Below are 144,179 nucleotides of genomic sequence, written 5' to 3' on the forward strand. Positions count from 1 at the left end.
GTATTTATATAGCCCTAAATCACAAGTGTCTCAAAGGGCCGCACAAGCCACAACGACATCCTCGGTACAAAGCCCACATAAGGGCAAGGAAAAACTCACCCCAGTGGGACATCGATGTGAATGACTATGAGAAACCTTGGAGAGGACCGCATATGTGGGTAACCCCCCCCCTCTAGGGGAGACCGAATGCAATGGATGTCGAGTGGGTCTGACATAATATTGTGAGAGTCCAGTCCATAGTGGATCCAACATAATAGTAAGAGTCCAGTCCATAGTGGGGCCAGCAGGACACCATCCCGAGCGGAGACGGGTCAGCAGCGAGAAAAGAAAAGAAACGGCAGATCAACTGGTCTAAAAGGGGGTCTATTTAAAGGCTAGAGTATACAAATGAGTTTTAAGATGGGACTTAAATGCTTCTACTGAGGTAGCATCTCTAATTGTTACCGGGAGGGCATTCCATAGTACTGGAGCCCGAATAGAAAACGCTCTATAGCCCGCAGACTTTTTTTGGGCTCTGGGAATCACTAATAAGCCGGAGTTCTTTGAACGCAGACTTCTTGCCGGGACATATGGTACAATACAATCGACAAGATAGGACGGAGCTAGACCGCGTAGTATTTTATACGTAAGTAGTAAAACCTTAAAGTCACATCTTAAGTGCACAGGAAGCCAGTGCAGGTGAGCCAGTATAGGCGTAATATGATCAAACTTTCTTGTTCTTGTCAAAAGTCTAGCAGCCGCATTTTGTACCAATTGTAATCTTTTAATGCTAGACATAGGGAGACCCGAAAATAATACGTTACAGTAGTCGAGACGAGACGTAACGAACGCATGAATAATGATCTCAGCGTCGCTAGTGGATAAAATAGAACGAATTTTAGCGATATTACGGAGATGAAAGAAGGCAGTTTTAGTAACACTCTTAATGTGTGACTCAAACGAGAGAGTTGGGTCGAAGATAATACCCAGATTCTTTACTGATTCGCCTTGTGTAATTGTTTGGTTGTCAAATGTTAAGGTGGTATTATTGAATAAATGTCGGTGTTTAGCAGGACCGATAATCAGCATTTCCGTTTTCTTGGCGTTGAGTTGCAAGAAGTTAGCGGACATCCATTGTTTAATTTCATTAAGACACGCCTCCAGCTGACTACAATCCGGCGTGTTGGTCAGCTTTAGGGGCATGTAGAGTTGGGTGTCATCAGCATAACAATGAAAGCTAACACCGTATTTGCGTATGATGTCACCTAGCGGCAGCATGTAAATACTAAAGAGTGCAGGGCCAAGAACCGAACCCTGAGGAACTCCGCACGTTACCTTAACATAGTCCGAGGTCACATTATTATGGGAGACGCACTGCATCCTGTCAGTAAGATAAGAGTTAAACCACGACAAGGCTAAGTCTGACATACCAATACGTGTTTTGATACGCTCTAATAAAATTTTATGATCGACAGTATCGAAAGCAGCGCTAAGATCAAGAAGCAGCAACATAGATGACGCATCAGAATCCATCGTTAGCAGTAGATCATTAGTCATTTTTGCGAGGGCTGTCTCCGTAGAGTGATTTGCCCTGAAACCGGATTGAAAAGGTTCACAGAGATTGTTAGACACTCAGTATTCATTTAGCTGCTGTGCGACAATTTTTTCGAGGATTTTCGAAATAAAGGGAAGGTGCACCGGTCTGTAGTTTACCATGAGGTCAGGATCAAGGTTAGGTATTTTGAGCAGAGGATGAATACGTTTCTTTCCCCATCCCCACATACGGTGGACACGCCTTGATTTGCCAAGTGGAGAAATTACTCACACTTGGCTGTCAGAGATTCATTCAGTTAGAGCCGTGACAGAGCGTCGGGTGCAAAGGAGACATATTTGAGGACAAAGGCAGCCATGAGGATGAATGATGCCCGAAGGCCTTCTTCCTTAACAGCTGAGCAGTTATCACCTCTCCAGAGGCTGCTGTCAAACTGCACAGGACACAGACAGACGTGGCCCGAGAAACGGCCCTTTTTGGCCAAAGCTCGACACTCTTTCACTTTTACCTCTGAGTGTTTAACAACAGGGTCAGCGTGTGCCATTGTGACCGAGTCAGCACCGGTGAAAAGCACGCCGCTGTGTGAAATGACGTGTCGCTCCATCAGCAAAGTGCTACTTCTCATTCTGCCTGCAACAATCACGCTGAAGGACGGCAGCGCTGAGACCTTGTTACTGAAGTACGCTCCATCTCGCCAGCAGTGACGCCACGTGGGGCGCAGCACAGTGATGTTGATCAGGAACGGGAGCGTCTCATCAAGACGGCCGCCTTCGTTGCGAAATATACTCAATGCTTTCAAAAAGTTTCCAAGGCGGAACAGGATTTCTCAAAGGGAAAAAATTGGACTCCTCAAATAAAAAGGAATATGTTTTGGATGTTTAAAGATCAGACACGTCTTTGATTGATTGATTGAGACTTTTATTAGTAGGTTGCACAGTGAAGTACATACTCCGTACAATTGACCACTAAATGGTAACACCCGAATAAGTTTTTCAACTTGTTTAAGTCGGGGTCCACTTAAATTGATTCATGATACAGATATATACTATCAGATATATACTATCAACATAATACAGTCATCACACAAGATCATCACATTGAATTATTTACATTATTTACAATCCGGGGTCTGGAGGGCATACTTGCCAACCCTCCCGAATTTTCCGGGAGACTCCCGAAATTCAGCGCCTCTCCCGAAAACCTCCCGGGACAAATATTCTCCCGAAAATCTCCCGATTTTCAGCCGGAGCTGGAGGCCACGCCCCCTCCAGCTCCATGCGGACCTGAGTGAGGACAGCCTTTTTTCATGACGGGAGGACAACAGGGTGACAAGAACTAAATCATCCAGACTAGAGATAAATTGTATTATTATGTTTATCTTACCTAAAAATAAATATATTTATTCATTTAAAAAAAACAACTAAATAAATGTTTACTATATTTTGCTAAAAACATCAAAATTAATTGTATTTTTATTTGTATTTTTTCTGACTCCTCATTACATCCAGCCATAGAATTATACATTAAAATAAACATATTTGAAATAATTAATTTTAAATTATCATAATAATTCATTTAAAATGACCATATTTAATTATTAAAATAATTGCTTGTTTATCAACAACTTTAGCATTTTATTCATTACATTTTGAAGCTCTCAGAAGTCAAGTTATGTTATATTCCTTAATATTTATTTATGCAAGTTTGAAGAATCAATTATCTAAACGCAGTTTTGTTTGCATATTTTCAGGATATATATATATATATATGTAATACTTGACTTGGTGAATTCTAGTTGTCAATATACTCCTCCCCTCTTAAGCACGCCCTGCCCCACCCCCGACCACGCCCCCACCTCCCGAAATTGGAGGTCTCAAGGTTGGCAAGTATGCTGGAGGGGGGTGGGGGGGGGGGTTAGGTTTGGTTGTTATCATCAGTCATCAACAATTGAGAACAGAGAAATGCTTAACCTATTGTGACTATAACAATCTACAAGGTTAATGTAGGTTGCTTCTCTTTCTCCCCCTCCATTTTTCTGCATTCTTTCGTATCTCAAGTTATCATTACGTATATGTATTGTTGCATTTAAACAACTGTATTGTTGATAATAAAGGTAAATTATTGGTATTGTTCATTATCAATAGCGCTATTTCTATTGGTATTTGTATTGATCCATTTGTAGTGTAATAATGCTCATTGTCATTTCTGTATTATTTTTTATTTTTCGCTAACTGCTTATTTGCTATCACTTTTACCATCATATTTGTACATGTCATATTTGCTGATGTTGCTCTATTGTTGTTGTTGTTGTTGTTTGCTGTTGTTGTTTTTGTCTCTGTGTCTAATCCCCCTCTTGTCCCCACAATTTCCCCCTCTGTCTTCTTTTTTTTTTCTCTTTCTATCCCCTCCTGCTCCGGCCCGGCTGCACTAAATGATAATATAAATACATTTAATAAAGTCAAATACAAATAAGGCAACAAGAGAAGTATCCTACACTTCTCTTTTGTAAAGTAAATCTGAACAGCCGACATGGGCATCTACATCAACTATATGATTTGCCTGAGAAGCTGGACAGGACACACAAAAAAACAAAAAACAAAAAACAAAAAAAAGAGAACAGAGAAATGGATATTGGAACAGTGTAGTTCTGACTTGGTAGGATATGGACAGCAAGTAGTGGGCAGTGAGAGAGAGAGAGAGAGAGAGAGAGAGAGAGAGAGAGAGAGAGAGAGAGAGAGAGAGAGAGAGAGAGAGAGATCAGAAGGCATAAGAAAAAGTATCTGCATTTGATTGTTTACATTTGATTATTAACAATCCGGGGAGGGTGTTAGTTTAGGGTTGTAGCTGCCTGGAGGTGAACTTTTATTGCGGTTTTGAAGGAGGATAGAGATGCACTTTCTTTTATACCTGTTGGGAGCACATTCCACATTGATGTAGCATAGAAAGAGAATGAGTTAAGACCTTTGTTAGTTCGGAATCTGGGTTTAACGTGGTTAGTGGAGCTCCCCCTGGTGTTGTGGTTATGGCGGTCATTTACGTTAAGGAAGTAGTTTGACATGTACTTCGGTATCAGGGAGGTGTAGCGGATTTTATAGACTTGGCTCAGTGCAAGTTGTTTTACTCTGTCCTCCACCCTGAGCCAGCCCACTTTGGAGAAGTGGGTAGGAGTGAGGTGGGATCTGGGGTGGAGGTCTAGAAGTAATCTGACTAGCTTGTTCTGGGATGTTTGGAGTTTAGATTTGAGGGTTTTGGAGATGCAGCAAGGAATGCATAAGTCTACAAAAACCCAAAAGTTGGCACGTTGTGTAAATGGTAAATAAAAACAGAATACAATGATTTGCAAATCCTTTTCAACTTATATTCAATTGAATAGACTGCAAAGACAAGATATTTAACGTTCGGACTAAGAAACTTAATTATTTTTTTTGCAAATAATCATTAACTTTGAATTTAAAGGCCTACTGAAATTAAATGTTTTTATTCAAACGGGGATAGCAGATCCATTCTATGTGTCATACTTGATCATTTCGCGATATTGCCATATTTTTGCTGAAAGGATTTAGTATAGAACAACGACGATAAAGTTCGCAACTTTTGGTCGCTGATAAAATAAAAGCCTTACCTGTACCGGAAGTAGCGTGACGTCACAAGTTGAAAGTCTCCTCACATTTCCCCATTGTTTACACCAGCAGCGAGAGCGATTGGGACCGAGAAAGCGACGATTACCCCATTAATTTGAGCCAGGATGAAAGATTAGTGGATGAGGAACGTGAGAGTGAAGGACTAGAGTGCAGTGCAGGACGCATCTTTTTTCGCTCTGATCGTAACTTAGGTACAAGAGCTCATTGGATTCCACACTCTCTCCTTTTTCTATTGTGGATCACAGATTTGTATTTTAAACCACCTCGGATACTATATCCTCTTGAAAATGAGAGAACGCGAAATGGACATTCACAGTGACTTTTATCTCCACGACAATACATCGGTGAAGCACTTTAGCTACGGAGCTAACGTGATAGCATCGGGCTTAACTGCAGATAGAAACAAAAGAAATAAACCCCTGACTGGAAGGATAGACAGAAAATCAACAATACTATTAAACCATGGACCTGTAACTACACGGTTAATGCTTTCCAGCCTGGCGAAGCTTAAAGGGGAACATTATCACAATTTCAGAAGGGTTAAAACCATTAAAAATCAGTTCCCAGTGGCTTATTTTATTTTTCGAAGTTTTTTTCAAAATTTTACCCATCACGCAATATCCCTAAAAAAAGCTTTAAAGTGCCTGATTTTAACCATCGTTATATACACCCGTCCATTTTCCTGTGACGTCACATAGTGATGCCAACACAAACAAACATGGCACATAGAACAGCAAGCTATAGCGACATTAGCTCGGATTCAGACTCAGATTTCAGCGGCTTAAGCGATTCAACAGATTACGCATGTATTGAAACGGATGGTTGTAGTGTGGAGGCAGGTAGCGAAAACGAAATTGAAGAAGAAACTGAAGCTATTGAGCCATATCGGTTTGAACCGTATGCAAGCGAAACCGACGAAAACGACACGACAGCCAGCGACACGGGAGAAAGCGAGGACGAATTCGGAGATCGCCTTCTAACCAACGATTGGTATGTGTTTGTTTGGCATTAAAGGAAACTAACAACTATGAACTAGGTTTACAGCATATGAAATACATTTGGCAACAACATGCAATTTGAGAGTGCAGACAGCCCAATTTTCATTAATTAATATATTCTGTAGACATACCCTCATCCGCTATGTTTTCTTGAAAGCTGATCTGTCCAGTTTTGGAGTTGATGTCAGCAGGCCAGGGAAGCTAGAGTCGATATTCTTCTCTTGATCATCTTCGGTGGCATAAGGGACGGTGTGAGCCAAGACATCCAGGGGGTTTAGCTCGCTCGTCTGCGGGAACAAACTGCCGCCATTGCTTGCCGTGCTACTGAGGTCCTTTGTCCCTGAATTGCTCACACACTCCGGCAGATTCAATGGGGGTCTGGCGGCAGATTTCTTTGACTTTATCGTTGGAAATGCATCTGCTTTGAGTGTCGCAGGATATCCACACATTCTTGCCATCTCTGTCGTAGCATAGCTTTCGTAAGTGTGCGGAACAAACGTCCAATTTCTCGCCACTTTCGCATCTTTGGGGCACTGGTGCAACTTGAATCCGTCCCTGTTCGTGTTGTTACACCCTCCGACAACACACCGACGAGGCATGATGTCTCCAAGGTACGGAAAACAGTCGAAAAAACGTAAAATAACAGAGCTGATTTGACTCGGTGTTTGAGAAAATGGCGGATTGCTTCCCGATGTGACGTCACGTTGTGACGTCATCTACTAGAAAGGCGTTTAATTCGCCAAAATTCACCCATTTAGAGTTCGGAAATCAGTTAAAAAAATATATGGTCTTTTTTCTGCAACATCAAGGTATATATTGACGCTTACATAGGTCTGGTGATAATGTTCCCCTTTAACAATGCTGTTGCTAATGACGCCATTGAATCTAACTTAGCTACGGACCTCGACAGAGCTGTGATAAAAACATTAGCTCTCCACCTACGCCAACCCTCATCTGCTCATCAACACCGAAGCTCACCTGCGTTCCAGCGATCGACGGAGCGACGAAGGACTTCACCCGATCATCGATGCGGTCGGCAGCTAGCGTCGGATAGCGCGTCTGCTATCCAAGTCAAAGTCCTCCTGGTTGTGTTGCTGTAGCCAGACGCTAATACACCGATCGTATCTACAGCTTTCTTCTTTGCAGTCTCCATTGTTCATTAAACAAATTGCAAAAGATTCACCAACACAGATGTCTAGAATACTGTGGAATTTTGCGATGAAAACTGAGCTTTTTGTATTGGATACAATGGCGTCCCAATACTTCCGTTTCAACCATCGACGTCACGCGCATACGTCATCATACCTAAACGTTTTCAAACGGAAGTTTCGCAGGAAATTTAAAATTGCACTTTATAAGTTAACCCAGCCGTATTGGCATGTGTTGCAATGTAAAGATTTCATCATTGATATATAAACTATCAGACTACGTGGTCGGTAGTAGTGGCTTTCAGTAGGCCTTTAATGGCAGCAACACATTGCAAAAAAGTTGGCAAGAAAAGATTTCTTAAAAAAATCTAACATGCACTTTTTAATGCACCTTTTTGTAACTGCGGACCGATCAACGCTTGAAAATGTGTCCCACGGACGGGGGATGTGGGGGGAGGGGGGAGCAAGCGCCATTCATATAAAACTCGCAGGATGCACTAACATTACATTTTCATATAAAGGTGCGGGCCGCAAAATAACGTGTCTGAGACCTCTGTTTTACATGCTGCATGTAGGATACGATCTTTATCCTTGACGATAGGCAGTCAAGCGGCTTAGACCGCGCATGCAGCCAACATTGACTGGTGTTTCTCCCCTTTCTGAGCATTTTTTTTTTTTACAATTTCGGGCTTCAATTCCAAGATTGTGGCATTCCTTTTCGTCTGGGCATCAGAGAATTCAGCCTTGTGCTTGAGAGTGGGGGGAGGGAGTCTCATATTCACGTACCAAACCAGTTAGGTCGAAACAAATAATTTAAGGGAGTGCGTCATAACCACGAAACTTTGAAACAAGAAAACGTTCATACTTCACTACATCACGCTTCAAAGAATGCGGCTTCACTGTATCGTAGAATTTTATACCGTATTTTTCGGACTAAAAGTCGTAGTTTTTTTCATAGTTTGGCCGGGCTCCAGTACGACTTTTATATGTTTTTTTTCCTTCTTTATTATGCATTTTCGGCAGGTGCGACTTATACTCCGGTGCGACTTATACTCCGAAAAATACGGTACATTTTTTTAAGCGTATTCTGTGTATTTTTGGCCTAAATCATAAAGTGTTTTCATGCATATTTGTACGAGCTATCGTAATTTAATCAAGGTAGCCTTGTTAGTTTTAGCAAATATGCTCACATGTTTGTGTTAGTATTATTAACTTACAATTCCATTCTTTCTGTATTGTTTCTGTTTCATAAATTCACCAGAACCATAATAAATTAAAAATATCAAAATTACAATGGAATTGGTCACTAGATAAGACCTTACCAATTGGAGCGTGAGGTTCAGTATCGTGGACACCGATTTTTTCAGCCTCAGGTAGCATTACTATGTTGGATTCAAAGAGTGTAGAGCGGACTTTGTACTATATTTTCCGGACTATAAGTTACTAGCTTTTTTCCAATGCTTTGAATCCTGCGGCTTATACGACGGTGTGGCTGATTAATAGACTTTTCTTCACTAACGGCTATGATGTTTTGTATTCAACAAATAGTTTTACTATTACGCCGACAGAGACAGTGAAAAGGTGCGTTATTGTTTATACTATGGCGCCATCTTTTAGACGAGTTCGCCCACTGCAGGTGCTGCGGGTAGACAATGTACTTCCTTTTTTGTGCTGGAAGTATATTTGTCCATTTCTGCTCGTATGGAATCCTCATTCATCACTTCAAGCAACATTTGTAAGTTTTACAATGTAACTAAAACAAGGTGTACTTACTAAACCGCCCCATGTGGGATGTCTTTAGGAGTGTTTTCATGCATATTTGTACGAGCTATCGTAATTTAATCAAGGTAGCCTTGTTAGTTTTAGCAAATATGCTCACATGTTTGTGTTAGTATTATTAACTTACAATGCCGTTCTTTCTGTATTGTTTCAGTTTCATAAATTCACCAGAACATTACCGTGGAGTTATTGAGTCTGTTTAGCTGGTTGAATAGCTAGCTTCCGTAGCTATGACGATGACTTCTATTTAATTTGATCAGCCGTTTTACTGCCTTGTTACAGACACCATTTGGAAACCATTAAGGTATGTAAATAAACATTTACAAAATATTTCCTACCAGTGGCTTATGGTCTGATGTAGCTAATATATGTGAAAATATTTATTTCTTCTAAAATTTGGTGGGTGCCACTTAAATACTGGTGCGCTCCACAGCCCGGAGAATACGGTAGGTGCTACTCATGTTTGGAGGGCTCTTATAATGTTAAAAACTGTGTTTGAAAGGTTGATACATGTTTTTTTATGCTCAAGCTATGAAAATATTCGATCTATAATGAATAATTCTTTCTTCGCGGAAATTCATTTGCCACAGTCAAGAACAGGAACCAATCAACAGCAATAAACAAGGGTTTATTGAATTTTCAACTTAAATTTAAAGTGTGAGGAATGATTGTGTATTTTAAAGCAAGGGACATTTTAAATGATATCCTAAAAGGCTAGGGTACATGAGGTCAAGGGTGAAATCGCTCCTACTTTTTCAGGGGTTAGATCAGGGGTCGGCAACACAAAATGTTGAAAGAGCCATATTGGACCAAAAATACAAAGAAGTAATCTGTCCGGAGCCTCAAAAAATGTAAAGACTTATATAAGTGTTGTAATGAAGACAACACATGATGTAACTGGCTATTTAGCTATATCAGCCTACTATCAAAATGACTATGTGTTGCAGGCTGACGCAAATCTTCGTTGAAAGAAATGTTGAAATGTAATATTTATTCTCCACATTTTTACAACATTGGAAAACATTGGTAAAACTTCTCGGAGGGTGAGATAACTTCTGTAAATGACTGTCTTAGAATGGCCAAGTTAAAGGAACGGCAGGCTGTCTTCTTAAAAATTAATTTATTACAATATTTGCAAGGTGGCTAACGTTTGCTGTGGTCTGGAACAACATGGCACACAAACAACTATCAGAAATACAGCCAATTTTACATGCAGATAATGTGTCATGAAACATGGAAAAATAAAGGACATAAGTAAAGGGAATTAAATGAGCTCAAATATACCTACAAACGAGGCATAATGATGCAATATGTACATACAGCTAACCTAAATAGCATGTTAGCATCGATTAGCTTGCAGTCATGCAGTGACCAAATATGCCTGATTAGCACTCCATAACAAGTCAATAATATCAACAAAGCTCACCTTTGTGCATTCACGCACAGTATAAAACGTTTGGTGGACAAAATGAGACAAAGAATGAGTGGCATAGAACACGTCTTTCTGTGGCAGCGTCGGAGAACGTTATACATGTAAACAAACTGTTGAGTCACTGTCCACACAACGGTTAGTTCAAGAGCCGCTGAAATTAGTAGGACAAAAAAGTCGCTCGCCATATACTCTCATCAGTGAAGCATGAACACGAACATAACAAACAGTCGGCTTTCTAACAATTAGGAAGGTTTGTTTCGTGTTTGTCCTCCTACAGAAACCATTATACAACAAAAAATTTCTTTTTTACCCCATTTTTTTTTCCATTTCTATACATTTTTGTAAAAGCTATAGAGCGGAGCCACAAGGGCGCCGCTCAAGAACCGCATGTGGCTCTAGAGCATGGGTGTCAAACTCTGGCCCGCCGTGTAATTTCACTTGGCCCTTGAGGCGATATCACTTAAGCTGGCCTGCCGATTATATATTGCGGCGATGCCGCGGTAACACCGCATTCGCTGCTAATTCTAATACTTGCCAACCCTCCCGGTAGTCTTCCGAACGTCAGCGCCCCTCCCGAAAATCGTCACGTCTGCTTTTCAGTCAGTCCGAGTGCTGGCCCAGTCACATAACATGTGCGGCTTCTGCACGCACACACAATTGAATGCAACGCATACTTCATCAACAGCGATGCAGGTTACACTGAGGGTAGCCGAATAAAAAAACTTTAACACTGTGAGAAATATACGCCACACTGTGAATCCACACCAAACAAGAATGACAAACACATTTCGGGAGAACATCCGCACCGTAACACAACATAAACACAACAGAACAAATACACAGAACCCTTTGCAGCACTAACTCTTCCGGGACGCTACAAGGTGTGTGTGTGTGTGGGGGGGGGGGGGATTTGGTAGTAGCGGGGGTATATTTTGGAGCGTACCGGAAGAGTTAGTGCTGCAAAGGATTCTGGGTATTTGTTCTGTTGTGTTTATATTGTGTTACGGTGCGGATGTTCTCCCAAAATGTGTTTGTCATTCTTGTTTGGTGTGGATTCACAGTGTGGCGTATATTTCTAACAGTGTTAAAGTTTTTTATACTGGCACCCTCAGTGTAACCTGTATCGCTGTTGATGGAGTATGCCTTGCATTCACCGCACATATCTTGTGATTGGGTCTGAACGATGTCCGAATGGATGGAAAGCGGACGTGACGATAGCTCGTAGAGTACGTTAAAGGCAGTGCATTTAAGGCACCCCCCCCCCAAGACTGTGGTCCGGGTGGACGAGATATAATGACTGAGGAACACCTTCGTTCGATAATGAAGGTTGCCTCAGCTCAAAGCCTGAGCCCCGACATTAATGAACTAGCATCCAAGAAAAGATGCCAGGTATCTGGCTTGGGCACATCAGATTAGATCAGTGTGTTGCAAACTGAGCAGTTTAAAGTCCTGAATGGTTGTTTTATTCATTGTTGTTTTATTTTCCAATGTATTAGCCTGTGGAAAAAGTTAATGTTGATATTTACCTCAGAAGGCTGCAAATAGAAAAAAGGCATTACATTTTTATTTAAATTGTATTTAATATGCCATTGATATTTTTTAATTATTATTATTATTGTTATTATTTGAAACTCGATTTTGCATGTCACTATAAAGTTATATAAGCCTTGCTTGTTCAATATTCAATGCAAAACTTGTTTTTGGTCCCTATTAAAAGGTTAATTTGTTCAACCTTGGCCCGCGGCTTTGTTCAGTTTAAAATTTTGGCCCACTCTGTATTTGAGTTTGACACCCCTGCTCTAGAGCCACGGGTTGCTGACCCCCGGGTTAGGTAAAAGCAAAGACTACATTACCAGAAGGTTTGGCACATACAATACTACATTACACCACATTTCCTAAAACGGTGGCGAGACACTTGTCTATTTATAGATGTTGGACATGGTTCCACTGCAGTCCAGCACCATGTGGGATGGCTGATCTGAGGTCTGCATGCTGGAATTCGTTCTGATGCGATTTAGGCAAAACAGCAGTCTAAAAAAAATATCTCAGATAAAGGAAATTCCTCTCGGGGTAATTAGCATAGCGATGAAGTGATTGTATGCTCGCGAGGGTTGAAGAAAATGTTAAAAATGTGGGCTCACACCATTGAAGGCATGTTGTTTTTCACATATCCAAAACACTGTGGTGGGAAACCTTGCAGATAGTCACGGAGTAGGAATATCTATTTAAGGCTTTTATCAACACATGGATCCAGTTTTAGTGCATTGAACACCTGAACTCTCCCATTTCCATGTAGGCCCTTAGAGGTGTCCTCTCTTAATGAGCTGCAGCTATTAATATTACCACCCACCATACACAGGAAATGCCATCCATGTTGACAGAATACATGCTGTTATGGAAGCAGACTTCCCACCTATATTTCCATCTGTTGTACAATTTAATTCATTTTAGGTTACTAAAATTAAAATAAACTACTAAATTAGCTTGCGAGCTCGCAAAAGATGCCTGTAGCTACTGGCTGGATGTGGGTAAACCTCTCAGCCAATCAAGCGAGAGGAAAATACCTGCCTCGAATATGATTGGTTTTTAAACTTGTCAGTCAGAAGTTGCTTGTGGTGTTATTTGACCTCCATTGTGAATGACATTTATTTTGGCAATGTACAAATAGATGAACAATCCAAAAATCAGTGATTGCAATATTGATCTCTGATATAGGTCTGATATCAGCAAATAATAAATATCGCATTGTATTCGATCCGGCGGCGTTTCTGGGTGTTGTTGATAAATGGCTTTTCACTTTGCATAGTAGAGTTTTAACTTGCACTTACAGATGTAGCGACAAACTGTAGTAACTGACAGTGGTTTTCTGAAGTGTTCCTGAGCCCATGTGGTGATAACCTGTATGCACCTTTCAGCATTATGTGTAAGTTACCCATGCCTTGGGCACTAATACACCCCCATACCATTACAGATGCTGGCTTTTGAACTATGCGCATATAATAATCCGGATGGTTCTTTTCCTCTTTGGTCCGGAGGACACAACGTCCACAGTTTTCAAAAACAATTGGAAACGTGGACTCGTCAGACCACAGAACACTTTTCCACTTTGCATCAGTCCATCTTAGATGAGCTCGGGCCCATCAAAGCCGGCAGCGTTTCTGGGTGTTGTTGATAAATAGCTTTCACTTTGCATAGTACAGTTCTAACTTGCACTTACAGATGTAGCGACGAACTGTAGTTACTGACAGTGGTTTTTTGAAGTGTTCCTGAGCCTGTGTGGTGATATCCTTTACACTCTGATGTCGCTTTTTGATGCCTGAGGAATCTAAGGTCTGTAATATCATCGCTTACGTGCAGTGATTTCTCCAGATTCTCTGAACCTTTTGATGATATCACAGACCATCTGTTGAAAAGCTCTATGGAGATTATTTTATTTTCCAGCATGATCTGGCACCTGCCCACAGTGCCAAAACCACCAGTAACTGGTGTACTGACCATGGCATTACTGTCCTCGATTGGCCTGCCAACTCCCTTGACCTGAACCCCATAGAGAATTTGTGGGGTATTGTGAAGAAGAAGCTGAAAGACACCAGACCCAATAATGCAAATGAGCTAAAGGCCGCTATTGAAGCATTCTGGACATCCATAACACCTCAGCAATGCCACAGGCTGATTGCCTCCATGCCACACTGCATTGATGCAGTAATCCGTGCAAAAGGATCCCCAACCAAGTACTGAGTGCACTAATTGACATTTTCAAATGTTTGATTTTGTTTTGCTGTTTTAAATCTTTTTTTTTTACTTGGTCTGAGGAAATATTCACATTTTTTGAGATAGGATTTTTGAGTTTTCTTAAGCTGTATGCCATAATCAGCAATATTAAAATAATAAAAGGCTTGCAATATTTCAGTTGATGTGTAATGAATCCAGAATGTATGACATTTTTTTAATTGCATTACAGAAAATAAAGAACTTTATCACAATATTCAAATTTTCTGAGACAGTCCTGTATTATTTGCCTGAGTGACTGGATATAACAGAAAAAAAAATGTTTTAATCGATTAAGAACTGTTACAAAATAAGAATCGCGATTCATTCAAAAATCGATTGTTTTTCTGACACCCTTAGTATGTATGGGACGCAGAAGAATTAGCTTCTCTAAGATGCCTAAGTAAAGATGAAATGTCAGTGGATTTAAAAGATGGTTTTGTGAGCCCAGTTATCAGTAGTGTGCTGTAATATGCATCCAAATGTCTTCCTATTAAATAATTTGCAAGTGTGATTGGCAAGCCAGCAGCTGACGAAACACTTTGAATGCCACTTCCTGTTTGTGCTGCTGGTGGAGGTCCTACGTGCCTACTGGGTGTCCACTTCCTGAGAGCACGACTGCTCCCTCAGCTCGTTACGCCTGCACGGTGCCCTTGGAGCCTGGGAGAGTACGCCACGTCACAACAACAACAACAACAACCCGCTCTGTGCCAGCGACACAATCTGCACACATTCATTCTTTAAAAAAGCACGCCGTGTTTGGAAAGATGTTGCGTACATTTGGAGCCCTGGTGGCTGCGTCCCTCCTTTATCCATCACACCTTCAGGACATTTGTGGGGACTGTAATGCCAAACTGCCAGTCGCCGTGGGGACAATGACTCACGCTCGTCACTGGGGCAAAAACCCTACACCTTCCCTTTTTTTTTTACCTCCTCGCAGTCCCCCGTGGACTCCCACCGTGGACTCTCAGTGTGGTAATTGGTTGCAGCGAGGCGAATGGAGGAGGGAGGAAAACAACTACAGTATGAAGAAGCACGCCAGGCGATGAGTCATTCACGGGGGCAAAGTGGGGCGCAACATTCTAACGTGCAAAATGTCCGTGTGTCTTATCTTGGAGAGGTGGCATTTTGTTTTCCTACGCCCCACTTGTCCTATTAATAATGGATGAGATTTATGTAGCGCTTTTATAAACACTCAAAGCGCTGGGAGAGAGGCGGTGAGTGGCGAGTGTCCTGCCAAAGGTCGTGACTTGGATTGCGGAAGCTGGAATCGAACCTGAAACCCTCAAGTCGTTGGCACCGTCGCTCTACCATTTGAGCCACACCGTGCTGTGTTCGGTGAAAATGTTCGCCAAAAAATTGCCTTAGTGTTTGTTCAAATCCTGTGCTTTTTGATGTTAGGGTATCAAGGAACACTTAAACACATTTATAAAGTCACGAGTGGAATCAATGTTATTCAAAAAAAAGAGCCTCAAAACATTGCAATTGTTGCCGCAACGTTACAGAAAAACTGACGAAAATTCAGGCGTTTTATGTCGCAACATCCACACAAAAAAAGCCTGCAAAATCCTGGAAGGACTGGTCAAGGTATTAGCAGAATATTGCCTCTAACAAATTAGTCCGTCTGTCCGGGTTCCGAACCGAAAATCCCACGTTAAAATAAGCTACCATGGGGTCAAAAGAAAGTTGCAAAGTGCAGGTGCACTTTGATAAAGAAGGTGAGAAATGCTATTGAATTCAAGAAAGAACTGTCTGCAAAGGTGCTATGGTGTCCGCATGGTTCTCATACCTCTGAGGTAATTTATCAATTTAATTCATCATTTATATGTATTTCTCATCGTTTTCTGTAATTATTCTCTACAGGGTGTCAAACTTGTTTTCACTGAGGGCCACATCGCAGTAACGGGCCTCATTAACAGTAACTATACATGAATATAAATGCATAATACCCTCATGAGATCATTTTTACGTACAAATTGCTTTTAACTCATAAATCAAGCAGATATCTAAGTATTTATTTTTATTTAAACAAACTTATATGTATAGTATATAATTATATATATATATATATATATATATATATATATATATATTTTTATATATATATATATATATATATATATATATATATATATATATATATATTGAAATATTTGAACATGTTATTCGTTGCATGAATAGATAGTATTAAAGTTTAAAAGATATGCAGTTACATGCACTTCATGCATTTTTCTGTCAAAATGGAAAGCACAAAAACATTTAGTAAGAAAGATGATTAAAGAACATTATTTTTAGGCTTTCACCTTCAGTTTGACACCTGCTCCATAAAATGTATTTTGTGTTCATATCTATTTTCTTCCGCCTGTGTGGGTCACGGGGGCGGTAGTCTCAGTAGGGAAGCCCAGACTTCCTGGTCTCGGAACACCGTGACATTTCCGGGCCAGCTGCGAGACATAATCCCTCCAGTGTCCTGGGTCTCGCCGGGGCCTGGAACAGCTAACCAGGGAGGCATCTCAATGAGACGACGGAATTCCTTAAAGGAAAACTCTACTTTTTTTCTTCTTTTTTTTTTTGCCTCGTCCACAATCCTGATATGAGACAAGAACACATGTCTTTCCCTTTTCTGTGCGTTCTAAATCATAACAAACTTCTAGTAAGAGGCGGTTAACAATGCAAGTAATGGGAATACAATCTATTCTGCCTGTAAAGCCCTCTAAAAAACATCAAAAATCCTTGTTATATACAGTACAGGCCAAAAGTTTGGACACACCTTCTCATTTAATGTGTTTTCTTTATTTTCCTGACTATTTACATTGTAGACTGTCACTGAAAACTATGAATGAACACATGTGGAGTTACAAAAAAAGGTGAAATAACTGAAAACATGTTTTATATTCTAGTTTCTTCAAAATAGCCACTCTTTGCTCTGATTACTGCTTTAGCACTCTCCTGGCATTCTCTGGATGAGCTTCAGGCAATCTTGTGAAGTGAAAACCGTTTCAGGTGACTACCTCTTGAAGCTCATCGAGAGAATGCCAAGAGTGTGCATGAACTGGCAGAGTATAACATCCTAAAAATCATGTACAAAGCACATGCAACAATTCCACCAAACAACATTCAAAACAAAAAAAGAGAATGTAATTATAATCTGAAAGGAACTGAGATCTTTAGATTTGGAACAGATAATGAAAATAAGTATTTCAATCACATGTGTTAGTTTATGGAACAATCTTGACAGTTCAGTTCAGTTTATTTGGAACATGCATACGATAGATACAATGTAATCCATCACATATTTCCAGTTGTTTCATTACCGCACGTCCGAAAAGGAGTAGGAAGAAGCTGAGCTTATCTAATCCTACCCCTTTTCATACCATAGCAAGTTTATCCTATTTCCTTGTTCTCTGTAACAGAATAGTGAACAAATAAATAATGAACAAATAGTATACCATAGTAAGTCAACAAATATTAAATACATAAATAATCTTAGTTCTTGTTCTGTGTACTTTGTGAACACTTGTAGTTTGAACAGTCTCTTAAACTGAATCATATTGGTGCTTTGTTTAATTTCCTTGCTTAATCCATTACATAATTTAATTCCACATACGGATATGCTAAAGGTTTTAAGTGTTGTACGCGCATACAAATGTTTTAAGTTCCGTTTTCCTCTAAGGTGATAATTCGCCTCTTTTGTTGAGAAGAATTGTACATTCTTGGGTAGCAGGTTATAGTTTGCTTTATACATCATTTTAGCTGATTCAATAAATAATGGGTTTGTATGTTCTCTTTTTCCAACATTATGTATTATTCTAAGTGGGATAAAACAATCTAAATCTCTTTCTGTATTGAAAAAAATTAAAAATCATCATGATGAAAAGATATTGATTGATTGATTGATTGAGAAGTTTATTGACATCTTAAAGAATTAAATCCATGAAATGCTTTAAAAAGGCAAATGGATGGCACAAAAAGCCAAAGGGCTTGTTTCCATTGTGGTCCATAAATAATATGACTGAGTAAAATTATTTCTTCACGATACGTTTAAACCTTGTAAAATGAAAACATGGCTTTGTAGTCGCCAACGTTGAAAGTTAACTGTTGTATTTGTGAAAAAAGGGGCAGATATTATACATTTTGAACTTCTTTCTGCTCCTTTTCATTCATATTTTACTTTAATGTAATGTTGATTGATTTATTTGTATTTTTATTTTTTACATGAACTGAACTGAACCTTTTTGACTATGAGTCTGCCAGCGCATCCAACACACTCCTTTAAAATAACACTAAGGCTATTAAACTACATCAATTAAGTTTAAATAGCACACCTATACTGCAAAGTTGTAGTAGTGTGATTTGCTTATCATACGGTATGGAAATATTTTTTCTGTAGACATTATTACTATGGGTTTTATATTACTAATCAATTACTGTAGATAGTGTTATGAAAAACAAGGGTGTGGAGATGTCCCAATTCGGAATAGAAGAGGTCAAATTTGGCGTATTTATAAATGATAATAACTTAGAATTGCTTGTAAATATTATTATGCTTCATTTTTTATTATTTTATTTTGCCTTTATTCAACCAGGTAAAATCCCATTGAGATCAAATATCTCTTTTCCAAGGGAAACCTGACCAAGAGAGCAGCAGCAAGGTTACATTAAAAACAGTAAACAACACATAAAACATCAAATTTACAACATTAAAACTTGCTCACATGACACATGTGCATACAGACAAGGTAGACTGCAATTATTTCACAGAAGCTTTAAACTCATTTAATGTAACAAGGGTTTGAAGTTTAATATTCGATTGTAGGTTGGTGCTGAAAACCTAAATTCTTTCTTGCCCAGTTCAGTTCTTACTTTGGGGACGACAAACTGCAGAACATTCATTGAACGAAGATTGTGACTTCCTTGTTTCTTTGTTAAAAGTCAAGACAGATAAGCAGAGGTGGGTAGTAACGCGCTACATTTACTCCGTTACATCTACTTGAGTAACTTTTGGGATAAATTGTACTTCTAAGAGTAGTTTTAATGCAACATACTATTACTTTTACTTAAGTATATTTATAGAGAAGGAACGCTACTTTTACTCCGCTACTTTTATCTACATTCAGCTCGCTACTCGCTACTAATTTGTATCGATCGGTTAATGCACGCTTTGTTTGTTTTGGTCTGTCAGACAGACCTTCAAAGTGCCTGCCTTACTGGTGACGTTTCACTACGTTCCACCAATCAGATGCAGTCACTGGTGACGTTGGACCAATCAAACAGAGCCAGGTGGTCACATGACCTGACTTAAACAAGTTGAAAAACTTATTGGGGTGTTACCATTTAGTGGTCAATTGTACGGAATGTGTACTGTACTGTGCAATCTAATAATAAAAGTTCCAATCAATCAATCAAAAGTGTGAAGGAAAAAAGATACTTGTTTTATTTCAACCGTACCGTCAAAAGCCTCAAGACTGACCGCACATGAGGACGTTCCTGTCTTCACAATAAAAGTGCCGCGCCATCGCGCCTGCGCTTTCAAAACAAGAGTCTCCGAAAGCCAGCGTAAACAAGCTAGCAAGCTACGGAGTTTGACACCAATATATTTCTTGTAAAGTGTATAAAAACGAATATGGAAGCTGGACAAATAGGATGCCAAAAACCCACCACTTTCATGTGGTATTAGACAGAAAGGAGGAACTTTTCTTCTCCTCCATTTGAAAACGTGGACGTTATCATCACGACTGTCTGATTACAATCAACGCAAGTCATCAGAATCAGGTAATACACCAACTTATATTCTAGTCTTCATTAAAGAAAGGAATCTATATGTTAAACATGCATGTATATTCATTAAAACACCTTTAACATGTAAACAAAAACAGCAAAATAAATACTTATAAATTATATACTGTATATATCAATGTATATGTATCTATGTATGTATACATATATATATATATATATATATATATATATATATATATATATATATATATATATATATATATGATATGAGTGTGTATGTTACTCATCAGTTACTCAGTACTTGAGTAGTTTTTTCACAACATACTTTTTACTTTTACTCAAGTAAATATTTGGGTGACTACTCCTTACTTTTACTTGAGTAATACATTTCTAAAGTAACAGTACTCTTACTTGAGTACAATTTCTGGCTACTCTACCCACCTCTGCAGATAAGATGGAGTGATACCCAGAATGGTTTTGTAGATGAATATACCAATGATTGAGGCGTCGAGCACATAAAGACGTCCAGTTAACCATTGAGTATAATACGCAATGGTGAGTAAGGGGAGCGCAGTTGGTGATGAATCTCAGTGCCCCGTGGTACACACTATCCAGCTTGTGGAGACAACCAGCAGTAGCATTCATGTACAACACATCTCCATAGTCAACAACAGGTAAAAAGGTTGTTTACACCAATTTCTGTTTCACAGTAAAAGAAAAGCAAGACTTGTTTCTAAAATAAAATCCCAGTAAAAGTTTCAGTTTTTTTTACAACATACTGAATTTGCTCCTTAAAACTCAAGTGGTCATCAATTAAAAGTCCAAAATATTCAAAAGAAGATACTAACACAATTTGTTGCCCATTTCTTGTTCAAATGTTCTCACACAGTGCTGATCTTTACAGTTTTTGATGTGGTAAAGAACATACATTTTGTTTTCTCTGCATTTAAAACCAGCTTCAAGCTATTTTTTTATACATCATTGCAGATTTCTAAAAGCAAAACCTACATTTTACAGCCCTTTGAGACACTCGTGATTTAGGGCTATATAAGTAAATATTGATTGATTGATTGATTTACATACCTGCCAACTTTTGAAATCAGAAAAACCTAGTAGCCAGGGTCCAGGGGCCACAGGCCCCGGTAGGTCCAGGACAAAGTCCTGGTGGGGGGTTCAGGCTTCGCCCCCTACGCAAAATGATTATTAGCATTCAGACAGGTTAAAATGTTGCTAAAACCATCACTTTTCTATCAGTCACAGTGACTTTTCAAAACAAAAATATTACAGCAAAAATCATATGGGTTGATTGACATGTTGATTCTGTAAGCTAACTTCAATAGTTTGAAATTATTTTGACAGTTAATGCCAGTTATCCTGTCAACCTTTCACAAGACTTCAATTTGTTAATTGAAAGTATAAACAGTATAAACACTTTTTACAGTAAACAAATGGTAAAACAGTACTAAACAATTCCATTAAAAGAAAAATTGGTGTCATTATTAACTTTCTGTCCAAGCTTGTATAATCTACTGCCTTGTTCAATTGTATAAAATATTCTGTGCCTAAAATTCACATTTCTATCACAATTATCATACTGTAAACATGGTAAGCTAACTTCATTAAAATTAATAGTCCTGTCAATAGCATGGAATTACAATTCAAATATAGTTTTTTTGTAAGCCTTTCAAAAGAATTCAAAATATGAAAAATTAATGAAAATTAATTTAAGCCATCAGACACTTGAAAAGTGGCACATCACATCTCTAATGTAATCATTTTAACTTTTCAACAGAAATAGCACTGCAAAAATATTAAGGACAAGATTTCTTCAACTTGGACTTGAAAGCATAAATAGTATAAACACTTTTAACAGTATAACAGTACTAAACAATTCCAATAGATAACATTGGTGTCATTACCTTTTTGTGGCTAAAATCCGAAAAACGTTGAAAGTTTTCCACTTGTATCGCTAGCAACGGCATTAGACTTGTGTTTTTTTTGTCCCAACGTGGTCTTTTACATCGCTAATTCCTCCGTGTCCGATCGAAAAATCTTGTCTGCACAAGGTGCAATTCGCGTAGTTTTCACCCTTTTTGGAACGGATAATTATTCCCGGATAGGCTTTTGAATATTCTTTACGGAATGACTGCAGTTTTCTTTTCGGTTTAAGACTCGTTTGCAATGTTTCTCTGGCTGATTCCATGATCGTTCGCTCGTTTGGAAACAATGGCAACAGGTGCTTTGTGCTTGGCAGCGGTGCTATAAATAGCCTCGCGCATTTAAAAAAAATATTTTTTTTTAATTAATGAAAAACCGTATTTTTTATCACTGCAACCGTAACCCGGAATAGGTTGATGAAAACCGTACTAATTACGGGAAAACCGAAGTAGTTGGCAGGTATGGATTTATTTTCCCATTGGCTTAATACTTTCAAATTAACAATAAAATATTGGAGTTTGATTAAAAGTACAAAAGCCCTTCAATGGATATCCTTGTTCAAAACATTAAAAATTATTTATATATTATTAGGGATGTCCGATAATGGCTTTTTGCCAATATCCGATATTGTCCAACTCTTTAATTACCGACGATACCGATATCAACCGATATATGCAGTCGTGGAATTAACACATTATTATGCCTAATTTGGACAACCAGGTATGGTGAAGATAAGGTACTTTTTTTTTTTTTTATTAAAAAATAAGATAAATAAATTAAAAACATTTTCTTGAATAAAAAAGAAAGTAAAACAATATAAAAACAGTTACATAGAAACTAGTAATTAATGAAAATGAGTAAAATTAACTGTTAAAGGTTAGTACTATTAGTGGACCAGCAGCACACACAATCATGTGTGCTAACGGACTGTATCCCTTGCGGACTGTATTGATATATATTGATATATAATGTAGGAACCAGAATATTAATAACAGAAAGAAACAACCCTTTTGTGTGAATGAGTGTGAATGAGTGTAAATGGGGGAGGGAGGTTTTTGGGGTTGGTGCACTAATTGTAAGTGTATCTTGTGTTTTTTATGTTGATTTAATAATAAAAAAAAAAAACAATAAAAATAAAAAATAAAAAACAATACCGATAATAAAAAACCCGATACCGATCATTTCCGATATTACATTTAGCATTTATCGGACATCCCTATATATTATATATGATAGCCCTTTTTTCTTTTTTTTCATATTTTTTAGTATGATTACTTTATCTGTATTTGCTTTTATTTTATTTTCTTGTTGTTGAAAATGCCTTTGAATTTGAAATAATAAAAAAAAAAATAATAATAAAAATAGTGTTAGGATGCAACTTCTACGTGAACTCTCCCGCCTTCCGGTCCCATAACGGCGACTAATGATAACGCTTATCATAGGCGTCAACAATATTCACCGAAATAGACGAATACAAAATAAATACTTGAGTGAAATGAGCAGAAACAGGCGAAAATAATGTTTTAGGAACTCACGTCACGGAATGTCCCACCACTGATCGCCAACACGCTCTTCAAAGCAGACGTCAAGGCAAACATCTTCAAAACGGCGGGAGACATCTTCTTTATACTTCCGGGTCCACTTCCGGGTTCACTTCCGTAAACACCGCCAGACGTGCTGCGGTCTAACACGACCTTGCTAAGGTAGCAGTGAAAACCAGGACTGGATCTTCAGTATAATAATGATGGAACGGATTGGATTGGATAATCAGCACTGACAAAGGGTCTTCAAATGATGTATAATCCTAATGGATAATGATGTCTATCAATCGGTCCATCCATTTATTTTCTACCGTTTGTCCCTTTCGGGGTGGCGGGGCTTGCTGGAGTCTATCCCAGCAGCATTCGGGCGGAAGGCGGCGTACACCCTGGACAAGTCGCCACCTCTTCGCAGGGCCAACACAGACAGACAACATTCACACTCACATTCACACACTATGTTATTATTGATTTAATCTCATATTCCTGCACATTCATAGAAGTGAAGTGAATTATATTTATATAGCGCTTTTCTCTAGTCACTCAAAGCACTTTACATAGTGAAACCCAATATCTAAGTTACATTTAACCCTGTGTGGGTGGCACTGGGAGCAGGTAGGTAAAGTGTTTTGCCCAAGGACACAACGGCAGTGACTAGGATGGCGGAAGCGGGGATCGAACCTGGAATCCTCAAGTTGCTGGCACGGCCGCTCTACCAACCGAGCTAAACCGCCCCAATATAGATATAGATATAGATTTAGATAGATATAGATACATATAGTTTTTTTTTGCAATTTTTTGTAAAAAATAAAATACAAAAAATCACACCGAAAATAGGCACAACGACACCAATGATGCGGTCTGATGGGATGGTTGTATCTTTCAGCACACGTGCTTTCATTGAGCTTCTAAACTCATAATAATCCACCCATATTTCTCATATTCCTGCATATTTATATAGTTTTTTTCTGCAATTTCTTTGTAAATTTTTTTTTTTTAAATACAAAAAAATCACAGCAAACCATCATTAGTGTCTTTTCGACACCAATGATGCGGACTGATGGGATGGTTGTATCTTTCAGCACCCGTGCTTTCATTGAGCTTCTAAACTCATAATAATCCATCCATATTCCTCATATTTCTGCATATTTATATAGATTTTTTCAGCAATTTCTTTGTAAAAAAAAAAAAAAAAAAAAAAAAAATCACACCAAACCATCATTGGTGTCGAAAACTGATGGGATGGTTGTATCTTTCAGCACTCGTGCTCTCTTTGAGCTTCTAAACGCATGATAATCCATCCATCCATCATTTTTGTACCGCTTGTCCATTGCAGGGCCAACACAGATAGACAGACAACATTCACACTCACATTCACACACTATGTATCTTTTAGCACTCGTGCTCTCATTGAGCTTCTAAACTCATAATAATCCATTCATCCATCATTGTTCTACCGCTTGTCCCTTTCGCGGTGGCGGGTGTTGCTGGAGCTTCTAAACGCATGATAATCCATCCATCCATTATTTTTGTACCGCTTGTCCATCGCAGGGCCAACACAGATAGACAGACAATTTTCACATTCACATTCACACACTATATTATTATGTATTTATTCTCATATTCCTGAATATTTATATTGATTTTTTCTGCATTTTCTTCTAAAAAAAAAACAATTTTAAAAAATCACACCAAATAATTTTCTTAGCCTAAAATAGGTGTAACGACACTAATGATGCGGACTGATGGGATGGTTGTATCTTTCAGCACTTGTGCTTCTAACCTCATAACAATCCTCACTTCTCAAATACTTTGTTGATAGCCATATAGTGTGGATTTCCAAAGTTGACCAACTTCTCGGCTTTGCGCCACAAGCTTCTACTTCACATATGATGCATGGTTTATAATCTAGCATTAACTTAGAGTAACTCAAAGCAATTCTAATTCCTTCTTTTTCTTTATTTCTTTAATAAACCAACATTATTAGCAGTAACACAGTAACGGTAAAATAATCCTTTTGCAATACCCAATATATGAATAATTGAAGGTGAGACTGCATGCCATGTGTCTTCATGGACATCCATCATCAATGTGTTGCATTTATTATTTATCATTATTAGTTATTATGACTTGTGCAGCTCTCTTGTGCAGCCTAGTGGTACTTTGCAATACAACTAATGGAGGGAGAATGGAGTTGGTTGTCACACTGTTTTATTCTAGCGTGAAGGGCTCATCAACAAAAACACATCAATTTTGTATTTTATTTTATTTCATATATATATATATATATATATATATATATATATATATATATATATATATATATATATATATATATATATATATCATTTTCTTCTATATTATTTTTAAGTTTTTATTTTTATTTTAAAAACATTTAATCGTAATTTCTGCATACAATTGAAGCTTAAAGTGTTTGGCTAGGAATGTGAAAGAAAAAAAAAGTGTTACAAACTATCAGACACATTGCAACTATGGGGTTACTTGTCACGGGATTTTGTTTTTTCAAGGTAAATCAGTCAGAACTAAAACCGAAAGTTTAATTTCTTCGAAGCGTTGAAAATGTACTAACTGTATTCATCTTCTTAACACTTAACATTAAAATAATAATAATAATAATATGAACAAGAAGCACACCATTTTAACAAACAGCAAAAAAAAAAAAAAAAAAACAGTCTGTCTTTTAAATACAGCACACAAATGAACTAACTATGCACTTATTACAAAATAATAGATTAGCTACAGTAAAACATGACTGCACACATTGCGCTGTATATTATAATATGGTAAATGCACTTTTACAGTCCAATGGTAACAAAGCTGACAAAACAGCGCCCCCACCTGGCTGCGCAGAGCCAGGTGAGACAATGCAGTGCAGAAGGTATCTTCTTTATATTTGTTAACAGACATGTTTTTTTAATTTAATTTTTTGTGATGAAACATCTTATCATCTTTATTTAGGAAAACAACAAAAACCTGTTTAGAAATACGTATACAAATATTTACAAACTCAGGGTTTATTTGTACATGGTAACCAAGACATACATTTAAAGAACACATATTTTCAAATTTTTTGTCTTTTACACACAAAATATATATATATATATATATATATATATATATATATATATATATATATATATATATCTTTTTTTTTTTTTTTTTACAGGTTTGATCAGAGCTTTGCATCCTTTTAACAGACATGTTTTGACAGGGTCATTGCGTAATTTTTTGAATTATTGAGCGAAATTACCGCAAAAACACGCAGATGCCATGTCATCATTGTCACGTGATAATAAGATTTGTTTTTTTTTAAAACAAATGTTAAAATACCGGAATTGTACGGAAACTATTCGAACTGGAGTGATGGAAACAAAAACAATTTTTCCCAGGTGTAATTGATCATTTAGACCACTAGATGGCGGCATTGGACTGTTTCTACAATGGGTACCAGCAGCACCACACACATGACTGCTATAATAGTCTCAATCACATGCTATAATGTGAATAAATACATAATAAAGACTGATTATCCGTTTGAAATCGAATAAGATGAGCACTCTACTGCACCACACTGAACACTTGTTTTTTTTAATACCTCGGTTAACGAACACTTAATGTTTTCCATACACCTTTGGTATGGGCTCTCATAAGTTCATGGTGACATTTGACCTTTTCGGTGTTTATTTGGAGCCTGACAAGCAGCTTGTTGACACTGACCCTGACACCATCCCTGGGTGCAGCGTGACACGCAGGCTTTGCTCCACAAAGGTCGGCCCTTTAGAAACATCTTTCACCAGCTGGGAAGACGTGATTATTTTTACATGTCGCATCTTTTAGCGCTTCGTTCAACTCCAGAGGGCCTCGAGAGGGCGCCACCACACAAACATCACGTGTGTATCAGGCTGTAGGTGCACCACACTGAAATGTGGTGTTCCATTTTACGCAATTCTTGGAATATAGTATTTGGTATAAAGTGATAAGGAAACCTTTTCAAAATAGGTTACAAAAACTCTTGATGTACAACTTATACGCGCAGTGCTGGCCTTAAAAAAAACATTTTTTTCAATGACTTATTTTTAAAATTCCATCCATCCATCCATCTTCTTCCGCTTATCCGAGGTCGTATTTACAAAAACCAGAGAAGGTTAATCAATCTAAAAAAAAAACTTTACAAAGTAATTGAGAAGACTATACAAAAAAAAGTGAAAATAAAATGAATAAACACAACAGTATCAATAGTTTTAATATTAAAATAGTTGTTAACTGTTTAAAAAAAATACAAAATCTTGTTATGAAGTATTTTCAATCGATTTACAATAGGAACAAATAAAAATGTGTCTTTTTAATATATTCTGTATTAAATTACAATGTGCCTTTTGAGCAAAACACGACATACATTCTAGTAACACATATGAATTCTTGGGGTACTTTTTAGATTAGTATAAGTCGGGGTGTCCATACTTTTTCCACTAAGGGCCGCATACTGAATGCAGGGGCCATTTTGATATTTTAAAAATTTTGTATAAATATATGTTAATATATGTATACACATACATACATACATATACATTATATATATATATATACATACATACATATATATATATATATACATATATACATACATACATATATATATACATAAATATATATATACATACATATATATATATATATATATATATATATATATACATATATATATACATACATATATATATATATATATATATACATACATATATATACATACATACATATACATACATATATATATATATATATATACATATATATATATATGTGTGTGTATATATATATACATATATATATATACATACATATACATACATACATATATATACAGGTAAAAGCCAGTAAATTAGAATATTTTGAAAAACTTGATTTATTTCAGTAATTGCATTCAAAAGGTGTAACTTGTACATTATATTTATTCATTGCACACAGACTGATGCATTCAAATGTTTATTTCATTTAATTTTGATGATTTGAAGTGGCAACAAATGAAAATCCAAAATTCCGTGTGTCACAAAATTAGAATATTACTTAAGGCTAATACAAAAAAGGGATTTTTAGAAATGTTGGCCAACTGAAAAGTATGAAAATGAAAAATATGAGCATGTACAATACTCAATACTTGGTTGGAGCTCCTTTTGCCTCAATTACTGCGTTAATGCGGCGTGGCATGGAGTCGATGAGTTTCTGGCACTGCTCAGGTGTTATGAGAGCCCAGGTTGCTCTGATAGTGGCCTTCAACTCTTCTGCGTTTTTGGGTCTGGCATTCTGCATCTTCCTTTTCACAATACCCCACAGATTTTCTATGGGGCTAAGGTCAGGGGAGTTGGCGGGCCAATTTAGAACAGAAATACCATGGTCCGTAAACCAGGCACGGGTAGATTTTGCGCTGTGTGCAGGCGCCAAGTCCTGTTGGAACTTGAAATCTCCATCTCCATAGAGCAGGTCAGCAGCAGGAAGCATGAAGTGCTCTAAAACTTGCTGGTAGACGGCTGCGTTGACCCTGGATCTCAGGAAACAGAGTGGACCGACACCAGCAGATGACATGGCACCCCAAACCATCACCCAACCATGCAAATTTTGCATTTCCTTTGGAAATCGAGGTCCCAGAGTCTGGAGGAAGACAGGAGAGGCACAGGATCCACGTTGCCTGAAGTCTAGTGTAAAGTTTCCACCATCAGTGATGGTTTGGGGTGCCATGTCATCTGCTGGTGTCGGTCCACTCTGTTTCCTGAGATCCAGGGTCAACGCAGCCGTCTACCAGCAAGTTTTAGAGCACTTCATGCTTCCTGCTGCTGACCTGCTCTATGGAGATGGAGATTTCAAGTTCCAACAGGACTTGGCGCCTGCACACAGCGCAAAATCTACCCGTGCCTGGTTTACGGACCATGGTATTTCTGTTCTAAATTGGCCCGCCAACTCCCCTGACCTTAGCCCCATAGAAAATCTGTGGGGTATTGTGAAAAGGAAGATGCAGAATGCCAGACCCAAAAACGCAGAAGAGTTGAAGGCCACTATCAGAGCAACCTGGGCTCTCATAACACCTGAGCAGTGCCAGAAACTCATCGACTCCATGCCACGCCGCATTAACGCAGTAATTGAGGCAAAAGGAGCTCCAACCAAGTATTGAGTATTGTACATGCTCATATTTTTCATTTTCATACTTTTCAGTTGGCCAACATTTCTAAAAATCCCTTTTTTGTATTAGCCTTAAGTAATATTCTAATTTTGTGACACACGGAATTTTGGATTTTCATTTGTTGCCACTTCAAATCATCAAAATTAAATGAAATAAACATTTGAATGCATCAGTCTGTGTGCAATGAATAAATATAATGTACAAGTTACACCTTTTGAATGCAATTACTGAAATAAATCAAGTTTTTCAAAATATTCTAATTTACTGGCTTTTACCTGTATATATATATATATATATATAAATACATATATACATATATATATATATATATGTGTGTATATATATATATATATATATATATATATATATATATATATATATATATATATATATATATATATATATATATATATATATACATATATATATATACATATATATATATAAAAATAAATAAATATATGATGAAATGGCCTCTGTGTTTTTTCCTTTATATATACAAAGGATGAAATAGCCTCTGTTTTTCCTCTATATATATATATATATATCCCTACAAGCCTGTTTCGCAGGCTGAGAAACAGGCTTGAAGGGATGAAATTGCCTCTGTGTTTTTCCCCCAATATATATATATATATAAAGCAAAAACACAGAGGCTATTTCATCCTTTATATATATATATAAAGGAAAAAACACAGAGGCTATTTCATCCCTACAAGCCTGTTTCGCAGGCTGAGAAACAGGCTTGTAGGGATGAAATAGCCTGTGTTTTTTCCTTAATATATATATATATATATATATATATATATATATATAAATAAAGGAAAAACACAGAGGCTATTTCATCCTTTATATATATAAAGGAAAAAACAAAGAAGCTATTTACTCCCTACAAGCCTGTTTCGCAGGCTGAGAAACAGGCTTGTAGGGATGAAATAGCCTGTTTTTTCCTTAATATATATATATATATATATATATATATATATAATAAAACATATAATACAATATATATAAAAAAATCCACAAAGGTAAAGTAACATGTAGGGTCAAAATACATTCTGTGATTAATCACAGGTTTTGTGATCAATCACATTTTGACAGGCTTCAATTTTTAGTAGTTGTAGTCAACATGTCTGCCTTTTTGTTGTATATTCTTCCTGATTTTGAAGTGTTTTTGTCTGAACTTGAATCCTGCAACGCAATCAAATGTGCACGATGAACAAAAGGTTTGTAAACACTTAGTTTGCTCGTGTGATCGCATCAACAAGTGAGGTCAGGTTTGAAAATCTTGTTTTTATTGTAAGTATTGCATTTCCAACTTTGCAACCAAACATTGATCAGAGTGTTTCACAAAGGATGATCACAGGTTCAGAACAGGTTTGGTTGCCCTTGACTTCGCCTCATGGACCCGTTTTTTTCTTCAGCGACACTGGAATGGAGTGCGGGTTCCAAACAACGACGACGACAACAACAGAAACAAAAACAAAACACCGCGACTTGTACTTTCTCTTGGCCCGGCCGCTCAGCCCGCCCTGGAAAGCCACGCAGGTGCACTTTTAAGGTTGCTTGTTTGGAACGGAACCCTCTGTCGGCTTACCGAGATGTGCCGCAACGCGAGAAGGACGAGGGAACAAAAGGGAAGCAGAATCAATGTAAACTTTCTCTCAAAGCGAGAGAGAGACAGCGAGATAGAGAGAGAGAGAGAGCGAGATAGAGAGCGAGAGAGAGAGAGAGAGAGAGAGAGAGAGAGAGAGAGAGAGAGAGAGAGAGAGAGAGAGAAGAGAGAGAGAGAGGACACTGCGGTGTTCTAACGTGCTTTTGGCATTTCTTCTTCTTCAGGACTCAGCACCAAAGTGGTCACTTTCCGATTCAGCGCCAACAAGCTCAGAGTCCACCACAGGGGATTTGTTCTGGTCTTCCAATCCCCTTGTCCAAGTAAGACACACGTTGTCAACTACAACACAAGTCTAGCGCAGTAGGGAGGGGATCCATGTGGCCCGACACGTGAAACGTGACGAAGGAGGAGTGCGCGCCACACACTTTAGACGCCAATGTTGGATATTCGAAGATGTGTTTTGTGGCAAATCCAACTTTACCATCATTTTCAGCAGACTGCGTTGCAAAATGATTCACCCTCCTCTGGCCACATGAATGTCTTCCCTACTGTATGTTTATCCCCATCCTCCTACGAGAGGAAAGGGACTTTTTTTTTTTTGTTGTTTTTTTTTTCCCAAAGACCCCAGTTTGGGTAGTCGCTGGCTCAGGACGACCTCGTCACCCACAGGAGAAAAATCCTATTCTCTATTGGATCAGCAGGCTTTTACCGTAAATTCCGGACTACTTTTTTTTCTACGCTTCGAACCCTGCGGCTTATAAAACGGTGCGGCTAATTTATGGATGTTTCTTCACTAGCGGCCATAATAATGTTTTGCGTTCAACAAATAGCTTTAGACACTGAACAATTATTTGATTTGATTATTATTGTCTTTTTGACGAGTTCACTCACTGCAGGCTCTGAACATCTATGGTATTTCCTTCCGTTTAATGCATTGAACCGGAAGTACAAGTGCCGCTCCGTCTTCTAGCTATCTATAGCGTTTCTACTCGTATGATTTCTTCATTCATCACTCCAAGCAACATTTGTAAGTTTTACAATATAACTAAAACTATTAACACTAACTAAACTGTCCCATGTGTGATGTCTGTAGGAGCTATTTTCATGCATATGTGTACGTGCCATCGTAATGTTAATAAGGCTTGCATTGTTAGCATTAGTGTTTGCGTTAGTGTTATTAACTCACAATGGCAATCTTTTTGTATTGTTTCAGTTTCGCAAATTCCTCAGTAAATTCACCAAGCTGTCACCGTGGAGTTATTGAGTCGATTTGCTGATTGGAGAGCTAGCTTCCGCAGCTAGTGGACTTCTGTTTTGTTTGATCAGCCGTTTTACTGCCCTGTTACAGGCACCGTTTGGAAACAATTAAGGTATGTAAATAAACATTTATAAAATATTTCTGTGTAAGTAACTTATTTCACAACGTATATACCTGCGGCTACTATATATAAAAATATTTTTTTCTTCTAAAATCTAGTTAAATACCGGTGTGCTCTATAGTCCGGAATATACGGTAGTTTGGAGGGAAGCCAATCCAGTGGTTTCAAAAATGGATGACAAGACAGGCGATGACGCCACAACCGGCTCAGCAACTAGGAGCAGCTTAGGGGCCCTTTTACATTTCAAGTGTCCATAGAATAAAACATAAAACAAAAACAAAACAAACAACAAAAAAATGGCTACATTATATTACCGTCCAACCCACACACACACACACACATTTCCCCGAAAAAAATAAAGCATCAAATACACATAGTAAGGAATGAGGGGTTGGGGGGACTCAAATAAGTTAACTTTGAGTGGCGGAGAAATAAATATTCCACATTTCTCACACAATTCATTCAGTTGGAAAATGAGAGATGGGACAATAAAAAATAAAACCAAGTGTGGGCGAAGTGCAATTCTTAATGCCGGTGGATTTAGGGAAGGCTAACTTGGTCACGACCTGTTTGTTTATTTTTTCCTCCTCCTCCACAGATCACCTGACCACCAGTGGAATGCCACACACACACACACACACGCACACGCACACACACACACACACACACACACACACACGCACACACGCGCACCAAAAGATGTGTAGCAATAAATTAAAACGCTGCATCCTCCATGTACACACAGCACATGACAGCAACAAAGTAACAGTGTTTAAACCACGCCCACTGAGTGATAACAGTGTTTAAACCACGCCCACTGCGCTTCCAAACAAGCACAATAAAACACAAGTCGCGCAACGGAGGCCAATGTTCTATTCACGAGCTCGATCTACCTAACTCGTGTTATAACATTAATTTATTAAGCTATTAGTATGTACAAAAAAAAAAAATCTGCTTCTTGTTGGACGGTGACGAGCGAGCGAGCGAGCGAGCGAGGGAGAGATGAAAGTGAAGTGATGACTTGAAGAGTTATTGCTTGTTACTGCTGGAAAGAAGGTGGACGTCTCTTCAAAAGTGTGTTTGTCGCTGTGGTTTGAGGGTTTTGTGCCGCGTCGACGGACAGCTGGAAATAATTTAAGTGCAGGGTAGCCCGTAGGGAGGCCGGTGGGGGTGGGGGGCGCACACACACACACACACACACAAACAGCGTGCACACACATTCAACAGGAATGACTTCTGCTGTCGTCTTGGTCCGTGTCAGCTTGGAAGCGGAACCGCTTCCGCTTTAAGATGCGCGAGGGCGGCGCGCGCCGTCCGCATCCCTGTTGGCGTGATGTCACAATAGCACCGAGTCGAGTGTCCCCACGTAAGACCAGAGTTCAAGGGGCGGATGATGATGAGGAGGATGATGTCACCAACTTGTTATTGGTGGATTAGGAAACTATTTTAAGTGCATTTTAGGTCGTGTTAGGGGTCAATTCTTCAAAGACACTACAAGGAAACTCATTCATTTCAAATCGGGTGGGTTTAAAAATGATTAAAATCAGGTGTTTACTGTTCGCCGCTGCACTGCTTTAGGAGCTCCTCCTTTGGGGGGGGTTCAGCTGCATGGAGGAGCACGGAGGGGATGCTGTAAGCGGGCGTGACGAAGGTGAACAGACATACCAGATGGAAGGACAGGCAGTCGGAGAAAGAATAGGAGGAGGAGGAGGAGGAGTTAGCGGTGGTGGTGGTGGTGGTGGTGATGGTGGCGTGGCGCCTCTAGGAGGAGAAGGCAAGTTTGACACTGCAGGAGGAGTAGCCCTCGTCACTGGCCATGCTCTGCAGGCTGCTGTGGTCATCCAGGTCGCTGGTGCTGGCCGTGCTCACACTGTCCAGCTCTCCATGGGAGAACTCCGTGCTTTCCACGTCCACCTCGATCTCCTCTGCAGAGAAGGAGAAGAGGACATTAACCTCCACTCATCCACAGGCCTTCACACCTGCAGTGCATCCGGAACGCATTCACAGTGCTTCACATTTTGTCATGTTACAACTAAAGAGGCCGATATTATCGGCCGATAAATGCTTTAAAATGTAATATCGGAAATTATCGGTATCGTTTTTTTTGTTATCGGTATCGTTTTATTTTTATTTATTTATTTTTTTTTAAAATTTATCAACATAAAAAACACAAGATACACTTACAATTAGTGCACCAACCCAAAAAACCTCCCTCCCCCATTCACATTCGTCATTGGGACGGTATAGCTCGGTTGGTAGAGTGGCCGTGCCAGCAACTTGAGGGTTGCAGGTTCAATCACCGCTTCCGCCATCCTAGTCACTGCCGTTGTGTCCTTGGGCAAGACACTTTACCCAACTGCTCCCAGTTCCACCCACACTGGTTTAAATGTAACTTAGATATTGGGTTTCCCAATGAAAAGCGCTTTGAGTCACTTGAGAAAAAGCGCTATATAAATGTAATTCACTTCACTTCACTTCACACAAAAGGGTTGTTTCTTTCTGTCATTAATATTCTGGTTCCTACATTATATATCAATATAGATCAATACAGTCTGCAAGGGATACAGTCCGTAAGCACACATGATTGTGCGTGCTGCTGGTCCACTAATAGTACTAACCTTTAACAGTTAATTTTACTAATTTTCATTAATTACTAGTTTCTATGTAACTGTTTTTATATTGTTTTACTTTCTTTTTTATTCAATTATTTATTTATCTTATTTTATTTTATAAATTTTAAAAAAAAGGACCTTATCTTCACCATACCTGGTTGTCCAAATTAGGCATAATAATGTGTTAATTCCACGACTGTATATATCGATATCGGTAATTAAGAGTTGGACAATATCGGAATATCGGATATCGGCAAAAAGCCATTATCGGACATTCCTAGTTACAACCTTATTCCTGAATGGAATACATTCATTTTCTTCCTCAAAATTCCACACACAATACCCCATAATGACGATGTGAAAAGGTTTTCAATCTTTTTTGTTGGCATTCACGAATATGCTAACACGTTTAAAAGTGTCCGTGTTAGCATTTTTTATTTGCAACGGCATTCTTTTTCTATTGTTTCAGTTTCGTAAATTCACCGAAACGTCACCGTGGAGTTATTGAGTCTGATTTGCTGATTGGAGAGCTAGCTACCGCAGACGAGGACTTCTGTTTTGTTTGATCAGCCGTTTTACTGCTGTGTGACAAACACCATTTGGAAACAATTACCGTATTTTTTCGGATTATAAATTGCAGTTTTTTTCATAGTTTGCGACTTATACTCAGGGGTGACTTATGTGTGAAATTATTAACACATTACCGTAAAATATCAAATGATATTATTTATCTCATTCACATAAGAGACTAGGCGTATATCAGCAATCGTCACACACACACGTCAACCAATATAAATTTGGCGGGGGCGGGTCATGGCAGAAGTGCATTGTTAAAAAAAAGATGCTACCTGCTACTACTTCCGTACCTATGAGAATTAATCAGAGTAGAGTTGTTTAAAAGCGACACAGAGGAAGAAGATTTCATGGGATTTAGCGATTAGGAGTGACAGATTGTTTGGTAAACGTATAGCATGTTCTATATGTTATAGTTATTTGAATGACTCTTACCATAATATGTTACGTTAACATACCAGGCACGTTCTCAGCTGGTTATTTATGCCTCATATAATGTACACTTAATCAGCCTGTTGTTCACTATTCTTTATTTATTTTAAATTGCCTTCCAAATGTCTATTCTTGGTGTTGGGTTTTATCAAATAAATTTCCCCCAAAAATGCGACTTATACTCTAGTGCGACTTATATATGTTTTTTTTCCTTCTTTATTATGCATTTTCGGCCGGTGCGACTTATACTCCAGAGCGATTTATAATCCGAAAAATACGGTAAGATATGGAAATAAACATTTACAAAATCTTTCATATTGCTATATATCTGTGGCTTCTAGTCCAATGCGGCTAATGTATGTAAGAATATTTATTTCTTCTAAAATCTGATGGGTGCGGCTTAAAAACTGGTGCGCTCGATAGCTCAGATAATAAGGTATAGTGTATATAAAAAACACATTTTGCAATATGCATTTCTTTGCGTCTGGAACGTTCCAACGGACGCTCGCTGCTTTTGCCAGCGTCTCCCATGAGCGCACATTTAGCGGGCAAAAAAAGCAATTGTTGATGCACTGCTGCATGTTTAAAAAACTTACACAGGTAGGAGGAGCATGATAAAATGAATCTGAAAGTCGTGTAGTACATGCAAAAACCTCATTAAAATAAGGAGTTCTGCTCCACTTTTCAATAGTACGCACAGTCTTAGTAGACCACACACAACATGCGCAATAATAGTACACACAATTTTATAGTTTGCAGTTTAGCGTGTGGTATTTGAATCTTAGTGTCTTTGGTTCTGCTGCATCCCACATCCTCACGTACAAATGCATTTGGTGGACAAATGGTAATTTAGGCTATTGTCTAACAGCACTACGTACAGTATGCTGTTTGTTGGGACACTAACGTCAGTATCGGTGCATCCCATTTGTACTGGGAAGTCGGAATTTTCAAATTCCTGATCGGAAGTTCCAACTGCAATGCCTCTCGACGTCGGATTTCCTACTCGGAAAGTCAGAGATTCTCACCACCCCTGAGTTGGCTTTAAATACGGCTGCTCTGAATGTAAACAATAATATAAGCTTCTATAATATTAGTTATTAGCACTTTTGATAAGTTTTTGTCGCACTAAATCAGCCATGTATGATGTCTTGTTGAACGTTTATATACTGTAACGTTACTGTAGTGTTTTAATGTGAGATACATTGTACATCGCCAGCAAATAGCATCTGTGCATCCTCTTCATTCACTGTGTTTGAAGGTTGCAGAAAGAGTGCATGTTTTTTCATAAGTTGTTTGTATTCAGACAAGGCGAGGCAAGAAATGTTGATTTCCGACCTCGCAACTGGAACGCTCACAACTCGGCTGTGACGTCATTTCCAGCGTCAACCTGCAACTTCCGAGGTAAATGTAGCGCACCGTAAGAGTCTTTTAAAGTGCAGAGCAAGTCTAAAAGCAAATACATTGGCACACTTGTTCTCATCACAGTTACGATACAAGACAGTTAGTGACCTTGCATACCTTGAGTGGTGAGTAGTACTAATTCAAGCATTTTTGTGCACACAGGATCTCTTCGTTTTTGGCAGAAACGTCCAAAGTTGTCTGCTTAGTTGCTGTGGAAACTGTAGTAGTGTTGCTGGCTTTCCCCATTGCATCAGCGCTCATAAACTCACCTAGTATTGCGTTACTCGCCACTATGGTTACAGCTTTTTCCCCTTCGAATGGCTAACGAGCACTGCCTCGCCCATCTTCCAAATGTCAAATGTTTTACAGAACCGTTTGCATTTAGGGTCATTTTCTTTTTACTGGCCAAAATTTGCATATATCCTGAAAAAGCCATGAATTATTGAAGATGCATTGAATGGCATTTTTACCATTGTCACTCCGCCAGCAGAAATAACAAGGTAGTTCATACATTTTTCACACCATACCAAGTTACATTTTGTTATGAAACTTAAGATATATTTCCATTACTTTTCCAAAACATCGAAAAAAATATTACTTTTCCAGACCTTGGAAATTGCATTTTAAAATTCCATGACTTTTCCAGGTTTTTTTTACAAACCTTGTAAATGGTAAATGGGTTATACTTGTATAGCGCTTTTCTACCTTCAAGGTACTCAAAGCGCTTTGACACTATTTCCACATTCACCCATTCACACACACATTCACACACTGATGGCGTTAGCTGCTTTGCAAGGCCCTAACCACGACCCATCAGGAGCAAGGGTGAAGTGTCTTGCTCAAGGACACAACGGACGTGACGAGGTTGGTAAAAGGTGGGGATCGAACCAGGAACCCTTAGGTTGCTGGCACGACCTCTCTCCCAACCGCGCCACGCCGTCCCCAACAGTATGTTATGTACAGTATGTTCTTGTGCTACATATTCGCCAACTCACCTTGGTCAGAATCGGAGCGCTCGGAGCCGAGGGTGGAGCCCACGCTATCCATGCGTAACCGCTCCCCCTCCCCGGCTATTCCGCCGCCTCCGCCCAGCAGCTCCAGTTGGCGCTGGAGGTGCCTCTGCTCGCGCTCCAGAGACTCCAGCTGGTACTGGCTCTTCCTGTCCGCTTCTTCAAGTTTCTGGAGACAAGAGAAGGGGGTGAGGCGGTTAACTACTGCCTAAGTGGTGGTTTTTAAGGAGAGAAAGAAGTAGGGTCTCTAAACACAAGTACATTCGACAATAACACCTGAAATAGATACTAGATTTTAGAGGTGGCAATCTTTGGGCACCTCACGATTCGATTATGATTATGATTCAGGAGCTACGATTCGATTAAAATTCGATTATTAATTTATTTTCGTTTCACTAAATAAGCGTTTATCACTTGTAATATTAAAAAAACAGTGCATTTGTAAGAATAACATTGTTAAATTAATTCTCACATTTACTAAATTAATGGAAATGTGTGCAAAACTGGAACATAAGTGCCCTAAAATAAAGGAGCTGGTCGGATCTCTCTGTCAGATGGCTCTCTGCAGTCAGCCAAAGTTTAGAACTGTTTGCATTACTTTATTTACAATAAATAAATCGATTATCGATTGTTGACATTTACTTACTCCATGTCCAAATTGCGATGCATCTCATAAATCTATTATTTCCCCCACCTCTACTAGATTTGTTACTAGTCCTTTTTAATAAAGAAAAAGTCACTGAAAGTCTCTAGACACTTGAAATACCGTAATCTCAACAAAGTACAAACCCTGTTTCCATATGAGTTGGGAAATTGTGTTAGATGTAAATATAAACGGAATACAATGATTTGCAAATCCTTTTCAAGCCATATTCAATTGAATGCACGACAAAGACAAGATATTTGATGTTCAAACACATAAACTTTATTTTTTTTTGCAAATAATAATTAACTTAGAATTTCATGGCTGCAACACGTGCCAAAGTAGTTGGGAAAGGGCATGTTCACCACTGTGTTACATGGCCTTTCCTTTTAACAACACTCAGTAAACGTTTGGGAACTGAGCAGACACATTTTGTAAGTTTCTCAGGTGGAATTCTTTCCCATTCTTGCTTGATGTACAGCTTAAGTTATTCAACAGTCCGGGGGTCTCCGTTGTGGTATTTTAGGCTTCATAATGCGCCACACATTTTCAATGGGATACAGGTCTGGACTACAGGCAGGCCAGTCTAGTACCCGCACTCTTTTACTATGAAGCCACATTGATGTAACACGTGGCTTGGCATTGTCTTTCTGAAATAAGCAGGGGCGTCAATGGTAACGTTGCTTGGATGGCAACATATGTTGCTCCAAAACCTGTATGTACCTTTCAGCATTAATGGCGCCTTCACAGATGTCTAAGTTACCCATGTCTTGGGCACTAATACACCCCCATACCATCACAGATGCTGGCTTTTCAACTTTGCGCCTATAACAATCCGGATGGTTCTTTTCCTCTTTGGTCCGGAGGACACGACGTCCACAGTTTCCAAAACAATTTGAAATGTGGACTCGTCAGACCACAGAACACTTTTCCACTTTGTATCAGTCCATCTTAGATGAGCTCAGGCCCAGCGAAGCTGACGGCGTTTCTGGGTGTTGTTGATAAACGGTTTTCGCCTTGCATATGAGAGTTTTAACTTGCACTTACAGATGTAGCGACCAACTGTAGTTACTGACAGTGGGTTTCTGAAGTGTTCCTGAGCCCATTTGGTGATATCCTTTACACACTGATGTCGCTTGTTGATGCAGTACAGCCTGAGGGATCGAAGGTCACGGGCTTAGCTGCTTACGTGCAGTGATCTCCAGATTCTCTGAACCCTTTGATGATATTACGGACAGTAGATAGTGAAATCCCTAAATTCCTTGCAATAGCTGGTTGAGAAAGGTTTTTCTTAAACTGTTCAACAATTTGCTCACGCATTTGTTGACAAAGTGGTGACCCTCGCTCCATCCTTGTTTGTGAATGACTGAGCATTTCATGGAATCTACTTTTATACCCAATCATGGCACCCACCTGTTCCCAATTTGCCTGTTAACCTGTATGATGTTCCAAATAAGTGTTTGATGAGCATTCCTCAACTTTATCAGTATTTACTGCCACCTTTCCCAACTTCTTTGTCACGTGTTGCTGGCATCAAATTCTAAAGTTAATGATTATTTGCAACAACAAAAAATTTTTTTCAATTTGAACATCAAATATGTTGTCTTTGTAGCATATTCAACTGAATATGGGTTGAAAATGATTTGCAAATCATTGTATTCCGTTTATATTTACATCGAACACAATTTCCCAACTCATATGGAAACGGGGTTTGTACATTGTACAATAAGCAGCAACAATCCAACATATAACAAAACGATATGATATAAAAATACGTTATTACGAATTAATATTAACAGGTTTGGTTTTAAATCTAAGTTTACATTTTTGAGCCTTTATAAAGAAAATCATGATAATAAGTTATTCAATATCATACGATGACACTATGGTGACCACGCCCCTAACCACGCCCCCCACTGCCACATATATCTTGGCAATTCAGGGGAAACCCTGGCTTTTGTTTAGGGCTGCAGCTGTTTTAGTTATGGAGTAATCTAACAATCGATTTGTTTGATTGCTCAAGTAATCGGATAAAACACACATTATAGCCTTAATGGGTATTTTAGAGAAACTAGTTAAAATAATATTTATGCTTGCCATAAACGTCATTCTTTTTTTCTAATTAATGCACATGATCAAATTTGAAATAGGACTTTTAGCAAGTCTGTATTAATAAAAATAAAAAATAAATTAAAAAGTGTCCGCTGTTCGTATCACGGCATCCATACACCACCGCTGTCATGTGTGCTCTATCCCAGCGACCGTGCGGAAACAATGTTTGCGTATTTAAAGTTCCGGGCATTACATGAGTCGAATCGAATCAATCGATTTAATTAGGGATGTGCCGATCAATTAAAATAAAAAATAAACATATACAAACAAACCGATCAGTATTAGCCAATTTTCATGAAAAAGTACATGATTGCGAACGCCTGATCCCTTCTGGGTGACACTGAATTTATTTGTAGTACCCTGGCTGACAAGCTAGCAGCATACACAGTGTAGAGCCGCTCCACTAAGCTGATGATAAACAGCTCTACTGTGACAAATAAACTGCATTTCTTAGTATCTTATGTATCATTATCACTAGAGGACAAGGCTAAACATGTTACACACCGAGAGCAGGCCAGGAGCATTTACTAGCAAGCCTGCCAGTAATATTTGCATGCTCATAGCTAAGTTGGATGTTAAAATAGATTTAAACAACACCAATAAAAAAATGTTTAATACAATGTACAAAGTGTAGTTGGAACCGTGTTGCAGCAGTAAATAACCCATTATTAATAGGAAATCAACAAGTAGATAAATAAGAGTGTGGAGAGAGGATTATCTTATTAATAGGAAATCAACAAGTAGATAAATAAGAGTGTAGAGAGAGGATAATATAACAGCAACTGTTGCTGTGTCAGCATTGTCACTGCCAGAAGTGCACAAGGTGAGGGTGGATCAATCCATGAAATGGTGGTGTCGATACAAGGGTATCAGTACATGATCAATACTTGAGTGATTATATATTTTTTATTTTCTCAGTCTTCTTTTTTTTTTTATGTTTGAGGACTTTGACGGCGAAATCCAAAGGATTCAAATGAGTAGTATATGTTGCTTTTCTTTGGTTTGTAACAATTGTATGAAATAAAAAAAAGAATACTGAACTAGTTAAAGTATTGTGTTGATATTGTTGAACTGTCGATAGCACTCACCATAAATACATTGAACATTTACATGTGATCGTTATGAGTATCGGCCGATCTTATTCATGGATGACCGATATTGGAAACGGCGGCAAAAAACCCTGATGGGAACATCCCTGGATTTACTACTATTGTATTGTTTGTACAAGCAAAGGAAAACGTCCCTTTTTAAAAAAAAAAAAAGACGCAACAGGTGGCTGGGTGCTACAAGTGCTGCTGTGTTGTTGATTTCCTTTTACGTGCAACATCTCCTTCGACTAATATTTGTTCAGCTCCATTGTTCCTCTTGGTGTTATCTGGTCTATTTGTGTCTTCATTGTCCTGTGTCTCTCCACACTGTTGTTTCTTCTTTCTCTTCTTCTTTATCTACTGAGTCAAGTGTCTGCCTCACCCACCAGTGCACTTATTGTAGATTGCTGTCTGCGGGTATATCTGGAACATACTAAAGTTACGTGCACATCGCAGACATGCTGTCTATACTCCAGACAATCGTCTGCGTCTTGTTTATGTCATCACAACATCCTGTTTTGGCAATGCTGTTTTTTGTGATCAAAGTCTTTTTTTGGCGCATCCCTAGTCATAGTGCGCAAATAATAGGCTATATATCCATTCATACTGTAACGACCTGCAAGTAGCAAGGTGTAATGCTGGTTTGGTTTGGACTAGGCTGCAACAACTAATCGATTAAATCGATTATAAAAATAGTTGGCGATCCATTTAGTCATCGATTCGTTGGATCTATGCTATGCGCATGGGCAAATTATTATTTTTTTTTTAATAAACCTTTATTTATAAACTGCAACATGTACAAACAGCTGAGAAACAATAATCAAAATAAGTATGGTGCCAGTATGCTGTTTTCTTTTTCCAATAAAATACTGGAAAGTATAGAAATGTAGTTTGTCTCTTTTATCCGATTATTAATCGATTAATTGAAGTAATAATCGACAGATTAATCGATTATCAAATTAATCGTTAGTTGCAGCCCTAGTTTTGATGATGTTCATTGTTCCCATAATCACAAACGCACCATATGTGCCTGATTGGTGGAGAATGAGGAAGTGTTGTTGTGTGTTTGGAGAAGCACGACGACGAAAGTATGTGCACGGGAAGTAAAACGGCTGTTAGCATACAATTGGCAATTAAAAGAGATGTCCGATAATGGCTTTTTTGCCGATATCTGATATTCCGATATTGTCCAACTCTTAATTACCGATTCCGATATCCACCGATACCAATATATACAGTCGTGGAATTAACACATTATTATGCCTAATGCACTGCCATATTTATTATTGAAGTCACAAAGTGCATGATTTTTTTTTAACATGCCTCAAAACAGCAGCTTGGAATTTGGGACATGCGCTCCCTGAGAGAGCATGAGGTGGTTGAGGTGTGTGTGTGTGTAGGGGGGGGGGTGTATTGTAGCATCTCAGAAGAGTTAGTGCTGCAAGGGGTTCTGGGTATTTGGTCTGTTGTGTTTATGCTGTGTTACGGTGCGGATGTTCTCCCGAAATGTGTTTGTCATTCTTGTTTGGTGTGGGTTCACAGTGTGGCGCATATTTGTAACAGTGTTAAAGTTGTTTATACGGCCACCCTCTGTGTGTGTGAAAAGCCATAGATATTATGTGACTGGGCCGGCACGCTAAAGCAGTGCCTTTAAGTGTTATTGGCGCTCTGTACTTCTCCCTACGTCCGTGTACCACCCCGTACAGCGGCGTTTTAAAAAGTCATAAATTGTACTTTTTGACACCGATACCGATAATTTCCGATATCACATTTTAAAGCATTTATCGTCCGATAATATCGGCAGTCTGATATTATCGGACATCTCTAGCAATTAAAGTTAAAAATGGTGTCAAACTTTTGACTTCTTCTGGACACTACAATATATTATATTACTTTAATTTGTTTTCACAGAAACCCCCTTATTTTCAAGGTGTGGCGGCTATGATTATGCCATGGTGGTGCGCCACCACCAGTTAAGGGGAAACCTGATAGCACCAAAATTAGTCTTATAGACTTACAGAAACAACTGTAAACACTGACCAATGAAAAGGATAACTGAACATTTAACATGACTTTTAATTTTATCGAAGACTTTGTTGGCTAGGGGACAAGCCGAAAGAGGAGAAAAGTAGGGTGTAAAAACGTGATGCTACTAGTTGGCAAAGTTTGCAGCCGTGTGCCCTCCCAGACAAAATTGATTTTTGAGTACCCTGGTCTGTATATTGGGTAGATTCTGATCAATTTGGTGTCATTCCAACAGATAGTTGCATTGTAGTAAATTTGCCACTTATTGTTCAAATATGTAATACTTGCACACACCTACTCTGAATGCTTTATACATAAGTTCTCCAAACTGCTATTGACACAAACAAAACTGTTTTAATTGATAATAAATAATACATAAATAATACATGTTGTGATACAGCCCTAACTTTCAGCCCCCTGCAGTAAAAACTCATTAACTACCTACTTTGTCCTCTGCACACTGACTAGCTTCCTCTGTTTGCACGCTGCAGAGTGACGAGCGGACAGACACTGCGTTGTGCACCACATCGTAGCCTTATGTCACCGCTGTGGTGACGAGTGTGACTCTCTGCGACCGACCAAAACAATGGGCCATCGATAAGCGTCAGAGAGACTCAAGTTGACAGCAGCAGTTGCGGGACCAGAGGGGGAGAAGACAGCAACAATATGGGGCTTTGTTCGATTCTCTCAATGTTTCATATGCACGCTGCCCTTGCGTTGTGTTTTGGTTAGGGCTGTCAAACTATTGAAATATTTCATTGTGATTAATCACATTGTGTTCATAGTTAACTTAAAATTATTCGCAGAGAGATATAATTTTTCATCATTAATATGTGTACCCTGGACAGATCATTTTAAAGTTTTTATTACCATGACTGGACAATTAGTTTGCTTTAATGAAATATATATATTTTTTTACACATTATGCTTTTCAAACAGCTGAACACAAAAATGAAATAAACAATTTTATTGACAATAAAAGCAAACACCGACGTTGGTAACTTGCCAGATTTTCTATTTTGTCGGAATAAAGAATTTGTATTCCTGCTGTAGGAGCACTTGCATTCAGAAGAGGAGCTGCATACACCATGTTAAGATACCAGTTTCATGCAATAATAACACAAAGTGTGGATTGTTATGATCATAGTTTGATTGTCAAAGATGTTTGGTAATGTACTCGTTAATATTTCTACCTGAATAAATGCTTGGGATATTCTGTACATTACATGTTGTACAAGTTAATGATATTCATATCTCTGCATAACAATGTCTTAACCTTCTCTATTAATAAAAAAAAAAATTATTAGCCTGTTAATTATTCTCTATTTGAGAAATATCAACCAGAATATGTTATAAAACATTATTTCAGCCTGCCACAAAAATTCCGCTCTATAGGTGGGTTGCAATCACGTGACCTAGCGGCACATCCGGGCACTTGCGGGTTACAGGTGATGGTCTAAGCCCCTTTAGGCTACTGTATATTTACCTGAATCAGTGCAGATTTAGGCTTAATTCGAAAAGTTTAGAGGTATATATAAAAGCGATCATGAAAAAAAGATTTTAAATAGGATGGAGTGGATTTTGAAAACATATTTTTAATGATTTAAACCATTTATCATAACCAAGAAGTTACTGCTACCTCACTTTACTTGACACTTACGGTATTTAGAGAATAAAAGATCGTAGGCACATCATATCTTTACATATGAGGGGTCCACAAATTAAGCATTAATGCGTGAAAGACAAAGTTGGACTTATTCATGCATCGCTAAGTAACATATTTGATTGACATAACGAGTGCCGTGCTGCTGTGATCGTGACGCTAATGAGAAAAAGGATAAGTTTGTTTGCAGTTCATTTCCTGCTACAAATACTGGTCTCATCTACAATTCAAGTCCAGAGTTATTTTTATGATGTGAGGTATATTTTGTCTAAATATTTAGCTGTATCCCTGTTGTTTAGCATGAATCTTTGCTTGCAATATCAAGATGAAGTATATGCTGTTGAGCCTACGAGAGATTTATTCATCTAGTTTATTAATGCTATTAAGGATACTTGTAGATTAACTACGATCAAAGTATTGGACAGGACGTCGAAAATGTGTAATAAAGTTGTACTTTATATAAGAAAAAAATGGGCATACAAAAATGGTACAAAACGATCCTTTTATCTTGTTATCTGTTGTTCATTCATTCACCCGTAGGCTCGTAATTCTCAATCTCAACAACCACAATGCACATGCTCCCGGTCTTTCTAACATCCGGTTTGCCGCAATGAATTGTGGAACATGCAGTATTTTAGTTAAGCCTTTGTTAGGCTATGAAGTAGAAAACAACTCAATTCAATGTCAGTGTTTCTCAAATAATCAATGTCAAATACATGTATAATCCAAATCAATTCCCTTTTAACTCTTTTTAGCTGTAAATAATAATAGATCAATTTATCAGCAATTAAATCAAGCATGCAAATTATGAATGATCATCACACATGAACTATATAACCCATAAGTTACAACAATACTTTCTTCATGCTAACAAATATCACCAAAGACGCAATAATGTGGTCATCCGTGTCGAATAAAGCACTTGGCTTTCCTGCACAACAACAACTAACCGTTTAGTTTCTGGTATGAAAATAGACAAAAAAATACGGTGGATTGGATCAACAATCACAATATTTATTACTAGGACTGAACATTATGTTATTTTATTTGCACAACCAGGTGTTCATAAATATATTTAGGCATGGAAACCACAAAAGAACAGATAAATAAATAAATAAATGGGTTGTACTTGTATAGCGCTTTTCTACCTTCAAGGTACTCAAAGCGCTTTGACACTACTTCCACATTTACCCATTCACACACACATTCACACACTGATAGAGGGAGCTGCCATGCAAGGCGCTAACCAGCACCCATCAGGAGCAAGGGTGAAGTGTCTTGCTCAGGACACAACGGACATGACGAGGTTGGTACTAGGTGGGGATTGAACCAGGGACCCTCGGGTTGCGCACGGCCTCTCTCCCACTGCGCCATGCCGTCCCGAAACTAATTAAATCTCTTGTCCTTTCTTTATGTTTATTTCTGCTATTAAACACCACTAATATAACTTAATTGCATCCCAGAAAGTTTCTTAAACAAATCCAATGTTCAAACAAAGTGGTTTTACAAAGTGATTGCTGCAGACACACGCGGTCTGATTGTATTCCACAAGATGATGAAAGTGATATTTTTAAGTCATTTCCTTTGACACACGTTTGTTTTTCCCTGACATTGTTACCTTTATGAGTCACTTCTTCCAGGAACGACTACAACATCCAAGAACAGAACAGCAATACGGCATTTTCTACTCAAACTTTACACTCACTCTCACTTGTTTTAATGCTACGCCCAAGCTGCTTGACCATTGTGTGAATTAAGCCGCAAAAAAAGAAAAACGGATGTGACGTCATATGCAATCCTTCTGTGTTTCAACTTATGTACTAGTATTTATTTAGGTAGAAATATCACAGATTACATGACAAAACATATTTGACAAAGCATAATCGTAATGTAAGACATTTTTATTTTGTTACTGTAGTTAGACCGGATGTAAAGCGTAGCACTTTTTTTTTTTGAAGCCAGAAGTGCGTGATTTGTTTGAGAAGGTGTCGGACAACGAACCTGACTGCTTGCAATAAAAAGTGACTGACTAAGTTCCTGTCTACCGTCCTTCATTTCTGCTGAACTTTTATTTCATTTTACTAAAGCAATCACATTAACAATCTACATTTTGGGTTATCAATGCACCATAACTGTAATCTAAACACTGAAGCGAAGCTCCACCTACCATCGCGGCAGCAAGCATTTGCTTCAATGAGGACAGCTCACAACGAAAAATAGTTTTTTCTTGTCGAGAGAACAACTTGCCATGGCTTTGGACCTGATATTTTCATAGTGTACCTTTTTCTTTTTGCATTTCTGCTCGCAATTTTCCCTGCTTTAAGCTCATCAGTAACTAGTGAACGCAGCCAATTTTCTTCCACTACAAAATGGGCTGAGGGTCAAGAAGAATGTGTGTGCGTTAATCGCCTGTTGAAAAAATGAGTGCCATTAAAGGAACTTATAGTTAACACAATATCATGTTTACTTTGACAGCCCTAGTTTTGGTTGGAATTGTGAGAATGAACTCATGTTCTGCGTCGTGTATTAGCTTGTTTGAGAGTCTCATAGAGTACAGTAACTTTTAAGGTGTTTACTCACCTTTATATGTGCTTTGGCTTTGTTGAGCAGGCCCAGAGTGGTGTGGCGAGTGCAGTCCGGGCCCAGTGGGATAAGAGCCTTCAAACGCTCCAGACACAGCCGCAGGTGAGCTCGTCTGCAGGCGAAGTAAAAACAGAATAGAATCATTAAAGGGGAACATTATCACAATTTCAGAAGGGTTAAAACCATTAAAAATCAGTTCCCAGTGGCTTATTTTATTTTTCGAAGTGTTTTTCAAAATTTTACCCATCACGCAATATCCCTAAAAAAAGCTTCAAAGTGCCTGATTTTAACCATCGTTATATACACCCGTCCATTTTCCTGTGACGTCACACAGTGATGCCAATACAAACAAACATGGCGGATAGAACAGCAAGGTATAGCGACATTAGCTTGGATTCAGACTCGGATTTCAGCGGTTTAAGCGATTCAACAGATTACGCATGTATTGAAACGGATGGTTGAAGTGTGGAGGCAGGTAGCGAAAACGAAATTGAAGAAGAAACTGAAGCTATTGAGCCATATCGGTTTGAACCGTATGCAAGCGAAACCGACGAAAATGACACGACAGCCAGCGACACGGGAGAAAGCGAGGACGAATTCGGCGATCGCCTTCTAACCAACGATTGGTATGTGTTTGTTTGGCATTAAAGGAAACTAACAACTATGAATTAGGTTTACAGCATATGAAATACATTTGGCAACAACATGCACTTTGAGAGTGCAGACAGCCTAGTTTTAATCAATTAATATATTCTGTAGGCATACCCTCATCCGCTCTCTTTTCCTGAAAGCTGATCTGTCCAGTTTTGGAGTTGATGTCAGCAGGCCAGGGAAGCTAGGGTCCATCTCTGTCGTAGCATAGCTTTCGCCGGTAAAGTGTGCGGAACAAACGTCCAATTTCTTGCCACTTTCGCATCTTTGGGCTACTGGTGCAACTTGAATCCGTCCCTGTTCGTGTTGTTACACCCTCTGACAACACACCGACGAGGCATGATGTCTCCAAGGTACGGAAAACAGTCGAAAAAACGGAAAATAACAGAGCTGATTTGACTCGGTGTTTGTAATGTGTTTGAGAAAATGGCGGATTGCTTCCCGATGTGACGTCACGTTGTGACGTCATCGCTCCGAGAGCGAATAATAGAAAGGCGTTTAATTTGCCAAAATTCACCCATTTAGAGTTCGGAAATCGGTTAAAAAAATATATGGTCTTTTTTCTGCAACATCAAGGTAAATATTGACGCTTACATAGGTCTGGTGATAATGTTCCCCTTAAAAGGGTGAAATGCATGCAATGGCTTATTTTAGCAATGTAGGAGTAAAATAATTTGAACTAGTTGGACTTTCTAAATGCAGTTTAGTGCATCTCAGTAAAGACGGTTAGGGAATGTAATCGCTCACAGTGCTTTTCTTCCTCTCGTGTCAGTGTTAATCATTGGGCCTTTTAAAGGCTAAACACAGATGTCAACTGTTGCTGGCTTTGCTGTGGCAGCAACTCATTTACAGCCGAGTGCTAATGAGGACATAGCAAAGATTTCCACTTTAACACCCTAATGCAAGATGTGCGCTGTAATCTTGGGATGTATTGTACCGCAGATGTGCACTTTGTGACATTCTTGAAGAAAGCAAAAGCTCCAGAACAGGCTCGTGCTTTGTCAATAAGCTTAGTGCCTCAGCAGGTTACATATGGTTTAAGCCCCTGGGCGATATGTGATCCTCTGCTGGTGTTTCTTTCAGGCAGCTTCAGTTACCCCACTCGTCTCCATAACAAATACGCTTTGGATGATGGGCGCTGCCGTGAAGGGAGGAAAGGTGTAATGGCATTTCCTGGACCCTGCTCAACCCATACGCTCCATCATCCAGACAGTGCCCTATTGGGTGACTGGGGGAAAGCCTGGGGTGACATCTATCCTGCTAATGGCCTGGAGTTGAGAGATAAAGAGAGATAATTGTGGCTATAACGCAATCAGCGCTCCATTACCAGGAGCTGCTCTTTCAGCTGCCTGAAGGAATGGGTGAAGGACCATTAAGAGTCTGGGGGTTCAGCGAGTGACCCAAACTTATGAGGCGCAGACAACAAGAATTCAATGCTCCAACTTTTGCTCCGCTGCAATCCTCTTATGGTGCGGCATGCTGCTTTAGATACTAGTGTGGACGTATGAGTGCAGCCGACAATATCTGTGCTGGGATGGGATGGGAGGTTAAGCTGTGCATGAAGGCCGCTGATAAGAAGAACAGTGCAAGCCATTAGTACAGCGCAAGTATATACGTGGGTGCGCTTTAACCGCTCCTTGAGTAAAGGAGGAGGTGCCTCCATGTAATCTGCGGCTTTGAAAGTTTGGAGGTCACAAGACAAGCACGCAATACAAGCTTCTAGTTTAGCTGTTAGTATGATGACTATCAGTCTGGCTCAGGTCTTCTGTCTACGCCTTATCTTGTGCGCACGGGGCATAGCAAAGTTAGTGTGTCTGCCCCATGTATACGCCCACAACCCTGCTTCTATCAACATATTATCACCTGACACTTCTCACACCTCTCTTATTAAGCAACTTGGCTCCACATGGGAGATGGACCATGTCCGGCAGCTCTCTAATGCATGGCCAGCCTTAATCTTTTTCTCAAATATATAAATAAATAAAGGCTGACAGCAAGCCGAATAATTCAGCTGTCCAAAACGCAGGGAGAATGAAGAGAGAAAGTTAAATTTCCATGGTAACAGCTGCTTGGGACCATTTAAAAACTGCTAACATGCTGTGTGGTGAGTTATAAAAAGGAGGCAGGAGGTTTGTTATAAACACTATATTGTGACGGACTATTTCAGTCAACAATACAACCACTTAGGGTTGTACGGTATACCGGTATTAGTATAGTACCGCGACACTAATGAATCATATTCAGTACTATACCGCCTCTGAAAAGTCCCTTTCCGCCACGCACCCATGCCCCCGTCGTCGTCACGTCGTGTCATTGCTGGTTTTACGAGCAGACAAGCATGTTCGGTAGCACACTATCACGTAGTACTTACAAGCAGACACAGTGTGTAGACAGAAAAGGGAGAACGGACGCATTTTGGCTTGAAAACTAACGATAAAGGTGAAGTTATAAGGTGCTTTAAGACATGGCTAGCTAGCTAGCTGCTAAAGTCCAAGTGTTGTAGCTACTTCTGAATCACTAATCCTCGCTTCCATGGTGACACATAAATTAAGTTTCTTACAAGTATCATCCCTGCAGGACGAGGAATAGCTAAACATGCTTCACTACACACCGTAGCTCACCGGCTTCAAAATGTAAACAAACGCCATTGGTGGATCTACACCTAACATCCACTGTAATGATATCAAGTACAGGCACGTATCTAGTCGATACTACTATGATTATGTCGATATTTTTTGGCATCACAACATCTTCTTTCGTTTAAAAAAAATATAAACTATAAACTCAGAAAAAACGTCCCTGGACACATGAGGACTTTGAATATGACCAATGTATGATCCTGGAGCGACTAGGTATCGGATTGATACCCACATTTGTGGTATCATCCAAAACTAATGTAAAGCATCCAAACAACAGAAGAATAAATGATTACTACATTTTAACAAAAGTGTAGATAGAACATGTTAGAAGAGATAGTAAGCAGATATCAACAGTAAATGAACAAGTAGATTAATAATTCATTTTCTACCACTTGTCTTTAATAATTTTGACAAAATAATATAATGGAAAATGACACAATATGTTACTGCATATGTCAGCAGACAAATTAGGAGCCTTTGTTTGCTTAATTACTAATAAAAGACAAATCGTCTTGTGTGTTCACTATTTTATTTAAGGACAAACTTGCAATAAGAAACATATGTTTAATGTACCCTAATATTTTTTTGTTCAAATAAAGCCAATACTGCAATTTTTTGTGGTCCCCTTTATTTAGAAAAGTATCGAAAAGTACTGAAAAGTATCGAAATAATTTTGGTACTGGCACCGGTACCAAAATATTGGTATCGGGACAACGCTACAACCACTATATATTTTCTAATGTACATGATTTGTTCATTTACAATCGAATGTAATGACACACCCACAACATACTGTATGTGGGTACTTCTAAAGTCACTTCACTACAACTATGGAAAGCGAGAGTGCAGGACTGTCTTTAGTCTGTCAAACCAAGCTGACAAATCCTAGACCACAAAGACCAAGAGAATTATCTTCTACCCTCACCAAGATTGAAACAGACAACCAAAGACACCCCCCCTTAGCATTCCTGTTCTCCCTTGAAATGACACGCTTATCACGTGCTGCGACGAGGACGGACCACCCAGAGTCTGTGCAACATCACAAGAATCATTCAACACCTGCAAGGCAATGATGTTTGGAAGGAATCATCATGCTGTCCCTGGTTGAAGACCAACTAATGGCTCCACTAGCCATAGAATAGTTTGAGTCATACTGTAAACTGACAGTTCCACTGTATGTCCACATTAGCACTGATTCCACCAAGAGGTACAATTTGGTATGCATTTCCATTTCATTCCATCACAGACTGCTGGCATTTGTAGAAAAGAGGACATGGCTACACAAAAGAGGCTATGAATATGCATCCCACTATCCTCAGTGACATGTTGCTATGGCAACAAATCATAAGCAAGGAAAACTCTAAAGCAGGAGCCGTATGGAAGAAAATATATTCCCACGTGGGCCGGACGGGTAAAATCACGGCATAATAACTTAAAAATACAACTACGACAACTTTATATTGTTTTCCTTGGGCCCAAAATAGAACAAGCACATTCTGAAAATGTACATATCACAAATAATCCTCTTGAAAAAACACTTCAAGTTAGTTGAAAATTCTGAGGGAAAAAATGGTGCCGTTTCAAAAACACCATGAAGAACACAATGAATTTAGACTTAATCTCAGTGTATCTACAAAGCAATTACAACTTTAAGTCACAGCCCATCTAGGATTAAACAAAAACAAAAGGCATAAATAAAAACTCTTCTACGTATTAATTACCTCAATTGTCATTTCCACATATTCATCCTGTGCTAACTCAACAAACCACACAAACTGAGGAAGAAAATATTCAGAAGGGTCGAGTTACTCCCTGCCTTCTAGGCATCACTGTGTATTGATAGAAAAATAACAGCTGTGCAATGTGTAAACAATTTAAAAAAACTTAAAAGACTGACAGTATTGCAGTAAATAACACACTGTTCACTTTCTTTATATTTTCACAGAAGATAATCATTTTCACAGAACTATATCAATTAGCAGTGTCTCATGTAGAATTTTAAGTGGGGTTACCAATTGTTTATTTTACTCCTGTTTGTTGTTCATTGGGTCGAGTGGGAGGAGTCGCAGCCCCACTTTACCGTGTAACTCTTGCTTAGTATTCTTGCTCGCCCCGGTATAAACTATTTGCTTGCCTAACAATTGTTATTGCGACATCCAGTGGACACATAGAGAACAGCAGTTTATTTATTTTAAAACTGCAGCTCAATTTTACTCTCAGCAAACTCCTCTCGCAGGCCGGATTGAATTTGTTTGCGGGCCTGATCCGGCATGTTTGACATCCCTACTCCAAAGCATTTGCTTAATCTAGCAGCAGATAGTTTTCTCGAAAAAGTGATGCGGCCGCACGTTGACCCAGTGGTTAGCACGTTGGCCTCACAGCCAGGAGATCAAGGGTTCAAATCTCTGTGTGGGTATCATTGTGGTGGAGTTTGCCTGTTCTCCCAATTTGTGTGTCTATGATTTTCCGGGGTAGTTCGCCTTCGTCTCACATTCTAAAACATACATGTTTGGTGAATTGGACACTCTAAATCAGGGTTATTTAACACATTTTCTTTTGTGTGGCCACATTTTAAGAAAGCTAAGGACTTCTCTCTTGACTAGTTTTTTTAATTTTGTATATTCCTAACAACCAGCATCCTATACAGCACACACTTGATTTGTTTGTCTATTTATTTAGTCAGTGTTCCAAAAAAAAAAATAGCCCTATCTATACAACAGGAGCAGTCTGCCGTTTTTAAGGTCCTCCTGCATTATCTATATGACAGCTATTTCAAGTCTTTTAAACTAAACTTGTGGGCTGACCTAGTGTCATTTCCTGGCAGGATTTGAAAAGCCATGCTCTAAACTGTCCATAGGTGTGAAGGCTTGTAATGAATGTGTCCTGAATTGACTGGTGACCAGTCCAGTGTTTGTTCTCTCTCTCCCCAAAGTCAGCTGGTTTAGGCTCCAGCTTGCGTGTGACCCTAATGAGGACAAGCAGTATTTGAAAATGGGTGAATCCTCAGAATCCTCTAACAGTCCTCAGAAAGAATCCATGACGTCATTTTATAGAAGAGAAACTCATGTCCAATTTTTGGTACAGCCTGTCCTGTCAAAGCACTACGAGTTCTGGTTCTCTTCTCTCTAGTGCTATCTTTTGTACTGTGTGATATCTCCTGTTTTAGAACACAAGTGGCTGGCTGGCAGCACATTGCCTTCAAACACCCTGAATGTGCCTTTCAGTGATAGACGGGATTGTAAAATGTCTACGTGGCATCGGTCATGATGTCTGGACATACGCCAGGCTCTTGTGAGGAACACTGTGATAAGTACATAACATTTCATGACTACAGGAGGATAGGCAGTGGGTTTTTTATTTATTATGTAAGCAACCTACAATTGTGTAAGCAAAGTCAAACATGGCAGGCTAGTATTACATGGACAATAGGGTCGCAGGTTTATCATGTACATGTTCCTTGCCGACATTATCTCTAGATGTGCCACTGAGAGATTAAAGGTCATGAGCTAGTAGCTAGTTGTGAAGCCCTCTCTAAAGGTTCTAAGCACCAGAAAATTATAGATTATCATGTAGAACTGCAGAGTTTAAGAGAGCTTAAGCCTAAACCAACAGTATGAGTGGATTCTTGCTACCATAAATGGTGCCCACTGCAGCCAGAGGGTCCATTCTTTCTGTCACTCTTTATGATAGATCGACTACTTAGGCCCCGTTTACACTATCACTACCACTACCCAGGGTAAATCTCAACTTATCTTATCCGTGTCCACACACAACAATGCCACTGTTTTAGACCCCCTACCCCTCCGTCCGCCGGCGCAACGCGACTTAGTATGCATGCGCGGAAAATGCACACGTCATAATCACCTCCAGTGTTGCTTTGTGTGCAAGTTCTTAAATTTAACTTATCTGAACAATATCCAGTGTTGTGGTATTTCAATTAACTGGAATCCAGTGTGCTGTGGGGCCATATTGTAGTGAATCACACCTAAGCCATCATAAATTAATAAAATCTTTATTGGACACGTAAACAATGTGATAAAAAACATTTTACATCAATCAAACTAGGGATCTAGATATCTGGTCAGGACACTCACTCTTTTGCCTTCACCTTTATTGTCCATTCGTTTTTGGTGACTTTATATAGTCTGGACCGAGACGTTGAGTCCGCGACATACATGCCGGACAATAACTGATACAGTCTGTTTTGCCAGTCTAAAAGCATTTGCCGTTTTCCATAGTCTTCCCTCGACGGTCGGGTAATACAAAGCACACGCTACCTTTTTTATCACATCCACGGGAGCTCGCATTCGCGTTGTCGCTCCGTCGAAAAATAGACAAAGTTTTTCGTTCATTCGAAAGTTCTCTTTCTGTCTGAGAAGTGTTGTATCCCAAATAGCTGCAATCGCTTTCTCTTAAGGTACCGGTATTCATGTGTGATTTTCACAAGCGTCTATACAGACGGAAGGAGAAACACGGCATTTCTGGTTGACTCACCTTCATATTTCCAACAATTTATTATGAAGCTGGCTGTAGCGCGTTCTTTCTGACATCACTTCCTCTCCGAACTCAGTTTGTAAACGATCAATGAGTCCATACAAAGCTAAGTGCCGGAGATTCAAAAAATACACGGCGCATTTACCCGTGTAAAAATTTGTCCGAGGATGGGGACCTTGAACGCTGGTTTAGTGTGGCTGAAACGGGGCTTAGGCTAAATAATTATTTGTTTAAGGGGTTAAACGACATAGTGTAGACATGGTCTTAGAAATGACAGATTCCTATAACGTAAAGAGCTATGGAATTGGTCTACAGTCCATGTAATTTACTGTATGTTGGTGAAAATGTCAAAGGACAGCTCTTGTATTGAGGCTCATGTTTGATTTCCCAGACAAATGTGGCACTTTCAACCATACATGTGTACTGATTGTTGTAAGTCTCTATGTTTGTGTGTGTGGGGCGGGGGCCGCTTGTGTTCCTGATGGTCCCCAGATGGGTACGCAGGAGGGTAGCTCTGACTTTTGGCTTTGACATGTGAGCGAGCAGCCAGCCGACCACGGGTCAGTGCTTCCTATATCTCCTCCGCATCCACACCCCTCCCTCATCTGGACTCCCTGCCGATCACATGGGCACTGTTCCTTGTCTACGGCAAGGTACTGAACTTTCGCTTATTTCCATTTGAGAACCAAGCCAATGCATGTATTGCAATTAAATTTGTGACACAGAGACCATTATGCACTGACCACTGTCATTACTAGTATGCAACTCCCTCTCTTGGTAGCAGCTTCACTCGAGTTCTGCAATGTGACAAACTGCCTCCAATGTGGGTTTTATTTTAACAGAAGCACTTTGATTCTCTCTCCAGCTGGTATATGAAAGCAGCCCACCTGCTCTTACAGAACCAACGCACATCACATGTACATCTATTTTTCTCATTTCAAAGAAGTGTGGCTCACCACTCAACTCCCTCGCTCTGCTATTGTCACACATACACACACAAAAAGCAACTGTCCAGCACACTAACAATATCACATTCTACACCAAGGCACACAAAATAAAACACAACCCACAACATGGAGATAACTAGAACAGTTGCTGCCGCCCTGGTTTAAAAATATTCCAACAAGGCTAGAATCAGAGAAGTGTGGGAATGTAAACAGTAACCTTTTGAACATGAAGCCTTGGCAAAATGTAGTTCTGCAAACACTGCTGTGGTTTACAAAACACCATGGTACCTCGCTCCTCAAAGTCAGCTGGTATAGGCTTCATTTCTACCTGTGTCCCTGAACAAGATAAAGCTGGGAAAAATATGTTTTTGTATGCAGCGAACAAACTTTGTTTTAATGTCATTATAGGTTTGATTTTAAATGTAAGCTGAATGCAATAGTATTGACGTTACATGCATTTCAGCAGCACTGATATACTGTGAATGAATTAACTGCAATAAAACAAGCCAGGGAAAAGACATGGAAAAAATGTTTTTGTTTTTGTTTTTTTTAACAGCGACTATAAACAAATCCGAGTTTTTCCTTATTCTTCATTCATTGACTCCTGCAGCAGAACTTTAAGCTCAAGCCCCAGCGAAAAAGAGGGAAAAAAGGCTGTCCTAGATTCCAAACTTGCGAATACATAAATAATAGATAACTTCTCAGGCTGAGATGTCTGACATAATTACTGGCTGTACTCTTAAATGGAGGGTCACATTTCCAGCCCAGATAACAGTCAGTACACTTCTCCATGGCAAATCCCCCACTCTTTCAACACACACTTTGACCCAATTTTATTACATCCAGAGGGAGAGAAAATCTGACCCTTGACCCAGTTATTATACTAATTACACATCAGCCTTGTCTCACTCAGAGGTATATCTCCTAAATTGACTTCAAGAAAGGAAACTACTGCGCCCGATCTTTTAAAAGAAAATAAAGACATAGAAGTAACTTTGCTTGGCAAAGGATATCAACTTTACCTCTTCTTTAGAGTCAAGCCTCATTGGAAGCAGACAAAAATCCTAATTCACAATGACAGTGTGAAAGATTAGAGAAACATGTTTAGAGTATTTTGTAATGCAAAGCCTTATTTAAAGCAGTCTAATCCGTGTTCACTGGGCACTACATTAAGTCAATGTCAAATTATCCCACGGTGGGGAGGAATGCAATTAAATCAAACCCACTAGGTGTGCACACAGTTTGTTTTGCTTTCTGTGCTACATCACCCCCAAGTTGACTCGTTCACTTAAAAATAGCAAGGGCACGGTGTAGCCGGTTGAAAATGTCCAGACCAGCAGTCAAAGGAAAATCACAAGTTAAGCATGCCCACATCAAACTTAAGGGGAAAAAAAGCATGTAAACATGTGCCACATGAATACGCACTGCAGATGGTGACATGCAATATAAATGGAGAGGGGAAGGGCTCAGCTCACGTGGTAGTTCATACATCCATCCCCCATGGTGCTTTGCTGGGACTTATCCCATCGTGTTTAAACTCTGCCAAGGGCAGATGAGTGCATGTATTTTAAGGGCATCACTTTATAACTGGTGTTCTACCAGGGGAAACTTCACGCTGTTAATCAACATAATGACTTGGATCAACAACATTAACTAAATACATTTTTCACACATTATAAAGCTACATATTAATCCACACCAAGCTTCTCTGAGCTGGCACAGCAATTTAGTAGATAGTTGATTAGCCCAAAAAGTTGCTTTTTTGAAATTGTATAATCAAAAGAAGGCCTCTGCTGGGATTCTTAACCCCCAATCTTTCTGTATGACTCTGTTTCATGGAACAGGGCATCCTTCTCTCTCTTTCTCGCTCACATGAATGCACATAGTCACATGTTCCCCCATACAAACTCATAGAACCTGACTGAATAGGCTGTTTTAATGGGGAAGCTACCACTCTGTACTGCTGGAACAGTCATTACAGAGCCACCAGCCTGGGCGCCAAACTGGGTCCCACCATATATGCTTTAGTCCACAGGTTTATTATGTTAACCATGAATAGTAAGTTCAGTAAATGTCTATTTATTCATTCATTAATTTGACAGGGACAGTACAATTAAACATTGCTACCCATAGGTAACCAATGTCAAAGTACATAAGACTTCTAGCCACAGGCTAATTTGCAATCCCCATCCCTGGTTAAGCTTTTAAAGAAAATTGGAGAAAAGTAAAAAACACAAACAAAAGGATTAAGACACGTACAAAATAAATATACATTAAAAATAATTGGCCCCATTTGTCCATACTACATCCAGTTCTAGTGCTCACAATTCTAATTTTCCTTAAGCCACTTTTTCAGTTTTGTGGAGAAACTTTTAATGTTCGACTGTGACTTTAACTCCAGTGGCAAAGAGTACCACAGATGTGAGGCCTTCATTGAGAACGCAGACTGAGCCAAAGTCGTCCGGCACCTTTCCACTCTACAACTCCCACCGACTGCAGCTCGAGTCTGCACACCTTCACTACTGTATCTTTGTATTTCTTTGCACATCACATCAGGGGCTAATCCATTAAGACACTTAAAAAAAATTGGTTTTAAAAATGAGAAATTTATAAAATTATCAAAACTCATCATGTTATATTTTTGGGTAATATGGCAGTGATGATGCTTCATTGGTTTTTGGTTAAATATCTTTAGTGTTTGTTTTTATGATGACAACAGAGGCTTCACTACACATTTGGAGGCCTGTCCGCAGACGATGGCACAATAAGACATATGGGATAAAATCATTGCATGCATGTAAACTTGTGCAGCTTACAGTTTATATTTCTTTTTATGGTCTCAGTCATTTTTTTTTAATATGGCCATCAAATTTTAGCTCAGGGTCCAATATAACACCCAAATATTTAAATTCCTTTACCTGGGCTATTTTATTTTGATTAATGCTGACCTGAATTTAATTTAACGAATGTTTCCTCAAAGATAAACACATTGAGACTGTTTTGTTATAATTTAGAGTTAAACAGTTATTTTGAAGCCATGTTGATACTTTAGCAAGCTGTCTGTTTAATATCTCTGAAGCTTGTGGGTGTCGGCTGCCAAATAAATGATTGCATCATCTGCATACATTTGGCAGATAGTATTTTTGCCAATATTGGGGAGGTCATTTATATATATACTGAAAAGCAGCGGGCTTAAAATAGATCCTTGTGGCACACCCAAATCACAAATTTATTACGTCTGATTTTACACCATTTATTTGAACACATTGTTGTCGCAATTCAAGACATGATTTAAACCAATTTATGGTTTGTTTTGATACATTACATTGTTTTAATTTGGTCATCAAAAGTAGGTGATTTACAGTGTTGAACGCTTTTAAAAAATCTAAAAATACTGCTCCAACATAGTTTACCATTGTCCAAAATACATTTGATCATTTCGGTGAAGTGGCACACAGCCATTTCAGTAGAATGTTTGGTCCGGAATTCACCAATGGAGACTCAATTATATGGAGCAATATTCTGGATTTGGCAAGGAAATGTATGGCAATACTCTTTTAGGCAAGTACTACCCCACCTCTAAGTCAGCCATAGTTTTTATTTCTACTAACAAGACAAGTTTTAGCTCATCAAAATGGAAGAGAACCATTACTGAATTGCCAATGCTCCCTCGGAGGATGAGAACTACATCCAACCAACATCCAGATCTGATTTAAGAAAAATGCTGAAAAAGTTTGTGTGTTAGGAATGTGGTTCCAGACATTCACTTCCAATATGAGAAAACCAAGCAACATGTGTTTGAAATGCCATATATGTAATGGTATGGTTCGAATTAGGGTAGTATTATTTGTACAGATGCTGTGCTACAAGGCCACAGTGAGTAATCTTTACCCTCCTATTGACAGTAGTAAAATAAATCCTGTAGTCCTTTTTGTAAATTAGACAGCGGGTTGTTGAGGGAACTGTGCAAAATACGGAAATCTACGTCCTAATTTCCTACTTGTGGTCAGTCACACACATCACCGTTTATCAATACCACAGTCTTTAATAATTCAGTACCAAGACACATTTCTTTCCAAGGTTACAACTCCCTCCTTGGTCTTGAGGCAAAGACTGATCTGTGTCTTTTCCATTCTTTCAAAAGTTAAAAGTTTTGTTTTGTTTTCTGCAAACACAACAGTTAGCCCAGCACATATCCATGAGATTCAAGATTGAAAATTAATTCATCTACAGCCATCATGGGCTTTTTCTCTTCTGTCTATGATTCTCTCATTTCCTTTATGAAATACGGACAGATGGGAAAACTGCGGAAAGAGTTGGAGCGAGATTGAGTGGGTGAGAGATGTAGAGGATGGGGGAGGAAAGGGGTGCTGTGTTTGTAATCTGCCCAGAAACTAGCCATGGGCACAAACCAGCGCCAGTCAGGACTTACATTAGGATTAGTAATGGCAAGTGCCATAAAAACTTAATATTTTATATTGAGCCTTTCAAATGATCACAACCGATGAGCACTGTAGGTAAGTATTAGGACTTTTTCATGATTAAAAATGTGAAAAATAGGTCAACATCAAGTCGTTCATCAGTCTACAAATATAAACACTAAACATGCTAAGTTTGGATGCTAAAAATGTGGTAATATGTGGCCTATGTCCTAAATAGTAGTACAACCTATGAGAGGAGCAAGTGTCTTCTTATTCCCTCCCACACCTATCCCAAACCCACCTGTATTAAAAAAAAGGAAATACAACTGATATTGATGAAATGGGGGGATTCCTTGGGAACTGTGTTGGTTGCTGACATACCTTCTGGTTACAAAGAAGATAACATGAAGGAAATGCAAAGGAGTGAACATTTGTGCCTGCATGTGGGTGGGAATAGCACTTTGATAGTTCAAAGCATGCAGTTGTGACCTCAATTCCATCCATCCATCCAGATTTACTGAGTTGAAGAATGTATTTTTGCTATGCACTAAAGCTCAATTGGAAAATGCTTACATTCTCAACACAACACCACTAACAAGAGCACAATAAACACTTAGAGAGGAATATATTTTTAAAAATACGCATTTCGTGTCTTTGAGCCTTGTCTAACCAATGCCATGGCCACAAATGGTAAATACAAGGAAACCTCCGTCGATTACTCAGAAGACCAACGCTGTTGCCAGGCTAAACTGCTGAGGCCACCGTGAGCCAGAAAGAGCATGCACTAAAAAAAACATACAGTAGCAACAGTGCAGACTGCAAAGAAGGGATTGAGGAAACATGGGCAAACGTGGACCTGGTCATTTATTTGAGACAAAAAAGACATTCACATTTATAATTGACCCTTCTTACACAGCATAAAACACATGCTTACATACACACAAAGGCTCATACAAAGTTCACTGGTGAGGGACGGGTGTGGGGGAAGTGCTAGCTGCATGACAGGGCTAAAAGACTCTGGGGCTGAAACCCATCAGTAACTCATGGATTAGTTCACACGTGCACACTGCCTTTTAATCTGCTCCAATGAGAAACAAGCAAAAAAAACAAAAAACAGGGAAACCCAGAGACAAAGAGCTCGAGATAGTGATGGCCAAAGCTTAAAAGCTAAAACAAGCATATTATGAAAACAACTGCATATACCCTACACAAATCGCTTTAATAATCACATATACAGATCATGTGATTGGATATCCACTCATCCTCTAAATCCCCCTAGCACCTATCTATATGTCCAAACATCTGCATGAAATAAACAACAACTAAAGCGCGTACATTTCTGTACACAATGCCACCATATCCCACAGATGCACGTAGGCTTGCCCCATTAACCCGGTGTGACTCGAGGAGTAAACGTCAGAAGCTTTGGATTAAAACACTGACATGGAGGGGCTTCTAGAATAAGTCTGGTGAAAAATCAGAGCTGCATCTAGCCAGATGTTGGCTCAGGCTGGTGGCCGGGGTTTAAGTGTGGCTGTTTTAATATGTTCACCAGGGGGTGGGGCAACATATGTAATCTAAATATTCAGTGTAGAAAATAAAAAGTGCAAATAGACATTCATGGGTCAAGGTTTTTAGTGTTTTACTGCCAATCTTTTGGTTGTTTTTTTTTAATGCTCTCGACACTGCCACATAACTTTAAAGAGTAGCACCTTCATTCCTGATTTGAATCTGTGTCTTTGAGGTGGTGGAATCTGCACGACAACTTACTATTCCAATCATCCAGTGTTTCATTAAATCTATCGCAGAGTGGTCCCTTCTTTAAATGGCCTTTCTGAGCGGGAATTCGCCAGCCTTCTTGGCACAGTGTCGTCAAAGTGCGAACACAAACGCAGTAAGAAAAACGTATTCTTCCATAAATATTGTGATAAGCACTTACTTGCATTGTGCATTGTCAAAATTAAACTTTGCAATGTAGAGTCAGTGCAGATTCAGTCGGCATCATAATGACGTGTAATCTTTGAAGTCAGGATAAAAGGTTTGGAAATGTTATTAATTAATTGCACGGCTCTCATTGGTGCAAAGCGAAATATGTATACATGATTGGTCACAAGGCAGATTCTCCTCATTGCCACAGCTGTGCATCTAAAAATAGAGGCCACAGTCAGTTTTAGACCAATTGTGTCTTGTTCCTTCTGCATGTATCCTATTTTTTCTCTCTTTCCATCCTGTATGGCTCACTCTCCACCAACCCCCTATCCATCTCCTTAAAGTACAGATTAAATTAGCTCAGCAGTAAACGTGACAATCTTCTCCAGGAAAGGGAAGGAATATTCCAGAGTAAGTAATCCTGAAACAGTATATAATGTTAACTTTGTCCCTGACAGAATGATTCATTTTTTTCCATTTGTTTTTTATTTCCATGCAGACTGGCTGTGAAGTCACTTTTCAGAGTTGATATGTTTGAACATATACAAAGTGTTTTCACTTGGCTTAAACTTGCTGACTCTATAATCATGTTTGGTTACACTGACCTTCTACAAAATGATGCCAGGATACACTTAGTTAGCATAAAGGCATAACAACAGGCTAAGACAAAAGGCCTTAAAGGTCAGAGGGGACCTAAAAAAAGATAAGACAAAGTGACAAATGACAATAGTCAACTCGCACAATTTACATTCGTCAGTTTGAGATGAAAGTATTACTGAATAGTATGTTCTAACAAAGGCATACTAACCATGAAACAACAGTGTATATTTCTTAACCATTACTTTTGCATTTCATATTGTTTCAGGTTTTTGTACAAATAAGAAAAGAGCATCTACTGTATCTATTGAATAGTCTTGGTTTCCTTGCAGTTTTAATGATTTTAATACTTCTGTGAAGTCTCTTCTGAAGTAATGTCATTGGCAACTGGCAGTCAATCAATAAAAAGCTTCTTAAATGCTATTTTATACGCACTAAATTAAGAATAAAGTACCACAAAACTTTGTATTATATTTTTCTTTTTGAATAACAGAAATTAGTCATCTTCAGATAAGCAAAAACACATGTCCAAAACAAAACATTTACACCATATTTCCAATTGTAGATATTGGCAGACCCTAACCTAATACTATTATTTTACTGTGTTAATTACAGCGTTGAAATTCTGTGCACGCACTGGCACATAGGGAAGGGTAGATTAGGTTTGTTTTGTGCTTTAAGTCAGTGGTCCCCAACCATCGGTCCGGGGACCGGCACCGGTCCATGACGCATTTGTTACTGGGCTGCACAGAGACATTAAATAATGTATAACCGAACGCATTTTCTCCTACTTAACTTTCGCCAGTCCCACCAGACCATACTTGCCAACCCTCCCGAATTTTCCGGGAGACTCCCGAAATTCAGCGCCTCTCCCGAAAACCTCCCGGAACAAATATTCTCCCGAAAATCTCCCGATTTTCAGCCGGAGCTGGAAGCCATGCCCCCTCCAGCTCCATGCGGACTTGAGTGAGGACAGCCTTTTTTCATGACGGGAGGACAACAGGGTGACAAGAACTAAATCATCCAGACTAGAGATAAATTGTATTATTATGTTTATCTTACCTAAAAATAAATATATTTATTAATTAAAAAAAAAAAAAAAAAAAACTAAATACATTTTTACTATATTTTGCTAAAAACATCAAAATTAATTGTATTTTTATTTGTATTTTTTCGTGACTCCTTATTACATCTAAGGCTGCAGCTAACGATTATTTTTCTATCGATTAATCTATAGATTATTTTTTCGATTAATCGGTTAATCTATAGATTATTTTTTCGATTAATCTATAGATTCTTTTTCCTTTTACCGATTATTTTTTTTATTTAAAATGAAGATGAAAAAATAAATGTAGGCCAGTTTTTTCAAAAGGCATGGCTTTTATTTACAAAAAAAAAAGTATGGCCACTCAGTCAACATTGACAACAACATGACAAAATATTCTGTAACAATGTAAACATTTAACAAAATTAAAAGTAGCTTATTTGCTTTTAATGTGCAAATATAAAAGTAAACATCCAGTGCAAATCTTAATATTCTGCAATAGTATAAGCATTTCAAAAGTAAAAGTATTGCTTATTTTGCTTTAAAATGTGCAAAAATAAAGATAAACATCCAATTCAAAAAAGTGCAAAACGGAAATATTCTGTAACAACAGTGTAAACATTTCAACAAAAGTAAAAGTATTGCTTATTTGCTAAAATGTGCAAAAGTAAAGATAAACATCCAATACAAAAAAGTGCAAAACGAAATATTCTGTAACAACAGTGTAAACATTTCAACAAAAGTAAAACTTTTGCTTATTTTGCTTAATAACACAACAATGATAGTATGATTAAAGTGAAAGTTAATTGTTCGTTTGTACATAGTATACGTAATTGTTAATGTTGTAAAAGGTATTTGCACAACTAATTAACGTTAGCGTTAAAGAGGAGCGCGTCTTTGTAAACACTGAACAGGCACGCCAAACGCTCCTCTCAGAGCGAAACGGTGCTTTAGTTTATGAATTTACAACGCAGATACAAATGACACATTCATGTTTTTGTGTAATGATGACAACGTATACTCACGTGGATGATTGACTAGTTGATGGTGATGGCAAGAACGCTGCCGTTGTGCTGCTATGATAGGCCATTTCCGCTCGACACAGTGTGCATACAACAACATTATTAGCAGAGGTGGGTAGAGTAGCCAGAAATTGTACTCAAGTAAGAGTACTGTTACTTTAGAGATTTATTACTCAAGTAAAAGTAAGGAGTAGTCACCCAAATATTTACTTGAGTAAAAGTAAAAAGTATGTTGTGAAAAAACTACTCAAGTACTGAGTAACATACACACACATATCATATATATATATACATATATATATATATATATATATATATATATCTATATATATATATGTGTATATATATACACACACACACACACACACACACACACACAAACACACACACACACACACACACGTTTATATATATATATATATATATATATATATATATATATATATATATATATATATACATACATTGATATATACAGTATATCATTTATATTTATTTATTTTGCCGTTTTTGTTTACATGTTAAAGGTGTTTTAATGAATATACATGCATGTTTAACATATAGATTCCTTTCTTTCATGAAGACAAGAATATAAGTTGGTGTATTACCTGATTCTGATGACTTGCATTGATTGTAATCAGGAAGCAGTGCTGGTAACGTCCACGTTTTCAAATGGAGGAGAACAAAAGTTCCTCCTTTCTGTCTAATACCACATGAAAGTGGTTGTTATTTGGCATCTTATTTGTCCACCTTCCATATTCGTTTTTATACCCTTTACAAGAAATACATTGGCGGCAAACTCCGTAGCTTGCTAGCTTGTTTGCGCTGGCTTTCGGAGACTCTTATTTTGAAAGCGCAGGCGCGATGGAGCGGGACTTTTATTGTGAAGACAGGAACTGTGCAGTCAGTCTTTACGGTTGAAATAAAAAAAGGGTCTTTTTTCCTTCACACTTTTGATTGATTGATTGGAACTTTTATTAGTAGATTGCACAGTACAGTGCATATTCCGTACAATTGACCACTAAATGGTAACACCCGAAGTTAGCTCGGAGCCAGTCAGGTCATGTGACCCCTGGCTCTGTTTGATTGGTCCAACGTCACCAGTGACTGCATCTGATTGGTGGAACGAAGTGAAACGTCACCAGTAAGGCAGGCACTTTGAAGGTCTGTCTGACAGACCAAAACAAACAAAGCGTGCATTAACAGATCGATAAAAATTAGTAGCGAGTAGCGAGCTGAATGTAGATAAAAGTAGCGGAGTAAAAGTAGCGTTTCTTCTTAGGCCGTTTATTGAAATACTGCCACACTTTTGACGACTTTTGGCGTGCTTTTTTTCCCCTCGCTCGCACCGCTCGCATCGTCTGCTTTGCGCTCCGCCATGACGGTAGTGTGACGTAAATATGCGACGCGTCGACGAACAAAAACGTCCTCGACGTATTTACGTAACCGATGTCGACTACGTCGACGCGTCGTTTCAGCCCTAATTACATCCAGCCATAGTATATGGCTGGATGTAATGGCCAAATATGTTTATTAAAATAAACATATTTGAAATAATTTATTTTAAATTATCATAATAATTCATTTAAAATTACCATATTTAATTATTAAAATAATTGCTTGTTTATCAACAACTTTAGCATTTTATTCATTACATTTTGAAACTCTCAGAAGCCAAGTTATGTTACATTCCTTAATATTTATTTATGCAAGTTTGAAGTATCAATTATCTAAACACAGTTTGTTTGCATATTTTCAGGATGTAGATATCTCTATATATATATATATATATATATATATATATATATATATATATATATATATATATATATATATATATATTAAAAAAAATAAATATATATATATATGTATGAAATACTTGACTTGGTGAATTCTAGCTGTCAATATACTCCTCCCCTCTTAACCACGCCCCGCCCACCCCCGACCGCGCCCCCACCTCCCGAAATCGGAGGTATCAAGGTTGGCAAGTACGGTATGCACCAGACACACCAATACGCGTGTTCATAGATGTATTATAAAACTTCTAATAGGAAGTCGCCATTTGCTATATTTGTTACATATTTGTTACATGGAATCATGCAAATTAATACCAATATAAAATGTAAGGGTGCCAAATCGCACCTGCAGTCCGCGGCAGGTTGATGACCTAAGATCAGGGTAGATCAGGAACAAAGTGACCATCGTAGTTAAAGTGCATAAGGCAGATGGAGAAGTGCTAAATTGCTGCATATAATAATTGTGCTTAAGGAAGAAAATACACATCTCTTTTGGCCTAGTACGTTAAAGTGCTGGTATTATTGCACAAGTAGTTAGCAATAACAGATGTAGTTACGCATGGAAAATTGGACCAAAAAAAGCTAACAGTGTATCTATGTATAAAATATTGCACAAAATATCAATACATAGCTTTAAGAATGGTAGTAGAAATCTACAGAAATCTATTGGAACTAATGGCAAGTATTTTTAGCTTTAATATATATCTATGCTTTTGTCCTTGAATGTAATGTATCACCTATAACACATCAGATACTAAAGCCAAAAAAAGCCTACTACGAGCAAAAAAAAAGTCTATGGAGAGCTTTTTTGCAAAGGGAAAAGGCCAGTGGCTCCCACTAATTGAACGTTACGGTGAGTTTTTTCATGTATTCATTTTCCATGCACTTAATTGCTATATTTATCTGCCATATGTGGAAGGCCAGTCCCTGAAAATATTGCCTATATTAAACCAGTCCCTGGTGCAAAAAAAGTTGGGGACTCCTGCTTTAAGTAACTCTCAGTCAGGTGTGTTTGACTTCACATCCCATCAGCCTGTCAGTTACTTCCTTGTCATTGTTTAAAGTACAAGTAGTGTGGAACAACGAGTTGCCTCTATATTGAAGCTATTATCATATAGGTCTGATTTATGACACCAAAAGACTTCCAAAGTTTGTGAATAAATAGATATGATCAAAATAGTATCAATGGATGTTTTGAGAGCGAGTATAATGAGCGCAACAGAGGACCCTCAATCAGTTGAGTCAACTGTTTTAATATTTATTTATGATTTTGAATGCATAAAAAAAGTCAAGTATATGTGTTCTTGTCTTACGTAAAGATTGCAAAAGATAAACACCACATCTCTTTCCAATTTTTGCGTATTTCCAGTGTGACTGATCTGGTTACATTGTCAGAGGGCAGAAGCGTTACTACTGTGATGTCCATCTCCGAAAATAGCCGAAGGTATTCTGAGAGCAATATTCAAAATGGCTGATTGAATTTGTGGCATTTTGTAATGTTTACACAGTGTTTTCACATACTTTGCGGATTGTAAATACAATTGGGTACGGTTTAATGAATACAATGAAACACAAATAAGCATTAAAGTCAACTTGTTTTTCCACTCTACTGGTACTTTAAACCAGTGTCAAACAATGCTTTCAAAGAATAGCACCTCGTGGCTTGTGTTTGTTTGTGGGGGGTGGGAGGTCGTGTGAGTGTGCCCCAACACGTGTACATGCTCTAGCTGGGCTCACCAGACCAAAGATCAAGCCCCTTAAGCGGCTTTTCTGAGCCAAGAAAAGCCTACCGGTACAAGTCGTCACGTTGGTCAGAACAAACGATCCCAGTTTCAGGCTCTGCAGCAGGGCATAGAATAGGCTGCACTCACTGGGCAGAGAACAGAATGCTTTAGCACAATCACAGCAAACGTAACCCAGGCTTTTTCATGCTTAACAGCTCATCCAACCTCAAGGCCTCCCAACGACAGAGCCTGATTCAGTTCCCATCGGTTGCAAAGGCTCCATCCAGATTACCGTAACACAAATGTGACACCTATTCGACCAGTAAATTCAAGTGTCTTTCTTGATAAATGAACAACTTTTAGTGACATTACAAAGTGGATGTTAAGTCAAATGAATAATCGAATTGGCGATGTTCAGGCTCTTACCAGCGCTGTGAAATAATTCAACATTTCATCAAATTAATCAGTTTTCAAGTTAATCATGTTTAATCACCATTTGCAAACAATACTGTATAAATGACACCAATTTTTGCTGTACTGTATACTGTATTACCAGAAAGATAAATGACAGGGTATGACTATTTTCAAAGTGGCACTATTATGAACAACAAACTTTTCTTACCCATTGGTAGCTGCTGTTGTGTATATGGTAATTGCACAAGTCCCCAAAATTACTTCCTACTTCCACCAAACGAGCTGTTTGGAATGTGCACGATTGGTGACGTCACAAATTGGGAAAGAAGATTATCCATGTATGGTATACATGTACCCAGAGTGCCTTGCGAGAGTCCGCCATTGTAGTCCGCAAGTTTTTTTTTACTATCCTCTTCAAACTGCTAATAACTACAACAAAGTTGGCGGAAAGAAGACGCAGTCGAAGTGGAGCCACATACATGTGACCACCCACAAACTCGCGCATCCTGAAGAGGCGATCAGAAAGCGGCTTAAAAACAGCCTGTAAAACATAATCTATGCAACATTTTGACCAAAGAACCAATATTACACTTATGTAGACCACAAGGAAGTGTTTTAAATGTAGAAAAAAATATATATATATGACACTTTAAACATCAAATTATAATCACGCAAAAGAATACTTACTACACACCAAAATAAAATATGTCTGTCTCATGCATGTCTATCTACAATTCCTGTGGACCAGGCTATATGCTGGAGTTACAGGTATGTAGAACAGTATTTTTACTTTTAAAACGCAGTGCATTAAGAATAGTACAACTAAGCACTTTCACTTTCTTTGTTGACTGTTCCATCATTGTTCTTTTGGGAATAAAACCCATCTATAGTGTCGGCCAGCTTATTCCGCTCCATCTCACCTGTATACTAAACTGTCCCGGTCATGTTCCAGATGAAAGTTTGAACTTTTGGTTGGTTTAATTTCAGTTTCTGACATTATTCTCTGTTATGTGTTTTAAATTGGTTGCATCGGTCTCCTGTTTTGGTTCATTGCTATTTCTCAAATGTGTGTAGGGAACAGGTCACGGTTGTCTTTTATTTGGTAAATAGTCAAGCTTCAAAGACGACACCGGTTCATTGTGTTTGTCATGCATGTGATTTGTTCAAGTTATTTTTTTGACAGCATGGTATGCTAATTGATGCCACTGATTGCCAGATGTTGTGTCTGTTTCCTGCTATTTCTACTCTGTATCTTTTATTTAGTTAGCTCTCCGTACAGGTCCCTTTGTATTTTTTTCTACCTTGCTGCGCTGTGTGATCGAATTATTCATTATTAAAGACTTAATTGATCCATGTCATACATCCCCAAGTAAACTAAACCAAATCATGGCAGAACATGACTGTTCCGCCTTCATAACAGAGAAGCAAGGCTTACCATGATGGGCACGTGTGTACAGTAATTGAATTATTTAGTTACAGTCATTAAGGTGTTTCCGTTTTTGAAAGACCTAGTTCTTTCACAAGCTACAATCAAAGACAGGTGAGTACCCCAATGTCAATCTGTAAAAAACTGCAAATAAGGTATGAGTCACACACTAGCCAAAACAAATTCCGGGAGGTAGGAATATGGGTGGTCTTAACATTCCATCCACTCATAGTGATTTAGAGTCTTATGGTGGTGGAGGGCAAATGATAAGGAAACAATTCATAATCTATTGCAGGAAGTAAAGTCTTTAAAACGATTGGCTGTAAATTTTCAAGATCTAAATGTGGAAAATATTAAATAAAATGGTATTTAATAGAGTAAAGACACACGACAAGACTGCACCAAATTGTAGATCTTCAAACTTTGAAAACATACCAATAATCAAACAGCAATCAATATAGAATCTTCTCATTGACGGCATCAATGTATATGTTCATGTAATTGACAAGCAACAAACTAGTTGAAATAGGGACATCTAATGACAGTTATGGAGGAAGAATTAAAAATGCAACATTCAGGCCCTTTACTTGGTAGACATTCATAGTGCTTGAGGGGGTGCATGGTGAAAGAACAGTACAGTACAATCTGGTCTAACTGTACCGTAACCATCTGGAATGTTATTTCTCTCCTTTTATGCTGGCCCTGTGGGTTCTGTTGTCACGATGAAATCAGTCGTCACCGAGGTTATCAAGCCCTGCAGTTAGATTCAGCAGATCCAAGTGTTGAAAGTTGTGAGACTTTTTTTTTTCAATGCTTATAAGTCTGCTGCACTAGAATCATGGTTTAAGCCTGACACACTTGGGTGAACAACTTTGGCTGATACATATAGCTTGCAGTGGGGCATGTTCTGAAAGGGAATTGGATTAACTTCTAGCAAAGACGAGGGATTATAAATGATTCTGACAAGTGCGCTTCTAAAAAGATGGATTACCATTTCAATTTTACTCACTTTCCTCAGTAACAGAAATTTTAATTTGTCTTGTATTATAGCTGAGATAGGCTCCAGCGCCCCCCGCGACCCCAAAAGGGAATAAGCGGTAGAAAATGGATGGGTGGATGGATTGATTTTCACACTACCGAGCAAAAAACACCAGTAGAAAGAGTGTGTACTTGAAGAGTAAGATAAAATACATATCAGTGGATTTTGGCATACATAGTATGATACAGGACTGCTTGGACCAGTAAAGAACTGGCAGGACAAGGAGGAGGTGAAGGAAACACTTAGAAGAATGAAAACAAAAATGCGGAGGGTGTGCAAACACAGTGTTCACGCTGCGTTGTATGAAGTACTACAAGAAAAAAATGCAACCCAGCATGGAATCTGCAGTCTGCCAGACCTAACCAACCAACTGCGTTGCCATGTGTGGCATCACATCTGAGCACCACAGTGACACATCAACTCTTGTCTATATTTAACACACTGAGTCCAATGTGCCCATCTTTTTACTTGAGCTTGCCAGGGAGGATAGCAAGAACAGGCCGAGCTGATATGTGATTACACCGAATAGATCCAAAGCTCCCACAGCCTCTCATTGTACCCACACCCTCACAGATGATGAAATGCAAGGCACACTCTTCTCACTTATTAACTATAAATCTTGCAAGTCTCACCACTCTTATTTATGGTGTCAAAGAAAGCTTTTGAAAGATTGACTTGTAAAGTCTGCACACATGGCATAAACACCAAGAAGAACCCTAGGTGGTTGGTGAACGCAAATCAGATAAGGCCCTTCAAGAAACCACCATAAATACCACATGACATATGATTGTGTTAGGGCAACATCAGGAACAAAAATATAAATGTGTTTATATGTGTGTAATGTACCAAGCTGTGGAATATTAATACACTCCCTGTACTTCTACAACTCCGGGGTGTGGCTCATTTCATGACTGCATGCATGTTTGTTCAAAGCCCTTTGCAACCTAACTACTGCATAATTCTGTATGGTGCTAGAGTGGAAATAAGAGATAGATGAGTGTGGGGTTAAGTTTGTTTCAAATGGCCTGTTGACAAAGAAATCCTTACATTCATTATAAAAGAAAATGTCTGAGCAAGTGCAGTGGGAGTGTTCTGACTTTAGGGTGCTTGCTGTTTTCCCTCTTGCTGCCGTTCGTTTGGCTAGGTGTGAAACAAGTATAGAACCCAGTCCAACTCAGGTGCGAACTAAAAGAACAAGTCGATCAAGTTGGGTTTCGGTTCACAGATTTTTAGTTATTAACAAAGGACAATCTTGATGTATGTTGGCGGCGCTCACTTAGATTGGTTTAGACTCATTTAAAAAACCTATGAACTGATTCAGAACAATAAAGATGGTGTGGAAACAACCTTGAAGGGATCGTATTATGATTTTTTTTGTAGGCCTGGGTGACATGGCCTAAAAATAAAATCCCAGATTTTTCACTACTTTTTAAAGAAACCAATGATTAAAAATGACAAAGACAATTCTTTTTTTCCGCTTTTATTTGATCAAAAGGTACCGGTAGTTATTTAAAATGACACTGCATACACTACATCTTACTCTTAGCAAAATTCTAATTTGTATATTATTGTTCTTTTTAGACCAGATATAAATTGTACTTTTTATGCAAACATTTTCAAAAAACTAAATTAAGAACTTCTTCTGGGAGGCAATACTTCTGCTTGAATTAAATACTTCTGTAAACAAAAATGTAGCATTGTACATTGCATGCAAACAAATAATAATCTCCAACATTGAGATTAATAAAGTGAAAACTTAAAACTTCTGTCTTGAAAAAAATAAATAAAAATGTTGCATTGCACATTGCATGCAAACATATCAATTCCAGTAAATCAATGGACAACAAAAAACAATAATTTTAATAAAAATCTATCAGATCAATAAAGTGCAAACTTAAAACTTCTGTCTTGAATAAAACAATTGTGTAAAAAAAATGTAGTATTGTACATTGTATGCAAATATATAAGCAAGTACAACATTGAGATGACTATGTATAGTTAGGAAGTGGATAAACGCAGGCTTTTCCATGTAGTATTGTGGGCTCCGTGTTAGTGTGTACTGATGTTAAAGACAATGTACACTTGATTGCACATGCAATATATGACTATAATGGTAATTAAATGTGTTATAATTCCACAAGAGTTTTGCAGCAGCACACGTGTACAAGCTGTCCGGTATGGCTGTGCATAGCGACTGCTCTAGTGATCGCTCTGTGCATTGTTCTCCTTTCTCATTGTTCCATGGTATCATCATACATACCTAGTGTAAATGATTCCACCAAAGTAAGTGGCTTCTTAGGTGGAGTTTGTTGTTGTTGCAATGTTGTTCGCCACGTAAAGAGATGCATTTCACCCCACTCTGCTCGAAGCTGGAATAAGTATGTGGTGCTACTGCCTTTATTAAAGAAACTTTTCACCGTGCAGTCACTTGATCCACACCTGTTGCCACACTTTTAAAGCACTGACAACAGTTTTCTTTTCTTCGGAACAAACGTCTGACTTTTGTTAGCATTAGCCATGTTTTGCTAGGCCTGTGAATCTCCGCTAAGGAAGTAAGTGGGCGATTTCTTAAATCGTCTGCAACAAAAAACTCAAAATTTATCGATAATATCAATATATTATATATTGTATATTCGATATATCGCCCAGCCCTACCTGGGCGATATATCGAATATACTCGATATATCGCGGGTTTGTCTCTGTGCGATATAGTAAATGACTATATCGTGATATTCGAGTATACGTTCTCACGCAGTTGTTTTTAGCTGCAGGCTCTTCTCACTCTTTCTAGTCTCTCCTTCTCACAGAGACATACAACAAGCGCACTTTCTTACATACGTCACATACTGTCGCGCGTGCAACGTCATACACTCTCGGAGCAGAGAGGTAGCGACATGGGTAACGTTAGCTGTGATGCTAGCGGAGCGGTGCGAGTGGTAATACGAGAGAAAGAAGGTGCGAATCTGGTAACGAATGAAGGAAGAAGAATTATTTCCCAAAAAAAACCAGCACGGGGTCCATCGTCTGGCGGTGGTTTGGCTTCAAGCGGGAAGATGTTGAACAGACAACCGTTATACGTCAAGTGTGAGGCAAAAGCGTTGCTACAAAAAGTAGCATTACTGCTAATTTGTAGCATCATTTGAAAAGTCACCCTATAGAGAATGAAGAGTGCCACACCCACAAAATGCCGAAGCAACCATTTGCACATCAACACCGTATGAAACAAATAGTCAACAACAGAAGGAGATAACGTCCGCAGGAACCTACCACATAGCAAAGGACATACACTATTTGATTTCGTAATATGCAGCTCATTTTTATTTGACACTTATTGAAATATCTTGTGTGACATCATGCACAAAAGTGCACTTTATATGTTTTAAACTATTGTAGTGGCATTCTGTACAAAAAGTGCACTTTAATTTAGTGTTGTTTTGATATGTCATCTTAGTGACATCAAGCACAAAAGTGCACTCATAGCTTGTTTTAAAATGTCTCTGACAATCTTGCACTTTCTGTTTTGGAAATGACATGAATGTTTGTGCCACTGCTTAATAACTGTTTAATAAATACAGTTTTGGTAAATTGACATAGGTGTGATTTCCCTCTCTGCATGAAAGTTTAAAATGAGCATATATTAATGCCGTATGAACAAGAATATTTTAACGTAGACACATAGAATCATCATACTGCTGTGATTATATGCATCAAGTGTTCATTCAAGGCTAAGGCACATATCGAGATATATATTGCGCGTCGTGACATGGCCTAAAAATATTGAGATATTAATAAAAGGCCATATCGCCCAGCCCTACGCCCAGTCCTAACTTCCTTGTGGTCTACATAAGCTGTAATGGTGGAGCGTTGGTCAACATTTTGCATAGATATTGTTTTACAGACCATCTTCAAGCCGCTTTCTGACAGTCTCTTCAGAATGTGCCATTTTATAGGCGCTTATTTATCTGCCAAAACGTCTCCACCCTGTCCGCCAAGTTGTAGTTTTTAGTGCTTCCATACTGGCAAATAAAAGCTAGAACTATATGCAAATATTTATAAGAAAATGGCAACAGCGCAGGATTCCAACATGCATGTGGATGTAGAGGAGGATGGAGAAAAAGAAGGATGTTTTTGACTACAACTGAATAAAAATGGTGAACTTGCGCAAAGCTTTTTGGGTAAATCTCTACTATATATGGAGATAACGGCTGGCAAGACTGAGGCAAAATATGTGACAACCGTCTCAAACTCCAAACGGCTTGTTTGTAAAGAGGCAAAGGTGTTTTGTTTGAAAACAATTTTCATGACGCCTCCATGGTTTAGATTAACATTTGTGGTAATTATGGGGATCCCAAAGACGCAGAATCAGGTGCCAACAGGTAAGAAAAATCGGTTTTGCATAATCTGACCCCCTTAAAAGGCAAAATTTTTGGAAGAAATTATGATCGACTTACCTATTCTTCTCCAGCTCATTGTGTGTGGACCTGCAAGGGCAGAACAAAAGGTTGCATTTAGACACAAATCTCGTATTCAAGGAAATTATTATACATATATACAGGACTGGAGATACAGTGCAATATTTTACCAAAAATGTGTTCTAGTTGGTGTAATGGCCACATGATGTATGAAAGAGACTAAGACCCTGTGATTTCATATCATAAGTCGTATGAACTGAATTATTAATCCAGATGGTGACAATTTGCACCTCACAGCAATAAGAGGGTACTCTCTATATGTTGGTTCTCTCCAGCTCCCTCCCACGGCAGGTTAAAGGGGAGCTTGAATTGCCCGTAGGTGTGATTGTGGGTGGAAAAGATTGTCTCTATATGACGAGCCTGTAATTACTTTTTATTAGTGGGATATATACCAAGTTATAGCTCCCAGCAGGCATGCATAGAAAATTGTATAGCAGACAGACGGACACAATTATTATTATATTCTTCAACAAAGTTCAAGCTGAGGCCTAGCTTTTCAAAGTCTTTGCACCATTAAACATCAGTGTGACAGCCAAAAGTGCACTATCATCTCCTCCTCAATGACACACGACACTGCTCAGCAGGCATATACAAATGACACTGACTTGTGCTCCCTTAGGAGTCACTTTTTGGGGATGGGCCTGTGTCTACATGCATGTGCTGCTAGCAGGAATGGGAGCAAGTACATGTCCTGTGCACGAAGCAAGCAGGGTTCAGTGCTCTGTTAATAATGTAAAGTGAAGACGCTAGTCCCTTACACTGCCTTTGTGTGGCAACATATTGAAAGAAGACAAAAGCCTTCCCATGCGTAAATGGCCGAGTTTCCATCACTGCAAAGTGTGCTCCACCTCAGCTCAAGAAGTTGTACTTTTAAAGGGTGGGTGACAGGTGTAACTTGCCCCTGAAGCATGCAAACAAAGCATCACTGATGCTGCAATATGTCTCAAATATGAAGTCTACCTACCATAACTTGGAATTAGACAAGGATATATAGCCATTGTTCTACACCGCTGCTTCACAGGAAATTACCCCTCCCAAATTAATAATTAAAATGAATTAAAACACCATATGTCTGCATTAGACTACATTACTGTTCATGTAGTATGCAAGAGTGGCTGTGCATTCAGCGGTGTCAGTGGTTAAAATTTAAAACGACAAGGCCAACGGCCAGGTGGCCGTGCTGGGATCACAGTAGAACAAGGAAGTGGAAGTTGGCCTGCAGTACAAGAGCTTAAATAGTGGAAGGGTTTCAACATACATCAACTACAACCCAGCAGAAGTCATGTAATGTGTTCTGCCTCAGCTAACCATCTTTGAACAACTAACATTTGTATCCTCCTGCATGAACAGCAGAAGCCCATTTGGTCTATTCCACATTAATATAATGGTGGTACTTCCTAATGTTTCAACTTCTGAAACTGCAATGCAGAAGACGAGATTTTCTGGCAGAAAATTCATTATTGTACAACCATATTTCACATTGTTTTTTGTAATTGTGCTTGTAATGTCTTAGTGTTGGCTTTTAACCAGCGTGCACATCATTTATAAGACACAAGCATTTTACCATTGATTTTACTGTCGTGCGCAATAAGTCACGTTTGTTAAAGGGGAACATTATCACAATTTCAGAAGGGTTAAAACCATTAAAAATCAGTTCCCAGTGGCTTATTTTATTTTTCGAAGTTTTTTTCAAAATTTTACCCATCACGCAATATCCCTAAAAAAAGCTTCAAAGTGCCTGATTTTAACCATCGTTATATACACCCGTCCATTTTCCTGTGACGTCACACAGTGATGCCAATACAAACAAACATGGCGGAAAGAACAGCAAGGTATAGCGACATTAGCTCGGATTCAGACTCGGATTTCAGCGGCTTAAGCAATTCAACACATTACGCATATATTGAAACGGATGGTTGTAGTGTGGAGGCAGGTAGCGAAAACGAAATTGAAGAAGAAACTGAAGCTATTGAGCCATATCGGTTTGAACCATATTCAAGCGAAACCGACGAAAACGACACGACAGCCAGCGACACGTAGGGAAAGCGAGGACGAATTCGGCGATCGCCTTCTAACCAACGATTGGTATGTGTTTGTTTGGCATTAAAGGAAACTAACAACTATGAACTAGGTTTACAGCATATGAAATACATTTGGCAACAACATAAACTTTGAGAGTGCAGACAGCCCATTTCAGGCGCGCTAAGAACATATATTTTTCCACGATTTCAGCACTCAGGTTAACCATACCTAAATAGACACAAAATACTGCATTACACAAGACTACCCGAATGTACTGGAATGATTGAAAAAAATAAATGTTTTTAAGCTAAATTATTGGTAAACACAGTTTATGTATAATAATTTACGTAAAACCGCGAGTAATGAATAAAGTTTTCATCAATTAATATATTCTGTACACATACCCTCATCCGCTCTCTTTTCCTGAAAGCTGATCTGTCCAGTTTTGGAGTTGATGTCAGCATCTGCTTTGAGTGTCGCAGGATATCCACACATTCTTGCCATCTCTGTCGTAGCATAGCTTTCGTCGGTAAAGTGTGCGGAACAAACGACTGACCATTTCGTCGGCTTTCCCCACAGCCTCATATTTTGAACACATTTCGTCCAATTTCTTGCCACTTTCGCATCTTTGGGCCACTGGTGCAACTTGAATCCGTCCCTGTTCGTGTTGTTACACCCTCCGACAACACACCGACGAAAGTGAGAAAATGGCGGATTGCTTCCCGATGTGACGTCCCGTTGTGACGTCATCGCTCCGAGAGCGAATAATAGAAAGGCGTTTAATTCGCCAAAATTCACCCATTTAGAGTTCGGAAATCGGTTAAAAAAATATATGGTCTTTTTTCTGCAACATCAAGGTATATATTGACGCTTACATAGGTCTGGTGATAATGTTCCCCTTTAAATACTTAACATATCACACAATAGAACATGTCCAAAATTTAAACGTTGACATTTTATCTGCATCAGTGACCTAGCATTCATAATATTATAACAAATGGTGTTAACTTATATTCTGTTTTTGGAGCAAAGCTGATGTCACTTACACTATTAGTCCGAGAGACACACCATTATTCAGAGTCGATGCAAGCCCCAGCCATCGGTCCTTTTTAGCTCCTTTATATAGTTGCACATTCATAGACATCAATCTAAGTCAGAGTGCTGTCCTATACTCCTTTATCATCACGAACCCTTTTCCTTCATCCAGAATCAGAGAGCAACGTGTCGGATGCTTAACAATAAAGCAAATCAGATAATGAACTGGCTTCGGGCCATACACAACTGCAGTATGTTTACTTCTTTTGGAATACATTATTCGTGGGTGTATGCATGTGTGTGTGTGTATGTGTGTAGACGCAGACACAGAGTGGGTCAATGAGATAAAGCACCCCTGCTATAAACGGTAGGCAAGTGAGGACAGTCAGATAAGCTCATCACTTTAAGCCTTAACATGTTACAGAGAATGCTGCTGCAACAAGCCTGAGCCATAACATCAATTTCTTCAAATATGAATTTAAAAAAAAGTTCTATTAAATTGGCTATGCCCTATATAATAGGAAAATATTGGGCAAATTGTCAGCCTGGACCGATAACAAATTTTGCTGGTTGATATATTTTATTGACTCTCAAATTATTGCAGATAAACAATATTATTATCAACATTATTTTTAGAGCAAATTATTCCCGTAACTAATGATAGTAATGCACATGTACCCTTTCAAATGCAATAAACTTGTATTGCTTGTATATTTTAACCTTGTAAATGGAATGTAAACTTTTAAATATCCAAGTGAAAGGAATAAATAAAACAAACAAATATTAAAAATAAAATACAATCTGTTAGGAAAATGTTGCACTTGAATAAAAATTAAAACCAATAGCAATATGGTAAATTCTGTCTCTGTTAAGGAGAGTGCGGGAGACGCTCAAATATATGCAACCAAAACAATTAATATATTGGCTAAATAAAGTTGTTGTGACCAAAATGATCACAATTACAATTATTGTTTGTTAATGTGCGCAAAAAGTACTTACACACACACAAATCTTTCAACCAAGTTGTATTTTTCTTTTTTTTAAATAACTAAAATAAATAGCCACACAGTGTTGTCCCGATACCAGTATTTTGATGCTTTTCAATACTTTTTGGTACTTTTCTAAATAAGAGGGACCACAAAAAAATGGCATTATTGGCTTTATTTTAACAAAAAATCTTACGGTACATTAAACATATGTTTTTTATTGCAATCGAAGAATAATTTTGTCCTTAAATAAAACAGTGAACATACTAGACAACTTGTCTGTTAGTAGTAAGTAAGCAAACAAAGGCTCCTAATTAGTCTGCTGACGTACGCAGTAACATATTTTGTTATTTATCATTCTATTTTGTCAAAATTATGAGGGACAAGCTGTAAAAATGTATTATTAATCCACTTGCTCATTTACTGTTAATATCTGCTTACTTTATCGTTTTAACATGTTTCATCTACACTTATGTTAAAATATAATAATCACTTATTCTTCTGTTGTTTGGATACTTTACATTAGTTTTGCATGATATCACAAATTTAGGTATTGATCCGATACCAAGAAGTGACAGGATCATACATTGGTCGTATTCAATGTCCTCGTGTGTCCAGGGACATATTTCCTGAGTTTATAAACATAATATACATTTTAAAGAAGGAAAAAAGATTTTGTGACAATACAAATATTGCTGTAATCATAGTAGTATCGACTAGATACGCTATTGTACTTGTCAAACATGCTCCTCTGCTCGCAAAACCAGCAATGTCACGACGTGACGACGCGCTGTCATGCCCGGAACCAGTACTTTTCAAACAGAGTACAGTACCATTTTTGATTCATTAGTACCGCGATACTATACCAGTACCGGTAAACCGTAGAACCTTAGCCACACACTATATTTTCTTGGCAGAGGAAACATCAAACATTGTTCTGGCTTCATAAGAGCCATATTATTTTGTTTCTTTGTTAATATGTTTCACTTCCGGTTTATTGGACGTCAGCGAGTTCACCTTCTGTTGAAAACACGACGGTGTGGAGTTGAAATTGATTTCTTTGTGCAACGGCAGCACGGCCTTTATGTTTAATGTGAATAATGTTATTTTGCATAGAAAAATATGTTATTGTCACTTGTTTTCATGTTAGTATTTAAGCTAGCTAGCAGACTAATGCTAGTCTTTCTGCAGGTTTATCAAAGTGCAGTTATCAATCACTTTTATTTAATACGGTAATTGGAACCGTCGGGGGTTTTACAGCGGGTATCATTATTACCGTTTTTGTGCATGTAGTACAAAAGAGTGACCGATCTTATAACCCGTAACAACGCATGCAAATGGCAATTGTTGACTTCATCTTCATTTATCGTTCAGTTAATTGACTTATCGCATTTCGGACCAGGCCTAGATAGTCTAAACATAAAACAAAAAATGTACATTAGTTAGCTTGGTCACACGTACTTCTAATGTTTTCTGTCATTGAGAAAAATAGATAACATGAAGCGGCATTATGTTTGAATTGAGTGGCAGGTGAAGATATTATCATTTGAATTATTTGACACTGTAATAGGCTGACAACTGGAACACATTGCAAAAGGGGCCGGGGAGGATCAAAGATGTATATTTTAGTCGGCACACTGGGATATTCCATTGGGAATAAGAGCGTTGCGTACTGTACAGGATGAAAAATTATGTTCGGTGACAAATCAGAAAGGTGACAGCTGTGAACATTTTTGATGAAAAATGTCACGGTTGGGGTTGACTTAAAGAGGTTCGTTCTCCCGGAATGCAAGACTGACCGCTCGGGACGAAGGCGTGAAGGTAGGATTAGATTTATTAAACATAAATCACCCAACTACCACAATACAGGCAAATAACAAAAAAAAGGCAAGCGTGCCTAAAACACATGAAGCTAGGACTTAGCATAGGCTATGGCATGAAACGAACACTTGGCATAAACTTTGAATCAGACATGAACCGAACAAAACTTACTTGGCATAAACGGTGTGACGCAAACAATGAAGCCAGGCCGACTGACTGGCAAAGACAAGCTTAAATAATGCCTCTGATTAGTGCTCGGGAAGCAGGTGAGCGGGCGAGCACTAATCAGAGACAGGTGAACACAATGAGTAACCAATGTGACAAAACAAACAAGGAAGTGCAACCAGGAACTATGGAGTCTTAAACAGAAAATAACATAAAACATGATCCAAACCACAGATCATGACAAAAAATAGAAACCAAATATACTGTAGATGAATTGACAAATGCAATGGTCGATCGCACGGGGGAATTACTAAAAGAAGCAAAAGAAAGAAAAAAAGGGGTTGAAAGACACTGTTAACATTTAAAGTAAACGTTATGAAAATAAAGGACTGTTGACGTCATCTTGCCTGATCACTATAATGTCAAATGAATCTACCTGTAACAACTGCACATTCAATTATTTCCCCTGCTTCTTCCAATCTCAGCCATGATCATTTTAATTTAAAGTAATGCTCTTCTACGACGCCATTACAAGAACTTCCCAGCTCATGGGAAGCGTTGTTGGTACGGCCTCGAACCAATATATGATCTCGACTGTTGCCATGCAGAGGTAGGCAGTGTTCTGTGCTGATGAGTAATGTGCAGTTCCTGTTTGTTGCTCGCTCGCAACATTAATATTAAAGGGCTCAGAGCAAGAGAGTGGTGCTTTCGTTTGATGTATGACTATCAACTGACAGATTAATGTAAGCAGGCCTGCACTGAGAGAGAACACTATACCAATGGGTCCTAATTTCGGAGGATTTCCATCAACTACAGTATGGAAGTTACATTCATCAGTGGAATGTGCAGCACAGAAGGGGCTCAGTCTTTGAACGCAGCAAATACAGCTTGTCTAAAAATAAATCATCAATAAACATGGTGTACAGTGCATTTTATATTGGGAGATGGTTAAACTAATTACTCTTCACTATGTCCTATGCTCACTCATCAGCGGTTAGCAACACAAGTGGGACTAAATATCTAAAACAGCCTCAGTATGATGGAGTGCAGTTCTACAATATCACGTATAAGCAAATAATACAGTAATATCAAATATGTTGAATAAAAACCAATACCCCGATTCATTCACACATTTTAAAAATATATATGCATGTTTGTATATGTGTGCCCTGTGAATGGCTGGCAACTAGTACAGGAAGAACCCTACCTCTCGCCATAAGTCAGCTGGGATAGGCTCCAGCTCACCGTGAACTTGATAAAGAATTTACATAGTGGTCGAATGCTCGTGTAATTCACCGAAGCACAAAACAAAGAAAAGCACAAAATCAAATTAAAACCACAAAATAATACCAACCCACCATCGGTACGGTACAAGTATTTTCCAGAGAGAAAGATGTCATAGCATGGTTTGGTGTGTGGGTAAAAGGTGCAGTATGTCTTTACTGTCTTCAAGGTCGTTGTGAGAAGGTCCCGGCTTCCTTTTAATTTTAATCCGAAAAGACGAAACAGGCAGTTTCTCCTAGCGCACAACGAACATGCAAGTGGTTTGGCGAATTAGCTTGGAAGTGGCATGTGCACAAGTTTGATCACAAAGTGGCGTCAGAGTGATATTTACTTTTGTCGCAAATATTGCGGCCTCACCACAACCTTAGATTTATTTTTTATTTTGTTAAAGCATATTCTACAATTTTTGGGGTTTTAAATTAAGCATTTTTATACATAAAAATGGCTAAATAAATAAAAAATATAAACACTAAAGTAGTTTTAGCCTCTGATATTGGCAGTACAGTATTGGGGATTTTTTGTGGATATTTTGAAAAATATTTTTAAAGCATTATCTACAATTTTGTGGTTTTGAATTAAGCATTTTCAAGCATAAAATGGCTAAATAAACTAAAAATATCAATACTACAGTAGCTTTAGCCCCTGATATTGGCAGTATAGTATTGGGCATTTTTGTGGATATTTAAACTATTTTTTTAAGCATTTTCAAGCATATACTGTATATTATAATAATAATATAATATACATGTATTTCAAGCATACACTGCATATACTGTAGTATTGATATTTTTTATTTTATGTAGTCATAAACTAAAAATATTAATACTACAGTATTATTGTTCACTATAGGAGACCAAACCAGTCAGAGCATGCTGTTCAGTATTGTGACCACGGATTGGCTTAGCCTCAGGCATCATTTATTATATTGAATAAAAAGAGTGTAACTGTGACTAAAGGGTAGCGTTTCATTTCTAGAGGGCTCTCATAATGTTGAAAAATGTATTTAGAAGGTTGTAAAGTTTTTTTATGCTCCAACTCAGTGGTTTGCAAACTTTACTAACTACAACTTGATGGGGGAGCCCTGATCTATGCATTTTTTGTACTTCCTCTCATTTAAAATGTGATGTGTCTACAATTAAGCATACAGTATTTACAGTAGCAATCAAAAGGGATCAAGGCATTTGGGTCCGATCCTGCTGCAGCGAAAAAAAGGCAACTTTTTTCACAAGCAGGGCAAACGGGTTTCAGCTTGAGCAGTGTTTATTAGGGCTGTGAATCTTTGGACACAATTCGATTCTTGGGGACAACGATTCAATTCAGAATCGATTCTCGATTCAAACCAATCCCGATTCAAAATCAAAACTTTTTTAATAATATTGTGTGGCAGTTCTATGATTACCTACATTCCTCTTTAAAATAGACAAACAGCTCTGAAAAATGTTTGTATTAATTAAAAGAAAACTAGTTTTGTTTAACAAAATACTACCTAAACATTTAGTCAAATACAAATAAGGCAACAAGAAAAGTACCCAACACGTCTCTCTTCTGAAATAAATCCGTACAGCAGATATGGGCATCTACATCAACAATAAGATTTGCCTGAGAGGCTGGACAGGACAGATTAAAAATAGAAAAATAAATCAATTTTAGATTTTTTAATTATTTATTTATCTAGTATCAATACAAATAATTGCAATGAAAACACCCCTAATGTTTATAACTATTTACCTGACTAATTGTTAGTTCATTTAAATACTGGTATCATATGTGTATATATTGATGCCGATACTGATACGTCAAAATACCAAATATCAGCACCGATATTCGGTCGATTTCTAAGGCCATGTCCACGCGAACACGAATACTCAACGCATACTTATCTCTGCACATAAACACATACTTTTTTCCTTAAAAACGCAGACTTTTGCAGACGCTGGCCAAAGTGTAGAGTTCCAAAACTCTCCACTCAGGATTTGCGTGTACGCGGCACACACGAAGACTTGTACCACTCTAATGAAGCTCAACAACACTGCTTTGCTGACTTTAAACATACTTTGAAGAATACTTATTGTATGTTTCAACGTAAACATGCTGCTATTTTTACTCAACATTGACAAAAAAAGACATCAAAATGGGCTTATGACACTACCGCCAGCGCCAATGAGCTGTTTTGGATACGATTGCTCTCGGACCTCCAGCTGATGGTTGACAAGCAAGACTTATTGCTTAAGAAAGATGCAACATTAGCTCATGTTTCCTTATTCAAACACAGATCAGGAAGTGTTGGCGGCATTTGTGTAGATGGAGCTGGGCGCGACTGCATGTTAAAAGTGCCCAAGCAACTAAAGCAGGGCTATTCAACTGCCCTTGGTCTCTTGAAACTGCGGCCCTCTTTATTAAGTAATTGAATAGCCCTGGACTAAAGAACCATGAAGTAACCATAAATTGATTAACGTGGACCCCGACTTAAACAAGTTGAAAAACTTATTCGGGTGTTACCATCAATTGTGCGGAATATGTACTGTACTATGCAATCTACTAATAAACGTTTCAATCAATCAATCAATCAATCAAAACGTCCTCCTTGTTAGTGTGTACAGATGTTAAAGACAATATACACTTCATTGCACATGTAATATATCACTATATAGAAGATTAAATGTTTTATAATTCCACAAGAGTTTTGCACACGCAAGTCCGCACGCTTTAGGCGCCTAAACATTCAAGGAGCTTCCTTGGCTGCTTAAAGTGTGCGCTGATTTTAGAAATAATGTACCCCACATGTAATATATTACCATGTTACTAAATAAACATGTTATAATTCCATGAGTGTTGGTGGGTTTCAGCAGCACAGGTGCATATGCGCGGTTTAAACACTAAAAAAAAGATTTAATATTGTTCCCAGGGCTCTGTGTAAGTAAGTGCAGGCTGGTTTTAAGGATAATGTACATGGCATTGTATGTCTAGTACGGGGGTCAGCAACTCGCGGCTCTCGAGCCGCATGCAGCTCTTTAGTGCCGCCCTCGTGGGTCCCAGGAGCATTTTAAAAAAAAGATTGAAAATGGAAAAAAACGCAACAGTTTGTTTACATATAAAATCTTCCACTCCTTCTTTGTCTCATTTTGTCCACCAAAAGTTTCATGCTGTGCGTGAATGCACAAAGGTGCACTTTGTTGATGTTGTTGACTTGTTGGAGTGCTAATCAGGCATATTTGGTCAGTGCTAATCCATGCTAACATGCTATTTAGGCTAGCTGTATGTACATATTGCATCATAATGCCTCATTTGTAGGTATATTTGAGCTCATTTAATATCCTTTACTTGTATCTTCTTTGTAAATAATTTAGTTTTGCATGTCTCATGACACATTATCTGTAGAGATGTCTGATAATGGCTTTTTTGCCAATATCTGATATTCCGATATTGTCCAACACTTAATTACCGATTCCGATATCAACCGATACCGATATATACAGTCGTGGAATTAACACATTATTATGCCTAATTTTGTTGTGATGTCCCGCTGGATGCATTAAACAATGTAACAAGGTTTTCCAAAATAAGTCAACTCAAGTTATGGAAAAAAAAAATGCCAACATGGCACTGCCATATTTATTATTGAAGTCACAATGTGCATTATTTTTTTAAACATGCCTCAAAACAGCAGCTTGGAATTTGGGACATGCTCTCCCTGAGAGAGCATGAGGAGGTTGAGGTGGGCGGAGATGGGGGGGCAGGGTTGAGGTGGGGGGGATAGGGGGTAGCGGGGGGTGTATATTGTAGCGTTCTGGAAGAGTTTGTGCTGCAAGGGGTTCTGGGTATTTGTTCTGTTGTGTTTATGTTGTGTTACGGTGCGGATGTTCTTCCGAAATGTGTTTGTCATTCTTGTTTGGTGTGGGTTCACAGTGTGGCGCATATTTGTAACAGTGTTAAAGTTGTTTATACGGCCACCCTCAGTGTGACCTATATGGCTGTTGACCAAGTATGCTGCATTCACTTGTCTGTGTGAAAATCCGTAGATATTATGTGACTGGGCCGGCACGCAAATGCAGTACCTTTAAGGTTTATTGGCGCTCTGTACTTCTCCCTACGTCTGTTTACACAGCGGCGTTTTAAAAAGTCTTAAATTTTATTTTATGAAACCGGTACCGATAATTTTGAAACCGATAATTTCCGATATTACATTGTAAAGCATTTATCGGCCGATAATATAGGACATCCCTAATTATCTGTATGCAATATTGGCTGCATTTCAGATGTTTGTTTATGTGCCATGTTGTTCCAGACCACAGCGAACAAAGACAGCATGCGGTTTCCTTTAACCTGGACACACACATCTATACCTTTGGCCATTAAAAGACAGTAATTTCCAGGAGTTATCTCACCCTCTGAGTCGCCTCTGATTTACTAATGTTTTCCAATGTTGTAGAAATGTGTAGAATAAATATTACAATTCAACATTTCTGTCAATGAAGATTTGCTTCAGCCTGCGACACATAGTCATTTTGATAATAGGCTAATATGCAAATATAGACACTTACATCATGTGTTGTCTTCATTAAAACACTTATAGAAGACTTTTAAAGTAATTTTGATAGTAGGCTAATATAGCTCATATGGACACATACGTCATGTGTTGCTTTCACTATAGGACTTATATACGGCTTTTCATTTTTTCGGCTCCAGACAGATTTGTTTTTTGTATTTTTGGTCCAATATGACTCAACGTTTTGGGTTGCCGATCCCTGGTCTAGTATATCAAAATAAAACAATATAATAACGGAAGTGTAATGCCACCAAGTCAGCTCTCGCTGCTTTTTGCAGGATTCTGATGAGACAAAATGTGCATGACAGCAGGCGTATGCGTGTTTTGAAACCACACTTGTGTGGATGGAGATCGTTTTAATGTGTGTTTTTTAAACTCTCCGTGTTCGGGTGGACATGGCCTGAATACTGAACCTCCAGTTGCTCCTGATGCAGCAACATCAGTAGGTGAATGTGATAATAGTGTCAAAACGCTTTGACTACCTTAAAAGGTAGAAACATGCTAATCCCTTTACAAACATGTGTAGTATAGTTTCCACCTTAGGGAAATACTCCCCCTGCCCCCACCTCCAGCCATATATAGAGTACACTGCTCTAGGCCAAAACCACCAACTTTACTATCAAAACAAAAACCAAGGTGAAGCAGGTTTGCACATCAAAAGATGACGTTGTGTTTTCGTTTTTAAGCCATCACTTTCACCACGGTGCCTATCCTGCAGGCACCGCAGTCGCTTAGACAATCAACTGATGAAAAGCCAACAGAGAGGTTGCTATAGGAGCTTGCTGCCTATCCCCTCCCCCCGAATGCACACAACAGCAGTGTGGATGGATGTCAAGTGCGCTCCTACAATGTTCATCCATCCCATCCATTTCTTACCGCGTGCTGGAGCCTATCTCAGCTGCATTCGGGCGAAAAGCGGACGAGACGCCAACACAGATAGATAGACAGACAACATTCACACTCACATTCACACACTCGGGCCAATTTAGTGTTGCCAATCAACCTATCCCCAGGTGCATGTCTTTGGAGGTGGGAGGAAGCCGGACTACCCGGAGGGAACCCACGCAGTCACGGGGAGAACATACAAACTCTAAAGTGTTAAATGTCATATATAAATATGTTTTTATTTTAATTTCAACATTTAAAGATCAATTAATCAATCAATCAATCAATCAATGTTTACTTATGTAGACTTAAATCACGAGAGTCTCAAAGGGCTGCACAAGCCACGACGACATCCTCGGCTCAGATCCCACATCAGGGCAAGGAAAAACTCAACCCAAAGGGATAACAATGACAAGCCTTGAAGGGGACCGCAGATGTGGGGACCCCCACCTGGGCGACCGGTGCAATAGACGTCGAGTGGATCTAGCTAGATCTATAGATTAACTTCAGATTTGTCCATTGATAAAGAGTGTTCTTTGTTTTCATGTTTTATGCCCTGTCTGTCAAAACTATTTGACCGGAAAAACACAAAATATGCAATATTTCCCCCCAAAAATAGAATATTTGATGTGAAATAATTGCAGCCTTAAATAGGTACCGTATTTTCCGCACTATAAAGCGCACCGGATTATAAGGCGCACCTTCAATGAATGGCATATTTCAAAACTTTGTTCATATATAAGGCGCACCTATGCATCCATTAGATGGAGCTGCCCTAAAGGGAATGTCAACAAAACAGTCAGATAGGTCAGTCAAACTTTATTAATAGATTACAAACCAGCGTTCTGACAACTCTGTTCACTCCCAAAATGAATAAACAGCTGCTTTATTATTTTCCCCGAGGTAAAGTCAGTGAGGTGGTGTTTTGTTTATCTTTTAACAACAGCAAGGTATACGGGGACGGCGTGGCGAAGTTGGTAGAGTGGCCGTGCCAGCAATCGGAGGGTTGCTGGTTACTGGGGTTCAATCCCCACCTTCTACCATCCTAGTCACGTCCGTTGTGTCCTTGGGCAAGACACTTCACCCCTTGCTCCTGATGGCTGCTGGTTAGCGCCTTGCATGGCAGCTCCCGCCATCAGTGTGTGTGAATGGGTGAATGTGGAAATAATGTCAAAGCGCTTTGAGTTCCTTGAAGGTAGAAAAGCGCTATACAAGTATAACCCATTTATCATTTATTTATTTATAACATGTAGTGCAACATCTTTTTCCCTGATTCAATAAACACGTAAAAAACAGTGATACTGTTACGGTAAATCAAACGTTAGTGCAATCACAATATGGTAACACTCGAAATAGTGCAGAGCAATAACAATATCAATAACTCAACGTTGCTCATGGATGGATGTCACACAACACAACACACAAAATAAACATGTAAAGCTCACTTTATTAAGTTATTCCTCATCCACGAATCCCTCGAATTCTTCTACTTCAGTGTCCGAATTAAACAGTTGGGCAAACACGGCATCCAACATGCCCAGGCTCAGTCTCGTCGAAGTCGTCATTAATGGAGTCAGTGTCGCTGCTGCTCTATTCCCGTGTTCTACTGCGTGACTGATCATCTTAAGTTTAAACTCTGCATCGTAAGCGTGTCTCTTAATAGGAGCCATTTTGGGGTCTTTACATAAATAAACAAATGGAAATCAAAGTGGCACGCCTCGCGCAGTCATATATCCCAGCATGCACCGCGCGCTTCTTCTTCTTCTTCTACGGGGGAAAATGAAGTCGGCGGCTGCTTACCGTAGTTGCGATTGATTGATTGATTGATTGAAACTTTTACCTGTTGGAGGTTCAATATTGGGCCATATAAGGCGCACCGGATTATAAGGCGCACTGTCAGCTTTTGACAAAATTGGAGGTTTTTAGGTGCGCCTTATAGTGCGTAAAATACGGTAAATAGTTTTAAATTGAGCAATGACAGTTATAGTGAGATGCTACCTCAGTAGAGCATTTAAGTTCCATCTTAAAATTAATTTGTATACTCTAGCCTTTAAATAGACCCCCCTTTTAGACCAGATGATCTGCCGTCTCTTTTCTGCTCTGCCCCCCTCTCCTTCATGCAGAGGGGGGGCACAGATTAGTTGACCACAGATGATGCGCTAGCTGTTCTAAGTCGGGACCCAGGGTGGACCACTCAGCTGTGCATCAGTTGGGGACGTCTCTGTGCTGCTGACCTGTCTCCACTCAAAATGATCTCCTGCTGACCCCACTATGGACTGGACTCTCACATTATTACCGTATTTTTCGGACTATAAGTCGCTCCGGAGTATACGTCGCACCGGCCGAAAATGCACAATAAAGAAGAAAAAAAACATATACACGTCGCACTGGAGTATAAGTCGCATTTTTGGGGGAAATTTATTTGATAAAATCCAACACCAAGAATAGACACTAGAAAGGCAATTTAAAATAAATAAAGAATAGTGAACAACAGGCTGAATAAGTACGTTATATGACGCATAAATAACCAACTGAGAACATGCCTGGTATGTTAACGTAACATATTATGGTAAGAGTCATTCAAATAACTATAACATATAGAACATGCTAAACGTTTACCAAACAATCTGTCACTCCCGATCGCTAAATCCGATGAAATCTTCCTCCTCGGTGTCGCTTCTGGTATGCGCCGCTAGCGTCCATTCTTTCTGCTGCTCGATCGCCGTTTTCTGGTGCATATTTCACTACGTCCAGCTTGTAATCTGCAGTATATGATTTCCTTTTCGGTGCCATTTTAGTTCAGTCCTTCTCAGTTTTTATAAGTTACCGCCAATGTTGCTGTGATCTATTTTAATAGCTCCGGCAGTAGCGCATAGCATATAGCAGTTAGCATTCCAAAACCCACAATGCACTTCTGCCATGACCCGCCCCCGCCGAATTCTTATTGGTTGGCGTGTGAGTTGACGATAGCTGACGTGTGTGTGACGATTGCGGACATTTTCTTCGTCGCTCACGCGAATTAGATAAATAATATTATTTGATATTTTACGGTAATATGTTAATAATTTCACACATAAGTCGCTCCGGAGTATATGTTGCACCCACGGCCAAACTATGAAAAAAACCTCGACTTATAGTCCGAAAAATACGGTAACTAGATCCACTCGACATCCATTGCACCGGTCGCCCAGGGTGGGGGGGCCCCCACATCTGCGGTCCCCTCCAAGGTTTCTCATTGTATCCCATTGGGTTGAATTTTTCCTTGCCCTGATTTGGGATCTGAGCCGAGGATGTCGTTGGGGCTTGTGCAGCCCTTTGAGACACTCGTGATTTAGGGCTATATAAATAAACTTTGATTGATTGATTGATTAAAAAAATCAGATTAAAGGTCTTGGGAATCCAAAGGGCCCCAACTCATAAAATCATTAAGTGATCTCTCTCTCTCTCTCTATATATATATATATATATATATATATATATATATATATATATATATATATATATATATTACTTTCAATGACTGTAGTACTTAGTACTACATTCTATTGAATTGTTTTTTGTTAGTTTTTTTTTTAAATATCCATAATCTGAAACTTTGTTTTTCTTCTGAAAAAGCATAATACATGTTAACGTTGATTGATGTACCCGCGCAGTCACGGGGAGAACATGCAAACTCCACACAGAAAGACCCCGAGCCCGGGATCGAACTCAGGACCTTCGTGTATTGTGAGGCACATGCACTAACCCCTGTGCCACCGTGCTACCTCTCCAACGTTCAATGCATGCAAATTAAAACACCAAACTTACGTTTTCCTCTGCTGCCTTGCATAACGTACACGGTAATAGTGATGGAGCGTGTTATGCTGCAGGAAGCTCCCCCACACTTCAACCGCATTCTTACCTATTGTGGTTGTTGTTGAACTTCTTATTGCGGAATTTCCTTTGCCTCTGATAGTTTGTGTTCGGATTCGACGGAAACGTCGAAGCGTATCCGTGTTCACACTCTGTCGAAAGAAGAGAATATCAGGTTAGCCATTTGCAAAAATTTGCCGGGTGAAGGTAAGCGCTGCTCAGGCGCATTTTCTGCACCACGTGGACGCGACACCTTTGTATACATCCATCCATTTTCTACCGCTTGTCCCTCTCGGGGTCGCGGGAGGGTGCTGGAGCCTCTCTCAGCTGCATTCGGGCAGAGCGGGGTACAACCTGGACAAGTCGCCACCTCATCGCAGGGCCAACACAGATAGACAGACAACATTTCACATTCACACACTAGGGCCAGTTTAGTGTTGCCTGTCAACCTATCCCCAGGTGCATGTCTTTGGAGGTGGGAGGAACCCACGCAGTCACGGGGGGAACATGCAAACTCCACACAGAAAGACCCCGAGTCCTGGGGATCGAACCCAGGACCTTTGTATTGTGAGGCACATGCACTAACCCCTTTACAACCATGCTGCCCCCTTTGTATACAACTTAGGTTAAAAAAAAAAAGACTCACTTTACGAGGTTGACATTACCTCGTTCTCGTCTTTCGAGATATTCCGCGGCTTCCAATAATCGCTGGATATTCATTAGTTGGACAGCCGTCATTCTTTCCTGAGGCTGCAGGCTGCAGTCGTTCACCTTATCGTTAGCCCCGCTCTCTGTAGCGTTTAACATTAGCTACGGCGACAGTTCTTCGGTTATCAATACAATAAATAAATTAAATATATTTTAAAAAAAAATCGTTTTGATATCTGAGTCACGACGAGGGGGAATCGTGTTTGCAAGCTAGCGAGCTGCTGCCGATGCACGCAAGGACGATAGAAAATCTCAAAACCGGCGTAAGAAAATAGTCAGGTGTTCTCGGAAACACGGTGGCACTTTGTTACAAAATGAGATATAAATAATATAAAAATTCCCCGAGGGAGACGGGAGCCAGCAAAGTGCCTCCTCTCCTCTCCTCTCCTGTTTGTTTTCTTTTACCGCACAGCTCCGGAGGCGGGCCCGCGCTGGACGTGAGGCATTCTGGGAAATGGTGTTTTTTTTTTATCTTGTATTGCCATGACACTGACAAACGCTGATGATTTGTCAAGTTTTTAGCGTGTCATGTCATTGGAATTTAAACATAGGCGCCCACGTGGGATTGACGGCAACTTTCAGTCTTTAAAATAATTTTTGAAAAATGCAAGTTATTGTACCAATGATTGTCACAAACACACTAGGTGCGGTGAGATTATCCTCTGCAGTTGACCCATCACCCTCACCCCCTGGGAGGTGAGGGGAGCAGTGAGCAGCAGCGGTGGCCACCCCCAATTCCAACCCTTGATGCTGAGTGCCAAGCAGGGAGGTAATGGGTCCCATTTTTATAGTCTTTGGTATGACTCGGCCGGGGGGTTTGGACTCACGACCTACCGATCTCAGGGTGGACACTCTAACCACCAGGCCACTGAGCAGCAAAAATCATCTGGTCTGTTTTACAAAATAATAAAGACACTAATCATATGGGATATTAACTTCGCTGAACGTTTATTTTCTTTTTAATACACACACACCGAGCACCCACTGTGCATAAACTTAGATCGGCGTATTGGAAACATCACGTATATCGACCAGCTGGTGTGTATTTACAAAATGGTATTGTTTGACACAGTTGTGTGATTACTATGAATAGATGTTGTTAATAATGCAGCAGCATGAGTGTACAGCAGCACAAAAAAGATGGGATCTTTACACATTCCAGTATTACTTAGTTCATTGGCTCTAATTAAATATTATAGTCTACACCAGAAGCGTCCAAACTTTTTCCCACTGAAGGCCACACACTGAAAAATCAATGCATGCGGTGGGCATTTTGATCATTTTAATTTTCCAAACCAATGCAATATTAGATTATTTTAACCTTTAAGGCTCCCCTCAAACTTGGTCCTGGGGACCCAGAAGGGTGTCAAGCGTAAAACTGCAAAAAAAAAAAAAAGTCATGTATTAATTGTTTTATTCAACACAAATCTCTATATCAGTGATTCTCAAACTTTTATATTTACCAACTTTGTAACACCTCAGAAAACACTTGGCTCTCTAAGTAAACGGTAAATGCATAATACTTTTATAGCGCTTTTCAACCTTAATACCATAATAACCAACAATAAAATACAGTAGCCTAGTAGGCCTGGGTATTCATTAAAAACAAGACAGAGGATTTATTTAACAAATATATTTAATATTTTTGGCCACTGTAACAATACAGCTTGAACAGTCACATCGTTACAATAAACACTGTCCTTAAATAATCCATTACATTTAATTGTTTCTTTGGTGTACCACATTTTGCTCTAGAATAGATCAACTTCAGATCTGTTGAGAATACGTTTTTCTTTTGTTTCAAGCCCTTTTTTCAAAAACCTGGTTTTATGGGAAAAACAAAAACCATGCAAAATGTTCCTCTTTTTTTTTCAAGTGGAATATTGTGAAGTAATCGGACCCTTAAATAGGTCAATAATTCATAATAACGTTGATTTAAATTTTTTTTTTTTTTACAATTAGTTTTAAAAAACAAAATCTTACTAAAATTATTAGGCATCCAAAAGGGCCATACTCATAAAAGTGTTAAAAATAAGTAATTCTTAAGTCTCCATTGTGAGTTTGTATTATTTTTTCCTGTTTTTTTTTTTTTGTTTGTTTGTTTTATGCCCTTTGGTCAAAGAAAACGTTGTTTTTAAATGGCAAACACACAATATGCAGAACCCCCCCCCCCCCCAAAAAAATATTTCACAGTGAAATTTGTATCCTGATGTAGTTGGAGCCTTGAAAAGGCCCATAATTCATAACATTGCTTTTGATTCATTATTATTTTCTGAGCAATGACAGCTTTAAAAAAAAGACAACAGTTTTGTGTTATTGGATTCAACATTGCAACTTTTTCCTCATTACATTTCAATTTGCTTCACTGTGCTACTTTTTTTTTTTTAATAGTATTTGAATGGGCTGTTAAAATAAAATAGCTGCAGGCTGAAAATGGCCCACAAGCCACACTTTGGACACCCCTGGTCTATATTACTGTGTCATTTGCTTAATGTACAGTGACTTTGACAATAAAAACGTCCACTCGTCACGAAACAAACCCTACAATTCCCATGATACACCGGGACCACGGGGGCGCGGTTAACAACTGAAGCCAGGCCCAGCAACACGTGACGTCGCACTCTAGCGGCGCTTTGATTGGCGGACGCTGTTGACAGACTCCGAGGGCAGAGCTCTCTTCTGACCAATCACAGAGCGACTCCGCGCCATGTGGAACCCCGTGCGACACGCCCACAAATAGCAGGAAGCAAACAACCGAGAGAACGCAGGAAAAAATATGGAAGCGAATTTCCAGCTCGTTGTCGCCATTTAAACACATTTCCCCTTTACAAATGCACTTATATTTCCGCATAAAACACTAAAAAGAATACGTAAAAACTATTCGCACACTTTATAAAACACGACTAAATATGTTTTTTTATGGACCCCTTTATGCATCACATTGCTGTATACGTTTTCGTCATGCTAAGTGAAGGCTGTTTATGACAGTGTGTGCGGGGGCGCAATGACGTCATCCTAGAAAGTGAGTTGGAGAGCGCTGCAATGTGGTCACGTCTTGTGTTGTATTTGAGTCGCAGCCAGCATATGTACACCCACTCAGCAAATCAAATACGTCACATTTGCTATTTGTGAACTTGTGAAGATCGGAGGCATATTCCTGCAATAGATGCACACATGCGTGGAGATGGTCGCAGTAAAAAAAGATCACTACACTTAAGTGTGCAGTCAAATGCTAAAAACAAAAAACAAAAAAAACAAAAACTCACTTCCGTCTTTCCTCTCGGCGCTCTCAAGATAGCGAGCAGCCTCCAGCAGCACTTGGACATTATTGAGAAAAGTATTGATCTGCTCCAAGTGCGAGTCTTTGGAGTTGAAGACGTCATTGAAAGGATAACCGGACATCTCCAAGTCTTGCGGATCCAAAAGGGACGCATCGGAATCGAAGAAAAACTCCTCGCTCTTCAAACTACTTCTTTGGCTTATCTCACTTTTGGCCATTTTTAAAAAAAAAATGTTGTGCAAGTTGTGCAGCGAGACTTGGTCCTGTGAAAGATATGTTCGTGTCAGATGGAGCCCCTTCTCTTTTTTTTATGAATGCGGGGTGTCTAATGTGGAGCAGCAGCCAATGTCAGAGGATGCTGCTGCATGGCAAAAGTAAACCCCGCCCCCTCCAGGAGAGGAGCTCCACATGGTCCTTGTGTCCGCCAAATAGCGAGGAGGAAAACAAAAACAGGCGTCCCCAACCACCAAGTACGTCCGTGCATGTCCAGGCTGCAGAAAACGCAATGAAGAATAAATAAAATACAAATTAATACAGTGCTAAACTAACCTTGTGTGGTGTTCGGGTCTGTGGGACCCGTTTTCATTTTTTATTAAAAGAAAAATGATACAATTAATTAATTTTTCAAACTGAGACTCACTGACTTTGGCTCATTTTCTGTGAAGAACATATATCAGAATACATATTTAATGACTACACACCATACACCCCCCCCTACACATTTCTATTACATATAAGATGTCCGCTGGGCTAATAGAAGTGTGGAAATTGATGTTCTGTGTAACACACACACACACACACACACACACACACACACACACACACACTCACACACACACACACACACGCACACACACGCACACACACACACACACACAGCAGGCCTAGACAGGAGGAGGACAGAGTGCAGGTACACAGAACATCAGAGGGTCAAATGTGCGAGAAAATGAGAGCAAACAGTGTTGACAATGTTGCAACCTTGTGTGGGAACCGCAGATGCAGAAACACAAAAGAAGAATCCCTGTGGGATGCAGAAACTGGCAGAGAAATTTTCCGTGCCACGTTCATATTGTTGTTACTCAGCCAACGTTTGTGGGTCTGATGGACCCATTGCATTTTGTGGCTTTTAATGCCTCACAATCAAACACTTTTACGTTAAAATACTGAACAGATGTTTATTGGGATAAGGTAAACATCTGTTCAGTATTTTAACATAACCCTTGTGTAACATTCATATTGTTGTTACTGGGCCAGTGTTTGTGGGTCTGAGGCACCCGTTGCATTTTGTGGCTTTTAATGCCTCACAATCAAACACTTTTACGTTAAAATACTGAACAGATGTTTATTGGGATAAGGTAAACATCTGTTCAGTATTTTAACATAAAAGTGTTTGATTGTGAGGCATTAAAAGCCACAAAATGCAATGGGTCCATCAGACCCACAAACACTGGCTGAGTAACAACAATATGAATGTTACACAAGGGTTAAGAGTGGTTTAAGATAAGAGTTGTCTCTGAGTTTGATTGATTGCAACTTTTATTAGTAGATTGCACAGTACAGTACCTATTCCGTACAATTGACCACTAAATGGTAACACCCCAATAAGTTTGTCAACTTTTTTAAGTCGGGGTCCACGTTAATCAATTCATGGTAAAGAGCTCAGTGTTATGCAAAATAATACAAGCATCTCAGCCATTAGGAGCAGGGATGTCAAACTCATTTTAGATCGGGGTCCACATGGAAAAAAATCTACTCCCACTGGTAAAATCACAGCACGATAACTTAAACATAAAGACAACTTTAGATTGTTTTCTTTGTTTAAAAATAGAACAATCACATTCTGAAATTGTAAAAAAAACATAATGTAGTTTGTTTTGTATACACTTACATGTTTCGGTTACTAGTATTCTATCTTTGTTATTTATATTTTCTGAATAAATTATGTGATAATGTTCATCAGTCAACTCCCTGGTGTTCATTTTCAATCTATCAAAATCAAATTACAGTATGTTATTTATGTAGTTTGATCATTTTCCTCGACTGATGTACTAACATTATGTGGCTTATTTTGTACATATGTAGCGTCATCTACAAAGATACAAATAATTGCTATTGCGACATTCAGTGGACACATTTAGAACAGCTGTTTCTTTCATTCAAAAATTTCAGGTTAATTTTTATACTTAGCAAACTCATCCAGCGGGCCGGAAAAAACCTGTTCGCGGGCTTGATCCGGCCCTCGGGGCGTACGTTTGACACCTCTGCATTAGAGGGCATAGCCACCAAGGGCCGCACACTGAAAATGAAAGCATCCGGGGGAAATTTTGATATTTTTCATTTTCAGAACCAAGGCAATATATTGTAACCCTTGGGCTTTCCCTCAATTTTGATGAATCTTCAAGGTCCCGGGGACCCAAAAGGGTCTCAGTCACTAAAGTGTTAAATAACAAATATTAATATGTTTTTATTTTAATTTCAACATTTAAAGATCTATAGATTAACTTCAGATTTGTCCATTGATAAATAGTTTTTTCATGTTTTATGCCCTTTCTGTCAAAACGATTTGATCAAAAAAACACAAAATATGCAATATTTCCCCCCCAAAATAGAATATTTGATGTGAAATAATTGTAGCCTTCAATAGGTAAATAATTCATAACATTGCTTTTGATTTTTGAGCAATGACAGTTATAAAAATAATCAGATTAAAGTCTCGGGGATCCAAAAGGCCCTCACTCATAAAAGCAATAAAATAAATCTCTCTCTCTATATATATATGTGTGTATATATATGTGTGTATGTATATATATATATATATATATATATATATATATATATATATATATATATATATATTACTTTCAATGCTTAAATCTGTAGATCACCTTCCGATATATCCGTCAAAGTATCGTTTGTTCCACTTTTACATGTTTTTTTTTGGAAAATTATTTTTTAAATACATACAAAAACTTTTCTGTGAGCCACAATTGGCCCCTGGGCCAACTTTGGACAACCCTGTGTAACAACGAGCCCCGTATGATTCACCTGAAACATCTGGTCTTATTCGCTAGCATTATCTTATAGCTAGAAATGGACTTTGTTTCTTCAACCATTTGAACGACAGTGCTGGGAAGAAGAAGCGGATGTAGCGTGAAGTAAAGTGAATTGTATTTATATAACGCTTTTCTCTAGTGACTCAAAGCGCTTTACATAGTGAATACCATTATCATAGTCCCATTTAAAGGACACAACGAACGTGACTAAGGTGGTAGAAGCCGGGGATCGAACCAGGAACCCTCTCTCTCAACCGCGCCACGCCGTGCTTGTACTGTAAAAAAAACAATACGATAGAATGTAGTACAAACAACTACAGTAGTTTTATTTAAAAAAATATATATAATAATGTACAGCAGTTACCTTGTAGAGTGGACTTCTACAGTATCTCCTTTCAGCTGCTTCTCCGTCAAACACACCATCAGCAGCTTTTCCATATTTTCATGGATAAACGTCCCACTTTTAGATATAATTTTAACATTCTTGGCTGGCGTTAGATTCCTCCTGCTTCAGTATGGTGCAGACGAGCAGTCATACACTGTAAATGCTTAGCCAAGTTGGTGACAAGCTCGGTCATGTTTTTGATGATTTATTTTTTTAATTCAATTTATATAATCTGCTTGTTTTTCTCAGCACTGTCTTTCACATTCACTTTCTTCTTTCCCATGGTTGGAAAACAAAGTTATGTCCATCTCTAGCTATAAGCTAATGCTAGTGTATCCCAGGTGGTTCGGCTTTTTGCGTTAATCCAATTCCGCACGGGGACACAAACATTAGACATGAGAGGCGATTGTGCTGACCACCGAGCTAAAAACACGAAAGCTGGCACACTCTTGAAGTCGTCAGGGAGTGAGGTTTACTAACGCACACATGGCACAGCCACACTGGCTGGCCTCCAATATTCCAGGTAGTAAGACTAGATATTTTAGGCAGATCGTTGTGCCATTTGTTACACCAACTAATAGCATGAATGCTTGTATGTAAAAAAAAATAATCTTGAAATTTAAAGCATAAGAAATAGCCTCGAGACAGCTTTTGTCCAAAAACACTCTTAAAGGGGAATAGCACTGTTATTTTTTAGAATTTTGCCTATTGTTCACAGTCATTATGAGAGACAAGAACACACCCCTTTTTTGGGGGTTATTAAAGTTCATAAAAACGCTTGAAAGATGCAGTTAATAGGAGTCACCGTTGTAGCCTTCAAAGCCCTCTAAAACAACTTCAAAACCCTCCATCAACGTTTTGAATATACCACTGCAAGTAAATATGTAATGTAGTAACTGCAATATGTACAATATTTAAAGTTAAAAGTTAAAGTACCAATGATTGTCACACACACACTAGGTGTGGCGAAATTATTGTCTGCATTTGACCCATCACCCTTGATCACCCCCTGGGAGGTGAGGGGAGCAGCGAGCAGCAGCGGTGGCCACGCCCGGGAATCATTTTTGGCGATTTAACCCCCAGTTCCAACCCTTGATGCTGAGTGCCAAGCAGGGAGGTAATGGGACCCATTTTTATAGTCTTTGGTATGACTCGGCCGGGGTTTGAACTTACGACCTACCGATCTCAGTGCGGACACTAACCATTTTACCGTAATTTGGTCATTTTAAGCGTAGCAGGAACTAATTTCTTCAGCGCATTTATTTCTGTTTCCATAGCTGCGCACTTACGACTACCGGCAACAAAAGTGTGTTCCTACTTTTGGAAACAAACGCTAGTGTGTTCTAATCATGGTAACAGACAACGAACACGACTATTTTTGGACAAATGAGGATTCAAAAGCTTTACTTTTTGAAGCTGAATATACTGAGGATGAACTGATGCTTATAGTACCCCCTGCTCTCTGGGGGCCAGGGGGAGGGGGGGGGGGGGGGTGACAGGGGATGCAAAGCAATACCATATACCCCCATTATTTATTATTTACTTTTGAAATTATATCTCAATTCTGTACACTGCTACTGGAATTTTTTATTTTCCTGAGGGAACTCTCCTGAAGGAATCAATAAAGTACTATCTATCTAGAAGCAAGCACGAATAAGAGGGTGAGATGTTGGAGCAGACGGAAGCGAAGAGAGTGAGGTAGGCGCGACTCGGAGCTGCAAATGTGGAGCTTGGAGCCAAGCAATGTCGACATTAATTAAATGCTTACCCAAAATAAACTGGAAACGTCCCCGGCCAGCTGGACCAAACAGACAGCTGTCTATCGAGTAAGTCAGCTTAATATTGATCATGATACACGCAGCACGTCATGCGTGTTATTACAACTACAGTACATATGCTGTCTGGCTAGCTGTGTACAACAAACAAAATATAAAGTGTGGGCTAATACTTTACAGGTACTGTTATATGATTGTTCATGTTTTTCAGTCAGTACAGATTAGTGTCCTATCGCCTTGTGTTGTGAAGCGCGATTTGGGTGCTGACACAGATGCTAGCTTATCTCTCACCGTAGCTAGCTTTTACGGCTAATACCGTAGAACGCCAATGTGTTACCACGTGAGAAAAACAGTTCCTCAGTGTTGGCTCTTACAATAACAATGTCGCTACTGCTTGGTTATTCTACAGGTTATGGAACGTAAATGAAGTATTGTAGATGGTTTTTGAATGCATTTTTTTTAGTGATTTAGAGGCAGAATTGATTGCTCCCATTAGCTGCATCGCTAGCCACCTGGAATGGGACAATTTTTACATGTTAGAATGCAAATAAAAACAAAAAAAACTTTTGTCTTCTTGTCTCTCATAATGATTGTGAGATTCAAAAAAAGTAGGGACCTATTATGCAAAACCAACTTATCTTACCTATTGGTAGCTGCTTTTGTGTTTTTGGGATCTGCATAAATCCCGAAAAAAATGAAATCAAACCATGGAGGCATGGCAGGGAACAATCTTGTCTTCTTTAATACTTCCTCGAAACAAGTCGTTTGGAATTTGCCAAATTTATGAAATTTTTCCAATCGCTGACGACAGGTAGAGGTTTACCCAAAGAGCTTTGCGCGAGTTTGGTACTGTAGTCCAACACTGTAGTCAATAAGCTCCTTCTTTTTCTCTATCCTTTTGTGTGAGGCAGACTGGCTCGTACATGCACATGCATCCTGCGCTGTTGCCATTTGTAATACAAAGTAGGGTTGTACAGTATACTGGTATTAGTATAGTACCGCGATACTAATGAATCATATTTGGTACTATACCGCCTCTGAAAAGTACCAGTCCGCCGTTGGTGGATCTACACCTAACATCCACTGTAATTATATCAAGTACAGTAGCGTATCTAGTTGATACTACTATGATTATGTTAATATTTTTTGGCATCACAACATCTTCTTTCGTTTAAAAATATATATATATTATGTTTATAAACTCAGGAAATATGTCCCTGGACACATGAGAACTTTGAATATGACCAATGTATGATCCTGTAACAACTTGGTATCGCATTGATACCCAAATGTGTGGTATTATCCAAAACTAATGTAAAGTATCAAACAACAGAAGAATACGTGATTATTACATTTTAACAGAAGTGTAGACATGTTAAAATAGAAAGTAAGCAGATATTAACAGTAAATGAACAAGAAGATTAATAATTAATTTTCTACCACTTGTCCTTAATAATCTTGACAAAATAATAGAATGGAAAATGACTAAATATGTTACTGCATATATCAGCAGCTAAATTAAGAGCCTTTGTTTGCTTACTTACTAATAAAAGACAAGTAGTCTAGTATGTGCACTATTTTATTTAAGGACAAACTTGCAATAAGAAACATATGTTTAATGTACCCTAAGATTTGTTGTTAAAATAAAGCCAATAATGCAATTTTTTGTGGTCTCCTTTATTTAGAAAAGTACCGAAAAGTATTGAAATAATTTTGGTACCGGTATCGGTTCAAACTTATATCTCTCAGTTGACTTCATATGGAAGCACTAAAAACTACAACATGGCTGACGGAGAGAAGACGCTGTCAAAGTGGAGGCACGTAAATTAGACCGCCCACAAAACGGCGCATCATGAAGACATGGTCAGAAAGCGGCTTGAAGATGGTCTGTTAAACATAATCTATGCAACATTTTGACCGAAGAACCACCCTTACATGTTATGTAGACCACAAGAAAGTGTTTTAAATGTAAAAAAACCCATAATATGTTAAGGTACCTCTGTACGAGTGTTTTGGGTTACGAGTTTCTTCACAAATACCAATTAAACTCAGAAGCCGGTGCAAAACTGTATTTGAAAGCTTCTGAGGACAAAGTAATAATTTGAGTTGCACTCATTTAGTCTTAATGCACCGATAAAAGTAAATAAGAGCAGTACACTATTACAATAGTAGTAGTCGTAGCAGTATATAGTATGGCTAAAATGCTATTTAGGCTTTTACTGTAGATACCATTATGGTCACAAGCGTATATGACTTAATAGAACAAGTTCAACAAAATACCATCAGGGGACACATACAGTAAAAACATAGTGCGTCTATAGATCAACCTGTAGGTGACAGAAATGATAGATGTAAAGTCCCGAGCCTTGATGTTATACCACTCTCACCAGACCTTCAGACGAGCCATTTTCATACTGCAGACAGGCCATTTTCAGCGGAACATGTCAAGGCAGGCCTGTGTTCAGCTCTGAACTCCCCTTTGCCACTTCAAAGCGCCAGCAGCCGGCCGTGTTCGTTTGATGTAAAGTTCACACAGACAGAAACTTTCAAGTCCAGCACACAGGGGAATCTCTAAAGGTCCTTGCCACACCCTTTGTAAGCTGTCCAGACGGAAGCCTGTTTAAGCCTTCCTATTTTGGAGCCAAGGGTCCGTTTACACGGCGAGGTATTCAAGCAAACGTGGAGAAAAATCTGTTTACTTGGCTTGAACTGGCGACCACAATCTCCCACTGATGGAGAGTTAAGTCGAGCAGTGCTAGCCAATGTGTTAAAAGCCGCAGGCTGTTGCCTCATTGTCTAGCACAGCTCTTACAGTGTTGTAGTGTTGTCCCGATACCAATATTTTGGTACTGGGACCAGTACTAAAATTATTTCGATACCTTTCGGTACTTTTCTATATAAAGGGGACCACAAAAAATTGCATTATTGGCTTTATTTTAACAAAAAAATCTTACGGTACATTAAACATGTTTCTTATTGCAAGTTTGTGTCAGGACGTGGACTATGGAGTGTTTGTTTTCCCGAGATGCAAGAATAGAAGTGGACATGGCGTGAAGGTAAGGACGTCATTTTATTTTAACACTAACTACAAAAAGGGTACAAACAAAAGGCACGCTCAAGGCGGAGATAAACTTGGCTAAGAAACAAAAACTACCACAAAGGCAAAACTATGGACAATAAACAAAAACTTACTTGGAACATGAAAATAGACAAAACTCACTTAGCATGGAACTATGGTAGCATGGGTAACATGGGTAGCAGAAGTCAAACAGAGTTAATGTCGCCAGGCTGACCTCCTGGCAACTATTGGCTTAAATAGTCTTGAAGATGATTAATTACAGGTGTGTGAGTCCAAAAGAATCAGGTGCGTGACATGAGGACAGGTAAAAACTAATGGGTTGTCATGGAAACAAAAGAAACAAGAGTGCATAGAGTCCAAAAACCAAACCAAACATAACCAAAACAAAACATGATCACAAAGACATGACAGTTTGTCCTTAAATAAAATAATGAACATACTAGACAACTTGTCTTTTAGTAGTAAGTAAGCAAACAAAAGCTCCTAATTTAGTCTGCTGACGTATGCAGTAACATATTGTGTCATTTTACATTCTATTATTTTGTTAAAATTATTAAGGACAAGCGGTAGAAAATGTATTATTAATCTACTTGTTCATTAACTGTTAATATCTGATTACTTTCTCTTTTAACATGTTCTATCTACACTTCTGTTAAAATGTAATAATCACTTATTCTTCTGTTTGGATACTTTACATTAGTTTTGGATGATACCACAAATTTGGGTATCAATCCCATACCAAGTAGTAAAATTTAAAATCGTTTTTAATCATATTTATTTTTATATTGGTTTTATATTTATTTATTTTTATTCAGTCATTGGTGGAGCTAAGGATAATATTTGAATATTGTTTTCAATATTGTTTTTAATATTGTTGTGCAGCACTTTGGAAACATTTGTTGTTTAAATGTGATATATAAATAAAGTGGTTGGATTGGATTGGATTAGTTACAGGATCATACATTGGTCATATTCAAAGTCCTCATGTGTCCAGGGACATATTTCCTTAGTTTATAAACATAATATACATTTAAAAAAAACGAAAGAAGATGTTGTGATGCCAAAAAATATTGACGTAATCATAGTAGTATCGACGAGATACGCCCCTGTACTTGGTATCATTACAGTGGATGTTAGGTGTAGATCCACCAATGGCGGACCGGTACTTTTCAGAGGCGGTATAGTACCGAAAATGATTCATTAGTATCGCGGTACTATACTAATACCGGTATACCATACAACCCTACAGTGTTGGGTAGTAAAGTTTACACAACAGACAATTGCGCAGCCACATGAACTTGCATCTAGTACACAAGAAAACTGTGAAAAACTTTGGCTAAAATAGAGGACATACACTATAGAACAGGGTTCTTCATCCTTCCCAAGGCAAGGACCTCCGAGACAGATAGCGAGATGGAGCTGGGACCCATTACTTATCCATCCATCCACATTCTCTGGCGCTTGTCCCTTTTGGAGCCTATCCCAACTGCACTCTGGACAAGTCACCACCTCATCGCAGGGCCAACACAAATAGACATACACCATTCACACTCACAATCACACACTAGGGCCAATTAAGTGTTGCCAATCAGCGTATTGAAAAGGTCAATGTCCCAAAGCCCGGGAATCGAACCAAGACCTTCTTATTGTCAGACAAGAGCACTTACCACTGCTTCATCGTGATGCCCCCCATCACTTGTATATCCTGTATATAAATTGTTGTTTAAAGGTTTTAAAACACTTCATGGTGGTCTACATACACTATATTGCCAAAAGTATTTGGCCACCCATCCAAATGATGAGAATCAGGTGCCCTAATCACTTGGCCCGGTGTATAAAATCAAGCAATTAGGCATGGAGACTGTTTCTACAAACATTTGTGAAAGAATGGGCCGCTCTCAGTGATTTCCAGCGTGGAACTGTCATAGGATGTCACCTGTGCAACAAATCCAGTCGTAAAATTTCCTCGCTCTTAAATATTCCAAAGTCAACTGTCGGCTTTATTATAAGAAAATGGAAGAGTTTGGGAACAACAGCAAGTCAGCCACCAGGTGGTAGGCTATGTAAACTGACACAGAGGGATCAGCGGATACTGAAGCGCATAGTGCAAAGACTTTCTGCACAGTCAGTTGCTACAGAGCTCCAAACTTCATGTGACCTTCCAATTAGCCCACGTGCAGTGCGCAGAGAGCTTCATGGAATGGGTTTCCATGGCCGAGCAGCTGCATCTAAGCCAAACATCACCAAGTCCAATGCAAAGCGTGGGATGCAGTGGTGTAAAGCACGTCGCCACTGGACTCTAGAGCAGTGGAGACGCCTTCTCTGGAGTGATGAATCTCGCTTTTCCATCTGGCAATCTGATGGACGAGTCTGGGTTTAGAGGTTGCTAGGAGAATTCTACATTTCGGACTGCTTTGTGCCGAGTGTGAAATTTGGTGGAAGAGGAATTATGGTGTGGGGTTGGTTTTTCAGGAGTTGGGCTTGGCCCCCTAGTTCCAGTGAAAGGAACTTTGAATGCTCCAGGATACCAAAACATTTTGGACAATTCCATGGGATGGCACTTCAAGTTCATGTGTGAGTAAAGGCAGGTGGCCAAATACTTTTGGCAACATAGGGTACCATGAAAAAAATTGCATAGATTTTGACCCCAAAGGGAATAAGCGGTAGAAAATGGATGGATGGATGTTTACAGACCTATTTTTAAGCCATTTTTTTCTCCCTTTTAAAACAGTTCGTTTTAAGAGGCAGTTGTTGGATGCACATGAACCTCTCCACACCACGCCTCCTCACGCTCAGGAAGCATTCGCCCCCGCCCGGCTGAAATGTTTTGTGGTTTCTTAGCTTTCTTGCTTTTATTGTGCACTGTGGACATCGGTGACCGCCACAAGCCATCTGTTTTGAGTGACTGTCACCACAACACAACATATAGCGATACCGGCGACTCACCGTGGTTTGTTTTCGGCACTAAGGAAGAAGGCGAAGATGTGAGCAGACAAAAGAGAAGAGAAGCCTGGCTGACATACAGGTCTGAAACTATACATGCTGGCTAAAGTTAAACTTTTACCCAGTTTTTAATGCTCCTGGATGTTTGCGTGTATATACTGGCAATAAAAGGATTGTTTACTCTACATCATATAAATGCCTGCGCTCAAGTTGTACAATAGAAAAAATAATAGAGGCTCAAGGATACAAGGTACGTTACGACCGACATCGCAAATTTAATTACGAATTATATAACTCACTGTCCATTGACAAACACAGTAGGTACTGATCCAATTAAAACTAGTTTTTTTTTTTAGGAAAACCCTTCATTGTTTGGCCAGAGGACGGTGATGCTATTTACATTAGAAGGCCAAGCTAGCTACACAACAAATTGAGCTAACATTAACGTACCATTCACATATTTCTGTGTGAATGGTACGTGAGTCTCAGCAATTACTGATAGTCTGTTAGTCAATTACTGATAGTCTGGTAAACATTTTCTAATAGAGTAAAATAATGTGTAATATTAATGTTAATAGAGTTCATAGCTTATCCAAAATTAGACGGATGCTTCAATGAATACATTTGTGTGAAGTAAACTACAGCTGCTCCCGTGGGGATGCCATTGTTGTGTCATTGTACATTTTGAAGATACATGGCTCGAAATGACAGAAATGAACACACAAGCTAACAGTAGCTTATCCTGTTCCTCGACAGTAAGGAATGGGTTCATATGGCCCCGTTCCTGGGTGGATCTCACGTGAGAGGAAAGTGGGTGGGGTTAATCATTTTAAAGTTAAAGTTAAAGTACCACTGATAGTCACACACACACTAGGTGTGGTGAAATTACTCTCTGCATTTGACCCATCCCCTTGTTCCACCCCCTGGGAGGTGAGGGGAGCAGTGAGCAGCAACGGTGGCTGCGCTCGGGAATCATTTAGGTGATTTAACCCCCAATTCCAACCCTTGATGCTGAGTGCCAAGCAGAGAGGTAATGGGTCCCACTTTGGTATGACTCGGCCGGGGTTAGAACTCACGAACTACCGGTCTCAGGGCGGACACTCTAACCACAAGGCCACTAAGCAGGCAATTTTGCAATGCAGACTGCTGAAAATTATAGAAAATGCCACGCAACATAGCAACTGACGCCACAAAACACATTTTGAGTTATTTAACATTCTACTGTGGATAGTGCGCCCCCAATTATTCCTGTTTCATGTGTCGGGTAAACCCCGACAAATGGGGCCATATGAATCCCCTTCACACTGTGCCAGATCTGGACGATGCTCCACAGTAGAGCTTTGTGCTGGATCCCATTTATTTTTTTTTGTCATTCATTTAAGAATGAAAATGACTCCCATTGTCAATCATTCCCACGAAATATGTTTTCATTTACGGACAGGGTTTTATTTGAGTGTGTTTAGCTAACTTATGCTGCAAATGAATATTGGCTCCAAATATCAATCAATCAATCAATCAATGTTTACTTATATAGCCCTAAATCACGAGTGTCTCAAAGGGCTGCACAAGCCACAACGACATCATCGGCTCAGATTCCACATCAGGGCAAGAAAAAACTCAACACAGTGGGATAACAATGAGAAACCTTAGAGGGCGACCGGTGCAATGGACGTCGAGTGGATCTAGCATAATATTGTGATAGTCTAGTCCATAGTGGATCTAACATAATAGTGAAAGTCCAGTCCATAGAGGATCTAACATAATAGTGAGAGTCCAGTCCATAATGGATCTAACATAATAGTGTGAGAGTCCAGTCCATAGTGGATCTAACATAATAGTGAGAGTCCAGTCCATAGTGGATCTAACATAATAGTGAGAGTCCAGTCCATAATGGATCTAACATAATAGTGTGAGAGTCCAGTCCATAGTGGATCTAACATATAGTGAAAGTCCAGTCCATAGTGGATCTAACATAATAGTGTGAGAGTCCAATCCCTAGTGGATCTAACATAATAGTGAGAGTCCAGTCCATAGTGGGGCCAGCAGGAGACCATCCCGAGCGGAGACAGGTCAGCAGCACAGAGACGTCCCCAACCAATGAGTGGTCCACCCTGGGTTCCGACCCTGCACAGCCAGTGCTTCATCCGTGGCCACCGAACCTGTGTCCCCCCACCACAAAGGAGAGGGGGGCAGAGCAGAAAAGAAACGGCAGATCAACTGGTGTAAAAGGGGGGTCTATTTATAGGCTAGAGTATACAAATGAGTTTTAAGATGGTACTTAAATGCTTCTACTGAGGTAGCATCTCTAACTGTAAATATCCGTTATTGGTCTCCTTGACTACTTACAAAAAACATATCGATTGATCTCGACTCTACAGTCTCTAATTTGCTGCGGACTGCCCTCAGTTTCCTTGCAACGGATCAACAGCCCGACGCTAGGAAGTTTGCTTCCACTCTGTTGTATAGCATAATTGACATTTAATGCATTGTCGTTTCCACAGCCGGAGCAGGTTGTTGCTGTGCATTGTTATCAACTAATACACGTACCCACAATGTTGTTTTACTGAGTCGTTATTGCTCCGTCTTTTCTTTGTTTTTAATCTCTCCAATTAAAGTGTCGGACCAGGTTTGAGTTGAGGGTCTTGCGGAATGCTGCAAAGTCGGCCGCCGGGGTCACTTGTCTCGGTAGCCCACTGTGGTCACAGTGTGAATGTAAAGACTTCTGAGACATTACAGCTTAGGGCTATAGATGTCCCACAGACGCATTCTTTGAAGCCCCCCACCTCCAACAAAATTGCAACACATTCTCTTCATGCTATTGCTATGATTAAAGGAAGCTCCTTGCTTAAATTAAAAGGCAACTCCCATGTCAAACAATGAACCACTAAGTACACAGAGCTAATAGAGATGGGAGACAAAGGGCGAAGCAAAAGCTAATTTCTCTGAGCCTCAGGGACAAACAACAAAGGGGAAATGGGCTAATTGGGAAATCTATTGCCGATGTCTCCCATAGAGAAATGATGGAACATTACTGCGTCACATTTTTATTATGGAGATGAGAGCAAACAGCATGCATAGTTTTGTGAGCATCGGTCGTCACAAGTCAGTGTTTCTTTATTGGTACCTAGGGTTGTACGATATACCGGTATTAGTATAGTACTGCGATACTAATGAATCATATTCGGTACTATATCGCCTCTGAAAAGTACCGGTCCCGCACCCCCGGCCCCACGTCTTAGTCACGTCATAGCATTGCTGGTTTTACGAGCAGACGAGCATGTTCGGCAGTGCACAATCACAGAGTACTTACAAGCAGACACAGTGTGTAGACAGAAAAGGGAGAACGGACGCATTCTGGCTTAAAAACTAAAGATAAAGGTGAAGCTATAACACTGAAACGCCCTCAGGAAGAGATGCTTTAAGACATGGCTAGCTAGCTAGCGGCTAACGTCCATCCGCTGTCAGCAGTGTTTTAGCTACTTCTAAATCACTAATCCTGGTCTCCATGGTGACGAATAAAGTACGTTTCTTACAAGTATCATCCAGGCAGGACGAGGAATAGCTAAACATGCTTCACTACACACCGTAGCTCACCGGCATCAAAATGTAAACAAACGCCATTGGTGGATCTACACCTAACATCCACTTTAATGATACCAAGTACAGGCATGTATTTAGTCGATACTACTATGATTACGTCGGGGGGTTTTTTGGCATCAAAACATCTTGTTTTTTTTAAATGTATATTATGTTTATAAACTCAGGAAATATGTCCCTGGACACATGAGGACTTTGAATATGACCAATGTATGATCCTGTAACGACTTGGTATCGGATTGATACCCAAATTTGTGGTATCATCCAAAACGAATGTAAAGTATCAAACAACAGAAAAAGAAGTGATTATTACATTTTAACAGAAGTGTAGACAGAACATGTTAAAAGAGAAAGTAAGCAGATATTAACAGTAAATGAAGAAGTAGATTAATAATTAATTTTCTACCACTTGTCCTTAATCATTTTGACAAAATAACAGAATGATAAATGACACAATATGATACTGCATACGTCAGCAAACTAATTGGAAATCTTTGTTTGTTTACTTACTAAAAGAAAACTTGTCTAATATGTTCACTATTTTATTTAAAGACTTAACTGCAGTAAACATTTAATGTACCCTAAGATTTTTTGTTAAAATAATCTTCGTTTAGAAAAGTACCGAAAAGTATCGAAATAAATGTGGTACCGGTACCAAAACATTAGTATCGTTACAACACTATTGGTACCTGAAGGTAGTATGATTTTGCGTCCAGGCAAAACTAGAAATCATGTTTACATTTTTTAAAACTATAAACAAATATTTTTTAGTAAATATAAATAATGATATTTTCCCGTTTGTTTTAAATGAAATGAACCACTTGTTTTACAATAAATAAAACCATTAGTCTCCTCCTATCTCTTTCCGCTTCCAAGGGCGCTACGTTTGCTCAGCGAGTTAGCCTAGCTTCCACACACAGCTCGTAGTGACTCTCCTTAAATGTGACATATAAACAACACAAACACGAGGCACAATAAAATAACCTCTCACCAATGTTCCCACAGAATATGAGAAATATATCTTTGTCAGCATGCTTTACCAGTCCTGGAGTAACGTGTGTACCGTATGCTATTGATGTCAGACGGAACAGCAGAAGGAAGTCAAGCATCAGCAATAAAGGAAGTAACAGAATAAGAGTGGGCTCTTCAAAATAAAGGCACAAAAAACGTAACATGACAGAACTGCATTTTTCTCATGAACACAATTTGCTGCCATTTACAAATAGTAATCTACCTTTATTTGTCGTTATTCATACCTTCTGAATAAATTATGTGATAATGTTCATCAGTCAACTCATTGGTGTTAATTTTCAATCCATCCATCCATCCATTTTCTACCGCTTATTCCCTTTTGGGGTCGCGGGGGGCGCTGGAGCCTATCTCAGCTACAATCGGGCGGAAGGCGGGGTACACCCTGGACAAGTCGCCACCTCATCGCAGGGCCAACACAGATAGACAGACAACATTCACACTCACATCCACACACTAGGGCCAATTTAGTGTTTCCAATCAACCTATCCCCAGGTGCATGTCTTTGGAGGTGGGAGGAAGCCGGAGTACCCGGAGGGAACCCACGCAGTCACGGGGAGAACATGCAAACTCCACACAGAAAGATCCCGAGTCTGGGATTGAACCCATCAAGATAAAAAAAATAATATCAAAATCAAATTACAGGACGTTATTTATGTAGTGTGCTCATTTTCCTCGACTGGTGCACGAACATGTGGTTTATTTATTTTTTTACATATGTAGCATAATCTACAAAATTACAAATAATTGCTATTGCGACATCTAGTGGATGCATTTAGAACAGCAGTTTCTTTCATTAAAAAATTTCAGTTAATTTTTATCCTTAGCAAACTCAACCCGCGGGCCGGATAAAACCTGTTCGCAGGTTCGCACGTCTGACACCCCTGCGTAAAACTCATTCTGCTCACTTACCTCCACCCTATGATTGGAAAAATAAAGTAATGTCAATCTCTAGCTATAAGCTAATGCTAGTGAGTAAAACCAGATATTTGGGGCGAATCTTACGGGGTTCACTATGACACTTGCTATATAACTAATGTCGGGGAAGCGTGTAACTCAAATTTTAGCTTGTACCGTCCCACACAGCAAAAAGACTCCGCGGCGGATCCCCCGCGGACGTATCGCGCTTTCCGGAACGGATCCGCGAAACGGACCCGTATCGGCGTCCACTTGCTCTCAGGAATGGATCCGCCACGGAGGCGTGGCGTGGACCCGCCGTGGCGCCGGGCTGGATCCGCTCCGCATCCATGATCAAAACCTAACCTCCGCGACGGGTGCGCCGCGGACCAGCAACGGACTCATAAAAACCCTGGCTCATCTGGCCCGGTTCCGTTTTGGACCCGTTTATCTTATTTTCAAAATCCCTTCTGTTCTTGCTGTAGGATAAAATAGGAAACTAAAAAAATTCACTCGGCCCTACTACAGCAATATAGGCTTACATATGCATTGCCTTGTATTTTTAAACTAACAATATTGTCAATAGGCAGAAACAGAAAATGGTCAGTCACTCTATAAAGTAAATATATAATGTATAAATATATATAAATAGTAAATATAGTAAATATACATATTTAATCTATTAGGCTACAACTTCAACGAAATGCTGCTTCATGCACAGCTAACATATCAGAAAATGAATAACTGGTGAATGACAAGAAGTTCAATAAAAGATTGTTTGATTGATACATTTCTATTCCTCCTGGTTGCCCGGTCCGCCGCCAGGTTGAACCACCTGATGGCGTGTTTGGTGACCTCAGCGTCCGTGGCTGACCTTGTCACCACATTTTTTCTCACAGCACCTGTAATCAAACAAGATTACAAGACAGATATGTTTATGGTATGTAGCATCCAAAGCCAAGTATGCTTACACAATACAAAATATCCCATCTTCTTCCGCTTATCCGAGGTCGGGTCGCGGGGGCAGCAGCCTAAGCAGGGAAGCCCAGACTTCCCTCTTCCCAGCCACTTCGTCCAGCTCCTCCTGGGGGATCCCGAGGCGTTCCCAGGCCAGCCGGGAGAGATAGTCTTCCCAACGTGTCCTGGGTCTTCCCCGTGGCCTCCTACCGGTCGGACGTGCCCGAAACACCTCCCTAGGGAGGCGTTCGGGTGGCATCCTGACCAGATGCCCGAACCACCTCATCTGGCTCTAGGTATTAAGGAGATTACATTTGAAAAAGAAACAATCCAAAATGTTCAAACAATATCATTATTTGGTTCCTTGATCAGAGTACTGTATGTGGATAAATCTGTGTGGTTTTGTCATGTTTGTTTGATTTTGTTGGATGACGGCGGCGGGGGGCATAAATAAATATCCATAACCCAACTTTGGGAAGTTGACATTGTTTTCTTATTATATTTGTACTACCATTCTATGTTTGTATTCGTGTAGGTAACTTGAAGCACACCAACAGATGCTAGCTGGTGCGGCTGTCCGACAGTACTTGGTGTAGACCTTACTTCTCAATGCCTTAAGAGCTGTGCTGGACAATGAGTTGAAAGCCCGTGACTTTCGGCTCTTTTTGACTAGCACCGTTCAAATTACTCTTCGTCACTGAGGATTTGTGGACCCTGGTTCGAAACATTTCTTCTGTAGGAGTAACATATAATAGAAAAAAACAGACTTGCAGTATGGAAGGGATTCATATGGCCTCATTCCTGGGTGGAACCCACATGAGAGGAAGGTGGGGGGTTAATCATTTTACAATGGAGTCTGCTGAAAATTATGGAAAGCACCATTCTACATAGCAACTGACGCTGTGATCACAGTTGCAATTGCCACAAAATACATTTTAAGATATTCAACACTCTACTGCCATCTGGCGGCTAAAGTGGATCGTGCACCGCATAAATTCGTCACGTTTCATGTGTCAGGTAAACCGCAGTGAACGGGGTCATACGAATCCTCTTCCTACTGTATTATGTAAAACACAAATGTCCCCTGCAGAGGATGCTGGCTCTCAGGAGGACATTCAAACCTTGTTGCTTGTTTGATCATTTCAGGCAGGTGTTTGCATACCAATATTATGAACTCGTACCCTTTAAATCAGGGGTCCCCAAACTTTTTGACTCGGGGGCCGCATTGGGTTAAAAAGGTTTGTCCGGGGGCCAGGCTGTATATATATATATATATACACACACACATTGTCTTTTAATCAGTTTTGTCATTTAACATCAATTAACATTGATGTTCATCAACATTTAACATTGTCACATTATCAATGGGAAAATTCATTTTTAGACAATATGATTTGCCTGAACGGCTAGGAGATACCAAGAGTAACAAGCGGTAGAAAAATGGATTAGAAAGATAAGATAAAAATAATAATAATAAAAAAATAAAAAATGTAACTTGGGACTTCCTGTGAGCCGGATTTTGGGTACGGGGGGACCAAATTCGGCCCGCGGGCCGCAGTTTGGGGACCCCTGCTTTAAATACTTGCTATCTTTGGTTGTTGCTTTATGGTACAAAACAACTATTTAATCACTAAGAATAATTTTAACATTTATAATATAATTTTCTATAGGAGACAGTATTTATGAAGCGAGTTGACACTGATACATTACACTTTGTAATAATTAGCTCCGTATATAATTTCCTGTGCATATTTTTGGAGCCTATGTCGTATTAATGGCCTTTTCTTTTTCTGTTTTTTTCCAGAGCCATTTTGCATCATCCTTGCGTCAACATCATTTCTGAGGGGCGGCGATGTGGTGCTCCCACTATATGAAACTCTCAAATCATGTGCATCATCAGAATGGGAGAGACACATCATAAAACGATGCAACCATAATGGATCATTCCTCGCCCATTATTGCTTCCTGTGAAATCTCACATTTTCATAAGTGTCAATGACTTACATCATTCACAAGGACCATTTCAGGGAGGTTTTTATTCGCTCAATGTGCATCTGCTTTGACTCTCACTCAGGCATCCCATTGGGTTGAGTTTTTTCTTGGCCTGATGTGGGATCTGAGCCGAGGATGTCGTTGTGGCTTGTGCAGCCCTTTGAGACACTTGTGATTTAGGGCTATAAAAGTAAACATTGATTGATGATTATAATAATAAAAAGGAACACAGTGGGGATGGTGGAAGGAGTGGTTAACATGTATAATATTGGCAATATAGTATGAAATCCGTTCAAAATGACAATTTGGGCTTTGTGATTTTAATAGCATAGTGTAACCTCGATTTACCAACCCCTCTTTGTACGAACTTTTCGATTTACCGAAGAAAAAATATGCTTCGGCCCCTTCCCTTTGCAACAAATATTAACCTACAAGGTAAAGTGGATTTTATTTTTTATTCCTAATTATTGTATCAATCTGGCTTTTAAAGTGAGGGAGTTTTGTGATTTCAAACTGTGAGTGCACCACTGTGCTAGTGACAGTGTATGAGCCTTTTGTCTAACGAGGACAGTTTTCCTAGTTGTTGTTTTGGCTTTGTATTAAACAGAAAATTGAGCCATCACATCCTTATCAAGCATACTTGCCAACCCTACCGGATTTTCCGGGAGACTCCCGAAATTCAGCGCCTCTCCCGAAAACCTCCCGGGACAAATTTTCTCCCGAAAATCTCCCGAAATTCAGGCGGACCTGAGTGACGTGTCGACAGCCTGTTTTCACGTCCGCTTTCCCACAATATAAACAGCGTGCCTGCCCAATCACGTTATAACTGTAGAATGATCGAGGGCGAGTTCTTGGTTTCTTATGTGGGTTTATTGTTAGGCAGTTTCATTAACGTCCTACCAGCGCGGCAATAACAAAAAACAGCAGCAGTCACGTTTTCATCTATCGTAAAGTAGTTTGTCTGCCGTAAACAGCAATGTTGTGACACTCTTAAACAGGACAATACTGCCCTCTACTGTACATTTAATGTGACAATAACATCTACAGCTTTTAGAGAGTGCAGTGCACAACTGGAGACGAAGCAGAATGCATCATCAGAATGGTTAGAAAAATAGTGACAGAGAATAGAACAAGGATGGACAATTCAACCCTTAACTCAACAATGAGTAGATGAGTGTTATGTGTGTGTATATGTGTAAATAAATGAACACTGAAATTCAAGTATTTCTTTTATTTATATATATATATATAATAAAATAAATATATATATATATATATATATATACATATAGCTAGAATTCACTGAAAGTCAAGTATTTCTTATATATATATATTTATATATTAAATACTTGACTTGGTGAATTCTAGCTGTAAATATACTCCTCCCCTTTAATGACATTCAGACTTTACTTAAATCAATAACGGAGCAGCATCTCCTCATCCGTAACTCACTAGTGCAACAACAACGCCGGAAATGTGTCCCATGAAAAACCGTCCGACCGGAACTCTCTAATAACTAAAGTTCCTTGGGTGAATTATGTAAACCCACTATACCGGTAGTTTTTAGCGCTTTCATAGTGAGTTTACTGACAGATATAAGTAAGAACTTTACACTACTTTATATTAGAAATGGCAACAGCAGAGGATGAATGTCCCATAACAAGAAGATAGAGAAGAAGAAGAACCTTATCGACTACGTGGTCGGCACGGACTACAATGGCAGATGTGCGCAAATTTTCAGGACTTATGCAGATCCCAAAAACAGATCAGTAGGTACCAGAAGGTAAGTAATTTAAAACATTTGTATGCACGTACAACACTTAAGACCTTCAGTATATCAGTATGTGGAATTAAATTATGGAATGGATTAAGCAAAGCAATCAAACAATGTACTAATACAGTGGTTCTCAACCTTTTTTCAGTGAATTTTTTTTAATTCAAGTACCCCCTAATCAGAGCAAAGCATTTTTGGTTGAAAAAAAGAGATAAAGAAGTAAAATACAGCACTATGTCATCAGTTTCTGATTTATTAAATTGTATAACAGTGCAAAATATTGCTCATTTGTAGTGGTCTTTCTTGAACTATTTGGAAAAAAAGATAGGTTTTTATTTATATTTATAAAGGATTTTTGAATTGTTGCTATTTTTGGAATATTTAAAAAAAATCTCACGTACCCCTTGGCATACCTTCAAGTACCCCCAGGGGTACGCGTACCCATACTTGCCAACCTTGAGACCTCCGATTTCGGGAGGTGGGGGGTGGGGGCGTGTTCTGGGGTGGGACAGGGCGTGGTTGGGGGCGTGGTTAAGAGGGGAGGAGTATATTGACAACTAGAATTCACCAAGTCAAGTATTTCATTCATTCATATATATATATATATATATATATATATATATCCTGAAAATATGCAAACAAAACTGTGTTTAGATAATTGATACTTCAAACTTGCATAAATAAATCTTAAGGAATATAACATAACTTGGCTTCTGAGAGCTTCAAAATGTAATGAATAAAATGCTAAAGTTGTTGATAAACAAGCAATTATTTTAATAATTAAATATGGTCATTTTAAATGAATTATTATGATAATTTAAAATTAATTATTTCAAATATGTTTATTTTAATGTATAATTCTATGGCTGGATGTAATAAGGAGTCAGAAAAAATACAAATAAAAATACAATTAATTTTGATGTTTTTAGCAAAATATAGTAAAAATGTATTTAGTTATTTTAAAAAAAAATTAATAAATATATTTATTTTTAGGTAAGATAAACATAATAATACAATTTATCTCTTGTCTGGATGATTTTTTTCTTGTCACCCTGTTGTCCTCCCGTCGTGAAAAAAGGATGTCCTCACTCAGGTCCGCATGGAGGCTGAAAATCGGGAGATTTTCGGGAGAATATTTGTCCCGGGAGGTTTTCGGGAGAGGCGCTGAATTTCGGGAGTCTCCCGGAAAATTCGTGAGGGTTGGCAAGTATGCGCGTACCCCCATTTGAGAACCACTGTACTAATATAATCCACTTCAAGAAACCTTTCAAACTTAAAAGTGTTTACAAAGTACAAAGAAGAAGAACCATGATAAACATTCCTTTCGTACATCCATTCATTTTCAAAATAATCTTACTCATCTCACTATATGAAATGTAACTTACTTCACCAAGTATTATTTAATTTTTTTTTTTTTTTTGTGTGTGATTACTTATGGAGTATATTGTGAATAAATTGAGAACAGGAAGTGAACAAAAGTTTTAGCAACTGTTATGTAAAATAAAAGGGGTAGGATTAAATAAGCTCTGCTTCTTCCTACTCCTTTTCGAACATGTTGAAAAGGGAAACTGGAAATTGTGACGTATCATGTTGTATGCTTGCATGTTCGAAATAAACTCAAACTCGCACACTTAGTAACGCCTCTTCCACTCGATTCAAGCTTGTCAGCAAAGTGGACGTGACGTCATATGCAACCCAGCAATGATCATGTTGGCCTTTTGACCCTAAAGTGGACATTTAGGGTACAATCAGGTTGTAGTTTTACTTTCTAAATGGCGGAGTAAAGCATGAGCCTGAGCTGCCCTAAATCAACCTCTTTTGTTTTGGCCTTTATGTGGTGCGGCTAACAAGGGGCCGTAAAAGCAAAAGCCTCGTCCTTAACCCCTCGCTAATGTCCTCATCTTTCTCATGCGACGCTGGTTCTTTGTGGGAGGTCAAGCCTAAACACACAAGCGCTGAATATGTGTCGTGCCTGCTGTTGTTCCCCTCGGCAGGCCAATTATGTAATTCTTTGGCTCGCCACCGACGCAGCCGGGGTGGCGTTTACATTCACGGATCCCGAGGCGCAAACGGCCCCAGCTGCGCCACAATAGTTTTACTTACATTATATTTACCAAAGCCCCTGTGCAAACTGACAGTGAGCAAGCACAGGTGTGTGTGTGAGGAAAATGAGGAGGTGAGAGTGACAAAGCAGTGTCAGCCGTGTGGACTGACCTCCCATTGACACCGCCACTGACACTGCGGCTTCTTCTCCCTTGTGATCGCCGTGGTTCCCTGCTTTGTCAGGGCTTTCTAATCAAGATGCTTATCTGTCTTCCATCGAGATCCCAGTCAGGCTTTTCTTTTGTTTGCCTCAAAACAAGTGGCCACTGGTGGGGAAAGGCTTCCTGGGCTTTATCTCCACCGCAGGATATTCTCAGCCCTTCCTTGTGATACTGTATCAAAACAACACATTAGACAGCTGCACCCCACCCTGTTCCTCACCCAAACACGACCGTTGCACATCTCAATTCCCACCTCCGTTTTGAGGAAATTTTGGTGCGCACAAGGCGGAAGTACAAACTTTGACTGAGAAAACAAAACTAGAACTTGGGCAAAAACTATGGACGTGAAACAAAAAAACACTTACTGTGACACGAGCAGAACAAAGACTTACGTGGCATGGCAAGAAGCATAAACGATGGAATAATATAATATTATATAAATATAATAATATAAAGCATGAAAATGACAGAGGTAATGGCGCCAGACGGACTAACTGAAAAGGACAGGCTTAAATACTAATGAAATGATTGATGACAGGTGTGTGAGTCCGAACGTGAAAACAGTTGCAACTAATCGGTCGTCATGGTGACAAAACAAGGGAGTGAAAAAGCAGGAACTAAGTGTCCAAAAACCAAACAGCACATGGCCAAACAAAAAAATGATCAACAGACATGACACCTATATTGAGTAAAACATGCTTGAAACTAGAATATCAACTGTTGCAAAGCTGTGTCATCAACACTCACAAGTATAAAACTACTTTTTTAAAGTAATCATTTCTTATTTCAAGCATGAAAAAAAAAATCATGATTTTGACACAATTGTGTCTCATAATTAAAACAGATGACAGCCAAATTGACTTTGCTGTTTTATTTTCAATGAAACAATAGAAAATAGGTAAATGGTAAATGGGTTGTACTTGTATAGCGCTTTTCTACCTTTTTTTAAGGAACTCAAAGCGCTTTGACACTATTTCCACATTCACCCATTCACACACACACACACACACACACACATATTCACACACTGATGGCGGGAGCTGCCATGGACGGCGCTAACCAAGCCCATCAGGAGCAAGGGTGAAGTGTCTTACTCAAGGACACAACGGACGTGACTAGGATGGTAGAAGGTGGGGATTGAACCAGTAACCCTCAGATTGCTGGCACGACCACTCTCCCAAGGTACTCATATTGTAGTATGTCCCACACACGTTTTCTAAACTCGCAAACTCGGGTTGTACGCTATTAGTATAGTACCGCGATACTAATTAATCATATTCGGTACTATACCACCTCTGAAAAGTACCGGTCCGTCAAAATGTAAACAAACGCCATTGGTGGATCTACACCTAACATCCACTGTAATGATACCAAGTACAGGAGCGTATCTAGTCGATACTACTATGATTACGGCGATATTTTTTGGCATCACAACATCTTCTTCCGCATTTTGACTTAAAAACTAACGATAAAGGTGAAGTTATAACACTGAAACGCCCTCAGGAAGAGGTGCTTTAAGACACGGCTAGCTAGCTAGCACCTAAAGCCCAGCCGCAGTCGGCAGTGTTTTAGCTACTTCTAAATCACTAATCCTGGTCTCCATGGTGACAAACAAAGTAAGTTTCTTACAAGTATCATCCCTGCAGGACGAGGAATAGCTAAACATGCTTCACTACACACCTTAGCTCACCGCCGTCAAAATGTAAACAAACTCCTTTGGTGGATCTACACCTAACATCCACTGTAATGATACCAAGTACAGTAGCGTATCTAGTTGATATTACTATGATTACATCAATATTTTTTGGCATCACAACATCTTCTTTCGCATTTTGGCTTAGAAAATAACAATGAAGGTGAAGCTATAACACTGAAACGCCCACTGGAAGAGGTGCTTTAAGACACGGCTAGCTAGCTAGCGGATAACGCCCAGCCGCAGTCGGTAGTGTTTTAGCTACTTCTAAATCACTAATCCTGGTCTCCATGGCGACAAATAAAGTAAGGTTCTTACAAGTATCATCCCTGCAGGACGAGGAATAGCTAAACATGCTTCACACACAGTAGCTCACCGGCATCAAAATGTAATCAAACGCCATTGGTGGATTTACACCTGACATCCACTGTAATGATACCAAGTACAGGAGCGTATCTAGTCGATACTACTATGATTACGTCGATATTTTTTGGCATCACAACATCTTCTTCCGCATTTTGGCTTAAAAACTAACGATAAAGGTGAAGTTATAACACTGAAACGCCCTCAGGAAGAGGTGCTTTAAGACACGGCTAGCTATAGCTAGCAGTTAAAGCCCAGCCGCAGTCGGCAGTATTTTAGCTACTTCTAAATCACTAATCCTCGCCTCCATGGCGACAAATAAAGTAAGGTTCTTACAAGTATCATCCCTGCAGGACGAGGAATAGCTAAACATGCTTCACTACACACCGTGGCTCACCGGCGTCACAACGTAAACAAACGCCATTGGTGGATCTACACCTGACATCCTCTGTAATGATACCAAGTACAGTAGCGTATCTAGTCGATACTACTATGATGACATCAATATTTTTTGGCATCACAACATCTTCTTTCGTTTAAAAAAAAATTTATATTATGTTTATAAACTCAGGAAATATGTCCCTGGACACATGAGGACTTTGAATATGACCAATGTATGATCCTGTAGAATAGAATAGAGTTTTATTGTCATTATATTATTATAGGGACGGCGTGGCGCAGTGGAAGAGTGGCCGTGCGCGACCCGAGGGTCCCTGGTTCAATCCCCACCTAGTACCAACCTTGTCATGTCCGTTGTGTCCTGAGCAAGACACTTCACCCTTGCTCCTGATGGGTGCTGGTTAGCGCCTTGCATGGCAGCTCCCTCCATCAGTGTGTGAATGGGTAAATGTGGAAGTAGTGTCAAAGCGCTTTGAGTACCTTGAAGGTAGAAAAGCGCTATACAAGTACAACCCATTTATTTATTATTTATCATTATTACAGTGAACAGGTTCAAAGAACAACGGAATTGGAGCAGATCCCCTAAGGCAGTGGTCCCCAACCTTTTTAGCACCACGGACCGGTTTAATGTAGACATTATTTTCAGGGACCGGCTTTCCACTTGTGCCAAATAAATCTACAACTCACTATAACGCTGAATTTGTGGGAGTCCTGGGCTTGTTTCTTTGCAATGAGATGCACATGGAAATCAGCCTTTGGCTACAATCTGTCGCATTTATATTTTATATGTTCATTAATGTGTATTGTGTCATGTCACAAAGTTATAACAAATGGCAACTTCCTATGAAGAGTTGTATTGTACATCTCTAAACAAGCTTATTGGTGTGTCTAGTAGGACAGGCGAAAGTTAAGTCAGAGAAAATGCAGTCGTTTATAAATTATTTTATGTTTCTCTGCGGCCCGGTAGCAAATGTGTCATGGACCGGTACCGGTCCACAGACCTGTGGTTGGGGACCACTGTCCTAAGGTACATACACAATAGTATAGTAATATAAATAGTAAAAAAGAAGATATAAAATACACATATATATATATATATATATATACCGTATTTTTCGGACTATAAGTCGCAGTTTTTTTCATAGTTTGGCCGGGCTCCAGTGCGATTTATATATGTTTTTTTCCTTCTTTATTATGCATTTTCGGCAGGTGCGACTTATACTCCGGTGCGACTTATACTCCGAAAAATACGGTACATATACATATATATACATATATATATATACATACATACATACATACATACATAATATATATATATATAATACATACATAATATATATATATATATATATATATATATATATATATATATATATATATATATATATATATATATATATATATATAAAGTGACAGAGGTGTATAAGGTGACAGGTTATTGCACATTATTCTGTTTCACAGTCCAGTATTATTGCACTTATCAAGAAGCCATTTAGGACATATTGCACAGTCCAACATTATTGCACATTATAGTCGGAAAAATACCTGTAAGGACTTGGTATCGGATTGATACCCAAATTTGATTGATATATCTGATATTTGATTGATACCCAAATTTGTGGTGTCATCCAAAACTAATGTAAAGTACCAGACAACAGTAGAATAAGTGATTATTACATTTTAACAGAAGTGTAGTAGAACATGTTAAAAGAGAAAGTAAGCAGATATTGACAGTAAATGAACAAGTAGATTAGTCATTCATTTTCTACCACTTGTCCTTAATAATGTTGACAAAATAATAGAATGGAAAATGACACAATATGTTACTGCATACGTCAACAGCTAAATTAGGAGTATTTTTTTGTTTACTTATTAATAAAATATATGTTCACTATTTTATTTAAGGACAAACTTGCAATAACAAACATATGTTTAATGTACCGTAAGATTTTTGTTAAAATAAAGCCAACAAGGCAATTTTTTGTGGTTCCATTTATTTAAAAAAGTACCGAAAAGTATCGAAATAATTTTGGTACCGGTAACGGGTAACAAAATATTGGTATCGGGACAACACTATCGCAAACACTGCTGTGCTGGGAGGACGGGGTGGAGTACAAACCTGTGAGATGACAGACTGATGGCACCCCCTCCCCGAGCAATTGCCCTTTGGCTCTCTGTAACCATTGTTCACTTCTGTTCCCAGGCGCGGACATCTGGTGACAATGGACACGGCGGAAAAGAGGAAAGAGAGCCAGCGACATGCAGAACTGTACACATGCACACAAATACAGACACTTACATAACAAGCTACTATCAATGACTACACAAACACGCACGCACACAACTGCACCCATGCATTGGCGTGCCTTGGTGACATGCAACTCTAATGAAGATGTGGCCACACACAGATCCATAAACATACTCTATAACAGGGGTTTTTAACCCACTCAAATATTGAATTAGTAATCCTAGTCTTGATTTTAATTGTCTTATATTTAACTTCCTTACAGTTTACAACCTTGTCAAATGATATGAAAGCACGTGTTTATCACAAAACATATTATTTACTTGACACATAAACCTTAGGTTTTGGTAAGGCTGATTAGAAAATTATGTACTAACCAAATATACTGCATAAAAAATGGACTCATAAATAAATAAATAGAATTATGTTGTGTTAAATAAATAAACAATTTATATTTAGTATGTTTAACTAAACTGGCAATAACATTATAGTGCAAATGAAAATACATCTACACCACTTAAGTCATAATTTTTGCGCTTTAAAAAATTCTCTATGACTTTAGCTCCAGACTTCTTCTGTTTGATAGATTTTACCATTACTGCCACAAGTGGTGGAAAAGTTTATTGCAACTGAGTGCCACTGCGGCCCATACGGTCCGCAGCTGAGAAACATTTTTTTATTTTTAGCAGCCCTCTAGGAGGCGCTCGCAGCCCTATGGCTAAGAAACACTGCTGTGTACTAATGTTAGGTAGGGATATTCCAATCAACATTTTTCACCACCGATCTTTCCCAATTTTTTGGGCCTCAGATCTGATACGATTTCAAGTCCCGGTCCTATACTTTGACAATATGTTATAGAACTAAAGAAGTGACTAAAGTAAACACACACACACACACACACACACACACACACATTTTTATACATTTTATCTTACTAAATGTTTTTAAAATTTTGATGTTTCATGGATGGATGGGATGGATTATTTGTTTATTTTATATTTATTGTATTATATTTATACACACATTTTTATTATACATAAATGATACATTTATAAATGTTATAATTTATTTTTATAATCTATTTTATAATTATACATTTATACATTTTTATTATACATACATTTTATTACACATTATACACTTATTATACCTATATATTTTTTTTAATTTACATTTCTTTTATTTATTTTAGAATTAGCTGGTATTGTTGTAAATCAGATGATGTAATCAATTTGTGGTCTTGTATGCTACATACAATTTGTTTTACCAAAATAAAGTGACCAATACACAATTAGCAAACATAAACAATAAATACTACAGGCTGACATTTAAACCGTGTGGGTTTTGCCCTCAAAGCATTAACGTACCCAGACTCTTACTTCCTGAGTTTGTAAACAATAACAAAAACAACCGACAAAAAGATTTTGTAATGAAAGCAATCAAGAAAAAATATTAAAATTAATCTAATCACTTTAGTATAATTTATATACTGATACTGCATAAGGTATCAATAGTATCGACATCTGGATCAATCACCCCAACTTTACAACAAAGCTTTACCGGTTAGTTTCTTGTGGCGTCCTGCTCAGAATGTGTGTGTAACATGTTCAGCAATTCCTTTTCCGTGAGTCTAGTACTCCAGTAATAATAATACGTGGAAGAAACTCATACTTGCCAACCCTCCCGGATTTTCCGGGAGACTCCCGAAATTCAGCGCCTCTCCCGAAAACCTCCCGGGACAAATTTTCTGCCAAAAATCTCCCGAAAATCAGGCGGAGCTGGAGGCCACGCCGCCTCCAGCTCCATGCGGACCTGAGTGACGTGTCGACAGCCTGTTTTCACGTCCGCTTTCCCACAATATAAACAATCTGTAAACTGCCCAATCACGTTATAACTGTAGAATGATCGAGGGCGAGTTCTTGGTTTCTTATGTGGGTTTATTGTTAGGCAGTTTCATTAACGTCCTCCCAGCGCGGCAACAACACACAACAACAGCAGTCACGTTTTCGTCTACCGTAAAGCAGTACGTCTGCCGTAAACAGCAATGTTGTGACACTCTTAAACAGGACAATACTGCCATCTACTGTACATGCATAAATGACAATAACATCTACGGCTTTTAGAGAGTGCAGTGCACAACTGCGCACACGACAAGGAGACGAAGCAGAATGCATCATCAGAGAGGGTGTTCGGCATGGTTAGAAAAATAGTGACAGAGAATAGAACAAGGATGAACAATTCAACCCTTAACTCAACAATGAGTAGATGAGTGTTATGTGTGCGTATATGTGTAAATAAATGAACACTGAAATTCAAGTATTTCTCTTATTTATATATATATATATATATATATATATATATATATATATATATATATATATATATATATATATATAATAAAAGAAATATATATATATATATACCACGACCCCGCCCCCACCACCACCTCCCGAAATCGGAGGTCTCAAGGTTGGCAAGTATGAAGAAACTTAACTTAAATTCCGCCATAGTTGTGAGGATTAGTATTTTAGAAGAAGCTAATAGATTCTAAACGCGATCAGTACATCTTGTTCTGAAATTTGAGCCAGTGTAATGTAAAACATGCCCTCTCCTGGAATTCATGCAATGTGTGTAACAAGGAACATAGAAATGTAATTGTGGCTCCTTCTTAGCGTGCAACTTTTTTTTAGTCTTTAGCCGAAAACACTGGGACACAGCTGTGGCAAATATCGGCCACTGGTCCGATCCCGTGATTGGCAGCGGGAAATGTTGTCATTGTAATAATATTGTGGACCGGGACTTGATAAGTTGTTTGAAATAACATCTGCGGTCCCTTCCAAGGTTTCTCGTTGTCCCCATTGGGTTGAGTTTTTTTTTGCCCTGATGTGGGATCTGAGCCGAGGATGTCGTTGTGGCTTGTGCAGCCTTTTGAGACACTCGTGATTAAGGACTATATAAGTAAACTTTGACGGATTGACGATTGATAGCAGGCTTGGCGACATAAGCAGCCAAATCTACAGATAAATGGACAAAGTAGTCTCAGAGATTAAATATATGGGGCTTGTTCTGGACTCACACCTTGAATTTGAAAGTGACATAAAAAAGGTTTCCATCGTTGCTAAAGCAAATCTTCACACAATCAGACTACCTGCCATTCCACGCTGCTCATCGTTTAGTTTTTTTTGCACGTAATGATCTTTTCACACTTAAATCCCCATGTAGCTCTTGGTCGACTCGTAGGCCACACTCACTACTGTCAAACACAATGTTGCTGTTCAAACTGTGTGTAATGTTACAGTGGCCAAGAATATTAAATACACTTGTTAAATAAGACATCTCCTAGCTTTAATGAATACTTCAATCAATCAATCAAAGTTTACTTATACAGCCCTTAATCACAAGTGTCTCAAAGGGCTGCACAAGCCACAACAGCATCCATGGTTCAGATCCCACATCAGGGCAAGAAAAAACTCAACCCAATGGGCACAATGAGAAGCCTCGTAGGGGACCGCAGATGTGGGGACCCCGCCTGGGTCTCACCCTCTGAGAAGCCTCCATTTTACTAACGATTTCCAATGTTGTAAAAATGTGTAGAATAAAAATTAAAATACATGACATTTCTGTCAACAAAGATTTGCGTCAGCCTTTGATAGTAGGCTAATATAGCTAATATAGACACTTACATCATGTGATTCCTTCATTATAACACTTATATCAGACTTTTAAAGTCATTTTGATAGTACCGGTAGGCTTATATAGCTAATATAGACACTTACATCATGTGTTGCCTTCATTAGAACACTTATATAAGATTTTTAAAACCATTTTGATAGTAGGCTTATAAAGCTAATATAGACACTTACATCATGTGTTTCCTTCATTATAACACTTACATACGACTTTTAAAGTAATTTTGATAGTAGGCTTATATAGCTAATATAGACACTTACATCATGTGTTTCCTTCATTATAACACTTATATAAGACTTTTAAAGTCATTTTGATAGTAGGCTAATATAGCTAATATGGACACTTACATCATGTGTTTCCTTCATTATAACACTTGTATCAGACTTTTAAAGTCATTTTGATAGTAGGCTTATATAGCTAATATAGACACTTACATCATGTGTTGCCTTCATTATAACACTTATATAAGACATTTAAAGTCATTTTGATAGTAGGCTTATACAGTTAATATAGACACTTACGTCATGCGTTGCCTTCATTATAATACTTATACAACACTTTTAAAGTAATTTTGATAGTAGGCCAACATAGCTAATATGGGCACTTACATCATGTGTTGCTTTCATCATAAGACTTATATCAGACTTTTAGAGTAATTTTGATAGTAGGCTTATATACCTAATATAGACACTTACATCATGTGTTGCCTTCATTAGAACACTTATATAAGATTTTTTAAATCACTTTGATAGTAGGCTTATATAGCTAATATAGACACTTCCGTCATGTGTTTCCTTCATTATAACACTTATATAAGACTTTTAAAGTCATTTTTATAGTAGGCTAATATAGCTAATATGGACACTTACATCATGTGTTTCCTTCATTATAACATTTATATAAGACTTTCAAAGTAATTTTAATTGTAGGCAAATATAGCTAATATAGACACTTACATCATGTGTTTCCTTCATTATAACACTTATATAAGACTTTTAAAGTAATTTTGATAGTAGGCTAATATAGCTAATATGGACACTTACATCATGTGTTGCCGACATTATAACACTTATATAAGACTTTTAAAGTCATTTTGATAGTAGGCTAATATAGCTAATATGGACACTTACATCATGTGTTGCCTTCATTGTAACACTTATATAAGACTTTTAAAGTCATTTTTATAGTAGGCTAATACAGCTAATATGGACACTTACATCATGTGTTTCCTTCATTATAACATTTATATAAGACTTTCAAAGTAATTTTGATTGTAGGCTAATATAGCTAATATAGACACTTACATCATGTGTTTCCTTCATTATAACACTTATATAAGACTTTTAAAGTAATTTTGATATTAGGCTCATATAGCTAATATAAACACTTACATCATGTGTTGCCTTCATTGTAACACTTATATAAGACTTTTAAAGTAATTTTGATAGTAGGTTTATATCGCTAATATAGACACTTACGTCATGCGTTTCCTTCATTATAACACTTATATAAGACTTTTAAAGTCATTTTTATAGTAGGCTAATATAGCTAATACGGACACTTACATCATGTGTTTCCTTCATTATAACATTTATATAAGACTTTCAAAGTAATTTTAATTGTAGGCAAATATAGCTAATATAGACACTTACATCATGTGTTTCCTTCATTATAACACTTATATAAGACTTTTAAAGTAATTTTGATAGTAGGCTAATATAGCTAATATGGACACTTACATCATGTGTTGCCGACATTATAACACATATAAGACTTTTAAAGTCATTTTGATAGTAGGCTAATATAGCTAATATAGACACTTACATCATGTGTTTCCTATATTATAATACTTATATAGGACGTTTAAAGTAATTGTGATAGTAGGCTTATATAGCTAATATAGACACTTACATCAAGTGTTGCCTTCATTAGAACAGTTATGTAAGATTTTTTAAATCATTTTGATAGTAGGCTTATATAGCTAATATAGACACTTACATCATGTGTTGCCTTCATTATAATACTTATATAAGACGTTTAAAGTCATTTTGATAGTAGGCTTATATAGCTAATATAGACACTTCCGTCATGTGTTTCCTTCATTAGAACGTTTATATAAGACTTTTAAAGTCATTTTGATAGTAGGCTTATATAGCTAATATGGACACTTACATCATGTGTTGCCTTCAATATAACACTTATATAAGACATTTAAAGTCATTTTGATAGTAGGCTTATACAGTTAATATAGACACTTACGTCATGCGTTGCCTTCATTATAATATTTATATAGGACTTTTAAAGTAATTTTGATAGTAGGCAAATATCGCTAATATAGACACTTACATCATGTGTTTCCTTCATTAAAACACTTATATAAGACTTTTAAAGTAATTTTGATAGTAGGCTAATATAGCTAATATGGACACTTACATCATGTGTTGCCTTCATTATAAGACTAATATAAGGCTTTTAATTTTTTGTGGCTCCAGACAGATTTGTTTTTGGAATTATTGGTCCAATATGGCTCTTTCAACATTTTGGGTTGCCGACTCCTGCCTTAGACTGATCACGACATTCACACTCACCTACGGACATCATCATCTTTAAATAAAGGCCTTACTTGAATAGAACTTACTGCAAGCGGAACCATTCTAATTATTTCTCTGCTGTCAGGTAAGACAGAGTGTGAATATTATTTGCTCCTAGCCTGTCATTTATCCACACGGGCGTCAGACAAAGTGTCTCAATGGCACCTCGCTCCCCTAAAACAGTAAAAAAAAAAATGCCCCACACCTCACACACCCTCTGTAATGATGTGGGCTGCTGCAAGGGGCCTTGGGGCTGTGTGTCTCCTCTCAAATTAGAGAGGAGATGCAGCAGATGATAACTAGAGAAGGAGGGCGTGCGTGGGACGCAGCGAGGGCGAAGGAGAGTGCAGGTTCAAAGGACTAATGACCTGTATGGGAGGGTAGCAGTAATGGGGGTCATGTGGAGCAACTTTAGAGGTAAAGAAAGGGGGACAAGAAAGGAGACATTAACTGCTTGTTCGGAGTGGTCACAGCAGGCAGAGAGGACCGAAACATACTTCACTTGCTCATCTTTGCAAAAAAAAGGTGGGGCCAGGAAACTTCGTTTGCTGCTAAACTGTCAAAGCACGATCACTGAATTTGCATAGTGAGGATGTGGTGAGGAGGGGTAAAAAAAAAAAAAAAAAAAGGAAAAAATATGCAAAAAGGCTGTGAGAATATTTTTTCTTCACGCTGCCTTCCTGTTGTCACGACTCCCAGGAGGGATGGATGGGTGGATCAATCCAAATACCGGTTTTATTGATACCAAGGGCAGTATCAGTATCAGCTATAGTGCTGTAGTGTGATGAGATTGATATTTTTCAGGTCTTGTCTATGGTTATTTTTGCCAAATATCTGTGTTGTCTTGTTGTGGTTTATATTATAAAATTGGTAGTATTATATGTAGAGATACCCGATAAATGCTTAAAAATGTAATATCGGAAATTATCGGTATCGGTTTCGAAAAGTAAAATTTATGACTTTTTAAAACGTCGCTGTATGGAGTGGTACACGGACGTAGGGAGAAGTACAGAGCGCCAATAAACCTTAAAAGGCACTGCCTTTGCGTGCCGGCCCAATCACATAATATCTACGGCTTTTCACACACACAAGTGAATGCAACATACTTGGTCACAGCCATACAGGTCACACTGAGGGTGGCCGTATAAACAACTTTAACACTGTTACAAATATGCGCCACACTGTGAACCCACACCAAACAAGAACGACAAAAACATTTCGGGAGAACATCCGCACTGTAACACAACAGAACAAATACCCAGAACCCCTTGCAGCACAAACTCTTCCGGGACGCTACAATCTACACCCCCCGCCCACCTCAACCTCCTCAAACACATTTAACATCATTAAAACATACGTTTAAAAACTCTAGATGATTTCGACTCAGACCTGGAATTGAACCCATTACTTTCTACTTTTTATATATATACACGATATTGCCAAAAGTATTTGGCCACCCATCCAAATGATCAGAATCAGGTGGCCTAATCATTTGGCCTGGCCACAGGTGTATAAAATCAAGCACTTAGGCATGGATACTGTTTCTACAAACATTAGTGAAAGAATGGGCCGCTCTCAGTGATTTCCAGCGTGGAACTGTCATAGGATGCCACCTGTGTAACAAATCCAGTTGTGAAATTTCCTCGCTCCTAAATATATTCCAAAGTCAACTGTCGGCTTTATTGTAAGAAAATAGAAGAGTTTGGGAACAACAGCAACTCAGCCACGAAGTGGTAGGAGTGTGAACTTTGGTGGAGGAGGAATTATGGTGTGGGGTTGTTTTTCAGGAGTTGGACTTGGCACCTTAGTTCCAGTGAAAGGAACTTTGAATGCTCCAGGATACCAAAACATTTTGGACAATTCCATGCTCCCAACCTTGTGGGAACCTGTCTGGAGCGGGCCCCTTCCTCTTCCAACATGACTGTGCACCAGTGCACAAAGCAAGGTCCATAAAGACATGGACGACAGAGTCTGGTGTGGATGAACTTGACTGGACTGCACAGAGTCCTTACCTGAACCCGATAGAACACCTTTGGGATGAAATAGAGCCAGACCTTCTCGACCAACATCAGTGTGTGACCTCACCAATGCGCTTTTGGAAGAATGGTCAAAAATCCCTAAAAACACACTCCGCAACCTTGTGGACAGCCTTCCCAGAAGAGTTGAAGCTGTAATAGCTGCAAAAGGTGGACCGACATCATATTGAACCCTATGGGTTAGGAATGGGATGGCACTTCAAGTTCATACCTGAGTCAAGGCAGGTGGCCAAAAACTTTTGGCAATATAGTGTACATGTGTATACATAGATACATTATGTGGAGGGGGGTGTGGCCTGCGGGCCTGCCGCGGAGCGGGGTGTGCCAGGGCAGGCTTTGAAACACAGCTGACAGGTGATTAGATTGCCAAGCTGGGGTTTGTTATCTAATCACCTGTCGCCTTTATTAGCGGCAGCCGGGCAGAGACACGTTTTTGGGAGTTGGACCTAGTGAGAGACATGCGGAACTGAAAAGTAAAAACATATATTGCTGGAAAGCAATTACTCGAGGCGTGCATGCTAATAAAAAGACTCTATTCCCACTATATACCGGGCTCCCGAAGATCTGTCGGCCAAGAGAACCCACACAAGAGGGAAACCTCCACACGTGTCTACATTTACTGTATTTTCCGGACTATAAGGCGCACTTAAAATCCTTTAATTTTCTCAAAAATCGACAGTGCGCCTTATAACCCGGTGTGCCTAATGTACGGAATATTTCTGGTTGTGCTTACCGACCTTGAAGCAATTTGTTTTTGGTTTGATTGATTGAAACTTTTAACAGTAGATTGCACAGTACATATTCCGTACAATTGACCACTAAATGGTAACACCCGAATAAGTTTTTCAACTTGTTTAAGTCGGGGTCCACGTTAATCAATCCATGGTAAATGGTACACGGTGTGATGAAAAGTGTGACCAGTAGAGGGTAGTCACACATAAGAGATACGTGTACACTGCAATATGACGCCAGTAAACAACACCAAAACATTCAATGTTCCATTGATAATAAAGAACATTACACACGGCACTCAAAAATCTGTCAAAATGTTGCAGTATGACCTTGACGCCGCACCGCTTGATGGATTGTCGGCCCATTACGGCGACCGTAGTCAGAGATACACGCATTACTATGGTGTGTGTATAAGGACCGCAAAATGGCACAAATTAGCAGACATTATCTGGTGTTTTGTTTTACAATATTATGCAAAACTACGGTATGTGTATAAACATACCTGCATACATACATACATACATACGGTAGAAGCCGTGCCAGCAACTTGAGGGTTCCAGGTTCGATTCCAGCTTTCGCCGACTGTATTACTATGGTGTGTGTATAAGGACCGCAAAATGGCACCAATTAGCAGACATTATCTGGTGTTTTGTTTTACAATATTATGCAAAACTACGGTATGTGTATAAACATACCTGCATACATACATACATACGGTAGAAGCCGTGCCAGCAACTTGAGGGTTCCAGGTTCGATTCCAGCTTTCGCCGACTGTATTACTATGGTGTGTGTATAAGGACCGCAAAATGGCACCAATTAGCAGACATTATCTGGTGTTTTGTTTTACAATATTATGCAAAACTACGGTGTATGTGTATAAACATACCTGCATACATACATACATACATACGGTAGAAGCCGTGCCAGCAACTTGAGGGTTCCAGGTTCGATTCCAGCTTTCGCCGACTGTATTACTATGGTGTGTGTATCAGGACCGCAAAATGGCACCAATTAGCAGACATTATCTGGTGTTTTGTTTTACAATATTATGCAAAACTACGGTATGTGTATAAACATACCTGCATACATACATACATACGGTAGAAGCCGTGCCAGCAACTTGAGGGTTCCAGGTTCGATTCCAGCTTTCGCCGACTGTATTACTATGGTGTGTGTATAAGGACCGCAAAATGGCACCAATTAGCAGACATTATCTGGTGTTTTGTTTTACAATATTATGCAAAACTACGGTGTATGTGTATAAACATACCTGCATACATACATACATACATACGGTAGAAGCCGTGCCAGCAACTTGAGGGTTCCAGGTTCGATTCCAGCTTTCGCCGACTGTATTACTATGGTGTGTGTATAAGGAACCCTCCCCATCAGGGCGACCGGTGCAATGGACGTCGAGTGGATCTAGTTAATAGTGTGAGAGTCCAGTCCATAGTGGATCTAACATAATAGTGAGAGTCCAGTCCATACTGGATCTAACATAATAGTGTGAGAGTCCAGTCCATATAGTGGATCTAACATAATAGTGAGAGTCCAGTCCATAGTGGATCTAACATAATAGTGAGAGTCCAGTCCATAGTGGATCTAACATAATAGTGTGAGAGTCCAGTCCATTGTGGATCTAACATAATAGTGAGAGTCCAGTCCATAGTGGATCTAACATAATAGTGAGAGCTGTCCAGTCCATAGTGGATCTAACATAATAGTGAGAGTCCAGTCCATAGTGGATCTAACATAATAGTGTGAGAGTCCAGTCCATAGTGGATCTAACATAATAGTGTGAGAGTCCAGAACATAGTGGATCTAACATAGTAGTGTGAGAGTCCAGTCCACAGTGGATCTAACATAATAATGTGAGAGTCCAGTCCATAGTGGATCTAACATAATAGTGTGAGAGTCCAGAACATAGTGGATCTAACATAGTAGTGTGAGAGTCCAGTCCACAGTGGATCTAACATAATAATGTGAGAGTCCAGTCCATAGTGGATCTAACATAATAGTGAGAGAGTCCAGTCTATCGTAGATCTAACATAATAGTGTGAGAGTCCAGTCCATAGTGGATCTAACATAATAGTGTGAGAGTCCAATCCATAGTGGATCTAACATAATAGTGTGAGAGTCCAGTCCTTAGTGGATCTAACATAATAGTGTGAGAGTCCAGTCCATAGTGGATCTAACATAATAGTGTGAGGGTCCAGTCCATAGTGGATCTAACATAATAGTGTGAGAGTCCAGTCCATAGTGGATCTAACATAATAGTGTGAGAGTCCAGTCCATAGTGGATCTAACATAATAGTGTGAGTCCAGTCTATAGTGGATCTAACATAATAGTGTGAGAGTCCAGTCCATAGTGGATCTAGCATAATAGTGAGAGTCCAGTCCAAAGTGGATCTAACATAATAGCGTGAGAGTCCAGTCCATAGTGGATCTAACATAATAGTGTGAGAGTTCAGTCCATAGTGGATCTAACATAATAGTGTGAGAGTCCAGTCCATAGTGGATCTAGCATAATAGTGAGAGTCTAGTCCATAGTGGATCTAACATAATAGCGTGAGAGTCCAGTCCATAGTGGATCTAACATAATAGTGTGAGAGTCCAGTCCATAGTGGATCTAACATAATATTGTGAGAGTCCAGTCCATAGTGGATCTAACATAATAGTGAGAGTCCAGTCCATAGTGGATCTAACATAATAGTGAGAGTCCAGTCCATAGTGGATCTAACATAATAGTGAGAGTCCAGTCCATAGTGGATCTAACATAATAGTGTGAGAGTCCAGTCCATAGTGGATCTAACATAATAGTGTGAGAGTCCAGTACATAGTGGATCTAACATAGTAGTGTGAGAGTCCAGTCCACAGTGGATCTAACATAATAATGTGGGAGTCCAGTCCATAGTGGATCTAACATAATAGTGAGAGAGTCCAGTCTATAGTAGATCTAACATAATAGTGTGAGAGTCCAGTCCATAGTGGATCTAGCATAATATTGTGAGAGTCCAATCCATAGTGGATCTAACATAATAGTGTGAGAGTCCAGTCCTTAGTGGATCTAACATAATAGTGTGAGAGTCCAGTCCATAGTGGATCTAATATGATAGTGTGAGGGTCCAGTCCATAGTGGATCTAACATAATAGTGTGAGAGTCCAGTCCATAGTGGATCTAACATAATAGTGTGAGTCCAGTCCATAGTGGATCTAACATAATAGTGTGAGAGTCCAGTCCACAGTGGATCTAACATAATGTGAGAGTCCAGTCCATAGTGGATCTAACATAATAGTGTGAGATTCCAGTCCACAGTGGATCTAGCATAATAGTGTGAGAGTCCAGTCCATAGTGGATCTAACATAATAGTGTGAGAGTCCAGTCCATAGTGGATCTAACATAATAGTGAGAGTCCAGTCCATAGTGGATCTAACATAATAGTGAGAGAGTCCAGTCCATAGTAGATCTAACATAAAAGTGTGAGAGTCCAGTCCATAGTGGATCTAACATAATAGTGTGAGAGTCCAGTCCATAGTGGATCTAACATAATAGCGTGAGAGTCCAGTCCATAGTGGATCTAACATAATAGTGTGAGAGTCCAGTCCATAGTGGATCTAGTTAATAGTGTGAGAGTCCAGTCCATAGTGGACCTAACATAATATTGTGAGAGTCCAGTCCATAGTGGATCTAACATAATAGTGAGAGTCCAGTCCATAGTGGATCTAACATAATAGTGAGAGTCCAGTCCATAGTGGATCTAGCATAATATTGTGAGAGTCCAGTCCATAGTGGATCTAGTTAATAGTGTGAGAGTCCAGTCCATAGTGGATCTAGTTAATAGTGTGAGAGTCCAGTCCATAGTGGACCTAACATAATAGTGTGAGAGTCCAGTCCATAGTGGATCTAACATAATAGTGTGAGAGTCCAGTCCATAGTGGATCTAGCATAATAGTGTGAGAGTCCAGTCCATAGTGGATCTAACATAATAGTGTGAGGGTCCAGTCCATAGTGGATCTAACATAATAGTGAGAGAGTCCAGTCCATAGTAGATCTAACATAAAAGTGTGAGAGTCCAGTCCATAGTGGATCTAGCATAATATTGTGAGAGTCCAGTCCATAGTGGATCTAGTTAATAGTGTGAGAGTCCAGTCCATAGTGGATCTAGTTAATAGTGTGAGAGTCCAGTCCATAGTGGACCTAACATAATAGTGTGAGAGTCCAGTCCATAGTGGATCTAACATAATAGTGTGAGAGTCCAGTCCATAGTGGATCTAGCATAATATTGTGAGAGTCCAGTCCATAGTGGATCTAGTTAATAGTGTGAGAGTCCAGTCCATAGTGGATCTAGTTAATAGTGTGAGAGTCCAGTCCATAGTGGATCTAACATAATAGTGTGAGAGCCCAGTCCATAGTGGATCTAACATAATAGTGTGAGAGTCCAGTCCATAGTGGATCTAACATAATAGTGAGAGAGTCCAGTCCATAGTGGATCTAACATAATAGTGAGAGTCCAGTCCATAGTGGATCTAACATAATAGTGAGAGAGTCCAGTCCATAGTGGATCTAACATAATAGTGAGAGAGTCCAGTCCATAGTGGATCTAACATAATAGTGAGAGTCCAGTCCATAGTGGGGCCAGCAGGAGATCATCTTGAGTGGAGACAAGTCAGCAGCGCAGAGACGTCCCCAACTGATTCACAGATGAGTGGTCCACCCTGGGTCCCGACTTTGAACATCTGTGGTCACCTGATAACCTCTCCACGCAGGAGAGGGCGGCAGAGCAGAAAAGAGACGGCAGATCAACTGGTCTAAAAGGGGGGGTCTATTTTAAAGGCTAGAGTTTTAAGATGGGACTTAAAAGCTTCTACTAGGTAAGAAAAGTTGGTTTTGCATAAGAGGTCTCCTTTAAGTCGAGGGAAAGAAGCTGTTTCTTCCACTGAAGCACATGCGAGAAAAGGTCCCTGGGAGGAAAATAAAATTGTCTACCCGAAACGGACAGAACTGGTTTATTTCATGTTTGCACAGAGACTTAGGCAGATTAAAACCAGAAAGTTATTGCCCAAACATAGTGTAAGTCTGAACCGAGGTGGCAGGAAATAAGCAGTCTGACATGAACAATGTACCTGAACCCTCACCCATTCACTCACTGCTGCTAATGAACATTCCAGTCCAGATTGAAACTCTTGGCAGAACAAACTGAAGTCTGGCAGTCATTTCTTAATCACATGCAGACATTGATGAGACTGTAAATCACAAATTAGACATTATGATGTGACCTTGGCCTGGGGAAATGTTCTCAAAGTGAACAACAAGAGTACATTTATCCTGCTGGTATTTACACGCTGCTATGTGGGTACTTTAGTGTGAGCTTTAATAACTTCCACAATTCTGCTCTTTGTTTTGCCAGTTACTTCGTCCTTTTCAACTCCTGCACCTTCCTCCTCCGCCTGGAGTCTGTCTGCAAATCTCCTCCCTCCCCCCTCCTGTCCCCTCTGTGGTTTTCTGTCTGGGGTGGTGGGGGTCTTGGAGGGGGGTTTAGTCTAGCCGGGGCTGCTGCCAGCAAGAAGAGCAGGAACCTTTCTTTGCGTCCTTGCTGATTTAATTATTTGCATTATTGGGATACTTCCACCATGGCAATCCCATTAGGATAAGACGGGGCCCAGCAGGAGAAGGCGCGCTGCCTGTGTGTTGGTTTTTGTGAGCGTGTGTGTGTGTGTGTGTGTGTGTGTGTGTGTGTGTGTGTGTGTGTGTGTGTGTGTGTGTGTGTGTGTGTGTACAGCTTCACGTACCCAGATGGTCAGGGGGTCCAAATTCCTAATGTCTCAGTTTGGCCTGTTCAGCAGTATTACATCCTGTTACGCTGACATTTTAAACCGCCTTGCGACACATACGGTACATAAACGTAGACGTTTTAAACAGAGTATTGCAAGTGACGTGTCAAAAATGTACATATATAATCAGAAGGGTATTCATATGGCCCCATTTGTCGTGGTTTACCTGACACGTGAAACTTGACAAAGATTGTTTAAAGATCTTGTTTGTGGCAATTCCAACTTTGACCACAGCGTCGGTTGCTATGCCGAGTGGCGCTTTCCATCATTTTCAGCAGACTGCATGGCAAAATGATTTCACCAAAGGGAAAGTGGCCATAAGAATCCCTTCCCTACTGTATAAAATATGTTTTGAAGGTAGATAAATGGACTGTTATGCAAAATGGTAAATGGGTTATACCGCAGGCTGTTACCTCATTGTCCAGCACAGCTCTTAAAGTGTTGTCCCGATACCAATATTTTGTTACTGGGACCGGTACCAAAATTATTTTGATACTTTATGGTGCTTTTCTAAATAAAGGGGACTACAAAAAATTGCATTATTGGCTATATTTTAACAAAAAAATCTTAGGGTACATTAAACATATGTTTCTTGTTGCAAGTTTGTCCTTAAATAAAATAGTCAACATACTAGACAACATGTCTTTTATTAGTAAGTAAGCAAACAAAGGCTTCTAATTTGTCTGCTGACATATGCAGTAACATATTGTGTCATTTTTTTCATTCTATTATTTTGTTAAAATTATTAAGGACAAGTGGTAGAAAATTAATTATTAATCTACTTGTTCATTTACTGTTAATATCTGCTTACTTTCTCTTTTAACATGTTCTATGTACACTTCTGTTAATATGTAATAATGGGTTGTGGGTTATACTTGTATAGCGCTTTTCTATCTACAAGGTACTCAAAGCGCTTAACACTATTTCCACATTCACACATTCTAGAGGCTAATCTTTCCTGTGATAAAATGGCAACCAAGGTAATCAAAAAGGTCAACCAACGAACGAGATTTCTCTACAGAATCTCCTCTCTGGTCAACAAAAGCACCATGAAGATTCTAGTGGGAACTCTCGTTCAACCCTTTTTCGATTACGCATGCACCTCCTGGTAGCCCAGCACCTCCAAAACCCTCAAATCGAGACTCCAAACATCCCAGAACAAACTAGTCAGATTACTTCTAGACCTCCACCCCAGATCACACCTCACTCTTACCCACTTCTCCAAAGTGGGCTGGCTCAGGGTGGAGGACAGAGTAAAACAACTTGCACTGAGCCTAGTCTATAAAATCCGCTACACCTCCCTGATACCGAAGTACATGTCAAACTACTTCCTTAACGTAAATGACCGCCATAACCACAACACCAGGGGGAGCTCTACTAACCACGTTAAACCCAGATTCCGAACTAACAAAGGTCTTAACTCATTCTCTTTCTATGCCACATCAATATGGAATGCACTCCCAACAGGTGTAAAAGAAAGGGCATCTCTATCCTCCTTCAAAACCGTACTAAAAGAACACCTCCAGGCAACTACAACCCCAAACTAACACACTCCCTTCCACATAATACCTCTTCGGATTGTAAATAATCAAGTGTAAACAATCAAACAATCAAATGTAGACACTTTTTCTTATACTTTCTGATCTCTCTCTCTATGTCCACTACTTGCTGTACTTATCCTACCAAGTCAGACCTACACAGTTTCAATATCCATTTCTCTGATGATGCAATTGTTGATGCTGATTGTTGATGACTGAAGTGTTGATACCAACCAAACCTACCCCCCCTCCATATCCCACACCCTGGATTGTAAATAATGCAAATAATGTAAATAATTAAATGTATAATCTCTGATGATTATCTTGTGTGGTGACTGTATTATGATGTTAGTATATATTTGATAGTATATATCTGTATCATGAATCAATTTAAGTGGACCCCGACTTAAACAAGTTGAAAAACTTATTCGGGTGTTACCATTTAGTGGTCAATTGTACGGAATATGTACTTCACTGTGCAATCTACTAATAAAAGTTTCAATCAAAAAAAAAAACCACACACTGATGGCGGGAGCTGCCATGCAAGGCCCTAACCACGGCCCATCAGGAGCAAGGGTGAAGTGTCTTGCTCAAGGACACAACGGACGTGACGAGGTTGGTAGAAGCTGGGGATCGAACCAGGAACCCTCAGGTTGCTGACACGGCCAGTCTCCCAACAGCGCCACGTCGTCCCCAAAGTATAGCATTACTGGCCTGATGTCAAGCACATAGAGTTGCTTGACATCTCTATGTCCTTTTCTGCAGGGGTTTAAGTTCCGAGAATGGTGAAATGCCGCAAATTATGGATTCATCCATAAGAAGTCCTGAAAACGGTCAGCATTTAAGTCCCATCTTAAAACTAATTTGTATACGCTAGCCTTTAAAATAGACCCCCCTTTTAGACCAGTTGATCTGCCGTCTTTTTTCTGCTCTGCTCCCGTCTCCTGCATGGAGAGGTTATTAGGTGACCACAGATGAAGCGCTAGCTGTTCAAAGTCGGGACCCGACTTTGGACCCAAAAAAAAACAAAAAACAAAAAAACCAAACCAAAAAACAAACAAAAACAAAGTCGGGACCCGGGGTGGACCACTCATCTGTGAATCAGTTGGGGACGTCTCTGCGCTGCCGACCTGTCTCCACTCAAGATGATCCCTTGCAGGCCCCACTATGGACTGGACTCTCACACTATTAACTAGATCCACTCGACGTCCATTGCACCGGTCATGTGGGGGTTCCTTATACACACACCATAGTGATACGTGTATCTCTGA

General features: G+C 39.0%; 1 protein-coding gene and 1 long non-coding RNA gene across 4 annotated transcripts; one reads left to right on the plus strand and one right to left on the minus strand.

Annotated features, from left to right (window-relative positions):
* Positions 1–30,978: 30,978 nt before the first annotated feature.
* mxi1 (max interactor 1, dimerization protein) lies at positions 30,979–105,665 on the minus strand. Of its 3 annotated transcripts, XM_061922761.2 has the most exons (7): positions 105,647–105,665; positions 94,719–96,139; positions 94,103–94,205; positions 77,437–77,466; positions 48,839–48,953; positions 38,713–38,896; positions 30,979–34,624 (listed from the first exon to the last, which is right to left on the minus strand). In XM_061922761.2, the coding sequence occupies exons 2-7, from the start codon at positions 94,858–94,860 to the stop codon at positions 34,461–34,463; spliced, it is 738 nt and encodes a 245-aa protein (XP_061778745.1). In that variant the 5' UTR covers positions 94,861–96,139; positions 105,647–105,665; the 3' UTR covers positions 30,979–34,460. The 3 variants fall into 3 exon arrangements, with proteins under 3 accessions (XP_061778745.1, XP_061778742.1, XP_061778744.1); XM_061922758.2 differs by lacking the exons at positions 94,719–96,139; positions 105,647–105,665 and adding an exon at positions 98,028–98,414; XM_061922760.2 differs by lacking the exon at positions 105,647–105,665 and having other exon boundaries at positions 94,719–96,793.
* A 211-nt stretch (positions 105,666–105,876) lies between these two features.
* Positions 105,877–117,607, plus strand: LOC133570094 (uncharacterized). The gene is made up of 3 exons (XR_009810048.1): positions 105,877–105,919; positions 106,238–106,310; positions 117,561–117,607. It is a non-coding gene; the product is annotated as an uncharacterized lncRNA (long non-coding RNA).
* The last annotated feature ends 26,572 nt before the right edge of the window (positions 117,608–144,179 follow it).

The sequence above is a fragment of the Nerophis lumbriciformis genome, linkage group LG27, assembly GCF_033978685.3.
Source record: "Nerophis lumbriciformis linkage group LG27, RoL_Nlum_v2.1, whole genome shotgun sequence".
NCBI classification, from domain to species: Eukaryota; Metazoa; Chordata; class Actinopteri; order Syngnathiformes; family Syngnathidae; genus Nerophis; species Nerophis lumbriciformis.

What these genes read in the sequence shown, in the direction of transcription:
- mxi1 (XM_061922758.2), bottom strand. Translation starts at nt 98,259, where the DNA reads ATGGCCAAAAGTGAGATAAGCCAAAGAAGTAGTTTGAAGAGCGAGGAG. An exon ending in TTCAACAACAACCACAATAG is followed by an intron (nt 77,467 to 94,102) that starts GTAAGAATGCGG and finishes CTGCCCTTGCAG; the next exon opens with GTCCACACACAATGAGCTGG. An exon ending in AATGAGCTGGAGAAGAATAG is followed by an intron (nt 48,954 to 77,436) that starts GTAAGTCGATCA and finishes CTTCGCCTGCAG; the next exon opens with ACGAGCTCACCTGCGGCTGT.